The sequence below is a fragment of the Hyla sarda genome, chromosome 3 (assembly GCF_029499605.1).
Source record: "Hyla sarda isolate aHylSar1 chromosome 3, aHylSar1.hap1, whole genome shotgun sequence".
Classification (NCBI taxonomy): Eukaryota; Metazoa; Chordata; class Amphibia; order Anura; family Hylidae; genus Hyla; species Hyla sarda.
Window position 1 is genome coordinate 46,264,651 of NC_079191.1, and position 144,179 is coordinate 46,408,829.

A 144,179-nucleotide genomic window follows, 5' to 3' on the forward strand; every position below is an offset into this window, starting at 1 on the left:
TCATGAAATTCGTAACGAATTCGGGTTCGTCAACTTCGATTCGCTCATCTCTAATTATGACATTTCCCCAGATGCATTCACCTATTGTCAATAAAATTCTACTTCAATTGTTGGTCATTTTATTTATTCTACTACCAAGCCAGTAAAAAAAGGGAAGATAAGCTATTTGGTCTCTTCATACAGATGTCGGTGCACACATCTACATTGTGTGTAAACCTTAGTTTCATTGCTAATGTATTTTTATCATTACTTGGTAACCCAAATGTTGAAGTTCCCTAAATTGACAGCTGCAGCCCTGTAACAATACCATATCTGTGTATGCTGTAAGCACTTAGTGTTCATGGAAAAAAAAAAAACTACTATCCCTTCCCTTTTCTCAAACCACCATTATTAATTTTATGTCAGCTCCATATAACTATTTTTACTCCAGTACTGTCAGCAATCTCCATCCCTTTGTCTCACTAGGATGCGGCTCCCAGCTCGTATCGTAACATCTAATATTCCCCATATTAAAAGGCATAAGATTATTGCCGGGAAGGTTACAATAAGGGAAACGTGTGTAATAAAATAGGATTTATTGTTATCTTTTTTTATCCACAGCTCGGAATCTTTTGAAATGTTAGCGCAGAACATATGACATCACTTCGCTCTTCATAGAAGCCATCATCATAGAGGTTTTTAGTGTTTTTTTTCCACCTATTTCTTTAATGCACCCCGTATGTGAATGCAGATGCAGAACTCAATTTTCCAGGCAAAGATAAATCTTCTGTTCGGTCGTATCAGTCAAAACTGCATCCATATGGAACAGATCAGATCAAGAGCTACTTTTATTTTATGGTTTCAATATTCTGACAAGTGTGTCATCACATGAACAAGGATAGTAGAATATAAGGGTGACTTTTTGGTATCCGTGTAGTGGCGCGAGTTTGCTGGGCACTTATTTCCCCCCCTAATTACAAATTAGCTCCAAAGGTACAAAATGTATTTTATTTTTATGAAGACTGTTTAGTAGAGCTGAGCGAATTTTAAAAAAATTGGATTCGGCCGATCTGCCGAATCTGTATTAAAAACGGCTATTTCTGGCCTACACAAAGACTCAATAGGGGTGTAGAACACTTTGCCTTGCTGTAACACGCATAGGGTGTGTGCTGGGTTAGTGAAATAATGCTGTTATTCAGTATGACATGCAGATCAGAGGTGTCGCTATTAGAATCATTGTCGCAGAGTGGCACAATGACAGAGCATGGAGGTGGCATCAGTATAAAGAGACCATATAGTGGCTGAATGACACAGCGTGGAGGTGGCGCAGCATGAGGAGACCATTAAGTGTCTGAATGACACAGCGTGATGGTGGTGGCAGCAAGAACAGACCATATAATGGCTAAATTACACAGCCTGGAGTTGGCGGCAGCATGAGGAGACCATATAGTGGCTGAATGGCACAGCCTGGAGTTGGCGGCAGCAGGAGGAGACCATATTGTGGCTGAATGACACAGCCTGGAGTTGGTGGCAGCTTGAGGAGACCATAGAGTGGCTGAATAACACAGCCTGGAGTTGGCAGCAGCATGAGGAGACCATATAGTGGCTGAATGACACAGCCTGGAGTTGGTGGCAGCATGAGGAGACCATATAGTGGCTGAATGACAGCATGGAGTTGGCGGCAGCAGGAGGAGACCATATTGTGGCTGAGTGACACAACCTGAAGTTGGCGGCAGCATGAGGAGACCATATAGTGGCTGAATGGCACAGCCTAGAGTTGGTGGCAGCATAAGGAGACCATATAGTGGCTGAATGACACAACCTGAAGTTGGCGGCAGCATAAGGAGACCATATAGTGGCTGAATGACACAGCATGGAGTTGGCGGTAGCAGGAGGAGACCATATTGTGGCTGAAGGACACAGCCTGGAGTTGGTGGCAGCTTGAGGAGACCATAGAGTGGCTGATTAACACAGCTTGGAGTTGGCAGCAGCATGAGGAGACCATATAGTGGCTGAATGACACAGCCTGGAGGTGGCAGCAGCATGAGGAGACCATAAAGTGTCTGAATGACAAAGCCTGGAGTTGGCAGCAGCAAGAGCAGACCATATAGTGGCTGAATGACACAGCCTGGAGTTGGCAGCAGCATGAGGAGACCATATAGTGGTTGAATGACACAGCCTGTAGGTCGCGAAAGCAAGAGGAGACCATATAGTTGCAGAATGAGACAGCCTGGAGGTGGCATCAGCAGCATCAAGAGTCCTGAATGGGATCTGGCGACATAGTGGGGCTGTGGGTTGCAATACCAGTACCCGGTGACAAAGGTGGGTGAAAAAAGAAGAACTTGGCATCAGATGTGTGGCATCAGGCGGGTGGCAGGATTAGAATAGTAGTTGAGGCACGTAGGCAGAAGAAAACGGTCTCTTTTCTAAAAGTGTTATTGTGCACAAGTAAGTATTGAGCATATGCATTACGTAAAACGTAACTTTTAATAATATTCTTAGGATAAAATATATGTACCCAATTTTTTTTTAAATCAAACAAAAGGAAAGGTATGCAAAAAACACCATGTGCCACCTACACCACCAAGTATTGATGTGATGCAAAGACCTCTAAAAGGTGGAAGGGAACAACGTATGGTTCATTGTAACCGTGGGGGGTAAAAACTTCCCCTGTAAGGCCCTATACTCGCATTATTAATTCCCTTCTAGGCAAGTGTTACTCGCCCTAAAAAGGGTGGCCCCACACAGGAACCTCTACCAATTTCCATCTACAAACACTGCCATTTCCCAGGGTTTTTAGGTGAATATAGGGAGAGGTTCCTGTGTGGGGATGCCCTTTTTAAGACAAGTAACACTTTCCCTGTAAGGCCCTACTCTCGCTCTATTATTTCTCTTTTTGGCAAGTGTTACTTGCCCTAAATAGGGCAGCCGTACATAGGAAACTCTTTCCATTTCACCCTAAAAACCCTGGAAAATGGCAGTGTTTGTGTCACGATTCGGCTTACGGGTTGTGGATCCGCTGTGTCAGCGAGGGATTGGCGTGGACCGTGCTAGTGGACCGATTCTAAGAGGCTACTGGTTTTCACCAGAGCCCGCCGCAAAGCGGGATGGTCTTGCTGCGGCAGTAGCAACTAGGTCGTATCCACTAGCAACGGCTCAATCTCGCTGACTGCTGAGAAGGCGTGGGACAGAAGGACTAGGCAGAGGCAAGGTCAGACGTAGCAGAAGGTCGGGGGCAAGCGGCAAGGTTCGTAGTCAGGATGGATAGCAGAAGTTCAGGTACACAGGCTTTGGACACACTAAACGCTTTCACTGGCACAAGGCAACAAGATCCGGCAAGGGAGTGCAAGGGAGGAGATCAGATATAGCCAGGGAGCAGGTGGAAGCCAATTAAGCTAATTGGGCCAGGCACCAATCATTGGTGCACTGGCCCTTTAAGTCTCAGAGAGCTGGCGCGCGCGCGCCCTAGAGAGCGGAGCCGCGCGCGCCAGCACATGACAGCAGGGGACCGGGACGGGTAAGTGACCTGGGATGCGATTCGCGAGCGGGCGCGTCCCGCTGTGCGAATCGCATCCCCGACGGCCATGACAGTGCAGCGCTCCCGGTCAGCGGGACTGACCGGGGCGCTGCAGGTAAAGAGACGCCGTGAGCGCTCCGGGGAGGAGCGGGGACCCGGAGCGCTAGGCGTAACAGTTTGTAGGTGGAAATACGGAGAGATTCCTGTGTGGGGCCGCCATTTTTAGGGAGAGCAACACTTGCCAAGAAGGGAATTAATAATGGGAGAGTAGGGCCTTACAAGGGAAGTTTTTACCCCAATCGGTTACAATGAACCACATGCTGTTCCCTTCCACCTTTTAGAGGTCTTTGCATCACATCAATACTTGGTGGTGTAGGTGGCACATGGTGTTTTTTGCACACCTTTCCTTTTGTTTGATTTAAAAAACGAATTTGGGTACCGTATATACTCGAGTATAAGCCGACCCGAATATAAGCCGAGACCCCTAATTTCAACCAAAAAAAACAGCAAAAAAAAAAAAAAAAAAAAAAAAAAAAAAAAAAAAAAAAAAAAAAGTTATTGACTCGACTATAAGCCTAGGGTGGGAAATACATCATCACCGCCTGTTAATCCCTTCATCAGTGGTCTTCAACATCTGCGGACCTCCAGATGTTGCAAAACTACAACTCCCAGCATGCCCGGACAGCCAATGGCTGTCCGGGCATGCTGGGAGTTGTAGTTTTGAAACCTTTGGAGGTATGCAGGTTGAAGACCACTGCGGCCTTCATCATCATCCAGACCCCCCCTTTAGTTTTCTACTCACCTCCCCTCGGTGGGAAGGAAGGGTGAGCTGGCCCGGGCCATCTATGCTGCAGGGACCATCCAGTGGAGAGGGTTAGTCGTTCCGGGCTGTCCATCTTCACCGGGATGCCCTCTTCTCCACTCCGGGCCGGCCCCGGACTAGTGATGTTGCCTTGACGACGACGCACAGGGACGTTCATGCGCAGGGACCTCACAGACCAGCTCACCCTTCCTTCCCACCGAGGGGAGGTGAGTAGAAAACTAAAGGGGGGTCTGGATGATGACGAAGGCCGCAGTGGTCCACAACCTGCGTACCTCCAGGTGTTTCAAAACTACAACTCCCAGCATGCCGATGGCTGTCCGGGCATGCTGGGAGCTGTAGTTTTGCAACATCTGGAGGTCCGCAGGTTGAAGACCACTGAGAAGGGATTGACAGGCGGAGAGTTCACTCGAGTATAAGCCAAGGGGGACGTTTTCAGCACGAAAAATCGTGCTGAAAAACTAGGCTTATACTCGAGTATATATGGCACTTATATATTTTATCCTAAGAAAAGTTACGTTTTAGCTAATGCATACCCTCAATACCTACTTGTGGTCTAATGCGGAGGAATGTCTGTAACTGGGAAGCAGCACCTTAACCCCTTAAGGACTCAGCCCATTTTTACCATAAGGACACAGACAATTTTATTTTTGCCTTTTCGTTTTTTTCCTCCTCGCCTTCTAAAATTCATAACTCTTTTATATTTCCATTCCCAGACCCATATGAGGGCTTGTTTTTTTGCATGACCAGTTGTACTTTGTGATGACATCACAAATTTTACGCTAAAATGTATGGTAAACTCACAAAATTATTTTTTGTGTAAGGAAATTTATACAAAAATCATAATTTTGCTAATTTGGGGGGTTTCGTTTTCGCACTGCACACTTTACGCTAAAAATGACGTTTTCTTTATTCTATGGGTCAATACAATTAAAATGATTTTGGCATGGTCATGTCAAGGTATGTCACCACCTTCTGGTCAGGTCCTGTTCCAGGTCTACGTGCTGCTGATGAGTTGCTTCACTATGCGGGAGAAGAAAGGTACTCATCAGCGAGACTCAGGCATCTGATGGAGCTGGTACTGCTCCTGCCACCCCAACCCTCCCCAGCAGACATGACAGTGGAAGGTGAGCACAGAGGGCCCCCCGAGTCAGATCTGTGAGAGGATGGACGATGGCGCAGATAGGCATTGGCCAACTGACTACGTAGGATGTCTCTGAAGTAGGTCAGTTTGTCCTCTCTCTCAGTGGGTGTAAAAAGGTGGAGAGCCAGAAGTCATCCCGCTGCCGAATGGTGACAATTCGGCAGTCACTACGCAAGCAAGTGAGCATGCATCTTGCCATTTGTGCAAGTGACTTGGAGGGACTCCCTGCCTCCATCTCCACTGCATACTTCCTCTGTCTTGCCTTCCTCATAACCCTCTAGCTCCTCCTCTCCTGTCAGATGACTAGAAAAACCGCCTTCTCACGAAACCTAAACTGTGCTCCACTGTGCCCCTCCCCTCCTCCTCCTCCAGTTCAGCCCCCACATGGCTCATGTGAGATGTAGGCGCCATATCTCCAGTGCCCTGACCAGCCATCGTTTCCAACACGTGTTGTAGGAAATGAAGCAGTGGAATGATGTTGTTCAACCCGTAATCTTGGCGACTGACTAATAATGTGGCTTCCTCAAAGGGCTTGAGCAAATGGCAAGTGTCGTATATGAGCTGCCACTGGTTGACATAGAAGTTACACAGGGGAGTCCCCCTATCCGCTTGGATCATCAATAAATCAGTGATGGCTTTTCTGTTCGTGTATTGTCCCTGACCGTAGTTACAGCTCCACACATCGGCGCTGCCGTGCACTTTGGTACACACCGACAGGCTGAAGAACTGGCCCATCTTCTGTTCCACAAAATTGTGCAGGGAGGGTACTGCCTTCTTCGCAAAGAAATGACGGCTTGGGACTCTCCACCTCGGCTCGGCACAAGCCATCAGTTCTCTGAAAGGTGCAGAGTCCACCACTTGAAAAGGGAGGGAATGCAGTACCAGCAAGTTGAACAGGAGCACATTCAGCTTCTGTGCCGTTGGATGAGTGGGCACATACTGTTGTCTCATGGACATGGCTTCGCCGATGGATTGCAGGCGGAATGACTGACTTGAAGTAGGAGGAGCAGGATTATCTGGAGCGAAGTTGGGCATGACACACAATTCCCTTTGGCTGAAGTGGTGGAGCCTTGGCTGGCTGAAACAGGGAGCGGCGTGCCACTGGGTGATGCAGCAGGCTTGACCACCACATTGGAGCCATGGTTCTTCCAGGCCGCTTTATGGTGACACCGCACATTGACGTTTGGCCGTGTGGGATCCTTACCACACTTCACCTTCTGCTGACACATCTTGCATGTGGCCGGGTTAACATCCTCCAGATGCTTGATGAAAAACTGCCACACCGCCGAGTAGCTTATTTTCCCACCAACAGTCCGCACTAATTGACTGCTACTGCTCCTGCTCCACTACCTCCCGGGAAGGTAGGCTGCCGAGAAGCAGGTGTTCTACCCCGGGAAGTTTGGCTCCAGACTTTTCACCTCTGCCACCATGTTGACTGCCAACCATGCTACCGCCTTGCTGGCTCAGCTGCTGCCTCACGGGCGACCTGCAATCCTCTTCTCCTGATGGTGATGAAGCCTTTTCTGCATTCGGCTCCCAAGTGTGATCGGCTTCATCATCATCGAGTTGTGTCTGCACGTCACTGATGTCCTCCTCAGGTTCCTCAACAGTGCTTATTTCAGGAGCCTGAACACTCACAACACCACTTCCCACGCCACTCTCCTCACCACTACTTGCTCGCCTAGCGGAGGAAGCAGCTGATGTCTCCTCCACTTCTTGGCTGGGCAGTAACTGCTGACTGTCCTCTAGTAGATCGTCCTCACTAAATAGTGGAGCTGAACCCACAGCATAAGATACTTCTGTGGGGCAGGGAACAGCATAAGACAGAGGCAATGGTCTTGTGTCTGAGGAACCCACCGACTGTTGAATGGAATGGTCAGATGTCACTTGTGATGAAGTGTCAACCAATCGATGACAGTAGATGGGTTGCTGGTCGAGACACGACCGCTAGCTGATACCGTGAGCTCAGGCCTCTCACTGCGACTCCTGCTGCCCCTCGCCCCTAGTCTACTGCAACCTTTGCCTGATGAATTTAGGCCTCTGCCACTCCTCTGTGCACGTCCTGGCACTTCTCTGCCTGACATAATTTGTTCGTATATGAGGGGAGTACAATACGCTCCACTATGCTTAAAACAGTATTTGTCTACAACACCAGCAGGTGTGTACTTTTGGCTGGCCTTTTATAGAATTTGGGCCTTTAAGACTTTATCTGGAACAAAATGGTATACCACTTAGATGTATGTATGTGGTGTGCACTTATGAAGGGATGACAATGCGCTCCAGTACGCTTAAAACAGTATTTGGCTGCATCACTAGCAGGTGTTTTCTTTAGGCTGGCCTTTCACAGTATATAGGCCCTTAAGACTTTAACAGGAATAAAATGGTACACCACTTAGATGTACACACAGGTTACACTTAATAGAGGACAATACGCTTTTAGTGCTCTGCCCACCCTAACTGTCTGGCTACTATTAGCTTTTCAGTTGTTGTACACACCAGTGCTGCAGCACACAGTCGCTGTGTACTACACCCATATGCGTTTTATTTTCGCGTATGCGAAAATTAGCATATATAAAAATTTGCATAAGCAAAATTTCCACGCCAGTCTCACACAGTAGTATTCGAGCCTTCTTTACACCACACAAGCTGGAAGCAGAGAGGGATGATCACTGTGATGTGTACTGTGAGAAAAAATAAATAAATGAATATTCGTAATTACGAATATATAGTGCTATATTCGCATTGCGAATATTCGCGAGCAACACTACTGCTGTCTGACCCTCTCTCTCTGTAAAAGAACGCTGATGTTACTTGCCGCAAGATGGCTTCTGATTATATAGGGCTGTGACATCACAGGGGTGACTGGCTGCTGATAGGCTGCATGCTGCATGTGATTCAGGGTCATCCCGCCGACCCTTGTTCCCGCCTTCCCAGGATTCCTTGCAAAATGTCCTCACATGTGGATCCACCATTTTAGATGCCCTGGAGCCTGGACCGCACTAAATGGAGTTTAATGAAGCGGTTCGCGCAATCGAATCACGGCGATATTCGCATTCGTCACAAATCACATTTTCGGATTCATCAGATTTGATTCACTCATCCCTATTGTTTAACTACAGAAACATATGGCTGATGGCCAAGTGATTTAGCAGAAGTTTTACCCAACAACTGTAGTATTAACAACTATAATAATTCTTTATATAAATAGCACACACAGATTCTGCAGCGCTGTACACTCAAATTGGGCACTGTTTCCACTGCACTCGCAATCTAAATTGACCTTTCAGTATGTGGAAACACCATGGAAACACAAGAGGAACATACAAACTCTTCACAGATGTTGCCCTTGGTGGGATTTGTACCTAGAACTCCAGTGCTGCAAGACAACAATGCTAACCACTGAGCTGCCATGCTGCCCTCATTTGCAATCTTCACCCTGCACCCACATGCCACTTAGCATTATAGCCAGAAGACTGTCAATAACCATCTGTTATTGGTTGGCTAAACGATAGTTCTTAAGTAACATTCACCCAATAAACAATCATTTTGATTGAAATCATTCACCTTGACATCCATTTGAACCCCTGTGATCTCCAGAATTGGGCCCTGAATTTCTCCATTACATGTGGGTCCATATGCACTACATGCATTTTCTATGTAGCGAGTAGAGCGCTACCATAGAGAATGCCGCTACCATAGAAAATGCATGGACAGCTTGCCAACCCCACCCCATGCCAGTGTTTCCCAATCAGGGCCAGCCGGCCATGCTGGGAGTTATAGTTTTTTAGCAGCTGGAGGCACCTTGGTTGGGATACACTGCTGCATGCAACGTGCGTAGAGACTCAGGGTCATATTCTGGAGATTGCAGGGGTCCCAGTGATCGGACCCACTGCAATCTGGCACTTTTCCCCTATCCTGTGTATAGAGGATACTTTTCTATATACTGGAGTACCCCTTTAGGTAGTTGAATTACTGAAACTGGTCTAATAATAAGCTGATTCAGAAGCCGCCAGACATCTGATTAATGGGATATCCCAAGCAGAGGCCCCACTCTGATACTTCGATACCTATATGCCATTTTGTGGGGTAGAGAAAAGGGTTGTCACAATGACAAAACTTCTTTAAAGTTTTTATCCAACAAGGTTGTGCCATACAGTAATGGATATGCTTACCAAGGATCTGTGCTTGTGTTGGTGGTAAATGGTCATGTCCTGTGCCTTCCATCAGGCAGCTGGTTTGTTTTTGAGAACTGGCTGCTTCCGGTTTCCGTGGCCCCAATCAGACTACAGTCCCCAGGATCCTTTGTTCCAAGGTGACTTATTTCCCTCCCACACCTCAGTTACCCCACCAATTGCAGCACAGCCACGCTCCCCTTGACCACATGATTAGCCCAACATCACCGGACATACAAGCTGTGGATCTGTGTGTTGATGAATGCACGCACATGTGCGCTGGTAACATCATACACTACACTACTACACTTCACACACAACAGACGAAGCAGCAAAGCCCCCTTTCAGCTCCTGACTTGTGATGTATTGTCTTGGACCACACAGCAATCTGGGAAAGGTCTGAGACAACACTCATTTTGTAGGCTCCAGAGAATAAACTTCCTGGGAAAACAAAAGGCAAAGAAATTCGATACCAGCCACCAACACAGATAAATAAAGTTTATTAGTAATTAATAACTTAGTGTCACGATGCCGGCTGGCAGGTAGTGGACCCTCTGTGCCAGAGAGGGATTGGCGTGGACCGTGCTAGTGGACCGGTTCTAAGCCACTACTGGTTTTCACCAGAGCCCGCCGCAAAGCGGGATGGTCTTGCTGCGGCGGTAGTGACCAGGTCGTATCCACTAGCAACGGCTCACCTCTCTGGCTGCTGAAGATAGGCGCGGTACAAGGGAGTAGGCAGAAGCAAGGTCGGACGTAGCAGAAGGTCGGGGCAGGCAGCAAGGATCGTAGTCAGGGGCAACGGCAGAAGGTCTGGAAACACAGGCAAGGAACACACAAGGAACGCTTTCACTGGCACTAAGGCAACAAGATCCGGCAAGGGAGTGCAAGGGAAGTGAGGTAATATAGGGAAGTGCACAGGTGAAAACCCTAATTGGAACCACTGCGCCAATCAGCGGCGCAGTGGCCCTTTAAATCGCAGAGACCCGGCGCGCGCGCGCCCTAGGGAGCGGGGCCGCGCGCGCCGGGACAGAACAGACGGGGAGCGAGTCAGGTAGGGGAGCCGGGGTGCGCATCGCGAGCGGGCGCTACCCGCATCGCGAATCGCATCCCGGCTGGCAGCAGGATCGCAGCGCCCCGGGTCAGAGGACGTGACCGGAGCGCTGCAGCGGAGGGAGTGAAGCGAGCGCTCCGGGGAGGAGCGGGGACCCGGAGCGCTCGGCGTAACAGTACCCCCCCCCTTGGGTCTCCCCCTCTTCTTGGAGCCTGAGAACCTGAGGAGCAGACTTTTGTCAAGGATGTTGTCCTCAGGTTCCCAGGATCTCTCTTCAGGACCACAACCCTCCCAGTCTACTAAAAAAAAATTTTTCCCTCTGACCTTTTTGGCAGCCAAAATTTCCTTGACCGAGAAGACGTCCGAGGAGCCGGAAACAGGAGTGGGAGGAACAGATTTGGGAGAAAAACGGTTGAGGATGAGTGGTTTGAGAAGAGAGACGTGAAAGGCATTAGGGATACGAAGAGAAGGAGGAAGAAGAAGTTTATAAGAGACAGGATTAATTTGACACAAAATTTTGAAAGGACCAAGATAGCGTGGTCCCAACTTGTAGCTAGGGACACGGAAGCGGACATATTTAGCGGAGAGCCATACCTTGTCTCCAGGGGAAAAAACGGGGGGAGCTCTTCTTTTCTTATCCGCGAACCTCTTCATGCGTGAAGAAGCCTGTAAGAGAGAATTTTGGGTCTCTCTCCATATAATGGAAAGGTCACGAGAAATTTCATCCACAGCGGGCAGACCAGAGGGCAAGGGGGTAGGGAGGGGGGGAAGAGGGTGACGACCGTACACCACGAAAAATGGGGATTTGGAGGAAGATTCAGAGACCCTGAAGTTATACGAAAATTCGGCCCATGGAAGGAGATCTGCCCAGTCATCCTGGCGGGAGGAAACAAAATGTCGCAAATAATCACCCAGGATCTGGTTAATTCTTTCTACTTGTCCATTGGACTGGGGATGATATGCAGAGGAAAAATTTAATTTAATCTTGAGTTGTTTACAGAGAGCCCTCCAGAATTTAGACACGAATTGGACCCCTCTATCCGAGACAATCTGCGTAGGCAACCCGTGAAGACGAAAAATGTGTACAAAAAATTGTTTAGCCAACTGAGGCGCAGAAGGAAGACCAGGAAGAGGGATGAAATGTGCCATTTTGGAGAATCGATCAACGACCACCCAAATAACGGTGTTGCCACGGGAAGGGGGTAAATCAGTAATAAAATCCATACCAATCAGAGACCAAGGCTGTTCGGGGACAGGCAGAGGATGAAGAAAACCAGCGGGCTTCTGGCGAGGAGTCTTATCCCGGGCACAGATAGTGCAGGCTCGCACAAAGTCCCCAACATCCGTCTCCAGAGTCGGCCACCAATAGAAGCGGGAGATGAGTTGCACAGATTTCTTGATGCCCGCATGACCTGCGAGATGGGAGGAGTGACCCCATTTGAGGATTCCGAGGCGTTGGCGTGGAGAAACAAAGGTCTTTCCTGGAGGAGTCTGCCTGATGGAGGCAGGAGAAGTGGAGATCAGGCAGTCAGGTGGAATGATGTGTTGCGGAGGGAGATCAACTTCTGAGGCATCCGAGGAACGAGAGAGAGCATCGGCCCTAATGTTCTTATCGGCAGGACGAAAGTGAATCTCAAAATTAAATCGGGCAAAGAACAGAGACCACCGGGCCTGGCGAGGATTCAGCCGTTGGGCCGACTGGAGGTAGGAGAGGTTCTTGTGGTCGGTGTAGATAATAACAGGAAATCTTGATCCCTCCAGCAGATGCCTCCATTCCTCAAGTGCTAATTTAATGGCTAGAAGCTCTCGATCCCCGATGGAGTAGTTCCTCTCCGCTGGAGAGAAGGTCCTAGAGAAAAAACCACAAGTGACAGCATGCCCGGAAGGATTTTTTTGTAGAAGAACAGCTCCAGCTCCTACTGAGGAGGCATCAACCTCCAATAGGAAGGGTTTGGAAGGGTCAGGTCTGGAGAGCACGGGAGCCGAAGAAAAGGCAGACTTGAGTCGTTTAAAGGAGTCTTCTGCTTGAGGAGGCCAGGACTTGGGATCAGCATTTTTCTTGGTTAAAGCCACGATAGGAGCCACAATGGTAGAAAAATGTGGAATAAATTGCCTGTAATAATTGGCGAACCCCAAAAAGCGTTGGATAGCACGGAGTCCGGAGGGGCGTGGCCAATTTAAGACGGCAGAGAGTTTGTCTGGATCCATCTGTAGTCCCTGGCCAGAGACCAAATATCCTAGAAAAGGAAGAGATTGGCATTCAAACAGACATTTCTCAATTTTGGCATAGAGTTGGTTGTCACGAAGTCTCTGAAGAACCATACGGACATGCTGGCGGTGTTCTTCTAGATTGGCAGAAAAAATTAGGATATCGTCCAGATATACCACAACACAGGAGTATAACAGATCACGAAAAATTTCATTGACAAAGTCTTGGAAGACGGCAGGGGCATTGCACAGTCCAAAGGGCATGACCAGATACTCAAAGTGTCCATCTCTGGTGTTAAATGCCGTTTTCCACTCGTCCCCCTCTCTGATGCGGATGAGGTTATAGGCGCCTCTTAAGTCCAATTTAGTGAAGATGTGGGCACCTTGGAGGCGATCAAAGAGTTCAGAGATGAGGGGTAAGGGGTAGCGGTTCTTAACCGTGATTTTATTAAGACCGCGGTAGTCAATGCAAGGACGTAGGGAGCCATCTTTTTTGGACACAAAGAAAAATCCGGCTCCGGCAGGAGAGGAGGATTTACGGATAAAGCCCTTTTTTAGATTCTCCTGGACGTATTCGGACATGGCAAGAGTCTCTGGGGCAGAGAGAGGATAAATTCTGCCCCGGGGTGGAGTAGTACCCGGGAGGAGGTCGATAGGGCAATCATAAGGCCTGTGAGGAGGTAGAGTCTCAGCTTGTTTTTTGCAGAAAACATCCGCGAAGTCCATATAGGCCTTAGGGAGACCGGTTACTGGAGGAACCACAGAGTTACGGCAAGGGTTACTGGGAACCGGTTTTAGACAGTTCTTGGAACAAGAGGACCCCCAACTCTTGATCTCCCCAGTGGACCAATCCAGGGTTGGGGAATGAAGTTGAAGCCAGGGAAGTCCAAGGAGAATCTCCGAGGTGCAATTGGGGAGGACCAAAAGTTCAATCCTCTCATGATGAGATCCGATGCTCATAAGAAGGGGCTCCGTGCGGAAACGTATGGTACAGTCCAATCTTTCATTATTTACACAATTGATGTAGAGGGGTCTGGCGAGACTGGTCACTGGGATGTTGAACCTGTTGACGAGAGAGGCCAAAATAAAATTTCCTGCAGATCCAGAGTCCAAGAAGGCCACTGTAGAGAAGGAGAAGGCAGAGGCAGACATCCGCACAGGCACAGTAAGACGTGGAGAAGCAGAGTAGACATCAAGGACTGTCTCACCTTTGTGCGGAGTCAGCGTACGTCTTTCCAGGCGGGGAGGACGGATAGGACAATCCCTCAGGAAGTGTTCGGTACTAGCACAGTACAGGCAGAGGTTCTCCATACGGCGTTGTGTCCTCTCTTGAGGTGTCAGGCGAGACCGGTCGACCTGCATAGCCTCCACGGCGGGAGGCACAGGAACAGATTGCAGGGGACCAGAGGAGAGAGGAGCCGAGGAGACGAAACGCCTCGTGCGAACAGAGTCCATATCTTGGCGGAGTTCCTGACGCCTTTCAGAAAAACGCATGTCAATGCGAGTGGCTAGGTGAATAAGTTCATGTAGATTAGCAGGAATTTCTCGTGCGGCCAGAACATCTTTAATGTTGCTGGATAGGCCTTTTTTGAAGGTCGCGCAGAGGGCCTCATTATTCCAGGACAATTCTGAAGCAAGTGTACGGAATTGTACGGCATACTCGCCAACGGAAGAATTACCCTGGACCAGGTTCAACAGGGCAGTCTCAGCAGAAGAGGCTCGGGCAGGTTCCTCAAAGACACTTCGGATTTCCGAGAAGAAGGAGTGTACAGAGGCAGTGACGGGGTCATTGCGGTCCCAGAGCGGTGTGGCCCATGACAGGGCTTTTCCGGACAGAAGACTGACTACGAAAGCCACCTTAGACCTTTCAGTGGGAAACAGGTCCGACATCATCTCCAGATGCAGGGAACATTGGGAAAGAAAGCCACGGCAAAACTTAGAGTCCCCATCAAATTTATCCGGCAAGGATAAGCGTATCCCAGGAGCGGCCACTCGCTGCGGAGGAGGTGCAGGAGCTGGCGGAGGAGATGACTGCTGAAGCTGTGGTAGCAACTGTTGTAGCATAACGGTCAGTTGAGACAGCTGTTGGCCTTGTTGCGCTATCTGTTGTGACTGCTGGGCGACCACCGTGGTGAGGTCAGCGACAACTGGCAGAGGAACTTCAGCGGGATCCATGGCCGGATCTACTGTCACGATGCCGGCTGGCAGGTAGTGGACCCTCTGTGCCAGAGAGGGATTGGCGTGGACCGTGCTAGTGGACCGGTTCTAAGCCACTACTGGTTTTCACCAGAGCCCGCCGCAAAGCGGGATGGTCTTGCTGCGGCGGTAGTGACCAGGTCGTATCCACTAGCAACGGCTCACCTCTCTGGCTGCTGAAGATAGGCGCGGTACAAGGGAGTAGGCAGAAGCAAGGTCGGACGTAGCAGAAGGTCGGGGCAGGCAGCAAGGATCGTAGTCAGGGGCAACGGCAGAAGGTCTGGAAACACAGGCAAGGAACACACAAGGAACGCTTTCACTGGCACTAAGGCAACAAGATCCGGCAAGGGAGTGCAAGGGAAGTGAGGTAATATAGGGAAGTGCACAGGTGAAAACCCTAATTGGAACCACTGCGCCAATCAGCGGCGCAGTGGCCCTTTAAATCGCAGAGACCCGGCGCGCGCGCGCCCTAGGGAGCGGGGCCGCGCGCGCCGGGACAGAACAGACGGGGAGCGAGTCAGGTAGGGGAGCCGGGGTGCGCATCGCGAGCGGGCGCTACCCGCATCGCGAATCGCATCCCGGCTGGCAGCAGGATCGCAGCGCCCCGGGTCAGAGGACGTGACCGGAGCGCTGCAGCGGAGGGAGTGAAGCGAGCGCTCCGGGGAGGAGCGGGGACCCGGAGCGCTCGGCGTAACACTTAGTAATCACGGAATACTCCTTTAATTTAATTTGATATTTTGTATCAATAAACCAGTAAACCATTTTTTTACAGAATCTATAATTTTGTAGTAAAATATTGATACAGAAACAAACATGAAGAAAACTAATTAAGGGATAGTAATAATGCCAAATGTAAAACAGACAGGTGCGAATATAAATAAGTAAAAGACTATTACCTGCTGTCAGGGCTGAAACATAGAAAGCATGAATGACAGATAAAGAGTTGCATTCAATCATCTTACACCTTCTGTTAAGATATTAGGTGTGCGCCGCAGACTCGCAAAACTCTCAGGATCAAAGAATGTGACTTAAATAATTAATCTTCATATCACGGTACAGAAGCTTCAGGGGGGTGCGAGTATCAAGATAAAAATCGCGTCGCTGAGGCGTTCTCAAAAATAACTCACATGTGTTGAACACTCCATCGTGCCCTATGGGTGTGATTATGAGGTATCATACATCAAAGGGCTTCGCTCTACAATATTTTATACAATGCATTAATAAACACAAATTATTTATGAAATGCATCTGAAAAGCCGACATGACAGCTGATGTGTTCTGCATGACAGAATCTGCACACTGCGCCCGAGTTCAAAGCACACTTAACATGATCGACAAGGGATATAATGTGTGGTATAAAAGTGTAATGTGTGCTAGACATCCAAAAACATGACATTTTAATTTTGAATCAAAGTCTGTCATACTTTAGGAAATGATATCAACTCCCAGGTTGTACAATATTTCCAAACTATTGTTCTAAAGCATTAGGGTTATTTGTAGTAGTTATATGTTCCTAACAAAAGAAGAAGCCAAACTTTTTCCTTTTCTATTGAGTCTAATTTGTGTAGAGAGGAAAAGAATATACAAAGAAGATCTCTCCGAGGAGGCAAACAGCTTGCTCCCTGGTGCCATCTATTGGTGGGGAGCATCCCTGCAAGTCAATGTTTAATTCAGGAGCTTTAAAGGAAAACTGTAAGCCAGGTTCATCCACACTAAACCCAATACACTGGATTATAGTGTGGGTGAACAGGAATCCAATGAGGGGTCACTTACTTTTCTCCCTCCAATTGCCGCTGAGTTATGCCCTGGCGTTCGGCCATTGTTACTGCACATGCGCTGGAAGTCACGCCCCCTCCCATAGGCTTGCATTGAGGGGGTGGGGTGTGACCTCACGAGGGGGTGAGGCCATGACGTCACGAGGGGTGGGGCTGTGACCTCACAATACTCCGGCCCCTGTATTGCCCGTCATCAGCAACAGAGCGATCTTCGTTCCATGCAGCTGAAGAACAGGGGGTGCTGCAGGAGAGATAGCAGGGGTCCCCAGCACCGGGACCCCCGTGATCAGACAACTTATCCCCTATCCTTTGGATAGAGGATAAGATGTCTGGGAACGGAGTACCCCTTTAAAAGGGGACTGTCAGATTTAAAAACTTTTTAACCCCTTAAGGGCAAAGCCCATTTTGACCTTAAGGACCAGGCCCATTTTCGTTTTTACATTCTCGTTTTTTCCTCCTCCCTTTCTTAAAATCATAACGCTTTAAATTTTGCCCCTACAGACCCATATAAGGGCTTGTTTTTTGTGCCACCAATAATACTTTGTAATGACATCAACCATTTAATAAGAAAATCTACTGCAAAACCCTCAAAAATATATTTGCCATATAAATGCCATTTTGTAACATTTCTACACAGTGCAATTTTCAGTAAAAATAACACCATATCTTTATTTTGTAGGTCCATACGGTCACAATGATACCTAATTTATGTAGGTTTTGTTTTATTTTACTACTTTAAAAAAATTATAACTACATGCACCAAAATTAGTATGTTTAAAAATTGTCATCTTCTGACCCGTATAACTTTTTAATTTTTTCACATATGGGGCTATATGAGGGCTCCTTTTTCTTGCGCCATTGTCTGTAGTTTTTAGCAATACCAATAATTTTGTTTTGATGGGACTTTTTGATTGTTTTTTAATCGTTTTTTTATGGTATAGGAAGTGACCAAAAATGCACCGTGCGATTTAGCTAACCTTATATTTTAATAGTTCGGACATTTACGCACTTGGCGGTACCACATATGATGATAATTATTTTTTTTTACATAATTTTATTTAAAAAATGAGAAAAGGCGGGTGATTTTAACTTTTAATAGGAAAGGGGTTAATTCCCTTTTATTAACTTTTTTACACTTTATCTTTTTTACCCCCCCACAGGGGGCTATAACATGCAATCTTTTGATTGCGTACACTGATCAATGCTATGCCATAGCATAGATCAGTGTTCTCAGCTATCTGCTGCTCTAGCCTGCTGCGCAAGCATGGAGCAGCAGATCGCCAATCGGACGACAAGGAGGCAGGTAAGGACCCTTCCATCATCCAGTAAGCTGATCGAGACATTGTGATTTTTGGCGTGATAGTCCCGATCAGCTCCGATAAGCTGCAGGGATAGTTTTAGTTTCCTTTTAAACGCGTCTAAAGGGTTAATGCCGGTTATTGGCCCGATCAGCGGTTCTCGGCGTTAGCCGTGGGTGCTGGCTGCCCATAGTAACCAGGACCCACCGTGTTTAACCCGTTCTCCGCTCGTGAGAACGGTTTAAACTGCGTAAATAGGACCAGGGCGTACATGTACGCGATTAATCCTTAAGTACCAGGGCTTGGGGGTGTACCTGTACGCTCTTGGTCCTGGTCGGGTTAAATACATCTTGAAAAAACATTATCCCTTCTAATATACTTCATAAAAAATATTATCTCCCTTTTAATAGAAATCATGGCTAATGGGTCCCCATACCATCCAGAACATGACATGACAGACCACAGTGAATAGACTTTCAAGCATGGGGAACCACTTATTTAGAAAGGAGTCCTCTTTTCGAATAGAGTAATCCAAATTAGCTAACAACTAAGCACCAAGCAGGGTTGTGTGACAATTGTTTTTTGAAAAAGATCAATACGTTATTATGAAGAGCAATATATTTGGACAGACCAGTACATACAATTTGGACATGTCAGATAAGCTAGTATTGTCATGCTGTATTAGATTTCCCATTTGGCAACAGCTGGAGACACCACTGCTGTCCTTGTATTTTCTAACAACCAGCTAGAGAGAGTATTAATGATTTGGGTTGCTCCACCCCATACAGTATATTATCTATGTTTAAATATAACACCACTGGATTGATCAGATGATGCACAATGAATCTATCAGGAGTAACTTTTCTCACTTCTACCATGAGAGCAGCCTGGGGGCCTAACATCAAGATCTACTTCTCCTTGTTCTAACATCTATCGTTAGATCCACCATTTGGCGGCCACCATTGCACTACACAATATGGCAATTTTAGGTTTCATTATATAGTAATACACCCAGACCCAGCATTATTTGCCAACAAGATGCACACTCAACATCCGTACTAGCCAGTCACCCATTGCTCACCTCCACTAATCCTCTTCAATAAATCCACAGAGAGTCTGTCTGTACAGTTTTATCAACCACATTAAACATATTAGACTTTATTTGAATTCTATTTAGCTTTTACTAGAAGTACAGCCAGACAAGATGCTTTTGTGAGAGGAGGTCAGGTTTGGAGCATCCGAGCGTACCAGACATTGCAGCAATAATCATTTCCATTGATCCAGTTCTCTGCTGTAATTTTTAATTCTCAGAGGATGAAACACTTTTAAATCTTACCTTAAAAAAAAACTTCACAAATAGGACTCAACCTTATAAACTTCAACCCTCCAACCAATTTCGTCTTAATCGGTCCTCGTGAATATTCTGTCAATCTACAAAATCTTGTTATAGAGCAAAAGGAGCTGAACAGATTAATTTTGTGTACAGATTAGTTTTGTGTACAAAAATGTTGTATCATTTAAAACCTTTGTATCGAAATCCAAGGCCAGCCCATTCTGCAATTGGGCAAGAGTCCAATGGGTGGTGTTGATAGGTAAGAGTAATTATCTGACAAGGACCATATGATAGACTGGGTCAGATTATTTCCTAAATGGTGTGTTTGTGATATATAATAGTGTTGCTTGCGAATATTCGCAATGCAAATTTTATTCGCGAATATCACATATTTGCAAATTCGTGAATATTTGCGAATATAGCGCTATATATTCGTAACTACGAATATTTTTTTTTTTTTTTCACAGTACACATCACAGTGATCACCCCTCTCTGCTTCCAGCTTGTGTGATGTAAAGAAGGCTCTAATACTACTGTTTGAGACTGGCGTGCAAATTTTCGCACATGCGAAAATTTGCATATGCTAATTTTCGCATATGCGAATTTCTGCTTATGCAAATTTTTGCATATGTGAAAATAAAACGTGAATATTACAAATATGCGAATTTAGCGAATATATGACGAATATTCGTCAATATATTCGCGAAATATCGCGAATTCGAATATGGCCTATGCCGCTCAACACTAATATATAATGGTTAGTACCTACCAAAAGTGGTCCAAGAAAGGACAACCAGCAAAAGGGTCATGGGTGACCAACACTTAAAATTGAGCCTCTGAAGCTAAGGCTAGTTAAATGGGATTTTTGGTTATTTGAACGTACGGCAGGGGCAGCAAAGTTATTCTAGTTAAAAATATACTATATTTACCTGTGCTTGGAGACTGGTATCAAATTTATTTTCCTCGGATCAGATGTGATCTAATATCTGCAGACCAGCAAGGCTATGTTCACACGTCAGAATGTCCACACGGAAAATCTCTGTATGAACATTCCAGACACTGCAGGGAGCCGGTTTGATATACCGGCACTAGGACCACACAGGCATGCACCGTCTCGTTGATGGCTTTGCATTTCGTCCAGACTCCGCACAATGAATGAACATGTTCATTCTTTGTGCGGACACATGAAATGGAATTTCCATGCCGGAAACAGGTGGCATGGAAATTCCATCATGTGAACAGAGCAGCAGAATCCTAATGAATTCAACAGCAGAATTTCCGTGCCAATTACAATGCTCAATCCAGCGCAAAAATGTCTACATGTGAGCATGGCCTTAGAGTGCAAATGCTCTTCCCTGTGCACCTTCGACAGTGCCTACTATAGTCGTGTGTGTCAGAACTGAACCATGGAGCAATGGAAGCTGGTCTGGTCTGATGAATCTGGATTTATTTTACATATTCTGGACAACTAGGTGCGTTTGTCACTTACCTGGGAAGAGATGGGTTCTAGCATTCATGTGGATGTTACCGTGACACATACCACCTACCTAAACAGTGTAAAGACCAAGTCCAACCCTGCATGACAGTGGGATCTCCTAATAGCAGTGTCCTCTTTCTGCAGGACAATGTCCTAGCCACATTGCAAAATTGTTCAGAAGTGTTTGAGAAACATGAGATCGAGTGGATAGCTTCAAAGAGGAACACCGATCTGTGCGTTGCGCTGGACACAAGTGATGCAAACCAATGGATAAAAGCAAGGTAGTTTATTTTCCCATCCTGAAGGATGAAGCTGCTGTTGCAGTGAAATGCGTTGTATGATGGGAGAATAAACCTTGCTTTTATCCATTGGTTTGCATCACTTGTGTCCAGCGCCACGCACAGACCGGTGTTCCTCTTTGAAGCTATCCACTCGATCTCCACGATTAACAGGTCGGCTGCAGACACCATCATTACACGCGCTCACCATTGTTGTATATGTGGAAACACAACCTCCATAGGTGAGCGGTTAATTTGTATTCCATATACCCCACAGGTCTATCGTTTAATACACCATGGAGCGCTGTATTTCTCTTTGTTTGTTTGAGAAACATGAGTTCATGTTATTGACGTGGCCTCAAAATTCTCCGGATCTCAAACCTATCGAGCATCTATGGGATGTTCTGGAAGAAAAAGTCCTATTCATGGAGGTTGCACTTCACAAATGACTTGAACTTAAAGGGATACTTCACTGAAAAACATCTTATCCCCTATCCAAAGGATAGAGGGTAAGATGTCTGATCGCGGGGGTCCCCTGCTGCGGGGAGAACTCCAGGCCGGCAGCTTGGAGCTTCCATGTTCATGACATTGCGCCACGCCCCCTCCATTCATGTCTATGACATAAATGGAGGGGGAGTGGTGGCTGTAGTCGCCTGTCATCCTGTAGTCGCCTGACAGAGCAGAGGGACCCCCGCGGTCAGACATCTTATCCCCTGTCCTATACCACAGGACACCTTCGAAGGTCTATGGAGTCCATGGCTTGATGGGTTGTAAAGGTTTTTCAAAGCTATGGCTGATCTGCACTTATACTTGGATTGTCTAGACAGGGACCAAACTCAGAAATAATAATTTTTTTTTAGAAATTGTTGTATAAATTATAACCATGTGTAGCCAAACAAAGCATAGGTTTACTGACCTGATATAGAACTGTTTCTAGTACATTTTCCTCCAAAAAAGACAAAATTGACACGTCAGTCAATGCTGTAACAGCCGTCACACCAAGGAACTTCTCATGTGCCGTGTCATGACCTCTAAGCTATCTAAATGCCACAGACCATTAAGTTGGATGAGGATCTATCCTCGCAGGGATGTTGCCCAATGCATTCATTTCACGGTTCAATGTATGACACTGTATTTGGGTTTACTTAAACCTTAAATCACAAAATTGTTTGGCTCCTTTTTTTCGTCATGGGAAATTCCTAAATTTGATTTTGCAATATATTTCCTGTTGATACATTTGGGCCAGTTACATATAAACATTAATTCTAAATCTATGGTCAACTATAAAATACTATATTGCCCAGTCTTAAGTCCTAATAACTATAGTTTATCATCATCCTTCTCAATATAAAAAGCCCCATGTACTGCTAAGAAAACATGGTTATTGCCTCCTATGGAGGCACCAGAAAATCTGTCCACTGAATTTCCTCACATTTCGTCATGTTTTCTGGCATTTTAAGCTTTGTAGGGAAATTGGCTTTTTTTTTGCTCCTTTGGTAGTTTTACACAAAAGCAGCTTTTAAGAATTTCATAGGGTACCACAAAATGAAAGATGCTGAAGGGATGCAGTTGGGATGCAGAAATAAATAGGGAACAAAATGATGTTTTATTAAAAAAAATATATATATATATAATTATTTGGATGCAGGGAACAATTTTCGGGAGCTTAAAGAGAGGACAGTCTTAACAATGGAAGCCAGATAGGATTATGTTTAATGTAAAATGGTAGCTTAAAGGGGTACTCCGCCCCTAGACATGTTATCCCCTACCCAAAGGATAACATGTCAGGATCGGCCGTTGGGGACCCCTGCGATCTCTGAAGTGGCACCCCAGTCATCTGGTACAGGGAGTGAACTTCGCTCTGTGCCGGATGACTGGCAAACACAGCTGCCATGCCCCCTCCATTCATGTCTGTGGGAGGAGGCAAAACGGCTGTGAAGGCAGTGTGGCATGGCATCACGACCACTGAAGCCCCAGGCTTCCGTGACTGTAATGCCATAGCACTGGCCCAGAGATCGTGGGGGGTCCCTGCGGCCAGAACCCCATGCTAAATGGTCTGACCACAGGTTAATTTATTTAAAAATTTTGGGCTCCCCAACATTCTAATCCCTTTTGAATCCAACAATGTCAGGAAAAATTTGATATTTTACCACAATTTTGGAACATTGTAAGGCTAAGTTTCCACTTTGTTTTTTTTTTCTGGCAGTTTTTGGATATCTGCCACTGCAGTTTTTGAGCCAAAGCCAGAAGTGTATTCAAAAGGAATAGGACATATAAAGGAAGGACTTACACTTCTCCTCCCTTATGGATCCACTTCTGACTTTGGCTCAAAAACTGCAGTGGCAGATCTCCAAAAACTGCCAGAAAAACACCAAGTGGAAACAGAAACAGCCAAAATGTTGTAAAAAGGTTTGAGAAATGCAGTATAAATACAGTGTGCAAACACACCCTAAAGATGTCAGATCTTCTTAAAACATCTCAGTTGTCTAAGTGAAATCACTTCTGTCTGATAGCAATATTTCACTACAAAACGTACTTTAAATAACAAAATACATTAAAACTTTATGTATAGGGAATTGACTCCAACCCACTCATGAGTCTACTGAGTTCACCTGGGTGACCTCGAGCACTAGCAGCCTTATTAGCTGACCAGGTGCAATGATCAAACTCCACACCCTTAGTCAGCGGATTCATGGGAAATGTAGGCTGCATCACGGAACCCCTTTAGTGAAGGAATTGCAATCTCATGCCTGCCTCAACAAAAAAATTTAAGCGTAAAATAAACACTAGAATCTCTGCATTATTCCATAATAATAACCTATACTGAACTATATAAGCAAAAAATTGATTACACCATAATATAATCCTATACTTCCCAAAAATATCACTCATTTATTTTTATGACAAAAAAAATCCATTCCAGAGAACACAGAAGGCCTCTGATCTATTTACAGGTGAACTAGCACGTAATGTTTCTTAGACATCCTGCATGGTAGGAGTCAAACACTGAAAACAAGGGGTACTTAAAGGGGTAGTCCAGTGGTGAAAATCGTATCCCCTATCCTAAGGATAGGGGATAATTTTGAGATCGTGGGGGGTCCAACCGCTGGGGCCCTCTGCGACCTCTCTGTACGGGGGCCAGGCTCTCCGGCCAGATAGTGGGTGTCGACCCCCGCACGAAGCGGCGGCCGACACGCCCCCTCAATACATCTCAATGGCAGAGCTGGAGATTGCCGAAGGCAGCGCTTCGGCTCTGCCATAGAGTTGTATTGAGGGGGCGTGTCGGCCGCCGCTTCGTGCGGAGGACGACACGCTCCCTTCCCGCGGGCTGTCGGGGCTCCGTACAGGAGATCGCAGGGGACCCCAGCGGTCGGACCCCCTGCGATCTGCAACTTATGCCCTATCCTTAGGATAGGGGATAAGTTGTTCAACACTGGGTGACCACTGGACTACTCCTTTAACCCCTTAAGGACCAGGCCATTTTACACCTTAGGACCAGAGCGTTTTTTGCACGTCTGACCACTGTTACTTTAAACATGAATAACTCTGGAATGCTTTTAGTTATCATTCTGATTCCGAGAATGTTTTTTCGTGACATATTCTACTTTAACATAGTGGTAAAATTATGTGGTAACTTGCATCCTTTCTTGGTGAAAAATCCCAAAATTTTATGAAAAATTTGAAAATTTTGCATTTTTCTAACTTTGAAGCTCTCTGCTTGTAAGGAAAATGAATATTCCCCCCCCAAAAAAAATTTTATTCACATTTCCAATATGTCTACTTTATGTTTGAATCATAAAATTGGCATGTTTTTACTATTGGAAGACACCAGAGGGCTTCAAAGTTCAGCAGCAATTTTCCAATTTTTCACAAAATTTTCAAACTCACTATTTTTCAAGGACCAGTTCAGGTTTGAAGTGGATTTGAAGGGTCTTCATATTAGAAATACCCCACAAATGACCCCATTATAAAAACTGCACCCCCCAAAGTATTCAAAATGACATTCAGTCAGCATTTTAACCCTTTAGGTGTTGCACAGGAATAGCAGCAAAATGAAGGAGAAAATTCTCAATCTTCATTTTTTACACTTGCATGTTCTTGTAAACCCAATTTTTGAATGAAGGGGTAAAAGGGGTAAAAGGAGAAAATGTATACTTATATTTGTAGCCCAATTTCTTTCGAGTAATGACATACCTCATATGTCTATGTAAATTGTTCGGCGGGCGCAGTAGAGGGCTCAGAAGCAAAGGAGCGACAAGGGGATTTTGGAGAGTATGTTTTTCAGAAATGGCTTTTGTGGGGCATGTTGCACAGCAAAAAAAAAAAAACATGCCATACCATTTTGGAAACTAGACCCTTGAGGAACGTAACAAGGAATAAAGTGAGCCTTAATACCCCACAGGTGTTTCACGACTTTTGCATATGTAAAAAAATAAAAATAAATTTTCATTAAAATGTGTGTTTCCCCCCAAATTTCACATTTTTGCAAGGTTTAATAGCAGAAAATACCCCCCAAAATTTGTAACCCCATCTCTTCTGAGTATGGAGGTACCCCATAAGTTGGCCTGAATTGCACTACGGGCGAACTACAATGCTCAGAAGAGAAGGAATCATATTTGGCTTTTTGAGAGCAAATTTTGCTCGGGGGGCATGTTGCATTTAGGAAGCCCCTATGGTGCCAGAACAGCAAAAAAAAAAACACATGGCATACCATTTTGGAAACTAAACCCCTTGAGGAACGTAACAAGGAATAAAGTGAGCCTTAATACCCCACAGGGGTTTCACAACTTTTGCATATGTAAAAAAAAAAAAATGTGTTTCCCCCCAAATTTCACATTTTTGCAAGGGTTAATAGCAGAAAATACCCCCCAAAATTTGTAACCCCATCTCTTCTGAGTATGGAGGTACCCCATAAGTTGGCCTGAAGTGCACTACGGGCGAACTACTATGCTCAGAAGAGGAGGAGCGCCATTGAGCTTTTGGAAAGAGAATTCGTTTGGAATGGTAGTCAGGGGCCATGTGCATTTACAAAGCCCCCCCATGGTGCCAGAACAGTGGACCCCCCACATGTGACCCTATTTTGGAAACTACACCCCTCACAGAATTTAATAAGTGGTGCAGTGAGCATTTACACCCCACTGGCGTTTGATAGATCTTTGGAACAGTGGGCTGTGCAAATGGAAAATTACATTTTTAATTTTCACGGAGCACTGTTCCAAAAATCTGTCAGACACCTGTGGGGCATAAATGCTCACTGTACCCCTTATTACATTCCGTCAGGGGTGTAGTTTCCAAAATGGGGTCACATGTGGGTATTTTTTTTTTTTTGCGTTTATGACAGAACCGCTGTAAAATCAGCCACCCCTGTGCAAATCACCTATTTAGACCTCAAATGTACATAGTGCACTCTAACTCCTGAGCCTTGTTGTGCACCCGCAGAGCAATTTACGCCCACATCTGGGGTATTTCCGTACTCAGGAGAAATTGTGTTACAAATTTGGAGGTCTTTTTTTGCTTTTACCGCTTGTGATAAATAAAATAAAAAGTATGGGGCAACACCAGCATGTTAGTGTAAAAAAAAAATTTATACCAACAGGCTGGCATAGACCCCAACTTTTCCTTTTCATAACGGGGTAAAAGGATAAAAAGCCCCCCAAATTTGCAGTGCAATTTCTCCCTAGTACGGAAATACCCCTTATGTGGCCCTAAACTGTTTCCTTGAAATACGACAGGGCTCTGAAGTGAGAGAGTGCCATGCGCATTTGAGGACTTCATAGGGATTGCATAGGGGTGGACATAGGGGGATTTTATGCCAGTGATTCCCAAACAGGGTGCCTCCAGCTGTTGCTAAACTCCCAGCATGCCTGGACAGTCAGTGGCTGTCCGGAAATGCTGGGAGTTGTTGTTTTGCAACAGCTGGAGGCACCGTTTTGGAAACACTGCCGTACAATACGTTTATCATTTTTATTGGGGGGGGGGGGACCGTGTAAGGGGGTATATATGTAGTGTTTTACTATTTATTATGTGTTAGTGTAGTGTAGTGTAGTGTTTTTACGGTACATTCACACTGGTGGGCGTTTACAGTGAGTTTACCGCTAGGAGTTTGTGCTGCAGCGACAAATTTGCCGCAGCCCAAACTTGAAGCAGAAAACTAACTGTAAAACTGCCTCTGTGAATATACCCTTTACATTCAAATGGGGGGGGGGGGGAACCTCCAGCTGTTTCAAAACTACAACTCCCAGCATGTACTGACAGACTGTGCATGCTGGGAGTTGTACTTTTGCAACAGCTGGAGGCACACTGGTTGGAAAACCTTCAGTTACCTAACTCAGTATTTTCCAACCAGTGTGCCTCCAGCTGTTGCATAACTTCAACTCCCAGCATGTACTGATCGCCGAAAGGCATGCTGGGAGATGTAGTTATGCAACAGCTTGAGGTACACAACTACAACTCCCAACATGCAGAGACAGCTGTTTGCTGTTTGGGCATGCTGCGATTTGCAGTTTTGCAACATCTGGAGAGCTATAGTTTAGAGACCACCGCACAGTGGTCTCAAACTGTAGACCTCCAGCTGTTGCAAAACTGCAAATCCCAGCATGTATAAAAGCTCTCTGGGCATGCTGGGAGTTGTAGTTTTGCAACATCTGGAGGGTTACAGTTTAGAGACCACTATTGTCTCCGACTGTAGCCCTCCAGATGTTGCCGAGTAACTCACCGGCTTCCGTAGGATCCAGGGAGCTGCATCGCCGTCCTCTTCTTCCGCCGATCGTCACCCGCTGCCGCCGCCGATCGTCGCCCGCTGCCGTCGCCGATGGGTGAGTGGACTTCGGCGCCCGGTGCCTGTCGGTTTCACTATCCGGCCCCGCCTATTGTGGGTGGGCAGAACGGGGAAACCGAAAGTAAAGCCCCCGCCCCCGATCTGCTATTGGTGGTCGCGTCTAGACCACCAATAGCAGAGATATGAGGTGTGCCACCCCTGCCACCTCACTCCTATCTCTACAGGGGGATCCTGGGTGTCAAGGACAACCGCAATCCCCCTTCTATTCCGGGTCACCCGTATGACCCGGAATCGGCGAAAATCGAAAGTGTAAATTCACTCACGATTTGCGCCGATCGCCAACATGGGGGGTCTGATGACCCCCCCTCGGCATTTGCACGGCATGCCTGCTTCAGCAGGATACCGTTCCGATCTCTGCCCGGCGGGTGGCAGAGACCGGAGAAACACCAGGACGTCCGGGGACGTCCTTGGTCCTTAAGGCACAGGATGCCAGGACGTCCCCCGATGTCCTTGGACCTTAAGAGGTTAAAGGGGTACTCCGGTGGAAAACATTTATTATTGTTTTTTTTTAAATGAACTGGTGCAAGAAAATTAACCCCTTAAGGACCAGGCCAGTTTACACCTTAGGACCAGAGCGTTTTTTGAACATCTGACCACTGTCACTTTAAGCATTAATAACTCTAAGACGCTTTTACCTATCATTCTGATTCCAAGATTGTTTTTTCGTGACATATTCTACTTTATGTTATTGGTAAAATTTTGTCGATACTTGCATCGTTTCTTAGTGAAAAATTCAAAAATTTTATGAAAAAATTGAAAATTTAGCATTTTTCTAACTTTGAAGCTCTCTGCTTGTAAGGAAAATGGATATTCCAAATAATTTTTTTTTTATTCACATATACAATATGTCCACTTTATGTTTGCATCATAAAATTTACGATTTTTTACTTTTGGAAGACACCAGAGGGCTTCAAAGTTCAGCAGCAATTTTCCAATTTTTCACAAAATTTCCAAAATCACAATTTTCAGGGACCAGTTCAGGTTTGAAGTGGATTTGAAGGGTCTTCATATTAGAAATACCCCATAAATGACCCCATTATAAAAACTGCACCCCCCAAAGTATTCAAAATGACATTCAGTCAGCGTTTTAACCCTTTAGGTGTTTCACAGGAATAGCAGCAAAGTGAAGGAGAAAATTCACAATCTTCAATTTTTACACTCGCATGTTCTTGTAGACCCAATTTTTTAATTTTTACAAGGGGTAAAAGGAGAAAATGTATACTTATATTTGTAGCCCGATTTCTCTCGAGTAAGCACATACCTCATATGTCTATGTAAATTGTTCGGCGGGCGCAGAAGAGGGCTCAGAAGCGAAGGAGCGACGAGGGGATTTTGGAGAGTACGTTTTTCTGAAATGGTTTTTGGGGGGCATGTTGCATTTAGGAAGCCCCTATGGTGCCAGAACAGGAAAAAATACCCACATGGCATACCATTTTGGAAATTAGACCCCTTGAGGAACGTAACAAGGAATAAAGTGAGCCTTAATACCCCACAGGTGTTTCACGACTTTTGCATATGTAAAAAAATGTTTAAAAAATTTCACTAAAATGTGTGTTTCCACCCAAATTTCACATGTATGCAGGGGTTAATAGCAGAAAATACCCCCAAAATTTGTAACCCCATCTCTTCTGAGTATGGAGGTACCCCATAAGTTGACCTGAAGTGCACTACGGGCGAACTACAATGCTCAGAAGAGAAGGAGTCATATTTGGCTTTTTGAGAGCAAATTTTGCTCGGGGGCATGTCGCATTTAGGAAGCCACTATGGTGCCAGGACAGCAAAAAATACCCACATGGCATACCATTTTGGAAACTAGACCCCTTGAGGAATGTAACAAGGAATAAAGTGAGCCTTAATACCCCACAGGGGTTTCACGACTTTTGCATACGAAAAAAAAAAAAAAAAATTCACTAAAATGTGTGTTTCCCCCCCAAATTTCACATTTTTGCAAGGGTTAATAGCAGAAAATACCCCCCAAAATTTGTAACTCCATCTCTTCTGAGTATGGAGGTACCCCATAAATTGACCTGAAGCGCACTACGGGCGAACTACAATGCTCAGAAGAGAGGGAGTCATATTTGGCTTTTTGAGAGCAAATTTTGCTCGGGGGGCATGTCGCATTTAGGAAGCCCCTATGGTGCCAGGACAGCAAAATAACCCCCACATGGCATACCATTTTGGAAACTAGACCCCTTGAGGAACGTAACAAGGGGTACAGTGAGCATTTACCCCCACTGGTGTCTGTCAGATCTTTGGAACAGTGGGCTGTACAAAATTTTTTATTTGCACAACCCATTGTTCCAAAGATCTGTCAGACACCAGTGGGGTGTAAATTCTCACTGCACCCCTCATTACATTCCGTGAGGGGTGTAGTTTACGAAATGGGGTCACATGTGAGGTTTTTTTTTTTTTACGTTTGTCAAAACCGCTGTAACAATCAGCCAGCCCTGTGCAAATCACCTCAAATGTACATGGCGCACTCTCCCTTCTGGGCCTTGTTGTGCGCCCCCAAAGCACTTTGCGCCCACATATGGGGTATCTTCGTAGTCGGGAGAAATTGCATTTTTCCCTTTTACCTCTTGTCAAAATGAAAAGTATGGGGCAACACCAGCATGTTAGTGTAAAAAAAATTTTTTTTTACACTAACATGCTGGTGTAGACCCCCAACTTCACCTTTTCATGAGGGGTGAAAGGAGAAAAAGCCCCTCAAAATTTGTTAGGCAATTTCTCCCGAGTACGGCGATACCCCATATGTGGCCCTAAACTGTTGCCTTGAAATACGACTGGGCTCCAAAGTGAGAGCGCCATGCGCATTTGAGGCCTAAATTAGGGACTTGCATAGGGGTGGACATAGGGGTATTCTACGCCAGTGATTCCCAAACAGGGTGCCTCCAGCTGTTTCAAAACTCCCAGCATGCCTGGACAGTCAACGGCTGTCCGGCAATACTGGGAGTTGTTGTTTTGCAACAGCTGGAGGCTCCATTTTGGAAACAGTGGCGTACCAGACGTTTTTCATTTTTATTGGGGAGGGGGGTTGTATAGGGGTATGTGTATATGTAGTGTTTTTTTTACTTTTTATTTTGTGTTAGTGTAGTGTAGTGTTTTTAGGGTACAGTCACATGGGCGGGGGATTACAGCGAGTTTGAGCTGCCGCGCAAAATTTGCTGCATCGCAAACTTGCAGCCTGATACTCACTGTAAGCCCCCTGCCCATGTGAATGTATCCTGTACATTCACAGTGGGGGGGAGGGGGAACTACAACTCCCAGCATGCACAGTCTATCAGTGCATGCTGGTAGTTATAGTTTTGCAACAGCTGGAGGCACACGGGTTGGGAAACACTGAGTTAGGAAACAGACAATGTTTCCCAACCAGTGTTCCTCCTGTTGATGCAAAACCACAACTCCCAGCATTCTCAGGCATGCTGGGAGTAGTAGTTCGGCAACATCTTTAGAGCCAGATGTTGCCGAACTACAACTCCCAGCATGCTTGGAGTTGTAGTTTTGCAACATCTGGAGGACTACAGTTTGCAGACCACTAATACAGTGGTTCCCAATCTGTGCCCTTCCAGATGTTGCAAAACTACAACTCCCAGTATGCAAAAATTGTCCAGGCATGCTGGGAGTTGTAGTTCTGCAACATCTGAAGGGCCAGATGTTACAGAACTACAACTCCCAGCATGCCTGGACAGTAAGGGCATGCTGAGGATGTGTAGTTTTGCAACATCTGGAAGGGCACAGTGGTCTCCAAACTGTGGACCTCCAGATGTTGCAAAACTGCAACTCCCAGCATGCCCAGACGCCAAGGGCTGTCTGGGCATGCTGGGAGTTGTAGTTTACAGGGTCCCATTACAGCAATGCATGTCGCTTTACGGCGACGTGCATTGCTGTAAAGGGCCCGACCGCGGCTGAAGATCTACTCACCTGTCGCCGCCGCCGCCGTCTCCGCCGCCAGGATATGGGTCTTCAGGGACGAGGTAAGTACCGGGGCCGGTCCCCAGCACTCCCCCGTCCCCCGCCGCGTCCTCCGGTGTTCCTCCCGTCCTCTCCGGACTTCAAGGGGCCGGGCAGGACGGGAGGAAGTAACCGCCCCCCCCTGCGATTGGTCAGTTAACTAACCGACGGATCGCAGGGGATCGGAGGAGGTGGCAGGCTTGCCACCTCGCTCCTAGGCTCCAGCATGGTCCTGGCTGTCTGTGACAGCCGGGATCATGTGAAATTACCGGGCGGTCGGGTCCCAGAGACCCGATCAGCCCGGTATCGCCGCAGATCGCAAGGGCGATTTCCCTTGCGATTTGCGGCGATTGCCGACATGGGGGGCCTACATGGCCCCCCCTCGGCGTTTGCCCTGGATGCCTGCTGAAGGATTTCAGCAGGCATCCAGTTCCGATCTCTGCCCGGCGAGCGGCAGAGACCGGAAAAGGCCATGACGTTGTGGAACGTCATTGGTCCTTAAAGCCCAGGGTGCCATGACGTTCCACAACGTCGTTGGTCCTTAAGAGGTTAAACAGATTTGTAAATTACTTCTATTTAAAAATCTTAATCCTTCCAGTGCTTATTAGCAGCTGTATGCTACAGAGGAAATTATTTTATTTTTGAATGTCTTTTTTGTCTTGTCCACAGTTCTCTCTGCTGACACCTCTGTCCGTGTCAGGAACTGTCCAGAGCAGCACAGGTTTACTATGGGAATTTTCTCCTGCTGTGGACAGTTCCTGATACGGGCATCAGGTGTCAGCAGAGAGCACTGTGGTCAAGACAAAAAGAAATTCAAAAAGAAAATAATTTCCTCTGTAGCATACAGCTGCTAATAAGTACTGGAAGGACAAATATTTTTTTAATAGAAGTAAATTACAAATCTGTTTAACTTTCTGGCACCAGTTAATAAAAAAAAATGGTTTCCACCAGAGTACCGTATATACTCGAGTATAAGCCGAGTTTTTCAGCACGATTTTTCGTGCTGAAAACACCCCCCTCGGCTTATACTCGAGTGAACTCTCCACCCGCAGTGGTCTTCAACCTGCGGACCTCCAGAGGTTTCAAAACTACAACTCCCAGCAAGCCCGGGCAGCCATCGGCTGTCCGGGCTTGCTAGGAGTTGTAGTTTTGAAACCTCTGGAGGTCCGCAGGTTGAAGACCACTGCGGCCTTCGACATCATCCAGCCCCCTCTCACCCCTTTTAGTTCTGTACAGTACTCGCCTCCGCTCGGCGCTGGTCCGGTGCTGCAGGACTGTCCGGAGAGGAGGTGGTCCGGTGGGATAGTGGTTCCGGGCTGCTATCTTCACCGGGGAGGCCTCTTCTAAGCGCTTCGGGCCCGGCCCCAGAATAGTCACGTTGCCTTGACAACGACGCAGAGGTACGTTCATTGCCAACGTACTTCTGCGTCATTGTCAAGGCAACGCCTCTATTCCGGGCCCGCAGCGCGGAGAAGAGGCGCCCCCAGTGAAGATAGCAGCCCGGAACCACTATCCCACCGGACCACCTCCTCTCCGGATAGTTCTGCAGCACCGGACCAGCGACGAGCGGAGGCGAGTACTGTACAGATCTAAAGGGGGTGAGAGGGGGCTGGATGATGTCGAAGGCCACAGTAGTCTTCAACCTGCGGACCTCCGGAGGTTTCAAAACTACAACTCCCAGCAAGCCCGGACAGCCGATGGCTGCCCGGGCTTGCTGGGAGTTGTAGTTTTGAAACCTCTGGAGGTCCGCAGGTTGAAGACCACTGAGGGCGGATGATGAGAAGAGGATGATGAAGGGGGGGGGGGGATGATGACAAGAGGATGATGAAGGGGGGGTGTGGGATGATGAAGGGGGGTGGGGATGATGACAAGGGGATGATGAAGGGGGGGGTGTGGGATGATTACAAGGGGATGATGAAGGGGGGTGGGGATGATGACAAGGGGATGATGAAGGGGGGATGTGTGGGATGATGACAAGGGGATGATGACAGGTGATGATGATGAGGGTCTGGATGATGACAGGCGGTGATGATGATGAGGATGTTAATGACGGGTCTGGATGATGACAGGGGGGGATGATGTATTTCTCACCCTAGGCTTATACTCGAGTCAATAACTTTTCCTGGGATTTTGGGTTGAAATTAGGGGTCTCGGCTTATACTCGGGTCGGCTTATACTCGAGTATATACGGTACCCCTTTAATGCCAGTGTTTCCCAACCAGGGTGCCTTCAGTTGTTGAAAAACTACAACTTCCAGCTTGCCCGGATAGCCCTTGGCCTTCTGGGCATGCTGGGAGTTGTAGTTTTGCACTCTGGTTGGAAAAACACTGCTGCATGCACATGGCTTTATTGCTATTATAATAGAGCCTATCTGTAACAGAGCATTTTTTCTAGATAACATATACAACCATACAGAGCATTATAAAGCTGCACATGGAGTCCATGTGGCTCCATTCTACAAAACAGCATGGATTACTGCAGCCTACTGCACACAACTATGACGCATATATGAAGCCAAATGAATGTATAGTAATAAAAAATGTAAACGGTAGATCAAAGTATTAATAAAGGAGCATACAAAAAAGAAATGCCAATATACCAGGAGACATTGTATCAAATATTCCCTTTGTCATGTATGAAAAGAATAAAAGAGACAATTCAGTGACAGAGATGCAACAATAACATGATGAATCCATTGAGAGGTTATCCTCTATCCAGAAATTGAGTCTAAGCAAAATATTTTTTGTGGCTTTTGTCTTGAAAATGTCCACGGGTAATCCATTACTTGTATTTAGAAATTTTAGTTCCCTAACAAACAAGCCCAACTAAAGGCTTGCTCTCTCGTACCAACTAGTGGAGGTAGCATCAATGCCTGACTCTTTAAGGGGTATTTTAAAGAAAATGTTTTTAAATGAAATGGTGCAAGAAAGTTAAACAGATCTGTAAGTTATTTCTATTAAAAAATCTTAATCCTTCCAGTACTTATTAGCTGCTGTATGATCCACAGGAAGTTACTGTTATGCCGAGCGCTCCGGGTCCCCGCTCCTCCCCGGAGCGCTCTCAGTGTCCTCTCATTCGCAGCGCCCCGGTCAGACCTGCTGACCGGGCGCGCTGCGATATTACTCCCAGCCGGGATGCGATTCGCGACGCGGGACCCGCCCGCTCGCGATGCGCATCCCAGCTCCCGTACCTGACCCGTTCCACGTCTGTGTTGTCCCGGCGCGCGCGGCCCCGCTCCTTAGGGCGCGCGCGCGCCGAGTCTCTGCGATTTAAAGGACCATTGCGCCACTGATTGGCGCAGCAGGCCTAATCAGTATCCTCACCTGTGCACTCCCTACTTATACCTCACTTCCCCTGCACTCCCTCGCCGGATCTTGTTGCCATTGTGCCAGTGAAAGCGTTTCCTTGTGTGTTCCTAGCCTGTGTTCCAGACCTCCTGCCGTTGCCCCTGACTACAATCCTTGCTGCCTGCCCTGACCTTCTGCTACGTCCGACCTTGCTCTTGTCTACTCTCTTGTACCGCGCTTATCTCAACAGTCAGAGAGGTTGAGCCGTTGCCGGTGGATACGACCTGGTTGCTACCGCCGCTGCAAGACCATCCCGCCTTGCGGCGGGCTCTGGTGAATACCAGTAGCAACTTAGAACCGGTCCACCGACACGGTCCACGCCAATCCCTCTCTGGCACAGAGGATCCACCTCCTGCCAGCCGAATCGTGACAGTTACTTTCTTTTTGAAGTTCTTTTCCAGATGCCAAAGCCCGCATTGATCCCCAAAACGAATGGGCAACAGAACTCTAGATTGACAGCCCATAGAAAGTGTTTTGTGTAAGTATAAATCTGTATAGTGCTTGTGCCATCAAGACCAGCGACTGTTTTTTTTTTTTTGGTAACTGATGTAGAGTTGAGTCCAGCTCTCCTCCCAAGCCCGCAGCGCACGGACCGGCGTAAGCAACACCTGAGGGAGTAAACTGAAATACAAATGGATGTCCAGCGCAAGTGGATGCAGAACGATGCTCTTTATTGCGATAAAAACTTCAGTGCATGCAAGACATGGGTGCAGTTGACGCATTTCGGCTCTGGTGTCGGGCCAAAGGCTAGATTTCCACTTGGTTTTTTTTCTGGCAGTTTTTGAGCCAAAGCCAGAAGTGTATTCAAAAGGAATAGGACATATAAAGGAAGGACTTACACTTCTCCTTCCTTATGGATCCACTTCTGACTTTGGCTCAAAAACTGCAGAGGCAGTTTTCCAAAAACTGCCAGAAAAAAAAAACAAGTGGAAACTTAGCCTTAGTCATACATGATTACATGACAGTATGACTAAGGCCCAACGCCAGGGCCGAAACGTGTCACCTGTACCCATGTCTTGCATGCACTGAAGTTTTTATCGCAATGAAGAGCATCGTTCTGCATCCACTTGGGCTGGACATCCATTTGTATTTCTGTTTTTTTTTTTTTATCTTTATCTCTGTTTCAGGCTCCTGCTGTGAGAAAAGAACATTAAAGGGGTTGTCTAGTAAAAACGATCTAATTCCCTAGTATAAGTATCTGATTGCGAAGGTCTGACCACTGGGATCTGTGTTCTCAGAAAGAGTGCGTGCTGTAGACACCATCAAGGGGGTCCGACCACTGAGGGACCCCAAAATCTTTAAAACAGCTCTCAGAGAGCAGCACGCGCTCCACTTATTTGTACGTGCCAGAGATGCTGTCCTCTGGTATTGTCATTGCTCTCATAGAGGAGTTTTCTCTGAGAGCCCTTCTGAAATTTGTGGGGGTCCCAGAGGTCGGATCCCTGCGATGCTGTCTGCAGCACGCACTGTCTTTGAGAGCTGTCCTGAAGATTGATGGGGGTCCAGCAGTCAGACCCCCGCGATCACTCACTAATTAGATAGCTTTCATTGCACAACCCCTTTAATAGAGGCAAATAGGAGCACAACACAGCTGTAGAGGAGCTGGAATGACGATTTCGGTAGCCCTTTTTTCCTAGTAGTACAGATTCCTGCCAGTACATGGCTATTGCAGCAGATTCCTAATTAGTTTATTATAAAATACAATCGCAGTATGAAGGGAAAAAAATCTGACTGTGAAAGTCATTAACTCTCCGCTAATTCACTGGCTGTGGAAACAGAACCATGTGCTGAAAAACCGCGGGCATTCATCAGGAGGTGATAGATTATTACCATCGTAATCCTGAAATCAGCAATTCATCAATCTCATGTTTACCATCATACAAGGCTGCATCATGTGTGACAAAGGGAGATGCAGATCAAAACCTATCAATCACTTTAACTACTGCAAGAAATATATGGAATCAAAATGTTCTGGAAGCTTAGACACAGTACCTGCGAGTGAGACTGCGAAAAACAAGGTTTGATTAAAGGGGTACTCCTCCCTAGACATCTTATCCCCTATACAAAAAATAGGGCATAAGATGTCTGATCTCCCTGCTGCACTTGGCGTTCTTTTAGAGCATCAGGTGCAGCGCCAAAGGCTTGTGACATCACAGCTAGATGGTACACCACCCCTTCTAAACTTCACAAAATGATTAAAGGGCTACTCCACCCCTAGACATCTTATCCCCCGCAATATAGCATGCAGCATCCACCTGTATCTGCTTCCGGCAGCGCTGGAGGTTCTGTCTCCCGACCGTAGAAGATCGTGATGTCACGACTCCGCCCCCCGTGTGACGTCATGCCCCGCTCCCTCAATGCAAGTCTATGGGAGGGGGCGTGAACGCCCCCTCCCATAGACTTGCATTGAGGGAGCGGGGCGTGATGTCACACGGGGGGGCGGAGTTGTGACATCACGATCTTCCTTTCCCATGGTCAGGAGACAGAACCTCCAGCGCTGCCGGAAGCAGATAAAGGTGGGTGCTGCATACTACATTGCGGGACCCCCGCGATCAGACATCTTATCCCCTATCCTTTGGATAGGGGATAAGATGTTTGGGGGGGAGTACCCCTTTAAAGAATACCCAGATATCTGGTGGAAATGCAAAAGTGACACAGATATCTTTTTCCATATGTGGAGGTCTCGCCTTATCATGCAGTACTTTTGGTTAGAAGTGACAAGTACCGTTAGCAAAACAACTAACCATATCTTTGCCTGCTCCCTGGACATATGCCTACTGCTTCTTATCCCTTATTCAACAAAAGCATTACTAAGACCCACCTAGCTGCCAAAAGGCTCCCCTTAGCCACCTTCTGGAAAACAGATGCCCATCCTCTATCTAAATATTCTTAAGAATTTGGGCCCCCTGGGAAACATAACGAATAATTTCCACCTTCTTCTTGGTATACAGAGGTCTTCAAATCATGTCACAGCTTCTTAATAGAATTTAGGTCTCGGCTGGGTCTTGGGAGACTCCTCCCTCAGCCTTGTAGTAGTTTCTACATAGAAACTAACTGAGGTGAGTCATGTGACCTACATCCTATACATTCTAACACATACATAGCTCACCACTGGTGGCAGCAAAGAGCAATATGTTAACCCTTACACAGCCTTAATATCTATGTATGTGCTCAATTCACTCAGGAGCTGAAGACACAGGGCCAATCGGCTCCGGCCTTAGTGACCCGCCCTCCTGAGCTGGTCTTGATAAGGATTCAGAGGTATGGAGAAAAAAGGAAACATTTTTTGTGGCGGCGCTGCCTCGGTGGATACAATTAGATGCAATTGATAAAGAGGGAACTTGCCCTCGAAACGCGTCTTGCATGTTATATCCACGCTTTCATGTATGAATAAAATACATGAGACATCATCCTTTTGACTCCGACTCCTTACTTATCCACCGAGGCAGCGCCGCCACAGGAATTTTTCCTTTTTTCTCCGTACCTCTGCATCTTTACCGACTTCAGCCAGAAGCCCGGTCCTCCCTGCAGGCTGCAGCCAAGGATACACACCTACACCCCAGTACTTAGGGGTTGACGCGTGCATTAAGCTTCACAAAGGTGAGTACATTTTTTATTAAAAGGGCTTTTGGAACACTCAGCCCACAGAATTACGCGAGACGCTGTCCTCCTTTTTTGTCTCCTATATTCTCTTTATAAGGATTCATTCTGCTGCTGGACTTTGCTTGTGATTACAGCTCATACCTTTGTCTCCAGCATTAACTGCTTTGCCTGACCTCCTGCCTGTTTATTGACTATTCTCTAACCTGCTGTTCTGTGCCTTGTAGTCCATTTGGTTTGACCTTGGTTTGTATTTGACTTCCCTCTTACTTATGATACTTCAAGCTGTCTGGGTTTGATCTGGCCTGTCTGACATTGCTGTCCCTGGTTTGTGCTTTAGTTTACCCTTTGTGTCCTGACCTGTTCCTTCGAGTTGTACTGTGTTTGTTTTGTTCTGTCTTGTAGCCCCTGCACTCGGCTGAGTGGAGGGTCTGTTTCTAAGTTGTGAAATTGTTGCTTAGGGCGATTACACAAGTAGGCGAGAACAGTGGCAGCCCCCTCCCAAAAACTTGCATTGAGGGGGCATAGCATGACGTCATGATGGGACGTGGCCATGATGTCACAAGCCCCCGGCGCCGCACCCAGCGTTCTTAACGAACACCAGGTGCTGAACAGAGATTGCAGGGGGCCCAGAGGCGGGACCCCACGATCAGACATCTTTGGATAGGGAATAAGATGTCTTGGGGTGGAGTACCCCTTTAAAGGGGTACTACGGTGAAAACCTTTTTTCTTTTAAATCAACTTGTGCCAGAAAGTTAAACAGATTTGTAAATGACTTCTATTAATAAAATCTTAATCCTTCCTGTACTTATTAGCTGCTGAATACTAGAGGAAATTATTTTCTTTTTGGAATTCTCTCTGATGACATCACGAGCACAGTGCTCTTTGCTGACGTCATTATAATAATAACACTTTATTTATTGTTGTCCTTAGTGGGATTTGAACCCAAGTCCCCAGCACTGCAGGGCAGCAGTGCTAACCACTGAGCCACCATGCTGCCCTTAGCATTCATCTGCTATGCACGGTTGCTAAAATGGACAGAGATGTCAGCAGAGAGCACTGTGCTCGTGATGTCATCAGTGTTCCAAAAAGAAAGGAATTTCCTCTGTAGCATTCAGCAGCTAATAAGTACTGGAGGGATTAAGATTTTTTAATAGAAATACTTTACAAATATGTTAACTTTCTGGCACCAGTTGATTTAAAAGAAAAAAGGTTTTCACCGGAGTACCCCTTTAACTCAGGATAGTGAGACTTAAAGAAATTAACCCAACAACTTTTACTCTTAAGCAGATAGGAGGAGGAACAGGGACAGCACACTTTATTCCACCAATTTTAACTGTCAGGACACCGACTATGTGGCCACACACCCCAGGGGTCATTCATACTCACTCCTGTCTCTAATCTATCCATTACAGGGTGCAGACTAATAGAATATATGACAAAATCCACATTTCTTTTTTTTATTTGACACCGACATTTAAGTCCCTATTTTCTGAGAACCAAAGCAATGCAATTTGCATTGTTTATTTAATTTTTTTTTACTGTCTCTTGCTCTGAAGCTCTTCATATGCAATGATGCAGATGTTTAGGTGAAAGGGGCGCAGAGGGGTTTGTTCTAAACTTTCAAGCAGACTTTTACAATTCATTGTTTGTTTGGACATATCGGCTAGCGCTGCACAGCTGTTCAGAGCGTTGTTTTTTTCTCATTATCTGCAGATGAAAGAATCATAGCTCTAGTGTGCGGGGTTTATATATAAAATAAAATCTTATCATCTAAAGATGTGGGATACATTAAATCTGTTCATTTAAAAACAGTATTAACTTTACCAATAGCTCTTGAGTTTCTTTCTAAAGGGAGAGGGAGGTGGGGTAGCTTACATTTGTGGTAACGGGGTGTGATGAGGGCAGATGTTGTTACCCTAGGGGCAGATGGCATTAGCCCCTTGTATTCGTGATGCCAGGGTGTGGTTTATCCTCGATACCACCCGAAGATATACCGCTGGATCCTGGGCTAGGCACGGGGGCAATAATGACTCCAACGCCAAGTTACGGACAACGGTAGCTTTACTGAGGGTAGACATTTGGTAAAGTCTATACAGTTCAGCCAGGGCCCATGGAGGACACCAGTGACTCAGAGACCTTAAGGACTTGCTGGTACTTGTAGTAGGACTGGACAATGTAATGCAGGCCATGCTGACTTAACAGATGACAGGAACTGAATTGACTTGACTGAAGACTGACAAAGCTATGAATGTAGCTTACTTGCATATGATGGTGGCTGCAGGACTTGACTTTGAGGTCTCCAACACTCTGGACACACACACTAGGCATAACTGACCTCAGCAAAGACTTGTCTCCAAAGAGAGCGAGCTAGCTCCACCCAGGGCTTATATGGGGGACACTAGCAAGGAGCCCATAGGTCACTCTTGACAAGACATTTTATAATACAGTACAATGCAGAACATATGCACAGGGGGAGGAAACAAGTACAAGGGAGCCCAGGGGACACTGAAGGGAGGCTGCCGGACACGGAAGCAAGGGTACGGGGTAACATCTTCCGTATTGGGCCACCACAAACTCCCCCTCTTAAATACAGTCATCCTTGACGCCTTGTCCTGGAGGGCGGATGACCGAAGTGGCCACTGGGGCCCAATGACAGTTCTTGGGGCATTTTAGCACAGAATGTCCTTCTCAGGTCTGATTATGGAACAAAATAGAAATGAGTCCATGTAGCACTGGTAAATGTCTACACAGGCTCTTTACTTAGAGTAACAGGGTAAACATGTGGTATTGTTTTCACTTGTAACTGCATTGCTAACACTCTTTAAACACTTTAATTCACTGGTTGCAGATTGGGTTGCCCGAGGCTATCTGCCCAATGCCTTGGCTGCTGGGGCACTTCGGTATTACAACGCTTTTCCCCAGAACTCAATATACATTGTTATGCAATACCACAGTGTTACCTTTACAACTTATACTCTGCCCTTATACGTGTTTATCTTATCTTGCAGGGGAACCCTCTGGCTAGTAGAGCACCCTGTACACGTGGGCAGGAGAAAATGTTAGACATATACATATACGTGGACTGAGACTTAAAGTAATGTTACAGTCCTAACTTTGATATTTACATAAGTGTAGACGATATTGATTTTATATGGACTAACTAGGTGTGGTACATAACTTTACACACTATATTGTGAGCTAATCTTTGTACCTGGCGGGAATTTGTCATGGCAGTGAGGTAGTGGCTACGCTTTTCCTGACTGGGTTAGGATACCTCCCATATAGATTGTCATGAATAACAGACTGTTTACGTAAACACTTCTGTACAAAACATTTTATACACATTTTATTACAGGATACCACAACCATTATAGTACACCAACATAAGTATTTACTTGTGCAAAGGTAATGAGCAAAAATATATTACTCTGACAGTATATACATTTATATATATATATACAGAGAGGGCCATTTATATGGATACACCTTAATAAAATGGTAATGGTTGGTGATATTAACTTCCTGTTTGTGGTACATTAGTATATGGGAGGGGGAAAACTTTTCAAGATGGGTGGTGACCATGGCGGCCATTTTGAAGTCGGCCATTTTGAATCCAACTTTTGTTTTTTCAATAGGAAGAGGGTCAAGTGATACGTCAAACTTATTGGGAATTCCACAAGAAAAAAAATGATGTACTTGGTTTTAACGTAACTTTATTCTTTCATGAGTTATTTACCAGTTTCTGACCACTTATAAAATGTGTTCAATGTGCTGCCCATTGTGTTGGATTGTCAATGCAAACCTCTTCTCCCACTCTTCACACACTGATAGCAACACTGCAGGAGAAATGCTAGCACAGGCTTCCAGTGTCCGTAGTTTCAGGTGCTGCAGAATGGGCAAAACAAAAATTGGAACAGGACCCTCAGTTTACACGGAAGATTTTGTTCAGTGATGAGGAAACTTTTATGTGAATGGTGAAGTTAACAAACAAAACCACCGCAATTGGTCTGACACTAACCCACATTGGATAGATCCCTCCAAGACTGTTGGAACACAAAAATTGATGGTATGGTGTGGTATATGGAGTACAAAGATAGTGGGGCCATTCTTCATCAATGGAAACCTCAAGGCCACTGGATATGCAAAATTGCTACATGATGATGTGTTTCCCTCTTTATGTACTGAAGCTGGCACGTTCCCTGAGTTTTTCCAGCAAGATGGTGCACCACCACATTATGGGTGTCAGGTCCGAGCATTCCTAGATGAACAGTTTCCTGGAAAGTGGATTGGTCGTCGTGGGCCAGTTGAATGGCCCCCAAGGTCACCCGATCTGACCCCCTTAGACTTTTATCTCTGGGGTCATCTGAAGGCAATTGTCTTTGCTGTGAAGATATGAGATGTGCAGCACCTGAAACTACGCATACTGTAAACAACAACAAAAAACGTGGTCTCAAATAGCTGGAGGTGCTCAACCCCAAATGCAGTTGTGCATATATACTGGGGGAGCAGATGCTGCCCTTGTAGTCTGTTGCTAGTGCTAGTGCACCTACATTTCTGTATTGTATTATTCTAATTGTTACACATCCACACCGTTTATCTGATGTAGGATTCTATTGTGGCACTTGTAGTCCATTGCAGGCATCCCCCATTGTATGCATTTTTATGCTGGGGATCGCCCCTAGCAATGGACTACAAGGGCAGGATCTGCTCCCCCAGTATATATGCACAACTGCATTTGGGGTTGAGCACCTCCAGCCATTTGAGACCACGTTTTTTGTTGTTGTTTGTAAATTTATACGTGGAGGTGTGTAAACTCCATATGTTAATGCGCCTTGAACATTTTCCAGGCAGCATTAGGGTTGCACCTGTGAGGCCGGCACCTATATCAGCCAACTTGGGTGGGGCTTGTAGCCTCTCTCCCCCCTTCCATTGTATGTGTGCTTAGTCACGCTGGAGGGAACTGGGAGCAGGCTACATGTCGACCTAGTGCTGCTGTAGTTGCCCACTGGCCCCTGGTTTTTGCTTATTACGCACAGGTAGGTTAGCGTTAGGTCCCGTGCCATCTGAGAAACCTTGGCGTTGGTGTGCGGGCTCTGGTGTGTCCTTCATATAAGGATACACTGGCGAATGTCTCAATTTTAACATTAGTGTTGAGGGATTAGCCAATGTCATTGTATACATCTACCACAGTAGTGCACCTACATTTCTGTATTGTATTACGCATACTGTAAGCCTGTGCTAGCATTTCTCCTGCGGTGTTGCTATCAGTGTGTGAAGAGTGGGAGAAGAGGGTTGCATTGACAATCCAACACAATGGGCAGCACATTGAACACATTTTATAAGTGGTCAGAAACTTGTAAATAACTCATGAAAGAATAAAGTTACGTTAAAACCAAGCACATCATTTTTTTTCTTGTGAAATTCCCAATAAGTTTGATGCGTCACATGACCCTCTTCCTATTGAAAAAACAAAAGTTGGATTCAAAACAGCCAACTTCAAAATGGCCACCATGGTCACCACCCGTCTTGAAAAGTTTCCCCCCTCACATATACTAATGTGCCACAAATAGGAAGTTAATATCACCAACCATTCCCATTTTATTAAGGTGTATCCATATAAATGGCCCACCCTGTACATTTTTTTTTTAGTACCGCTTCACAGTTCTGGTACATTTTAGAGTTCTTAGTAAAGAATCGCAGCTAAAAGCCAGGCGCGTACACTTACGCAAATGGTTACAAATAAACTTCTTGACAAGTTTGTCAGGCACTTTTTCTTGAACGTTACACAACCTGTGGAGTAAAAAAGTACTTCACAAAGAAAGTTAGTTATTTACAGTTGAATTGATTCTTCATCCTGGAAACTTGCCATCCCAGCCTCACCGGTCAGACTGCTTCCGAGGCCTGGACATGTAGCGGGGTCCACAGGACTGTGCCCCCTCCATGGAACTCATGCAGGTGTTCCAGTTCACCTGTGACCAGGTGAACTCTGTAATAGTGGGGCTGATGGTAACCACCATTTGAACCAAAGCAACTTGCGCCACTGGGGAAACAATGGTTGGTGCCTGTTGGGCCGGCCCAACCACCTCTGCAGTAGTAGGCGAGGCACTTCAGTTGGTGCCCGCTGGTTAGGACAAACTTCCTCGACCACAGGAGTAGGCCTGGGCACATCCACAGACGACTGGGGTAGATACTTTGGAGCCATAGCAGGAGCCTCAGGCATGTAGACTTTTATCTCTGGACAAAACTTCTTAATTTGAGAAGGTAGCAATAGGAACGGATATGCGTCCCAATCACCCGAGGGAAAATATGCTAAAGTATTCTGCGTGGGGTTCTTTGGACGGATCAACCCTGCCGCCATTCTCCTCTCATACTCTGTACAGGAGTATACTCCACGATCTCCACGCTCTCTAGAGAATGCATGGCTGGGGGAAGATAGTCTTTCTGCACTACTCAATGATTGACTAGGATGGTCCCGCCATGACGACAGTCCATGAGGGTGCCAAACCCCTGCACTTTGTCAAACTTTATGACCGTGGCTCTGCGACATTCCAGGTGTGCCTTCCCCTCTCGGGGATGTTCTAGCTTCCTTATGTACAGGGCTTCCAATGCTTTGGTGTCCTGCTGCTGTGCTTGTCACACCTCATATGGCAGCAGCTTCGGCCCATATCTTTCCATCCTCTGTGCCCTCAGCCCCTCTACAATCTCGGCCACCTGAGCTTCTCTTCTAGCCCTCTCGGACTGGGCCGGTGGGACTGGAGGATGAGACTTCCCTGGCAGGGGAAGAAGGTGCTCTCATATACTTTATTAGACCAGGCTCATTGCCAAACAACCACTTTGCTAAAGATGGGGACCGGGGACGTGTGACAAACTTCTGGACCTGGGGGGTTTGCTGGGCTAGGGGTAGCAGGAGGGTTAGGGAAAGCAGCCTCAGCCTCCTCGGGCAGCGGGACTTGATAGCAGGCCTCTTCAGCCCCGAGGGAGATGCGCTGTAGACGATCTGCCAGCTCTTGAAACATTTGCACTGCTGCAACTTTCCAGGCTTCCGGCACCATCTTGGGACTCTCTGCACGTGTGCTTGCCTGTTTTATGCAGGGCTTCAGGAAAATGTCTGCCGTCCGGAAGTGCATCAGCGGTGCAGCGCTGACTTCCGTTCCCCCGGCAACAAGGGGAAGATCTTTACAGTTCCACTTCGGCATCGATACAGCAACATGGTTTCCACGCCCTGGGGTGGGACGCTGACCAGCGTGGGACATTTGTGCGTGCTTCTCCGGCACATCTTTAACCCTTGTAGGTACAGGCAATACTTGGCAACATAACAGCTTCAGACCTAATCTTGCACATGGTTGACACAGAACTTTTCTTCACCTCCCCCTCAGTTTCACAAGTGCCACGAGTAAAACATTTTCCTTTGACAAAGTCCCGAACACTTTCTGGCGCAAACTTCATTCACATTGGCATCCGATTTTTGCAGACAATACTGGACACAGTTCAGACTAGGGGGGAGGACTTGTGGCATAAGGTGCACACCCATATCCTGTTCGTGACGCCAAAAGTTGTGGTAACTGATGAGGGCAGATGTTGTTACCCTAGGGGCAGATGGCATTAACCCCTTATATTAATGATGCCAGGGCATGGTTTATCCTCGATACCACCCAAAGGTATACCGCTAGATCCTGGGCTAGGCACGGGGGCAATAATGAATCCGACGCCAAGTTACGGATAACGGTAGCTTTACTGAGGGTAGACAGATACCAGTGATTCCCAACCGGGGTGCCCCGGCACACTGGTGCGCCGTTCCCTGTGTGCCGCGGGATTTTGCTGTCCAAATTTTTTATTATTTTTTTCCCCTCCCCGACGCCGCAGGGGGGAGGGAAGGATGTGTGCGCTTTGCGTGCGCCTTAGGCTGGAACAGGACCTGCAATGATGTCACCGTCATGTGATTAGTCACATGGAGGAGGAGGAGTCACATGATCAGGGGTTGCTGTTCTAGGCCTCAGCGTACCCCTACGTCCCCCAGCGTCCCTTAGCTTCCCCCTCCCCCCAGCGGCCCAGAGAGGGGAAGTACGCAGAAGCTGCAACGGGGATGTTGTAGTGACCCGTGCCCCAGCGACCCCCTCCCCCCTGTGGCGCAGTGAATGATTGCCCTGCCAGAGCCCTGAGTCGGTGCCCTGCCAGAGATGGGAAGAACGGGGAAGAAAAATTGCTTGCTTAAGGTACTGTACCAGGTCACCCCCCCCCTCCCCTCCCCCATGTCCGTCCATCCCTCCCCTCACCCATGTCCATCATCCCCCCCTCACCCATGTCCATCCCCCCTCTCACCCATGTCCATCCCCCCCTCTCACCCATGTCCATCCCCCCTCTCACCCATGTCCATCCCCCCCTCTCACCCATGTCCTTCCCCCCTCACCCATGTTCAACCTCCCTCTCACCCATGTTCATCCTCCCTCTCACCTATGTCCATCCCCCTCTCACCTATGTCCATCCCCCCCTCACCCATGTCCATCCCCCCTCACCCATGTCCATCCTCCCCCCTCACCCATATTTATCTTCCTGTCATCCATGTCTACCTTGTCCACCTCCCTGTCCATCCCTGTCACCCATGTTCACCCCAGTCTACCCCCTGTAACCCATGTCCACCCCCCTATTAACCCCTCTGTCCCCCCTCTTTTATCCCCCTTGTCATCCTTGTCCACCCTCCTGTCATCCCTGTTTACCCCCTTATCTCCCGTGTCCACCCTCCTGTCATCCATGTCCACCTTGGCCATCCCTCTGTCACCCCTGTCCATCCCCCTGTCACCCATGTTCACCCCCCCCTGTCCACCCCTCTGACCACCCCCCAGTCTACACCTGTCACCTATGTCCACCCCCCCCTATTCACCTCTCTGTCACTCCAGTCCACCCTTCTTTGTCACTCCTGTCCACCCCTCTTTTAACCGCTTGTCACCCTTGTCCACACCTGTCATCCCTGTCCATCCCCGTGTCACCCATGTCACCCCCCATTGTCCACCCTTCTGACCACATCCTTGTCACCCATGTACACCCCTCTGTCCCCCCTGTTACCACCTTGTCACTCCCGTCCACCCCTGTCACCCCCGATGTCCCCCTGTCACCCATGTACAGTCTTCTACACCCCTCTATCACCCATGTAGACCCCTCTGTCACCCATGTACACCCCTTTACACCCCTCTGCCACCCATGTACAATTCTCTACACCTCTGTCACCCATGTACACCCCTTTACACCCCACTGCCACCCATGTACACTCCTTTACACCCCTCTGCCACTCATGTACACCCCTCTGCCACCCATGTACACCCTCTATCCCTTTGTCACCCCTATTACCACCTTGTCACTCTTGTCCACCCCTGTCACCCCCTACGACCGCGTCACCCATGTGCAGTCTTCTACACCCCTGTCATCCATGTACACCCTTCTGTCACCCATGTACACCCCTTTACAGCCCCTCTGTCACCCATGTACACCCCTCTGTCACCCATGTACACCCCTTTACACCCCTCTGTCACCCATGTATACTCCTCTACACCCCTCTGCCACCCATGTACACCCCTCTACACCCCTGTGCCACCCATGTAAACTCCTCTACACCCCTCTGCCCCACATGTACTCTCCTCTACACCCCTGTCACCGATGTACACCCATTTACACCCCTCTGCCACCCACGTACACCCCTCTGCCACCCATATACACTCCTCTACACCCTTCTGTCACCCATGTACACTCCTCTACACCCTCCTGTCACCCATGTACACTCCTCTACACCCTCCTCTTACCCATGTACACTCCTCTACACCCCTCTGTCACCCATGTACACTCCTCTACACCCCCTCTGTCACCCAAGTACGCTCCTCTACACCCCTCTGTCACCCATGTACACTCCTCTACACCCCTCTGTCACCCCTGTACACTCCTCTACACCCCTCTATCACCCATGTACACTCTTCTACACCCCTCTGCCACCCATTTACACCCATCTACACCCCTCTGCCACCCATGTACACTCCTCTACACCCCTCTGCTACCCATGTACAACCCTCTACACCCCTCTGCCACCCATGTAAACTCCTCTATACCCCTCTGCCACCCATCTACACTCCTCTACACCCCTTTCACCCATGTACACCCCTTTACAACCCTCTGCCACCCATATACACTCCTCTACACCCCTCTGTCACCCATGTACACTCCTCTATACCCTCCTGACACCCATGTACACTCCTCTACACCCCTCTGTCACCCATGTACACTCCTCTGCAACCCTTTGTCAACCATGTACACTCCTCTACACCCCTCTGTCACCCATGTACACTCCTCTACACCCCTCTGCCACCCATGTAAACTCCTCTACACCCCTCTGCCACCCATGTACACTCCTCTGCACCCCTCTGTTACCAATGTACACTCCTCTGCACCCCTCTGTCACCCATGTACACTCCTCTACACCCCTCTGTCACCCATGTACACTCCTCTACACCCCCTCTGTCACCCATGTACACTCCTCTACACCCCTCTGCCACCCATGTAAACTCCTCTACACCCCTCTGCCACCCATGTACACTCCTCTACACCCCTCTGTCACCCATGTACACTCCTCTACACCCCCTCTGTCACCCAAGTACGCTCCTCTACACCCCTCTGTCACCCATGTACACTCCTCTACACCCCTCTGTCACCCCTGTACACTCCTCTACACCCCTCTATCACCCATGTACACTCTTCTACACCCCTCTGCCACCCATTTACACCCATCTACACCCCTCTGCCACCCATGTACACTCCTCTACACCCCTCTGCTACCCATGTACAACCCTCTACACCCCTCTGCCACCCATGTAAACTCCTCTATACCCCTCTGCCACCCATCTACACTCCTCTACACCCCTTTCACCCATGTACACCCCTTTACAACCCTCTGCCACCCATATACACTCCTCTACACCCCTCTGTCACCCATGTACACTCCTCTATACCCTCCTGACACCCATGTACACTCCTCTACACCCCTCTGTCACCCATGTACACTCCTCTGCAACCCTTTGTCAACCATGTACACTCCTCTACACCCCCTCTGTCACCCATGTACACTCCTCTACACCCCTCTGCCACCCATGTAAACTCCTCTACACCCCTCTGCCACCCATGTACACTCCTCTGCACCCCTCTGTCACCCATGTACGCTCCTCTAAACCCCTCTGTCACCCATGTACAATCCTCTACACCCCTCTGTCACCCATGTACACTCCTCTACACCCCTCTGTCACCCATGTACACTCCTCTACACCCCTCTGCCACCCATTTACACCCCTCTGCCACCCATGTTCACTCCTCTACACCCCTCTGCCACCCATGTACACCCCTCTACACCCCTCTGCCACCCATGTAAACTCCTCTACACCCCTCTGCCACCCATGTACACTCCTCTACACCCCTGTCACCCATGTACACTCCTCTACACCCCTGTCACCCATGTACACCCCTCTACACCCCTCTGCCACCGATATACACCCCTCTGTCACCCATGTACACTCCTCTATACCCTCCTGTCACCCATGTGCACTCCTCTATACCCTCCTGTCACCCATGTACACTCCTCTATACCCTCCTGTCACCCATGTACACTCCTTTACACCCCTCTGTCACCCATGTACGCTTCTCTACACCCATCTGTCACCCAAGTACACTCCTCTACACCCTCCTGTCACCCATGTACACTCCACTACACCCTCCTGTCACCCATGTACACTCCTCTACACCCTCACGTTACCCATGTACACTCCTCTACACCCCTCTGTCACCCATGTACACTCCTCTACAACCCTTTGTCACCCATGTACACTCCTCTACACCCCTCTGTCACCCATGTACGCTCCTCTACACCCCTCTGTCACCCATGTACACTCCTCTACACCCCTCTGTCACCCCTGTACACTACTCTACAACCCTCTATCATCCATGTACACTCCTGTACACCCCTCTGCCACCCATTTACACCCATCTACACCCCTCTGCCACCCATGTGCACGCCCCTACACCCCTCTGCTACCCATGTACACCCCTCTACACCCCTCTGCCACCCATGTAAACTCCTCTATACCCCTCTGCCACCCATGTACACTCCTCTACACCCCTTTCACCCATGTACACCCCTTTACAACCCTCTGCCACCCATGTACACCCCTCTGCCACCCATATACACTCCTCTACACCCCTCTGTCACCCATGTACACTCCTCTATACCCTCCTGACACCCATGTACACTCCTCTACACCCCTCTGTCACCCATGTACACTCCTCTGCAACCCTTTGTCAACCATGTGCACTCCTCTACACCCCCTCTGTCACCCATGTACACTCCTCTACACCCCTCTGCCACCCATGTAAACTCCTCTACACCCCTCTGCCACCCAGGTACACCCCTCTACACCCCTCTGCCACCCATGTAAACTCCTCTATACCCCTCTGCCACCTATATACACTCCTCTACACCCCTCTGTCACCCATGTACACTCCTCTATACCCTCCTGACACCCATGTACACTCCTCTACACCCCTCTGTCACCCATGTACACTCCTCTGCAACCCTTTGTCAACCATGTACACTCCTCTACACCCCCTCTGCCACCCATTTACACCCATCTACACCCCTCTGCCACCCATGTAAACTCCTCTACACCCCTCTGCCACCCATGTACACCCCTCTACACCCCTCTGCCACCCATGTAAACTCCTCTATACCCCTCTGCCACCCATGTACACTCCTCTACACCCCTTTCACCCATGTACACCCCTTTACAACCCTCTGCCACCCATGTACACCCCTCTACACCCCTCTGCCACCCATATACACTCCTCTACACCCCTCTGTCACCCATGTACACTCCTCTATACCCTCCTGACACCCATGTACACTCCTCTACACCCCTCTGTCACCCATGTACACTCCTCTGCAACCCTTTGTCAACCATGTACACTCCTCTACACCCCCTCTGTCACCCATGTACACTCCTCTACACCCCTCTGCCACCCATGTAAACTCCTCTACACCCCTCTGCCACCCATGTACACCCCTCTACACCCCTCTGCCACCCATGTAAACTCCTCTACACCCCTCTGCCACCCATGTACACTCCTCTACATCCCTGTCACCCATGTACACCCCTTTACAACCCTCTGTCACCCATGTACACCCCTCTACACCCCTCTGCCACCGATATACACTCCTCTACACTCCTCTGTTACCCATGTACACTCCTCTATACCCTCCTGTCACCCATGTACACTCCTCTATACCCTCCTGTCACCCATGTACACTACTCTACACCCTCCTGTCACCCATGTACACTCCTCTACACCCCTCTGTCACCCATGTACTCTTCCCTACACCCCTCTGTCACCCATGTACACTCCTCTACACCCCTCTGTCACCCATGTACGCTTCTCTACACCCCTCTGTCACCCATGTACACTCCTCTACACCCCTCTGTCACCCATGTACACTCCTCTACACCCCTCTGTCACCCATGTACACTACTCTACACCCCTCTGCCACCCATTTACACCCCTCTACACCCCTCTACCACCCATGTACACTCCTCTACACCCCTCATCCACTCATGTACACCCCTCTACACCCACTCTGCCACCCATGTAAACTCCTCTACACCCCTCTGCCACCCATGTACACCCCTCTACAGCCCTGTCACCCATGTACACCCCTTTATAACCCTCTGCCACCCATGTACACTCCTCTACACCCATGTACACTCCTCTATACCCTCCTGACACCCATGTACACTTCTCTACACCCTCTTGTCACCCATGTATACTCTTCTACACCCCTCTGTCACCCATGTACACTCCTCTACACCCCTCTGTCACCCATGTACACTCCTCTACACCCCTCTGTCACCCATGTACACTCCTCTTTGCCCCTCTGTCACCCATGTACACTCCTCTACACCCCTCTGTACACTCCTCTACACCCCTCTGTCACCCATGTACACTCCTCTACACCCCTCTGTCACCCATGTACACTTCTCTATACCCCTCTACCACCACTGTAAGCCCCTCTATCACCCCTCTGTCACCCCTGTATACTCCTCTACACACCTGTCTCCCATGTACACCCCTCTGTTATCCCTTTACACCTATATGCCCCTGTATTCCTCTTCACTTGTAAAAGGGGAATCTGGAGACTGATGCTGGTAAAGTGTGGAGCCTAATAGATTTGTTTTGCAGGTTTAACGGTGCAGAGTTGTGGCTGGAAGAAATGGTCAGGATGGTCCGGACCAGACGAACGACGCTAATCAGAGAAGACGTCACATGTGAGTTGCTGTATAAAGCAGCACTTTAAACTACATACCCACAGATAAATAGATATTGGAATTTGTGTGCATTTTATTTATTTATTTTTGTTCGTCAACTTCGGTCGGGGTGCCCCGCACATTTTTTTTTCCGGAGGGGTGCCCTGAGCCGAAAAAGGTTGGAAACACTGGTCTATACAGTTCAGCCAGGGCCCACGGAGGTGACCAGTGACTCAGAGACCTTAAAGGGGTATTCCAGAAAAATACTCGTGAAACACACAGTTTAGAAGAGGTTTGCCATGGGGATTTGCTTCTAAACTGGGAGTTTCCTGAGACAGGTGTCATCAGAGAGGATTTAGACAGAAAAGAACAACCTCAACTTCAGAAGCTCATAAGTACTTAAAGGATTAAGATTTTTTGATAGAAGTAATTTACAAATCTGTTTAACTTTCTGGAGCCAGTTGATATATAAAAAAAAGTTTTTTCCTGGATAACCCCTTATAAGGGCTTGCTAGGATTTGTAGTAGGACTGGACAATGTAATGCAGGCCACGTTGGCTTGACAGATGACATGGACTGACTTGACTCAACTGAAGACTGAAGACTGACAAAGCTGTGACTTTATCTTACTTGACTTGATGGTGGCTGCAGGACTTGACTTTGAGGTCTCCAACACTCTGGACACACACACTATGCATGAGTGACCTCAGCAAAGACTTATCTCCAAAGAGAGAGAAGCTAGCTCCACACAGGGCTTATATGGGGAGACTAGCAGGGAGCTCATAGGTCACTCTTGGGGTCATCTGGTCACTGGTACCTCCTGGGTAACAATCACATGATATATCACATGGTACAACTCTTAAACCAACAAGACATGTTATAATACATTACAATGCAGAACATATGTAAAGGGGGGAAACAAGTACAATGGAGCCCAGAGGACACTGAAGGGTGGCTCCCAGACCTCCCTTCACCTCCTGTACTGGGCCACCACACATTTTTAGATGTTTTAGACATAGAAATATCATATTTAAAAATATCTATCTATCTATCTACTCACTCTCTCCAAAGGAAACAGCAACAATCGCCAGGTCCAGTATGATACAAACTGGTGTTTATTGCATCAATAACAGCAACGTTTCGGCTAAAAGTAAGCCTTTCTCAAGCCTTGAGAAAGGCTTACTTTTAGCCGAAACTTTGCTGTTATTGATGCAATAAACACCAGTTTGCTATCATACTGGACCTGGCGATTGTTGCTGTTTCCTTTGGAGAGAGTGTGGAGTGTACCCGTCCTTGGCTTTCTGGTGGATTACAGGCACATCCCCAGTGGTCATCCAGTGCTGGCTCCCTCTGTGTTTTTATCTATCTATCTATCTATCTATCTATCTATCTATCTATCTAGAAGAACAGATTTGCTGCAGCACACAGAGTAGTGACAAGTGGTTTATTTCATTCCAATTGCTATTGGAATGAAATAAACCACTTGTCACTACTCTGTGTGCTGCAGCAAATCTGTTCTTCTAGCGATACGGACCCGGGACCTGGGACCAGCCGCTGCGTGCACCTACCTCTATATACCTTTGAGGTGCAGCCCACCCTGATTTTTCTATCTATCTATCTATCTATGCTCAGACGTAACCCTTGCAACATCGAACATTACAGCTATCTATCCATCTATGTAATGTATGGATGCACTAAATCTTACAAAATGATTTAGCGTGCTTACAAAATGACTCTCCTTTATGATACTTAGAGGAAGTTGTGTAGTTCTTTCCAGTCTTACCACAGTGTTCTTTGTTGCCACCTTTGTCCTTGTCAGGAACTGGCCAGAGAATGAGTAAATCCTCACAGCAAACCTCTTCTTTTCTTTACAGTGCTTGACACGGACAGAGGTGGCAGCAGAGAGCACTATGGTCAGACTGGAAGGAACTACACAACTTCCTGTGAAGCATACAACAGCTGATACGTGCAGGAAGGATTAAGATTTTTATATCTTGGATTTTATATCTGTATAACTCTCTGGCACCAGTTGATTAGAAAACATTTGTTTTCCACCGGAGAACCCCTTTACTTCAACAGTTGACGGCCTAACATTCATTTGGCCATCAGCTATCCCAATCTCTTCATACAGATGGAAGTTCATGTATTCTTAGGGAAGTGAGGAAAGGTAAGCTGTTGCCAGACAGTTATTGTGGTCGCTTACCTTTCTGAGAACAATAGGCATGAGAAGTTGACATACAACATGCCCACCCTTCCCTCACAGATGATGTTGGGGGGAGTTGGGAGGCCCCCATACAGTGTAGAGCAGTGTTTCCCAACCTTTTTCTGCTTGGGGCACCCCCTACCAAGGTTGACGAGCAAAAAAAGAAAAGAAAAGGAAAAACCGCAATGCACAATATCTATTTATCTGTGGGTATGTAGATTACAGTGCTGCTTTATACAGCAACTCACAAATGATGTCTTCTCTAATCAGCATTGTTCCCTTTTCTTCTCTATCTGGTCCAGGCCATGATGCTTTCTTACAGCCACAATTCTTCACTGTAAAACCTGCAAAATAAACTTGTTAGGCTCCACACTTTTTTTTACATGGGTGACAGAGGGGTGTTGAAGAGTGTACATGGGTGACAGAGGGGTGTAGAGAAGTGTACATTGGTGACAGAGGGGTGTACATGGGTGACAGAGGGGTGTAGGGGGTGACAGAGGGCTGTTGAAGAGTGTACATGGGTGACAGAGGGGTGTAGAGAAGTGTACATGGGTGACAGGGGTGTACGTGGGTGAAAGAGGGGTGTACATGGGTGACAGAGGGGTGTAGGGGGTGACAGAGGGGTATAGAGGAGAGTACATGGGTGACAGATGTGTGTAGAGGAGTGTACATGGGTGGCAGAGGGGTGTAGAAGAGTGTACATGGGTGGCAGAGGGGTGTAGAGATGTGTACATGGGTGACAGAGGGGTGTACATGGGTGACAGAGGGATGTAGAAGAGTGTACATGGGTGACAGAGGGGTGTAGAGGAGTGTACATGGGTGACACAAAGGTGGACAAGAGTGTACATGGGTGATAGATGGGTGTACATGGGTGAGAGAGGTGTAGAGGAGTGTACATGGGTGACAGATGGGTGGACAGGAGTGTTCATGGGTGACAGAGGGATGTAGGGGGTGACATAGGGGTATAGGGGGTGCACTTGGGTGATAGAGGGGTGTAGAAGAGTGAACATGGGTGACAGGGAGTATAGGGGGTGACGGGGGGGGGGAGAAGTGACAAGGTGATAACAGAGGGGTGGATAGGGGTGACAAAGGGACAGAGGGGTGAATAGGGTGTGGACATGGGTGACAAGGATGTGGTCAGAGGGGTGGACAATGGAGGGTGAACATGGGTGACAGGGATGGACAGGGGTGACAGAGATTTGGAAGGGGGGGGGTGGACATGGATGACAGGAGGGTGGATATGGGAGACCGGGGGTTAGAGGGGTTGACAAGGATGACAAGGGGTAAAAGAGGGGGGAACAGGAGTGACAGAGAGAGGTGGATTAGGGTGACAAAGGGAAAGAGGGGTGAGTAGAGGGGGTTGACATGGGTGACGGGGTAGGCTGGGGTGTGGACGAGGAGGACATGGTTGACACGATGATGGACAAAGGTGACAGGGATGGACCGGGGGTGGAAAAGGAAGACATGAATGACAGGAGGGTGGACATGGGTGACGGGTGGGGGGAGACATGGGTGACAGGGATGGACAGGGGGGCTTGACAAGGCAGACATGGATAACAGGAGGGTGGACATGGGTGACAGGAGGGTGGACATGGGTGACAGGGGGGTGGACATGGGTGACGGAGGGGGGTAGACATGGGTGACAGGGATGGACAGGGAGGTGGACAAGGCGGACATGGGTGACAGGGGGTGGACATGGATGACAGGAGGGTGGACATGGGTGTCAGGAGGGTGGACATGGGTGACAGGAGGGTGGACATGGATGACAGGAGGGTGGACATGAGTGAAAAGGATGGACAGGGGGCCATGGATGACAGGAGGGTGGACATGTGTTACAGTAATGACAGGAGGGTGGACAGGGGTGACATGGATGACAGGAGGGTGGACATGGGTGACAGGGGGGTGGACATGGATGACAGGAGGGGGACATGGGTGACATGGATGACAGGAGGGTGAACATGGGTGACAAGGATGGACAGTGGGACATGGGTGACAAGAGGGGGGTGGACATGGGTTACATGGATGACAGGAGGGTGGACATGGGTGACATGGATGACAGGAGGGTGGACATGGGTGACAGGGGGGTGGATATAGATGACTGGAGGATGGACATGGGTAATGGGGGGTGGACATGGGTGACATGGATGACAGGAGGGTGGACATGGATGACATGAGGGTGGACATGGGTGACATGGATGACAGGGAGTTTAACACTGGACAGTAGGGTGGATATAGGTGACAGAGGGGTGTAGAAGAGTGAACATGGGTGACAGGGAGGGCGTAGGGGGTGACAGAGGGGTGGATAGGAGGCGTGGGTGACAGGATGGTGGACATGGGTGACAGGGAGGTGGACAAGGTGGAAATGGATGACAGAAGGGTGGACAAGGGTGACGGGGGTGGACATGGATGACAGGGATGGATAGAGAGGTGGACAAGGCGGACATGGATGACAGGAGGGTGGACATGGGTAACAGGAAGATGGACATGGGTGACATGGATGACAGGAGGGTGGACATGGGTGACATGGATGACATGAGGGTGGACCTGGGTGACATGGATGACAGGGAGGTTATCACTGGACAGGAGGGTGGATATAGGTGACAGAGGGGTATAGAAGAGTGAACATGGGTGACAGGGGGGAATAGGGGGCATAGGGGGTGACAGAGGAGTGGACAAGGATGACAGGAAGGTGGACATGGATGACAGGAGGGTGGACATTGGGTGACAGGATGGAGGACATGGGTGACGGACATGGGTGACAGGAGGGTGGACATGAATGACAGGGGGTGGACATGGGTGACAAGGATGGACAGGGGGCCATGGATGACAGGAGGGTGGACATGGGTGACAGGAGCGTGGACATGTGTGAAAGGGGGGGTGGACATGGGTGACAGGGGGGTGGACATGGATGACAAGGGGGTGAACATGGGTGACAGGGATGGACAGGGGTGGACATGGATGACAGGAGGGTGGACATGAGTGATGGGGTGGGGGTTGGACAGGGTTGAGAAGGTGTAATAGAGGGGTGGAAAAGGTACAGTACCTTAAGCAAGCCGGCAGGGGAATCCGGCGCAGCTTGCAGTTTCACGGCACAGGAACCCAGCACAGCTTGCAGTTCCACAGCATCTTCTTGTCATAGCAGGGCACCATTTTTGGCTCACTGCGTTGCAAGGGGGAGAGGGATGCTAGGGGACACTGTGTGTGCAGTGCGCACGCTGGCTTCCCCTCCCCCTTACGGCACCGTGAGTCATAGGCGAGCAGGCCGGGGCGAGGCGGGACAAAAAGAAAAATAAGAAATTCACGGCAAAATCCTGCAGCACCCAGTGTGCCGGGACACCCCAGTTGGGAATCACTGGTGTAGAGAGTTGGACAGTCCCACCAAAGTCTGTCTACTTTTGACTAAAATGTAGTGTCCCAGTACAGCTGTTGTGGCTACTACCTACTAAAGAGTTGTTGGGTGGCTAGCTATATAAATGTTTGCTGGATATATGTTGTATGTATCAGGTACAGAAGAATCTTGCATATAGTGCATACACCGAGGGTTAATATTTCTTACATTGCTGCATCTAATATATTCAGCTGAACAGTAATTTATAGTGTTGCTCGCGAATATTCGCAATGCGAATTTTATTCGCGAATATCACATATTCGCAAATTTGCGAATATTCGCGAATATAGCACTATATATTCATAATTATGAATATTCTTTTTTTTTTTTTTTTACAGTACACATCACAGTGATCATCTCTCTCTGCTTCCAGCTTGTGTGGTGTAAAGAAGGCTCTACTACTACTGTGGGAGACTGGCGTGCGAATTTTGAATTTGCATATGCTAATTTTCGCATATGCAAATTTTCACTTATGCTAATTTTTTATATGCTTATTTTCGCATATGCAAATTTTCACTTATGCTAATTTTTTATATGCTTATTTTCGCATATGCAAATTTTTGGATATGCGAAAATAAAACGCGAATATTACCAATATGCGAATTTAGCAAATATATGACGAATATTCGTCCATATATTCGCGAAATATCGCGAATTCGAATATGGCCTATGCCGCTCAACACTAGTAATTTAGTCACCTGCTAACTCCCAACCATTAATTGCAGAACAGAGTCCCTGGTCCCACCTACCTCTCCTAGGGAAAGGTGGACCTAAACTTGTTCTAGCTGGGGAACCACACAGTAGGACGGGTGTACCAGGGATGGCTGTATAGCACAGCAGTCATCCCCGATGAGACCTGTTCCCTGCTGGATCTGGCCTTAAGGTCCGGGTAGAGTGAAGGCCGAGGTGCACAAGTGCCCTGGGAGTGGTGACCCCAGGGTGCCGGAATTCACTTGGGATTGGCAACCCCACTTGAATGAAAGCACATAGCACGCACTTTTTCTCTCACTCTTCTGGGCACTCATCCTTAGTATCACGGCCTTCCGGCTAGGATCGGGAAATTTTACACACTGCGCACATCCACTTATTTATTTATTTATTTTTTATAACTGTGTCCATTTTTTGTGTTTGTTTGTTCACTAGGATTTGGTAGGGTGCGGTATCCCTTTTGGGTGTCTCTCCTGCCGGTCTAGGGGAGGTGTGTGTGGCCATTAGGTTCCTCACCTCCCTGCTATACCCCGTGGCAGGATGCCAAACCGGTTTTACTCGTTCCTTGGTGACAACCTGGTTAACGTCTAGTTGTTTGCCGGGAACACTTTCGGTCCCTGAATAGCTTCGGCGAAAGGGGACATCGTACCTGGAACCTCGCAGGTGCCTTTTGGCCCTGAGGCGAAGGGTTTGGTTTGTTGGGGGGCCTCTCTCCTTTCGGAGAAGGGCTTGCGATAGACCGCATCCTCGTGCACGTTTTTTTGTGTGAACACTTGCACTTTTTACTTGCATTTGGGTGATTTGAGAGCACGTACCTCGGCTTTCAATAAAAAAAGTTTTTTTTAAATAAACGTTCTACTACACCTTAGCCCCAAGAGGGAGAATTTCATCTTTCAAGGGAGGAGAAGTTGTACAAGGGCCTCTCTGCCGTACACTAATCTGGATTCTTGACACTTTAGAAATAAAAAGACAATTTTATAAGTTTGGTAACCACCATCATCTCCAGGAAAGGTACAGTTTGCTTTTATACCCTACCAGCGATCCAACAGTGTCTACAGCTCTTAATATCATGCATATACAGCTGATTCCCTGCAAGTCCAAAATAATATCTGTCTCCAAGATCAAATACTTCTCTACTTCTAACAACCAATAGAAGCATTTAATAATACATACATGTGGATGATAATCACTGATCTTTCTATAACATGCACTTTTATAAGCTGCCAACCTTCCCCATAGTGCACCTTTAACCTGAATATGATTTGCACATTCTGGAGGAAGCTCAAGAACAATATAGGAACGTGCAAGATATATTATGCCGCATGTTACATTACAATATGCAGGATTTATAGAGAGAAAACTTCACACTATACAAATGCCATCCAGAAAAAACAATCCTAGACCAATTAGAATACAAAATATAATCTTTATTACACCATTATACAATATGGACAAGGACATAAAATACCCCTGGACCCCTAAAAATACATATACAGTGGTCCCTCAACATACGATGGTAATCCGTTCCAAACGGACCATCGTTTGTTGAAACCATCGTATGTTGAGGGATCCGTGCAATGTAAAGTATAGGACAGTGGTCTACAACCTGCGGACCTCCAGATGTTGCAAAACTACAACACCCAGCATGCCCGGACAGCCGTTGGCTGTCCGGGCATGCTGGGTGTTGTAGTTTTGCAACATCTGGAGGTCCGCAGGTTGAAGACCACTGTTAGAGGAAGTTGTACTCACCTGTCCCCGCCGCTCCGGACCGTCACTGCTCGTCACTAGAGATGAGCGAACTTACAGTAAATTCGATTCGTCACGAACTTCTCAGCTCGGCAGTTGAAGACTTTTCCTGCATAAATTAGTTCAGCTTTCAGGTGCTCTGTTGGGCTGGAAAAGGTGGATACAGTCCTAGGAAAGAGTCTCCTAGGACTGTATTCACCTTTTCCAGTCCACGGGAGCACCGGAAAGCTGAACTAATTTATGCAGGAAAAGTCAGCAACCGCCGAGCCGAGAAGTTTGTGACAAATCGAATTTACTGTAAGTTCGCTCATCTCTACTCGTCACCGCTGCCCTGGATGTCGCCGTCCATCGCTGTCGCCGCATCCCTGAGGTGTCCCTGATGCTCTGGTAAGGCCTCTGCTTCCCCGGCATCCTCGCGCTCCGTCGCCGCCATCACGTCGCTACGCACGCCGCTCCTATTGGATGACTGGACGGCGTGCGCAGCGACGTGATGACATCGATGGAGAGCTCCGACGATGCAGGGGATCCCGAAGAGGACGCGCCGGAGCCCCGAGGACAGGTAAGAGACATCACCGGACCACACGGGGCACCGTAAACGGCTATCGTTGTCTACGCTGCAGGATAGCCATTTATGCGATGGCCCCGACATACAAAAGCATCGAATGTTGATGCTGCCTTCAACATCTGATGGTCTCTGAGAGGCCATCGCATGTTGAAATTATCGTATGTCGGGGCCAACGTAGGTCGAGGGGTCACTGTACCCCAAATACACATGAGTACCCACAAGGCAGTCTTTGGATGGTAAATATGAGGCCCAGAAAACAAACAGGTAACAACTAATAAAGCAAAGTGCGACATAAACAGCTGAAAAGCACAAAGTGCATAACTAATAATGTGTATTACCTTGGGTGCTCATGTGTAAACTCTCAACAATTGTTTCGTGGACGGATCCTCTTTGTCAGTAGGACCTCCTGACGAAGTGGATCCGTCCACGAAATGATCGTCAAAGGTTTACAATGGTCCCCATATGGCTGCAGGCACCATGACCATCCCAGGTAATACACATTATTAGTTATGCAATTTGTATTTTTCAACAGTTTTTCTCGCACTTTGCTTTAGTAGTTGTTACCTGGTTTGCTTTCTGGGCCTCATATTTAACATCTAAAGACTGCCTTGGGGGTACTGTGTATTTGGGGTAAATGTATTTTTAGGAGTTCAGTGGTATTTTTGTCCTTGTCTGTATTGTATAATGGTGCTATAAAGATAATATTTAGTATTATGGTCTAGGATTAGGTTTTATGGATGGCATTCATAGGCTTGTGTTTTTTGTCACCATATGTATGTGACTTTTCTTCCCATAGAAGAGTGTAGGTTATTATATAGAGAGAAAACTTCACGTTCTGTATTTGTTGATGAGACTATAGTTTATATCAGTAAGTCAATTGCTCTTCCTATCAGCTGTGAATCATGGGAAGTGAGGACCGGAGTCATTGTTTGCTGATCATAACATGTCTGTTTTGTGGAGACCTCACCAGTCATAACCTCATTTGACTGATTATTTTATATGTTAATGTTGTGGGAGGGGCCAGCAAGGGAAGGTAATTATTTTATCAATCAAAAAATTCCACCGGGAGGGAGTTTTGTAAGGACGCACTCACTATACTGACAATTACGAGATGTCAAGTCCTTTGTACGACTATTCTACAACCATCTCATTAGGAAACAAAGCATCCCACCAATGAGAGCGCACAGCAAAAATCTACGATGGTATGTACCAGGCAGAGCAAATGTATGGGTAACCTGTATGTACCAGGAGTGTGCACAGCTTCTATCATCAATCTCACATTAATATATATACAGTGGTGCTTAAAAGTATGTGAACCCTTCAGAATTTTCTATATTTCTGTATGAATGTGACCCAAAACTGCATTATAGTTCGATTGTGATCCAGTATAACATATCTATGAGTGGCAAAAGTACATGAACCTTTGCTTTCGGTATCTGGTAAGGCCCTCTTGTGCAGCAATAATTGCATCTAAACATTTCTGGAAATCATTGATCAGGTCTGCACATTGGTTAGGAGGAATGTTCTCCCATTCCTTTGTATAAAACAGCTTCAACTCTGTTGTGTTGGTGGGTTTTCTCAATGAACTGCTCACTTCAGGTCCTTCCACAACACTGAGGATCAAAACTTATTTCTTATCCTGTGAAAAGAGAATAAGTTTCTGAACTCAGGGGGTCTGAAAGATGGGACCTCTCACAACCCCCTGTACAGGGCACAATAACCTACCGATCCTTGGTGTGCTCTCTTCTCCACTTTCCGAGACGAACGGGAGTGGCAGCCCGCTACCCCATCTCAGCCAGTGATTGGCTAAGCCAATCCACAAGATTTGGGATAAGTTTAGTTCCCCAGAGTACCCCTTTAAGGGCATGACTTTAAATTGGCCATTTCAAGACTTAAACGTAATCCTTCTTTAAATTATCTAAGATTCAGCTCACAGACAGAGGTTCTGACATTTTCCTTTAGAATTTGCTGATATAATTCAGAATATATTGTTCCATTAATGATGAAAAGCCATCCTGGCTAAGTGCAGCAAAACAGGCCCAACCTATGATTCTACCACCACCATGTTTCACAGATGTTATGATATTTTTATGCTAGAATGCACTGTTTTCCTTTCTCTAAACGTTTATCATTTAAACCCGAAATCTCTATCTTGAATCTTCTATTCACAAAACATTGCTCCGTTAGCCTTCTGGATTGTCCAGGGGAATTTTTTAGCAAACTGCAGACAGGCAGCAATGTTCTTTGTGAGGAACAGTGGCTTTCTCCTTGCAATCCTGCCATGCACATTCTTGTTCTATTGGACTTCTGATGGAGGACTCATGAACATTTAATTAGCTGGGAAAATGTGAGTAAGGCTTTTAGATGCTTTGAGGTCTTCTTGGGTTCCTTAGTGAACTCACAGACTAATATATGCCTTGTTCCTTGCATGACCTTTCTTGGTTGATCAGAGTAAATAATGTACTTGAATTTCCTCCATTTTTACACAATCTCTCTTACTTTGGATTGGCTGTGTCCAAACTCAATAGAGATGGATTTGTAACCTGTTACAGCCTTATGAGAATCAACAACTCTTCCTCAGGTCCTCAGAAATCTCCTTTGTATATGGCATGATACATGTCCACAAACATATGGTAAAGATCAGACTTTGATAAATAGCAAGTTTTTTTCCTAGGCTCGCAGGCATCTACATCCAGAGGTCCCATCATGAGTTTATGGGGGATATATTTATAGTCAGTGCATCAGGCATCACCACAAATATATCACCTCTAAGGAAATACTAAAAACATGACCTGTTGGAGGTATTTAAGGACCCTTATTTAAGGACGCTTAGAAAACACTGGTTTATTGCAGTATTTAATGGTATATTCACGCAGTATAAGCATGGCAGGTACGGGCAGGTCTGGCGGTGTGAGGACAGGGGCAACTAGCCGGGTAGAGGAAGTGCATCATTTGCATGAAACGGCCTGTTCCGGTTGCCCCCGTCCTCACACCGCCAGACCTGCCTGTACCTGTCATGCTTACACTGTGTGAATAGAGAATTATCCTGGATGATGAGTGCCATCTCTTTATGTCCTTTATGTCCTTTATTGATGTTGAATACTTCTGTTTACTTGACTGAGCACCACCTGACCAGCGATCCATTAGTCAGCACGGACTATCCTCCACACCTTGCTTGCCGTACACCTAGTGACGTCAGTGCCGGACTTGTTCCTCTATCATAGTCTATTTTTCTCATTAAATACTGTTTTGTTTGAGACAACATTTCCTGCTCATTCCAGGTCTTTATGAAGCTCTCCAAAAGTGTCCTTGGCTCTTGGACAACTATTCTGATTATTCTTATCTCTCCTCTATCAGAAATCTTGTGAGGAGAACCTGGTGGAGACAAATTTATGGTGAAATGATTGTCTTTCTACTTCTGTATTATGACCCCAACAGAGCTCACTGGAACATTCAGAAGCTTAGAAATGCACCTGTAACCAACACCATTGTTATATTTTACAATTAGGTTGCGAAGGTCCTGAGACAGTTCTTTGCTTTTACCCATCATGAGATGTGTCTTGTGCGACACCTCGGCAATGAGACCTTAATGGAGCCATCAGTGGGGACTGAATCAGCTGATATTAATTTGTACGAACAAGGGTCTGGATTGCTTTTTAACCCCTTAAGGACGGACCCATATTTTACCTTAATGACCGGGCTCTTTTTTTATTTTTTTTTACATCTGTCTCTTTAAATGGTAATAACTTTAGAATGCTTTTTCTGAGCGGAGCGATTCTGAAATAGATATTTTTTTTCGTGACATTTTTTACTTTATATAAGTGATGCATTTTGTTGACACATGGCACATTTTTTGTGAAAAACTCAAAAATATTGTGAAAAACGGGAAAATTTCTGTTTATTTTTTATGGTGTTCACTGTGCGCGAAAAGTGATGTTATATTTATTCTGTGGGTCAGTACGATTATGGCAATACCCATTTTATATAGCTTTCTATGTTCTTTTTCCAACAGACGTAACTTTTTTATTTTTCGTCCGACGCCATTGAGTGAAGGCTTATTTTTTGTAGGATTAGCTGTACATTTTTGCGATATATGCTACCTTTCGATGTTGTTTATTCTGGTATTTATACCAAAATTGGCTAATTTTGCACTTTTTTGTAGTTTTTTACGGCGTTCACTCTGCGAGATAATTTACATTATAGTTTTAGAGTACACGTCATTACAGACGTGGCAACACCTATTATGTGTATGATTTGTTGTTTTTTTAATCTTTTTTGGTGATAATACAGGGCTTTTATTGGGAAATGGGCATTTTTTTCATACTTTTATTGAAGAACCTTTTTATTTAATTTTTTACACTTTTTTGCAGGTTATACTATGCTGCAATTCATTTGTACTGCAGCACAGTATGACCCGATCAGCTGCACACAGTACAGCCTCTATGGGGTTAATGTTGCCAGGACCATCGCAATCGTGGCCCTGGCAGCTGCGGCGGGACTCCGGCTGTGATTGACAGCCGGGTCCCACTGTCGACCTCCTGCGTTGCCCGCGGCAGTGCCCGAGATCGCTAGGACGTATGCATACATACCAGCGCACAAACTTGTCGGGTGCTGGTACGCATGCATACGTCCTATAGCGAGAAGGGGTTAATTAATGATAGATTTCAGCAGTTATTTTGGCTTTTCATGCCTTTTTGCACTTCCCTTTCTTCATGTGCTCATTACTTTTTTCCTGTGTCATTTAACATTATTACACATAACTTAATTTCTGAGCTTATTTGTTTTGGTTACTTTATATCCATTGGATGGTTATCAACATCTGGTAAAAATGTAATGTCAATAGCACCTTTGGAAATATATTTTGTGAGAAAAATGGTGATGTGTCCAATACTTATTTTACTCACTGTATCTATCCTAAGATAAAAGGGGAAAAATATAAAGCGGGCTAAATGGACCACAAGGTCTCTTTCTGCCATTGTTTTTTTATGTTTCTTATTACAATTATTATTATTATATTCATTTTACCAATTTTATTTTTCATTTTGGTAGTATAGCGGAAATTATTTTTCTTTAATCTCGATTTATGCAGTCGACACAGGTATTTCAATGCTTGAAAAGCTACAATGGGAAGGCGAGATTAAATAGAAAAAGGAGAGAGGATATATTGGAAGGCTGTGGAAAGGTCTGAGCGGCTGTAGATTGAGCTGGCAGATAGGTGGGGAGGAAGAGCGGAGGAGAAAATTAACAAAGGAACAGGTGTAATGGAAAGTACATGGATGTGAATGGAAAGTACATTAGGTTTCTTATTGCAGTCAGCTGCAAATGGTCAAATGAATACAGAGCTGCTAAATATTTGGCTGGAGATTGGCAAGCCATAGAATTATCTCCCGGTGACAGACCGGAGCATGAATTGAGTGGAAAATTAGAGACACCAATTAGAAAGGTGTCCTGTGTATACGCTTCTTTTAACTTACCTTTGCCCAAATAAAATGTATCAATTTGACAAACAAAGCATTGAAACGTGGGTTGATGTGGCTGAATGGATGATTTAGGGCATTTGTTAAAATAAAATAAAAATTACATTTAATTGCCGAAATTTCCAAAGTCATATGTAAAGAACACCGTACTCAACAGTTAGGCCTGTTGAGTATGGTGCACCTCCAGCCATTTGAGACCACGTTTTTTTGTTATTGTTTAAAATTTATACTTGGAGGTGTGTAAACTCCATATGTAATGCGCCTTGAACATTTTCCAGGCAGCATTAAGGTTGCACCTGTGAGGCCATGCACCTATATCAGCCAACTTAGGTGGAGCTTGTAGCCTGTCTCTCCCTCCTCCCATTGTATGTGTGCTCAGTCACACTGGAGGCAACTGGGAGCAGGCTGCATGTCGGCCTAATGCTGCTGTAATTGCCCACTGGCCCCTGGTTTTTGCACAGGTAGGTTAGCGTTAGGTCCCGTGCCATTTGAGAAACCTTGGCGTTGGTGTGCGGGCTCTGGTGTGTCCTTCATATAAGGATATACTGGCGAATGTCTCAATTTTAACATCAGTGTTGAGGGATAGCCAATGTCATTGTACACATCTACCACAGTAGTGCACCTAAATTTCTGTATTGTATTATTCTAATTGTTACACATCCACACCGTTTATCTGGTGTAGGATTCTATTGTGGCACTTGTAGTCCACTGCAGGCATCCTCCATTGTATGCATTTTTATGCTGGGGATCGCCCCTAGCAACGGACTACAAGGGCAGGATCTTCTCCCCCAGTATAAATGCATAACTGCATTTGGGGTTGAGCACCTCCAGCCATTTGAGACCACGTTTTTTGTTGTTTAAGCCTTATGTACATGGTCGCGTGAAGTCATAATAGGGAACTGGAGAGGTGCGTGGGCCCATACTATATCTCCATATGTCTTAGTAGAAGATTGGCTTTGTGCCATATTACAGAGGTATTCTCCCCTAGAACCAATGTCTCCATTATACAGCATACAACACCCAGTAGAGCGCCATAGGGGTGCCAAGTGCACTCGACAGTAATAATGTAGGGGTAAAGGTTTATTGCTGTCAGTGGGGCAGCTTGGGTGAGGGGGCAACTTAATTCACCGGATTTAACCCCACTCTAGTAGGAATGATTGGCAACTTTGGCTTTATATATTTTACATCATACTGTAGCAGTAATTGCCATAAAGCAGTAACCTAATAATGGCAAAAGCCCTTTTACTGTCCATAATAGTCAGAATAGGTTTCCACACAGGTTTTTTTTCTGCCACTGTAGATTTTGAGCCAATGCCAGAAGTGGATTTTAAAGGCAGTGGCAGAAAAAAAACACTTAGCCTCACAACCTAATTGTGCCTCCATGACAGTGACAGCTACAGCACCCCTCTACGAAGGTAACAACCATAGTGCTAACAATAACAACCATATTGCTTCTCCATAACAGTGAAAGCCAAAGTGTTCCTCCATAACAATGACAACCATAGTGTTCCTCCATAACAATAACAACCATATTGTTCCTCCATAACAATGACAACCATAGTGTTCCTCCATAACAATGACAACCATATTGCTTCTCCACAACAATGACAACCATAGTGCTTCTCCATAACAATGACAACCATAGTGCTCCTCCATAACAATGACAACTATATTATTCTTCCACAACAATGACAACCATAGTGCTCCTCCATAACAATGACAACCATATTGTTCCTCCATAACAATGACAACCATAGTGTTCCTCCATAACAAGGACAACCATATTGTTCCTCCATAACAAGGACAACCATATTGTTCCTCCATAACAATGACAACCATATTGCTCCTCCATAACAATGACAACCATAGTGCTCCTCCATAACAATGACAACCATATTGTTCCTCCATAACAATGACAACCATAGTGTTCCTCCATAACAATAACAACCATATTGTTCCTCCATAACAATGACAACCATAGTGCTCCTCCATAACAATGACAACCATATTGTTCCTCCATAACAATGACAACCATAGTCCATAGTGTTCCTCCATAACAATAGCAACCATATTGTTCCTCCATAACAATGACAACCATAGTGTTCCTCCATAACAATAACAACCATATTACTTCTCCATTACAGTGACAACCATAGTGCTACTCCATAACAATGACAACCATATTGTTTCTCCATAACAGTGACAACCATAGTGCTCCTCCATAACAGTAACAACTATAATGCTGCTCCATAACAATGACAACCACAGTTTTCTTCCATAACGATGACAACCATAGTGTTCCTCCATAACAATGACGGCCTTAGTGCTGCTCCATAACAGGGACAACAATTGATCTCCTTCATAACAGTGACAACCACAGTGCTTCTCCATGACAGTGACAACCGTAGGACTGCTGCATAACAATGACAATCATAGTTCCCCATAATAGTGACAACCATAGTGCTCCTCCATAATAGAAACAACTATAATGCTGCTCCATAACGATGACAACCACAGTTTTCCTCCATAGAAATGACACCCATATTGGACTGCAGTGCATTTCCGATTGGATTCTGTAGAAACAATTGACATGAAAATTCTTTCTGGGGAGGCTGGAATATGAATTTCCGTGACGGCAACATCTACTGTGTGTGAAAACAGATTATTTTTTGCCGGATTCCGCTCTGAAATTCCACCATGTGAACGAGACCTTACACTGCTCGACCATCATGCAGCCAGCAGAGGACATATTAGGCTAGGACTACAGCAGCAAATATGACAGTATGGCTCTCAGTTTAAAAAACGTTGTGCCCCCTTTCTTATACAGTACAATTTCCCAACAGTGGACACCCACGGGGAAAAAAGTGTCCGCTATTGAGAGATGTCCCCTATTGTGAAAAAAGGCTAAAAAATCTTTAGAAATGACCAAATACTTTACTGTACTTATGTCAGAGATCTTGCAGTATCCACTGGTGCTCTTAGTAAGTGCACCGCAGAGGACGTCAGGAAAACGTCAACCCCGCTGAGAGCCCCTGCACCTGAGCCTTCTCGCCAGGTAAGAAGAACAAATTGGAGAGGAGGGAAGGGGAAAAGTGATGTGGCACAAGGGGTGGGGAGGATGATTTGGCACAGGGGGAATAAAGTGGCACAGGGGGGGATCAAGGGGAGATTATGTGACACCGTGGGTAATAAGGGGGGGAGGAGAATGATCTGGCCGGGGGACATACAGAAGTAGGACACCACTGTTTAAACAGTGGTCTTATGCTTCTGTGCTGTGACTGCTGCAAGGGGGTGCACCAGAGGCTGGTCCCCCTGGGAGCCTGAGCCCTTTACTGGGGTATTGGCTGTACCCCCCTGATGGCGGCCCTGTGTACAAGGTAGGACCATCACATAAGCCTGGTTGTCCCCTATTGGGAGTGTTTTGTCCCCTATTGGGAGTGTTTTGTCCTTATTAGAAGTGTTTTGCCCCTATAAGGTGTATCCGTGTCCACTATTGGGAGTATCCCCTATTAGAAGTGTTTTGTCCTCTATAAGGTGTATCTGTGTCCACTATTGGGAGTATCCCCTATTAGAAGTGTTTTGTCCTCTATAAGGTGTATCCGTGTCCACTATTGGGAGTATCCCCTATTAGAAGTGTTTTGTCCTCTATTGGGAGTGTTTTGTCCCCTATTGGGAGTGTTTTGTCCTTATTAGAAGTGTTTTGCCCCTATAAGGTGTATCCGTGTCCACTATTGGGAGTATCCCCTATTAGAAGTGTTTTGTCCTCTATAAGGTGTATCCATGTCCACTATTGGGAGTATCCCCTATTAGAAGTGTTTTGTCCTCTATAAGGTGTATCCGTGTCCACTATTGGGAGTATCCCCTATTAGAAGTGTTTTGTCCTCTATAAGGTGTATCCGTGTCCACTATTGGGAGTATCCCCTATTGGGAGTGTTTTGTCCTCTATAAGGTGTATCCGTGTCCACTATTGGGAGTATCCCCTATTAGAAGTGTTTTGTCCTCTATTGGGAGTGTTTTGTCCCCTATTAGAAGTGTTTTGTCCTCTATAAGGTGTATCCGTGTCCACTATTGGGAGTATCCCCTATTGGGAGTGTTTTGTCCCCTATTGGAAGTGTTTTGTCCCCTATTGGAAGTGTTTTGTCGCCCATTGAGTGTGTCAGCGTCTACTATTGGAAGTGTCCCCTATTTGGAGGCTGCAAATACATTAAGGCTTATGGGACTCTGCCGGGGAGTTAAAAACTGTCTGCTATTGAGAGGTGTCCCCTATTGGGAGGTGTCCTCTAAATGAAGGTGTCCCCTATTGGGAGGTGTCCCCTATTGGGAGATTTTACTGTATCGTCTGTGTTTTTGTGCCAAGTCCCGTGCCTCCATAACCTTTCCCATCTCTGTAATCTGAGCCTAGATGTTCTTGTCCTCTGTTACCTTGCTAGAGGTCAGGAGCTGTTTCTGTCTAGTACACCTGCGGACATGTATTACAAAAAAAAATCCCCTTTGACTGTACGGATGAGGTAACGCAGACAATAGCAAGATATGATTGCCCGAAAAATGACTTTACTCATGTGAACGAAACCAGATTGTTGACAGGAGTTTTTATGTGGAGCATTATATCATCTTATCAAATGAACTTATAGGTTTACCTTAACATGGGCGAGCTGATAAGAGGTTTATTACAGCTGTAATGTGCAGGTGGAGGAGTAAAGGTCTTGTATGAAGAAATCTGACGTATTCAAAGTATGTGTGAGAACACCGCCGTCACATATTAACCGGGACATGTGCTTAGGTGTAGAATAATCCACCCCCTATGTCGAATACACAAAAACACAAGCAATGCAAAAAAAACTCCTTCTGTCTATACCAGTGTATTCCAACCAGGGTGCCCCCAGCTGTTGCAAAAATACAACTCTCAGCATACCCGGACAGCCGTTGACTGTCCAGTCATGATGGGAGTTGTAGTTTTGCAACAGCAGAAGGCACCCTGGTTGGGAAACTCTTGTCTATACCATTTACGCAGATATTGTTTTATTGCCCTGGTATATGAAGACTTACCCAAACTGTGTCCATATGACTGAAAGATGGCCCTTTTTATATATCTGATGCCCATGTGCCAATTAATAAGCAATTTATAGAAGGTAGACCGGGTTTCCTCAACTGTTTTACTTGGAAAAGTCTTGAAAAGTAATGACAGGTCCATGCAGATGTCGCACTGTGTGATAAGAATAATAATAATTATTATTATTATTATTTTATTTATTATTTTCATAAAAATAATAATAACAATAATAATAATAATTATTATTATCATAATTAGTTTCATAATAATAATAATTATTATTATTACCATAATTATAATTATACTTATTCTTCTTAATATTGTTATTATTATAATACTAAGTCTAATAATAATTAAAATGATAATAAACATAACAATAATAATAATAATAATAATAAAAATAATAATCCCCCAACCCCAGGGCATCAGTCATAGGTGACCCCATAATAGTGCATCTTCCACCTTAAGCTATGTCCGAACAGACATTCTGCAGACAGCGGACAGAACATGTCAGCGCTAGGACCGCTCGGAAATGCCCTGCCTCCATAAATGGCAATGCATTTAGAGGGGATTCCGCAAAAAGAATTGTCAATTCTTTTTGCAGAGGCCAGAGTTGAAAATTCCATGGTAGACGTTTCTGCATGAGAAATTCCGGCATGTGCACGGTGCAGCAGAATCCCATTGAAAATAATTTCCAAGCTGAATTTTTCTGCCGGATTCTGCTATGGGAATTCCACTGTGTACACATAGCCTAAGGTTTTAATTTTTTTATTTTTTTGCACTCAGACAGTTTGTCTACAGCTTAAAAAATTGATTGTTTTAGCCATATTTTGAGCCAAAGATATGGATGAAAATACAAATAAAAACAGGTTTTTTTATGTTTGGGGGGGGGGGGGGGGGGTTGGGGTGCACTTAACTTTACAGATGTAAAAATATGTAAAGTCAAAAATCTAATACGAGTCTAATACAAGTGTCATAAATGGTATATAGTTAAAATAGTTTTTTTTGCCCATTATTAAACTGTAAAAAAGGCAAAACAAGAACTGAGTGAATCGTGTTTTGGACACATAAAAAGGCTAAAAGTCTAATACACTGAGGTGGTAAAGTTAACAGGGTCCTATCCTCAGATTGTTTGCAGTATTGCAGCTCAGTTCCATTAAAGTCAACTGAGTTGTAATACGACGCACAGCCTGAGGACAAGTGTGGCGCTGTTTTTGGAAGATATTACCTTTGTTTTCCTATTCCTGAATAACCTCTTTAAAGCAAACTTCTGCACAAAGGTACAAAGGATTAGCAAGTTCAAATTCATGTAAATGACTATCTCCAAAGAAAATCATTACCCGCCATTTCCCACACAGATGTCACCATAACAATGTGTGACACAACGCTGTCCCCTTAATCACAAACAATAGCGCCCCCCATAACACTGCCGGCCAGACACTACTCCAGAATGTCCTGACAAATCGCAGTTCAGCAATTTAGAACACACCTTGATCCTGCAGAGTGGTCCCATCCATGGTTGATGTTGGTGACATCCAGGTCTGTTTCATATGACCTGTCACAGCAGGTCACAAAGGGGCCACTTCTGCGGACCATAGGAGCTTCTTACTACATATCATAGAATCCCAAAGGGCAAAAGCTATGCCCCACAACACCTGGTCAGAATTATAGGATGATGGCAATAGTGCCTAACCACTTCATTTTGGGGTCTTTTTATTTCCACCAACAGGCAAAGGCCCCGGACTCAGCTGGTTAGACTAGATGCACACTTCTTGGTGGGGTGTATGATTTCGAACAGGGAACAGCTCAGTCCAAATCTTTAACATAGCTCTTGTCTCCGTAAGACCATTTTCTCTCAGCAGCTCACACCAAAAGTCTGTACAAAAAGGGACTGGACAATTCTCTTTTCAATGCAAACTTATTACAAGGGTTTACACAGCCCAAGATACTGGGTTGGAGAGCCAGGAAGCACAAAGTAAATGTGCTGTTAGGGTAAGGTCACACATAGTGTATACGCAGCGTATTTCACATTATGCAAAATCCACTGCACAGCCCTGTGTGTGCAGTAAGGTTTGGAGGCTGCACACACAGGACTGTCGCCAGTAGTCTTGTGGGTCTGCTCACTGGAGAATATGCAGCATATTTCCTTATGCACAGGAGATTTTGTGCATCATACGCTATGTAGTTGCTATGTGTGACCCTACCCTTAAACCTACCCTGTTTCCTACCATACTAGACAAAAGCCCTACTTCTCTACTTTATACTTGCCACAAGACTTTGGTAAAACGTTACTGTGGGAATAATTAATTTCTTATATCTGATTGGTCAGCAGTTTTGTCCCTGAGCCTCACAGCCTTCCCATGCACTCCATGTGGTCTTAGCCACACACTACATCATTTACTGTTGTGAAACTTTCTTTATATGTCTGTGATGCACATTGGTATCTAGTGGTGCAGATCAGCACCCTTAGGCTATGTTATCACGATGGAATGTCCGCTAAATTTCCATGTGAACAGTCCACAGACAGTGGAGCACTGGCTGAACATGCCGGCGTTTAGGACCGCTCGCAAATGTACCACCTAATAGACGGCAATACATTTTCTAGTGAAATCTGTAAAAACATTGAACAGGTTCAATGTTTTTGCGGATGCCAGAATCAAAAATTCTGCCGTGTGCACGGTGCAGGAAAATCCCATTAAAATCAATGGGACTCTGCTGCAGCAGACATTCTGCCGTGTGAACATAGCCTTACATGACCAGGAAGTGGTCAAATGCCAGAGGGGAATTTTTTTATTAATATTATTATTATTTTAATTACATTTTTTTTTATTTACCTATTAATACTGTATCCCCTTCTTTTTTCTGGACACCCCCTATAATATTTAGAATCACCAGGCACTGATAACTCCAGGGCTGCCTCTGACTGCAAAAAATAAAAATAAAATAAACATGGCGTAGCTGACAAAGCTTAGTCTACTCATGGCATTCCATAATGTAGTGAATCAAGTCAACTCAATCTGCTTCAGTAGGGTCGGAGTTTTCCCACAGGTTCTATTATTTTCCACAGCTCCACATTGCAGGGCCGAGCGGCAATACCAAATACAGAATCTTCGTAATTCGGAATTGTATTCTGGTTTATTTATTTAATAGAATTATTAATGGCTTTAGGGCTTTCCCACATTACTGGCATTTCTATGAGCAAATAGTTTCCTGGATATAAACACATCCTGTGACCTGGGTTCTCTTTCATCTCAGGTGTTCAGCTGCTCTTGTTGGAATCGATTCGCTCTATGGCAGGAAGTGATGCAATGTTGGCGGATTATAATAGGCAATAAACAGTCACAGGTTCTAAGGCAATGCCAGAGATCATTTCTGTAGAAGTATGGCGTCACATCGTATCTGATGTTAATGATTTACCAGGAATAGAAACCATTCCTTCCAATGTTCTAGTTGCTTCCACAGATATTCTGATATGGAACTTTGGACAAGATGTAAAGAGATCCAAACTTTGATCGAAAAAACAAACAGAAGAAGGAGTATTTCTGTTCTTAATAAATGAATGCTATGGAGAAACTTTATTCAATTTTCCGATATGTTATCTGTATCAATTCTTCATGGTGTTTAACCCCTTAAGGACGCAGGGTTTTTCCGTTTCAGCATTTTCATTTTTTCCTCATCACCTTCTAAAAATCATAACGCTTTCAATTTTGCACATAAAATTCCATATGATGGCTTATTTTTTGCACCACCAATTCTACTTTGCAGTGACATTAGTCATTTTACCCAAATATCCACGTAGAAACGGAAAAAAAATTCATTGTACAACAAAATTTAAGAAAATTGTTACTTTTGGGGGCTTCCGTTTCTACGCAGTGCATTTTTCAGTAAAAATAACGCCTAATATTATTTCTGTAGGTCCATATGGTTAAAAAGGTACCCTACTTATATAGGTTGGATATTTTGGTACTTCGGAAAAAAATCATAACTACATGCAGAAAAAATTTATATGTTAAAAATTCTCATCTTCTAACGCCTATAACTTTTATATTTTTCGGCGTACAGGGCGGTATGAGGACTCATTTTTTGCACCGTGTTCTGAAGTTTTTATTGATACTATTTTTGTATTGATCGGACTTTTTGATCGCTTTTATTCATTTTTTCATGATATAAAAAGTGACCAAAAATACGCTATTTTGGACTTTGGAATTTTATGCACGTACACGATTTATTTAACAATATATTTTTATAGTTCGGACATTTCCGCATGCGGCAATACCACATATGTTTATTTTTATGTACACAGTTTTTTTTATGGGAAAGGGGGGGGGGGTGATTCAAACTTTTATTAGGGAAGGGGTTAAATGACCTTTGTTAACTTTTTTTTTTTCACTTTTTCTTTGCAGTGTTATAGCTCTCATAGGGACCTATAACACTGCACACACTGATCTCCTATGCTGATCCCTGCAAAGCCATAGCTCTGCACGGATCAGCGAGATAGGGGCTCAATTGCTCAAGCCTGTAGCTCAAGCTTGGAGCAATCAAACCCAGATTGGACGCGGTGGAGACAGGTAAGGGGACCTCCGCTAGCATCCTAGCTGATCGGGACATCGCGATTTTATCGAGATGTCTCGATCAGCCCGACTGAGCTGCCGGGAAGCGTTTACTATCACTTTCAGACGCGGCGGTCAACTTTGATCGCCACGTCTGAACGGTTAATAGCGTGTGGCACAACGATCGGTGCCGCGCGCTGTTAGCCCAGGATCCTCATAGCCGGGACCGACGTGGCGTGATGTGGGGTCATGATGTGACCCTGTTTTAAACACCGGGACTGGGCGTACAGGTACGCCCTACGTCCTTAACCCCTTAAGGACCAAGGACGTACCGGTACGTCCTTGGTCCTGCTCTTCTGATATAACGCGGGGTTACACAGTAACCCCGCGTGATATCACGGCGGGCCCGGCTTCATAGTGAAGCCGGGACCCGCCTCTAATAGCGCGAAGCGCCGATCGCGGCGCCGCACGCTATTAACCCTTTAGCCGCGCGCTCAGAGCTGAGCCGCGCGGCTAAAAGTGAAAGTTCCCGGCTAGCTCAGTCGGGCTGTTCGGGATAGCCGCAGCTAATCGCGGCATCCCGAACAGCTGACAGGACAGCGGGAGGGCCCCTTCCTGCCTCCTCGCTGTCCGATTGCCGAATGACTGCTCAGTGCCTGAGATCCAGGCATGAGCAGTCATGCGGCAGAATCGTTGATCACTGGTTTCTTATGAGAAACCAGTGATCAATGATGAAGATCAGTGTGTGCAGTGTTATAGGTCCCTATGGGACCTATAACACTGCAAAAAAAAAAGTGAATAAAGATCATTTAACTCCTCCCCTATTAAAAGTTTGAATCACCCCCCTTTTCCAATAAAAAAAAACACAGTGTAAATAAAAATAAAAATAAACATATGTGGTATCACCGCGTGCGGAAATGTCCGAATTATAAAAATATATAATTAATTAAACCGCTCGGTCAATGGCGTGCACGCAAAAAATAAGTCCTATCAATGCAAAAATGGTACCGTTAAAAACTTCAGATCACGGCGCAAAAAATGAGCCCTCATACCGCCCCATACACGGAAAAATAAAAAAGTTATAGGGGTCAGAAGATGACAATTTTAAACGTATTAATTTTCCTGCATGTGGTTATGATTTTTTCCAGAAGTCCGACAAAATCAAACCTATATAAGTAGGGTATCATTTTAATCATATGGACCTACAGAATAAATATCAGGTGTCATTTTTACGGAAAAATGTACTATGTAGAAACGGAAGCCCCCAAAAGTTACAAAACAGCGTTTTTTTTCGAATTTTGTCGCACAATGATTTTTTTTCCCGTTTCACCATAGATTTTTGGGCAAAATGACTGATGTCATTACAAAGTAGAATTGGTGGCGCAAAAAATAAGCCATCATATGGATTTTTAGGTGCAAAATTGAAAGAGTTATGATTTTTTAAAGGTAAGGAGCAAAAAACGAAAATGCAAAAACGGAAAAAAACCCCGGTCCTTAAGGGGTTAAGAGATTACAGGGGTACTCCAGTGGAAAACTTTTTTTTTTTTTTTAAATCAACTGGTGCCAGAAAGTTTAACAGATTTGTAAATTACTTCTATTAAAATATCTTTATCATTCCAGTACTTATTAGCTGCTGAATACTACAGAGGAAATTCTTTTCTTTCTGGAACACAGAGATCTCTGCTGACATCATGACCACAGTGCTCTCTGCTGACATCTCTGTCCATTTTAGGAACTGTCCTGAACAGCATTTGTTTTCTATGAGGATTTTCTCCTACTCTAGACAGTTCTTAATATGGACAGAGATGTCAGCAGAGAGCACTGTGGTCATGATGTCAGCAGAGTGCTCTGTGTTCCAAAAATAACTGAATTTCCTCTGTAGTATTCAGCAGCTAATAAGTACTGGAAGGATTAAGATTTTTTAATAGAAGTAATTTACAAATCTGTTTAACTTTCAGGCACCAGTTGATAAAATAAAAAAATAAAAGTTTTCCACCGGAGTACCCCTTTAATGGTGTTCATGGTAGTTTTTCTGGCTGAAAAGAAGAGCAAACAAAAATTGTGTCAATCCCAGCCTAAAATGGGTACTGTCTTTGTAGAAACATGTCGAAAGTTTTGATCAGTCGAGGTCTGAGTGTTCAGACCCCCAACCCATAGCAAGTACTAGCTGGTAGGTAGAAGAGCGTGCTGAGCGAGACAAATTCACAATCTACACTCAGACCCCGACCATCAAAAGTTTTTTAAAGCAACAGGTACACTTTAACACAGCACTAATGGTTAGCATGTGACATTGTCCCTCCATCGTAAGCTGCAGCTGTTGCTATACTCCAACAATCAAAGACCAGAGACAGCGATAACGGCGGCACCACTTCGGACCAATCTGAAGACACACACCTGGGACAGAACTGCTAACTGACCTAGTTCCCAATATGGGATGCAGCATAGTAGATCCTAGGTAATGTAAACTCATAAAGAAAGAAGAACCGCACTCACCAATCAAGGGAAGGAAAACAGCTTTAATCTGGAAACTGTATAGCTTCAAACATCATGCAGGTAAAATTCCAATCAGCTTGGGGTCAGGATAGCGGGCGAGTGGAACACAGGTGTGGGGCGTGCACACGCCCCACACCTGTGTTCCACTCGCCCGCTATCCTGACCCCAAGCTGATTGGAATTTTACCTCCATGATGTTTGAAGCTATGCAGCTTCCAGATTAAGGCTAAGTTTCCACTTGTTTTTTTTTCTGTCAGTTTTCGGATATCTGCCACTGCAGTTTTTGAGCCAAAGTCAGAAGTGGATCCATAAGGAAGGAGAAGTGTAAGTCCTTCCTTTAGATTTCCTTTTCCTTTGGAATACACTTCTTGCCTTGGCTCAAAAACTGCAGTGCTAGTTTTCCAAAAACTGCCAGAAAAAAAACCAAGTGGAAACTAAGCCTAAAGCTGTTTTCGTTCCCTGGATTGGTGAGTGCGGTTCTTCTTTCTTTACGAGTTTACATACTCCAACAATGCCAACATGTCGAACACCACTTTATAGAGAATGTTCCTAATCTAACTCCAGGATTTATAGCATGGGGATGCAAACGACAATATGATTGGATGCCCATAAATTCAATCATGTTTTGGGTTGTGAAAGAATAGAAGAGAACTTGAAGGGAAGGGAAATGAAAGACATCCCAAGATATCCACAAGACAGGTGACCTCTAGTTAATCACTAGGGGTCCGACCTCTGGGACGCCCATGGAACACAACAGCAAAGGTCAGATGTCATCCCCCCCACCACACACACACTCCATAGTGGGGCCACCACTCTATTCCATCTATGCTACTTTTGATTATTGCCAAGTTCAGAGAATGGGCATACATGCTAGGTACTGCAGCATTCACGTGGTTCCCATTGCGTCAGCATTCCAGCCCCCAACAATCAGCTAGTTATATCCTATAACATTAACATTTTTACTTATGATCTTTTAACCATATTTTTTAACATTTTATTAAACTGTGTTTTCCTTGTAAAATCATTTGTAAAATCACATAGTTACCCTGATTCCATTTTGCAGGAGCAAGAGAGGTTCATTATGAGGATTTGCTCCTGCTCTGGAAAGTTCCTGACAGAGGTGGCAGCAGAGAGCACAGTGGTCAGATTGTAAAGAACTATACAACTTCCTCTGGAGCATACAGCAGTTGATAAGTACTGGTTTAAAAAAAAATTAAATTCCTCCAGAGTACCCTTTTAAAGGAATTGGAGTATCAATAAAAAAAAAAGATCTGTACTCACCTCTAGAGATGTCGCGAATTGTTCGCCGGCGAACTGTTCCCGGCGAATTTAGCATGTCCGCGTTCGCATTGCCGGGCGAACATATGTGAAGTTCGATCCGCCCCCTATACTTTAACATTACAGTAAACTTTGACCCTGTGAGTCAGAGTCAGCAGACACATTACAGCCAATCAGCAGCAGTCCCTCCCTTCCAGACCCTCCTACCTCTTGCATGGACGCCATTTTAGCCTCATTCAGCATGCGGCAGGCTTAGAAAGTGGAGGGTTAGAGAAGCTGCTCCTGCTGTATAGGGAAAGCGATAGCTAGGTTGCTGCTAGGTGGTGTATTCAGGGTCCAGTTTACTCCTAAAGCACTAGTGTAACATCTGCTTTAAGGACAGCACCCAAAAAAGACCTTTTTAGGGCTGAAAGATATCGGTCCTGGTTGGGAGGGAACCGCTGGTTAACCCCTTAAGGACTCAGCCCATTTTGGCCTTAAGGACTCAGACAATTTAATTTTTACGTTTTCTTTTTTTCCTCCTCGCCTTCTAAAAATCATAACTCTTTTATATTTTCATCCACAGACTAGTATGAGGGCTTGTTTTTTGCGCGACCAGTTGTCCTTTGTAATGACATCACTCATTATATCATAAAATGTATGGCGCAACCAAAAAACACTATTTTTGTGGGGAAATTAAAACGAAAAACGCAATTTTGCTAATTTTGGAATGTTTTGTTTTCACGCCGTACAATTTATGGTAAAAGTGACGTGTGTTCTTTATTCTGAGGGTCAATACGATTAAAATGATACCCATTATTATATACTTTTATATTATTGTTGCGCTTAAAAAAAATCACAAACTTTTTAACCAAATTAGTACGTTTATAATCCCTTTATTTTGATGACCTCTAACTTTTTTATTTTTCCGTATAAGCGGCGGTATGGGGGCTCATTTTTTGCGCCATGATCTGTACATTTTTTTGATACCACATTTGCATATAAAAAACTTTTAATACATTTTTTATAATTTTTTTTTAAATAAAATGTATTAAAAAAGTAGGAATTTTGGACTTTTTTTATTTTTTTTCGTTCACGCCGTTCACCGTACAGGATCATTAACATTTTATTTTAATAGTTCGGACATTTACGCACGCGGCGATACCAAATATGTCTATAAAAAATGTTTTTTACGCTTTTTGGGGGTAAAATAGGAAAAAACTGACGTTTTACTTTTTTATTGGGGGAGGGGATTTTTCACTTTTTTTTTACTTTTACTTTTACATTTTTTTACATTTTTTTTTACACTTGAATAGTCCCCATAGGGGACTATTCATAGCAATACCATGATTGCTAATACTGATCTGTTCTATGTATAGGACATAGAACAGATCAGTGTTTTCGGTCATCTTCTGCTCTGGTCTGCTCGATCACAGACCAGAGCAGGAGACGCCGGGAGCCGCACGGAGGAAGGTGAGGGGACCTCCGTGCGGCGTTATGAATGATCGGATCCCCGCAGCAGCGCTGCGGGCGATCCGATCGTTCATTTAAATTGCGAACCGCCGCAGATGCCGGGATCTGTATTGATCCCGGCACCTGAGGGGTTAATGGCGGACGCCCGCGAGATCGCGGGCGTCGGCCATTGCCGGCGGGTCCCTGGCTGCGATTAGCAGCCGGGATCAGCCGCGCATGACACGGGCATCTCTCCGATGCCCGCGGTTATGCTTAGGACGTAAATGTACGTCCTGGTGCGTTAAGTACCACCTCACCAGGACGTACATTTACGTCCTGCGTCCTTAAGGGGTTAAAAGGGGTACTCCAGAATCAAACTTAAGTTCCTTCAAGCAACTAACTACTACAGTATTCAAAGGGCTGAAATATATCAGTCCGTGTGTCTTGCAACAGCTGGAGGCACCCTGGTTGGGAGGGAACCGCTGGTTAAAAGGGGTACTCCAGTATAAAACTTAAGTTCCTTCAAGCAACTAACTACTACAGTATTCAATGGGCTGAAATATATCAGTCCATGTGTTTTACAACAGCTGGATGCACCCTGGTTGGGGACCACTGCATAAAAGAAAGGGGAACTCAGCTGGCAAGCTTTTTTCCTTTAAAGCAACTAACTACTACAGTATTCAAGGGGCTGAAATATATCAGTCCATGTGTTTTGCAACAGCTGGAGGCACCCTGGTTGGGTACCACTGCTTAAAAGGGGAACTCCGCTGGCAAGTTTTTTTACTCATTGTCACACTAGTGCAAATGACATTAGGTGTGACAGTTGTGCAAATTAAAAAATATATATATTTTGGCTGTTAAATAAAATCAGTCGTCACTGTCAGTTCACGTCACAGTTGCCATTTTTTTTGCCTGCAGTGCAAATTGTGTCACCCTAGTGCAAATCACATTAGGTTGTGACAGTTGTGCAAATAAAAAAATACCTTTTTTGGCTGTTAAATAAAATCAGTCGTCACTGTCAGTTCACGTCACAGTTGCCATTTTTTTTTGCCTGCAGGGCAAATTGTGTCACCCTAGTGCAAATCACATTAGGTGCGACAGTTGTGCAAATTAAAAAAAAAACTTTTTTGGCTGTTAAATAAAATCAGTTGTCATTGTCAGTTCACGTCACAGTTGCCATTTTTTTTGCCTGCAGTGCAAATTGTGTCACCCTAGTGCAAATCACATTAGGTGTGACAGTTGTGCAAATAAAAAAATACCTTTTTTGGCTGTTAAATAAAATCAGTCGTCACTGTCAGTTCACGTCACAGTTGCCATTTTTTTTGCCTGCAGGGCAAATTGTGTCACCCTAGTGCAAATCACATTAGGTGTGATAGTTGTGCAAATTAAAAAAAAATATATACCGTATATACTCGAGTATAAGCCGAGTTTTTCAGCACGATTTTTCGTGCTGAAAACACCCCCCTCGGCTTATACTCGAGTGAACTCCCCCACCCGCAGTGGTCTTCAACCTGCGGACCTCCAGAGGTTTCAAAACTACAACTCCCAGCAAGCCCGGGCAGCCATCGGCTGTCCGGGCTTGCTGGGAGTTGTAGTTTTGAAACCTCCGGTGGTCCGCAGGTTGAAGACCACTGCGGCCTTCAACATCATCCAGCCCCCTCTCACCCCCTTTAGTTCTGAATACTCACCTCCGCTCGGCGCTGGTCCGGTCCTGCAGGGCTGTCCGGAGAGGAGGTGGTCCGGTGGGATAGTGGTTCCGGGCTGCTATCTTCACCGGGGAGGCCTCTTCTAAGCGCTTCGGGCCCGGCCTCAGAATAGTCACGTTGCCGTGACAACGACGCAGAGGTGCGTTCATTGCCAACGTACTTCTGCGTCATTGTCAAGGCAACGCCTCTATTCCGGGCCGGAAGCGCGGAGAAGAGGCGCCCCCGGTGAAGATAGCAGCCCGGACCACCTCCTCACCGGACCACCTCCTCACCGGACAGCCCTGCAGGACCGGACCAGCGCCGAGCGGAGGTGAGTACTCAGAACTAAAGGGGGTGAGAGGGGGCTGGATGATGTTGAAGGCCGCAGTGGTCTTCAACCTGCGGACCTCCGGAGGTTTCAAAACTACAACTCCCAGCAAGCCCGGACAGCCGATGGCTGCCCGGGCTTGCTGGGAGTTGTAGTTTTGAAACCTCTGGAGGTCCGCAGGTTGAAGACCACTGAGGGCGAATGATGAGAAGAGGATGATGAAGGGGGGGTGTGGGGATGATGAAGGGGGGTGGGGATGATGAAGGGGGGGGGGTGGGATGATTACAAGGGGATGATGAAGGGGGGATGTGTGGGATGATAAGGGGATGATGAAGGGGGGATGTGTGGGATGATAAGGGGATGATGAAGGGGGGATGTGCGGGATGATAAGGGGATGATGAAGGGGGGATGTGTGGGATGATGACAAGGGGATGATGAAGGGGGGATGTGTGGGATGATAAGGGGATGATGAAGGGGGGATGTGTGGGATAATGACAAGGGGATGATGATGAGGATGTTAATGACGGGTCTGGATGATGACAGGGGGGGATGAGGTATTTCCCACCCTAGGCTTATACTCGAGTCAATAACTTTTCCTGGGATTTTGGGTTGAAATTAGGGGTCTCGGCTTATACTCGGGTCGGCTTATACTCGAGTATATACGGTACCTCTTTTGGCTGTTAAATAAAATCAGTCGTCACTGTCAGTTCACGTCACAGTTGCCATTTTTTTGCCTGCAGGGCAAATTGTGTCACCATAGTGCAAATCACATTAGGTGTGACAGTTGTGCAAATTTAAAAAAAAATACCTTCTTTGGCTGTTAAATAAAATCAGTCGTCACTGTCAGTTCACGTCACAGTTGTCATTTTTTTTTGCCTGCAGGGCAAATTGTGTCACCCTAGTGCAAATCACATTAGGTGCGACAGTTGTGCAAATTAAAAAAAATACCTTTTTTGGCTGTTAAATAAAATCAGTCGTCACTGTCAGTTCACGTCACAGTTGCCATTTTTTTTTGCCTGCAGGGCAAATTGTGTCCCCCTAGTGCAAATCACATTAGGTGCGACAGTTGTGCAAATTAAAAAAAAAACTTTTTTGGCTGTTAAATAAAATCAGTTGTCATTGTCAGTTCACGTCACAGTTGCCATTTTTTTTGCCTGCAGTGCAAATTGTGTCACCCTAGTACAAATCACATTAGGTGTGACAGTTGTGCAAATAAAAAAATACCTTTTTTGGCTGTTAAATAAAATCAGTCGTCACTGTCAGTTCACGTCACAGTTGCCATTTTTTTTGCCTGCAGGGCAAATTGTGTCACCCTAGTGCAAATCACATTAGGTGTGATAGTTGTGCAAATTAAAAAAAATATATACCTTTTTTGGCTGTTAAATAAAATCAGTCGTCACTGTCAGTTCACGTCACAGTTGCCATTTTTTTTTGCCTGCAGGGCAAATTGTGTCACCCTAGTGCAAATCACATTAGGTGTGACAGTTGTGTAAATTTAAAAAAAAATACCTTCTTTGGCTGTCAAATAAAATCAGTCGTCACTGTCAGTTCACGTCACAGTTGTCATTTTTTTGTGCCTGCAGGGCAAATTGTGTCACCCTAGTGCAAATCACATTAGGTGCGACAGTTGTGCAAATTAAAAAAAATACCTTTTTTGGCTGTTAAATAAAATCAGTTGTCACTGTCAGTTCACGTCGAAGTTGCCAGTTTTTTTTTGCCTGCAGGGCAAATCGTATCACCCTAGTGCAAATCACATTAGGTGTGACAGTTGTGCAAATTAAAAAAAATATATACCTTTTTTGGCTGTTAACCCCTTCACGACGAGCGACGTACATGTACGGAGCCGCGAAGTGTCACTTGGCACGCGGCGACGTACATGTACGTCGCGGGGTTCCGGGAGCGCCGCGTCACCGATAGCGGTGATCGGACCGGGATGACTGCTGTTATCTAACAGCAGGCATCCCGGCACATCGCCGAGGGGGGTCCTGAGACCCCCCCATAACCGCGATGCGCGCAAATCGCAGGTCAATTCAGACCTGCGATCTGCGCGATTCCGGGTCATACGGGTCACTGGTGACCCGGAAGATAAGAGGGATCGGGGGTGTCCGAGACACCCTCGATCCCCCTAAAGGGATAGGAGTTTGGTGGCAAGGGTGCCACCCCTCCTATCCCTGCTATTGGTCGGCCGAGCGACCGACCGATAGCAGACCGGGGGAGGGGGGGTTAAAGTTCGGTTCCCCCGCTTTGCCCACCTATCGGTGTCCGGGCAAAACGGGGGAACCGTACAGGGATGATCGGCGCCGAAGGTCCCTACCTGGATCCCGGAGCGCGATCCTCCATGCGGGGATCCCCCACGTGCGGCGGCGGCGGCTTCCGGGTCCTGCTAGGTGAGTTGTTGCCTAGCAACATCCGGAGGGCCACAGTTTACAGTGGTCTCTAAACCATGGCCCTCCAGATGTTGCAAAACTACAACTCCCAGCATGCCCAGACAGCTGTTTGCTGTGTGGGCATGCTGGGACTTGTAGTTTTGCAATATTTAGAGGAGTTCAGGTTGTAGATCACTAAGTGGTCTCAAACTGTAGCCCTCCAGATGTTGCAAAACTACAACTCTCAGCATGCCCAGACAGCAGTTTGCTGTCTGGGCATGCTGAGAGTTGTAGTTTTGCAACATCTGGAGGGCCACAGTTTTGAGACCACTGGACAGTGATTTACAACTTGAACCCCTCTAAATCTTGCAAAACTACAACTCCCAGCATTCAGGAACAGCATAAGGCTGTCTTGGCATGCTGGGAGTTGTACTTGCGTGCCTCCAGCCACTACATCTCCCAGCATGCCCTTCCGCAATCAGTACATGCTGGGAGTTGTAGTTTTGCAACAGCTGGAGGCACACTGGTTGGAAAATACTGAGTTAGGTCATAGAACCTAACTCAAGGTTTTCCAGCCAGTGTGCCTCCAGCTGTTGCAAAACTACAACTCCCAGCATGCATGGTCTGTCAGTGCATGCTGGGAGTTGTAGTTTTGACCCCCCCCCCCCTCCCGTGTGAATGTACAGGCTACATTCACACTGGCGGCAGATTACAGTGAGTTCCCCACTACAAATTTGAGCTGCGGGAAATTTTTTGCCACAGCTCGAAACTCCTAGCGGGAGACTCAGTGTAATCTGCCGCCAGTGTGAATGTAACCTAAAAACACTACACTACACTAACATAAAATAAAGAGTAAGACACTACATATACACACGTACACTGCCCCCCTCCCCACCACCCCCCTTCCCCAATAAAAATGAAAAACGTATTGTATGGCAGTGTTTCTAAGATGGAGTCTCCAGCTGTTGCAAAACAAAAACTCCCAGCATTTCTGGACAGCAATTGACTGTCCAGGCATGCTGGGAGTTTAGCAACAGCTGGAGGCACCCTGTTTGGGAATCACTGGCATAGAATACCCCTATGTCCACCCCTATGCAAGTCCCTAATTCAGGCCTCAAATGCGCATGGCGCTCTCACTTCGGAGCCCTGTCGTATTTCAAGGCAAAATAATAGGGTCACATATGGGGTATCGCCGTACTCGGGAGAAATTGCCTTACAAATTTTGGGGGGCTTTTTCTCCTTTTACCCCTTATGAAAAGGAACAGTTGGGGTCTACACCAGCATGTTAGTGTAAAAAAATTATTTTTACACTGACATGCTGGTGTTGCCCTATACTTTTCATTTTCACAAGAGGTAAAAGGGAAAAACGCCCCCCAAAATTTGTAATGCAATTTCTCCCGCGTACGGAGATACCCCATATGTGGGCGCAAAGTGCTCTGGGGGCGCACAACAAGGCCCAGAAGGGAGAGTGCGCCATGTACATTTGAGGTGATTTGCACAGGGGTGGCTGATTGTTACAGCGGTTCTGACAAACGCAAAAAAAACAAAACCCCACATGTGACCCCATTTTGGAAACTACACCCCTCAAGGAATGTAATAAGGGGTGCAGCGAGAATTTACACCCCACAGGTGTCTGACGGATCTTTGGAACAGTGGTCCGTGAAAATGAAAAATTTTGCACAGCCCACTGTTCCAAAGATCTGTCAGACACCAGTGGAGGGGGGGGGGTAAATGCTCACTATACCCCTCATTATATTCTGTGAGGGGTCTAGTTTCCAAAATGGTATGCCATGTGGGGGTTTTTTGTTTTTCTGGCACCATAGGGGCTTCCTAAATGCGACAAGCCCCCCGAGCAAAATTTGCTCTCAAAAAGCCAAATATGTTGCCTTCTCTTCTGAGCATTGTAGTTCGCCCGCAGTGCACTTCAGGTCCACTTATGGGGTACCTCCATACTCAGAAGAGATGGGGTTACAAATTTTGGGGGGTCTTTTCTGCTTTTAACCCTTAAAAAAATGTGAAATTTGGGGGAAAACCAACATTTTAGTGAAATTTATTTTTTTTTTTTTTACATATGCAAAAGTCGTGAAACACCTGTGGGGTATTAAGGCTCACTTTATTCCTTGTTATGTACCTCAAGGGGTCTAGTTTCCAAAATGGTATGCCATGTGTTTTTTTTTTGCTGTTCTGGCACCATAGGGGCTTCCTAAATGCGACATGCCCCCCAAAAACAATTTCAGAAAAACGTACTCTCTAAAATCCCCTTGTCGCTCCTTCCCTTCTGAGCCCTCTACTGCGCCCGCCGAACAATTTACATAGACATATGAGGTATGTGCTTACTCGAGAGAAATTGGGCTGCAAAGATAAGTATACATTTTCTCCTTTTACCCCTTGTAAAAATTCAAAAACTGGGTCTACAAGAACATGCGAGTGTAAAAAATGAAGATTTTGAATTTTCTCCTTCACTTTGCTGCTTTTCCTGTGAAACACCTAAAGGGTTAAAACATTTACTGAATGTCATTTTGAATACTTTGGGGGGTGCAGTTTTTATAATGGGGTCATTTATGGGGTATTTTTAATATGAAGACCCTTCAAATCCACTTCAAACCTGAACTGGTCCCTGAAAAATTGCGAGTTTGAAAATTTTGTGAAAAATTGGAAAATTGCTACTGAACTGTGAAGCCCTCTGGTGTCTTCCAAAAGTAAAAACTCGTTAATTTTATGATGCAATCATAAATTAGACATATTGTATATGTGAATCCCAAAAAATTTATTTGGAATATCCATTTTCCTTACAGGCAGAGAGCTTCAAAGTTAGAAAAATGCAAAATTTTACATTTTTTCATCAAATTTTGGGATTTTTCACCTAGAAAGGATGCAAGATACCACAAAAATTTACCACTAAGTTAAAGTAGAATATGTCACGAAAAAACAATCTCGGAATCAGAATGATAACTAAAAGCATTCCAGAGTTATTAATGTTTAAAGTGACAGTGGTCAGATTTGCAAAAAAGGGCTTCGTCCTAGAGGTGAAAATGAGCTCCGTCCTTAAGGGGTTAAATAAAATCAATGGTCACTGTCAGTTCACGTCACAGTTGCCAGTTTTTTTTGCCTGCAGGGCAAATTGTGTCACCCTAGTGCAAATCACATTAGGTGTGATAGTTGTGCAAATTAAAAAAATATACCTTTTTTGGCTGTTAAATAAAATCAGTCGTCACTGTCAGTTCACGTCACAGTTGCCAGTTTTTTTGCCTGCAGGGCAAATTGTGTCACCCTAGTGCAAATCACATTTGGTGTGACACTTGTGCAAATTTAACAAAATAAATGACAGGCAGAGGAAGGCCACCCCGCAGGGGCCGTCGTGGTGCTGGGATTCCCTTTGGCCCTAGAATGGCCAGTGTTCAGAGGCCACGTACCCTGAACCCCCAAAGTTCTGAGGACTTAGTTGACTGGCTATCACAAGACACCCAATCTACTACAGCTTCCGCTCGGAACCTTGACGCACCGTCCTTCTCCTCCTCTAGCTTAGCTTCGGGCACCTCTCATGCTTCCACTTGCCTGCCTGCCGCCACCACCAACACTAGCACCACAGCATCTTTACTTGATCCGTCAGAGGAGTTATTTACACATCAGTTTGAAGACATGAGTGATGCGCAACCATTATTGCCAGAGGATGTAGTTAACAGGGATATGTCTCAGTCAGGCAGCATTACACACATGGACGTATGGTGTGATGATGATGTTGTACCCGCTGCTGCTTCCTTTCTTGAGGTGTCAGATAGCGGTGAAGGTGTTGATGATGACGATGTGTCCGTGGATACCACGTGGGTACCCGCTAGAAGAGAAGAAGAGGGGGAAAGTTCAGATGGGGAGACAGAGAGGAGGAGGAGACGAGTTGGAAGCAGGGGGAGGTCGTCGCAAGGAGCTAGTGGCACAGTCAGACAGCATGCATCGGCACCCGGGGTCAGCCAGACGGGACGCCAATCAACGCATGCTGTTGCCACCACCAGAATGCCGTCATCGCAGAGCTCAGCAGTGTGGCATTTTTTTTGTGTGTCTGCCTCTGACAACAGCAAGGCCATTTGCAACCTGTGCCCGAAGAAACTGAGTCGTGGGAAGTCCAACACCCACCTAGGCACAACTGCTTTGCGAAGGCACATGATATCCTATGGGAAATGCCTATGGGATCAACACGTCAGTACAAGCAGCACACAAAGTCAAAGCCGCCATCATCCTCCTGGTCCAGAATCTTCAGCCAGGTCAACCACTGCTGCCCTCCTTGCCCCCTCTCAACCATCCGCCTCTCCGTCTCTCGCCTTGAGCAGTTCCTGCTCATCTGCCCACAGTCAGGTGTCTGTCAAGGAGATGTTTGAGCGCAAGAAGACAATGTCTCAAAGTCCCCCCCTAGCCCGGCATCTGACAGCTGGCTTGTCGGAACTGCTAGCCCGCTAGCTTTTACCATACAAGCTGGTGGAGTCTGAGGCCTTTAAAAAATTTGTAGCCATTGGGACACCACAGTGGAAGGTACCAGGCCGAAATTTTTTTGCACAAAAGGCAATCCCCAACCTTTACTCCATTGTGCAAAAGGAAATTATGGCATGTCTGGCACACAGTGTAGGGGCAAGGGTCCATCTGACCACTGATACCTGGTCTGCAAAGCATGGTCAGGGCAGGTATATCACCTACACTGCGCATTGGATAAACCTGGTGACAGCTGCCAAGCATGGAATGCGTGGCTCTGCAGAGGAGTTGGTGACACCGCCACGACTTGCAGGCAGGCCTGCTGCCACCTCCTCTACTCCTCCTACTCCATCCTCTTCCATAACCTCCTCGGCCGAGTCCTCTTCCACTGCTGCGTCTTGCTACACATCACCAGCACACCCCCCCCCCCCCAGCTCCCCAGGTGCTATTCCACAACCTGGATACGGCAGTGTCACACCATCTTGGGGTTGACTTGCCTCAAAGCGGAGAGTCACACTGCACCAGCGCTTCTGTCGGCCCTGAACGCACAGGTGGACCAGTGGCTGACTCCGCACCAACTGGAGATCGGCAAGGTGGTTTGTGACAATGGAACAAATTTGTTGGCGGCATTGAGGTTGGGCAAGTTGACACATGTGCCGTGCATGGCACATGTGTGTAATCTGATTGTACAAGGCTTTGTGCTCAAGTACCCAGGCTTACAGGATGTCCTGAAGCAGTCCAGGAAGGTGTGTGGCCATTTCAGGCGTTCCTACACGGCCATGGCGCACTTGTCAGATATCCAGGGGCGAAACAACATGCCAGTGAGGCGCTTGATTTGCGACAGCCCGACACGTTGGAATTCAACACTCCTACTGTTCAATCGCCTGCTCCAACAAGAAAAAGCCAACAACGAATATTTGTATGACCGGGGTGCTAGGACATCATCTGCGAAGCTGGGAATTTTTTTGCCACGTTACTGGAGGCTCATGCGCAATGCCTGTAGGCTCATGTGTCCTTTTGAGGAGGTGACAAACCTGGTCAGTCGCACCGAAGGCACCATCAGCGACATCATACCGTTTGTTTTCCTCCAGTAGCGTGCCCTGCAAAGAGTGCTGGATCAGGCAGTAGATGAGCGTGAAGAGGAAGAGTTGTGGACACCATCACCACCAGAAACAGCCTTATCAGCATCGCTTGCTGGACGTGCGGCAACGCTGGATGAGGAATGTGAGGAAGAGGAGTCAGAGGAGGAATGTGGCTTTGAAGAGGAGGAGGAAGACCAACCACAGCAGGCATCCCAGGGTGCTCCTTGTCACCTATCTAGTTCCCGTGGTGTTGTACGTGGCTGGGGGGAAGAAGATTATACCTTCCCTGACATCACTGAAGATGAGGAACGGGACATGAGTAGCTCGGCATCCGTCCTTGTGCAAATGGGGTCTTTCATGCTGTTGTGCCTGTTGAGGGACCCTCGTATAAAAAGGATGAAGGAGAACGACCTGTACTGGGTGTCCATGCTACTAGACCCCCGGTATAAACATAAAGTGCCTGACATGTTACCGCATTACATCAAGGCGGAAAGGATTCAGCAGGTCCAAAATAAATTAAGAAGTATGCTGTACACAGCGTATAATGGTCATGTCACAGCACAACAGGGATCTAACAGGGGAAGAGGTGAAAGTAATCCTCCTCCTCCTCCCATGAACACGCTGGCAAGGACAGGATGCTGTACAGACATGCTGTTGATGGAGGACATGCAGAGCTTTTTAAGTCCTACGCATCGCCACAGCGGTTCAGGGTCCACCATCAGAGAACGACTTGACCGACAGGTAGCAGACTACCTGGCCTTAACCGCAGATATCGACACTCTGAGGAGCGATGAACCCCTTGACTACTGGGTGTGCCGGCTTGACCTGTGGCCTGAGCTATCCCAATTTGCGCTCAAACTTCTGGCCTGTCCCAAATGTGTCCTTTCAGAAAGGACCTTCAGTGCAGCAGGAGGTATTGTCACTGAGAAGAGGAGTCGCCTTGGTCAAAAAAGTCTGGATTACCTCACCTTTCTTAAGATGAATGAGGGATGGATCCCGAAGGGACTGACACTGGGCGATACATTTGACTGAACAAGGCCTGATCAGATGAGCTGCCTTGGGCTAAAAATGGTCCACAGGCTGCTGTATTTGAACTCTGAATTCCGGATGACTTGCGTGACTTATCCGCCACCAGCGGCTGCGACAATAACAAATTTTCCAGCCAGGTGTACATGCCTAATTTTTTGGGACTCTGCTGCTGTACTTGTTATGGTGCTGCAATTTTTATGGCCGCTGCTACAGCTGCGACAATACCAAATTTTCCAGCCAGGTGTACATGCCTAATTTTTCTGGCCTCTGCTACTGCACTTGTTATGGTGCTGCAATTTTTCTGCCCGCTGCTACAGAAGCGGCTGCAACAATACCAAATTTTTCAGGCATGTGTACAATGCCTAATTTTTCTGGTACTCTCTGCTGACATCTCTGTCCATTTTAGAAACCGTGAATATTAGATGTATGCTTAAGGTAGCATAGTGTCTCAGAGGTTAACACTACTGCCTTGCAGCGCTGGGGCCTTGGGTTCAAATCCCACTATGTGCTGCCTCAAGGGGAGCTCTAACTATGTGCTGCCTAACATGGGGGAATCTATGTGATGCCTAAAGGGAGGCTCTAACTATGTGCTGCCTAATATGGGGGACACTATGTGGTGTCTAAAGGGGGGAATCTAACTATGTGAAGATGTGAAGCCTAAAGAGGGCTAAACCACGTTATTCCAAACAATTTAGGAATAGTAGGTGATTTATGCCCTTTATGGATTAAAACCACACTCTGCATCAACTATGTAATTTGCCATGGATCCCACTCCGGCACGCTATAGTCCCCTTGAAACAACTTTTAAATCACTATTGTGGCCAGAAAGAGTCCCTGTGGGTTTTAAAATTCGCCTGCCCATTGAAGTCAATGGCGGTTCGCCGGTTCGCGGAAGTTCGCGTTCGAGGTTTGCAAACCGAAAATGTTATGTTCGCAACATCACAACTCTGCCAGCTGCCACACCAGCGCTTCAAGTGCCCGCTCCTCACAGCTATTTCCTTCTCCCTGATTACATGTTGTCTTGCCAGGAACTGCCAGTTCCTAGCCACAGCAGTGTTATGAACCCCTATCCCCCTTGGCTAGTTATTGCTAGAGCGAGCACTTCTTACCAAGAAAAGATGTTATCAGGAAGAAGGAAACAGCGATGAGGACCTGGCACCGGGAGCGGCAACTACGCTGGACTGGTAGCAGTAAGTATAGGTTGATGAAATGCTGTGATTGCTATGAAAAAAATAGGCCCAGAAATTTGAATACCTGCAGTACCCAGACCTGACTAGCCGAGCTGGGTTTCTGTCAAGATTTGCTGTTGTTAAATTGTCCTCTCTGTGCAGATTGTATATATTTAGGTGTTTTCAAGTAGGCGCGAGGCTATATGTAGGAACGTATATGTCTGCAGGAATCAGAATGCAACATGTTGAAAGATGGCGGGGCCATAGTGCTCACTGTAAAAGACAAAAATAGTCTTGTTTTTTTTTTTTCTTACAAAATAAGTTCTACGCAGGAAAGTGCACTTTTGCTAATTCGCGGCTTGGAGGCATACGCATTCAGCAGCATTATGTTGACTTGGCTGTGATATATTTGGCTTTGCATACTGAAGCATATGTGCACTACGCAGGTTGTTTGGCAATCTTTTAAAAAGAGAAAAAAAAAAGTTTCTTGACATCTGTCCTGCTGTCCTCTTGCGGTTACTCATGCCTGCCTGTCACATCTGTCCCTTTAAGTTGCATGTCTGGATGGAAACACAACAAGGTGCTTTCCTAACAGCGGGGACTATAAAAATCTGCCCGATTGTCGGTTTTTCTGATAAAGAAAGAAATAGTTTTCGTCTCCGGGAGAATATTGCCGAATGCGTCAGCTGGAGCGGAACATTATTCTGTTATTTCTGAAGATTCTGATATCATTGGAAGAAACTGTTGGTGCGCTCCTCTCCTTGGATTCGTGTTTTTTTTTTTTTTTTTTTACAACAAGAGAATGCTGGTGTTTCCCAATCAAAGTGCCTCAAACTAATTTTTATAGGGTTGTGTATACATGCCTAAAATGCTATTATGTAAAATTTTAGACAAATCTATCAAGGTGTTTTTAAGTTTTTACAGAATATACACACACAATAAATACAGAACATACACACACAAAATCCATCGGAGTCAACCAGTTCCCTGCGATGCGATTGGTCAGTGAAGAAGCATAGGTTATGTTGTGAGATTGCATAGGAAACATACTGTATATTGTTGAAATGGCTACTGGTTACTTGACGCAATTGATATTACAGTATTTGTTTAATGCAGAATAGCTGAAATAGCAGGAATAACCTGTCCCTCAAGGACCACCTAGAGATGGCTACACCAGCTGTGCTTTGGGCTAGGATTACATGTTGACACATGCCGCATGACAGCAAAACGCATCCAAGTCACGCAACCAAAAATACTTGTTGTGATTTGTCTGCAACTTGCATTTGTGTGACTTTAATATAGTTGTGATTTAGCTGTTAAAAAAAATAGCCAAATTGTAGAGAAGCCACAAGCAGGTCGCAGTCGCATGCAGCCTGCATTGATATTAGTGGTGACAAAATTGCATGCGGCTTACAACCTGCGACCATAAATAATAAATCAGATTTATTTATTTTCTGTGACTATTGTGTTGCAGTGAACTCATGCTACCATAGTCGCCATGTACTACTAGCCTTTAGCCCCTTGGGTTCAGCAAGCGGGAGTTTAGATGCTTTGGGTTTACTGTGAATTTGCAGTAAAAGTTTTGTGGTGTCAGTTGATGGTAATGTGCAAATTAACCTTTTTGTGACGCCAGGGCACTGTTAACCTAAACACCGTCCGAGGTTGAGCCAGCTTCTCCTGTGCCAGGCATGGGGCAATAAATACTCTGATGCAAGGTTATAGATAACTGGCTTTATTGAGGCAGGATAGACGGTAAAATCTGTTACAGCTCAGATTGGTACAAAGGGAGGTGCAGGGTAAACCTTGGAAGCCTATTGCCTTGCTGGGACTTGTAGTAGCTTGAATTGTGCTGTAAATGACTGACTGGCTGTATGGCAACCCACGTTGCCTTTAGTGCTGCGGAATGACTGACTTGAATCCCTGGGAATGAGTGCTTACCGCTAGGCTTTAACTTTCACCTGAGCGCAGGGGACTTGCTTTAGAAGATGCGTGGTTGCAGGATTAGACTTGTTAAATTGAGGCCTCCTCAGAACACCTCTCACTCTCTCTTCAGACTTTCACCAGGCTGTACCTCAGCTTACACTGAACTCTCCACTACTTCTGAACTCTGAACTCCTACCACCCTATATATGGGGAAAATTTGGGGGATTCCAACTGGGGCTGGCAGGTCACCTGGTTTACCTCATGCACACTCCCTTAACAACAAGGGAACATATGCAACACAGGATGGGCAGAATACTATATTCTATACTGGGTCACCATAGTTTGGTTGTAAATCTATGGTAAAACAGCAAATTCATAATACATCCGCGAATACATAGTATCAATACCATACCCCCCCCCCCCCCCCCAACATATCACCTATAATGCAGTACTGTAAATCAACCAAGTGGCAGAAAGGGAAATCCAAATCATGTACTTTCCACTTGCACCAACTGTGTGTACAATCTCTCTATGTGGTCATAAGGTTCTAAAAAGGGGGAAGACCCTTCTCTGCCATCTAATCCTCTCTCTAGCTAAAAGAAGGATATCCTGCGTGCATAGGGAATAGATAGTTGAATGTTCACAGTTTGGAGTGTAGAGCAGTAAGTCAAGTGCAATTCAGTATAAAGAGTTTTAGTTGCATGGGCATAGATCCCAGTGAAGCTACCTAACACCCAGGACTCACCCTTCTTTATTAAGGGGTTCCTACCTATACCTGTTATACAAACTAGTCAGCAAGGCTAAGAGTGTGTGCAAGTGCTTTTCTGCAACCCAGGACCCGTAAAAGGCTTTAGGCCAGGCCTGGTTCTATAAAATGACTGAAGTGGTTATAGACATCTGTCCATACCCCGCAGTTGGGCATTAGAGAGAATTTGTGGAACAAAAGTAACAGGAAAATCTTCAGGGAATCAACCAGTAAGCAGCCTGTGCCCCTTAGAGGAGATTACCTCAGGAACTACGAGTAAATCTACCCCCAACCTTATGTAAGAGCAGAATAAGAGAAGGTTATCTCCTATCCAAAGGATAGGGGATAAGATGTCTGATTGGGAGGGTCCCGCCGCTGGGGACCCCCGCGATCTTCCTGCTGGACCCAGCGTTCGTTTAGAGAATCGGATACAGCGCCAGAAGCTTGTGACGTCACAGCCACGCCCCCTCAATGCAAATCTATGGGAGGGGGAGTGATGGCCGTTACGCCCCCTCAGTGCAAGTCTATGGGAGAGGGCATGATGGCCGTGACATCACGAGCGTGGCGTGATCCAGACGTCACGAGCCCCCACCCTGCGAAGTTTGCTCCATGCACTGGATGTCTGGGGTGCCGCAGCCAAGATTGTGGGAGTCCCTAGTGGCGGGAGCCCCACGATCAGACATCTTATCCCCTATTCTTTGGATAGGGGATAAGATGTCTAGGTGAGGAGTACCCATTTAAGCATCACCATACCTTACCAGAAACCTCAGGATGATCCTTTGCTCTAACCAGGTGAGCTGTATTCTGCCTTTCAATTAGTTGGATATGGATTATTACTTTTGCCTAATCATATCACTGATGCGAACCTGTTACTTCATATTCTTTATTCAGATCAATAAAGAAAGCGATAATTTCCTACATTCCTATGTTGCCTGACACCTTTTACACCATTCTCAACCTGCTCTTCTCTACTGTTTTCTTTGTGGGTCGCAGGAGGCCTGCTACAGCCCCCAAAAAACAGGGATTATCTGTGGGGGCCCTTGTGCTGTGATCCGTGGCAGGACTGTGGTTATACACTGTCCAGCCTACCCACAGGTATCCCGTTCGATGGTCAAGTGGTGTCCCACCAGGTCTTCCTGTCTAGGTCCTGCCACATGATTATGGCAAACCCTTGGCCACATTCCAACAGGGCTCTCAGCAAGATTCAGGATAGAGTCTCTACGCCATTGTGCAAGACACCCTACCGAAGGTTGGCACTAAGGTTGAACACTTTCACCTGTATTTCACCGTCCTGCCATGGCTTGATATGTACAGTTTATGTCTTTTCTTCAGTCCCGTACTTTCCAGATCACTACATGATACTGTTGACTTTACATTATTTAGAGAATTCATGGTGATTCAGCCTAAACCGAAGTTTCATTTTCAGTAGTAAAAAGCCCAGATGTTACAATGAAAATTACAGAAGAAAAAACTACGGTGACCTCAATGAAGACAACCACAAGTGCTGTATGAATAAATGTCACCGGTAAAGGCTGCATTACTAACCGGTTACACACATCCTTTTTGCCTATTTCCAAATTATAACAGAATTAAACAGTTTGCCAGGGACGGTCCCCGAGTATACACCATCCCCCCCCCACCGTTGTGTGGTGAGTAATCGCCGACACCTGCTCAGTCTATCCAACCTGTTCAGACAAGTCCCCGTTCCTATGTACTCGCCTGAACAAGTTCACCAGAGGTAGGAGGCTCTGCTCGCTCAGCCCTGCAGGAATAGTCGCTTCCTTGCAGAGAGCATATGGAACATAAATAAATTCACAGCCAGGTCTGTGCAGATTATTAACCAAGAACGTCCTCAACTGCGAAGCCAAGAAGTTTAGACTTTTCGTTACTTCTAAACAAGACGGATGATTTGTGACTTCAGAACATACCATATTTTTAGCCATATAAGACGCTCCGGCATATAAGACGCACCCAATTTTAAAGGATGAAAATCTAGAAAAAAAAGATTCTGAACCAAATACAATGTAAAGTATAGGACAGTGATCTTCAACCTGCGGACCTCCAGATGTTGCAAAACTACAACTCCCAGCCGTTGGCTGTCCGGCATGCCAGGAGTTGTAGTTTTGCAACATCTGGAGGTCCGCAGGTTGAAGACCACTGGTATAGGAGGTAGTACTCATGTGTCCCCGCCACTCCGAACCCATCACCGCTCGTCACCGCTGCCCTGGATGTCGCCCTCCATCGTTGTCGCCACGTCCCCTGCGTGTCCCCGTCGCTCCAGAACGTCTCTGCTGCCCAGTATCCTCGCTCTCCGTCGCAGCCATCACGTTGCTATGCACGCCGCTCCTATTGGATGACGGGACGGCGTGCGCGATGACGTAATGATGACGAAGAGCGACAGCCATGCAGGGGATCCCGGCACGGAGCAGACACTGAGGAGGCAGGTAAGGTCCCTCCCGGTGTCCTGTTAGCTATTCGGGATTTCATTGCGCCGGTCCCGAACAGCCCGACTGAGCAGCCGGGTTAGTGTCACTTTCACTTCAGACGCGGTGGTCAGCTTTGATCGCCGCATCTGAAGGGTTAATACAGGGCATCACCGCGATCTGATGTCCTGTATTGGCCGCGGGTCCTGGCCGTTGATGGCCGCAGGTATTTGCCATATAAGATGCACCAACTTTCCCCCCCGTTTCTGGGAAGAAAAAGTGCGTCTTATACAGCGAAAAATACGGTAGTAGTCAGGTCCTCACAGCAGATCTATGGAGGTTGTGGGGGCAATGTAAAATTTACATTTTCATTCTTTGTGTTTTCACTTTTTTTCCCCTCACCTTTAAGAGCCATAAATCAATTTACCACTGTCACGATGCCGGCTGGCAGGAGGTGGATCCTCTGTGCCAGAGAGGGATTGGCGTGGACCGTGCTAGTGGATCGGTTCTAAGTCACTACTGGTATTCACCAGAGCCCGCCGCAAAGCGGAATGGTCTTGCTGCGGCGGTAGTGACCAGGTCGTATCCACTAGCAACGGCTCAACCTCTCTGACTGCTGAAGATAGGCGCGGTACAAGGGAGTAGACAGAAGCAAGGTCGGACGTAGCAGAAGGTCGGGGCAGGCAGCAAGGATCGTAGTCAGGGGCAACGGCAGGAGGTCTGGAACACAGGCTAGGAACACACAAGGGAACGCTTTCACTAGGCACAAGGGCAACAAGATCCGGCGAGGGAGTGCAGGGGAAGTGAGGTATATATATGGAGTGCACAGGTGAACACACTAATTAGAACCACTGCGCCAATCAGCGGCGCAGTGGCCCTTTAAATCGCAGAGACCCGGCGCGCGCGCGCCCTAGGGAGCGGGGCCGCGCGCGCCGGGACAGGACCGACGGAGAGCGAGTCAGGTACGGGAGCCGGGGTGCGCATCGCGAGCGGGCGCCACCCGCATCGCGAATCGCATCCCGGCTGGAGGCGGTATCGCAGCGCACCCGGTCAGTGGATCTGACCGGGGCGCTGCAGTAACGAGAGTGTAGCGAGCGCTCCGGGGAGGAGCGGGGACCCGGAGCGCTCGGCGTAACAGTACCCCCCCCCTTGGGTCTCCCCCTCTTCTTTGAGCCTGAGAACCTGAGGACCAGACTTTTATCTAGGATATTGTCCTCAGGTTCCCAGGATCTCTCTTCAGGACCACAGCCCTCCCAGTCAACCAGAAAAAAGGTTTTCCCTCTGACCTTTTTGGAGGCCAGTATCTCCTTTACAGGAAAGATGTCCGAAGAACCGGAGACAGGAGTGGGAGAAATAAGTTTAGGAGAGAAACGGTTGAGGATGAGTGGTTTAAGAAGAGAGACATGAAAGGCATTAGGAATACGAAGAGAAGGAGGAAGAAGAAGTTTGTAAGAGACAGGATTAATCTGGCACAAAACTTTGAAAGGACCAAGATAGCGTGGTCCCAATTTGTAGCTGGGAACACGGAAGCGGACATATTTAGCGGAGAGCCATACCTTGTCTCCGGGAGAAAAAATGGGGGGAGCTCTTCTTTTCTTATCAGCAAACTTCTTCATGCGTGATGAAGCCTGTAAGAGAGAATTTTGGGTCTCTTTCCATATGGTGGAAAGATCACGAGTTATTTCATCCACAGCGGGCAAACCAGAGGGCAAGGGAGTAGGGAGGGGGGGAAGAGGGTGACGGCCGTACACCACGAAAAATGGGGATTTGGAAGAAGATTCAGAGACTCTGAAGTTATACGAGAATTTGGCCCATGGTAGAAGATCTGCCCAGTCATCCTAGCGGGAGGAAACAAAATGCCGTAAATAATCACCCAGGACCTGGTTAATTCTTTCTACTTGCCCATTGGATTGAGGATGATAAGCAGAAGAAAAGTTTAATTTAATCTTGAGTTGTTTACAGAGAGCCCTCCAGAATTTTGACACGAATTGGACGCCTCTATCCGAGACGATCTGCGTGGGCAACCCGTGAAGACGAAAAATGTGTACAAAAAATTGTTTTGCCAACTGAGGCGCTGAAGGAAGACCAGGAAGAGGAATAAAATGTGCCATCTTGGAAAATCGATCAACGACCACCCAAACAACAGTGTTGCCACGGGATGGGGGTAAGTCTGTAATAAAGTCCATACCAATCAGAGACCAAGGCTGTTCGGGGACAGGCAGAGGGTGAAGGAGACCAGCAGGCTTCTGGCGAGGAGTCTTGTCCCGGGCACAGACAGTGCAGGCCCGCACAAAATCAACAACATCCGTCTCCAGAGTCGGCCACCAATAGAAACGAGAGATGAGTTGCACGGATTTCTTGATGCCCGCATGGCCTGCGAGATGGGAGGAGTGACCCCATTTGAGGATTCCGAGGCGTTGGCGTGGAGAGACGAAGGTCTTCCCTGGAGGAGTTTGCCTGATGGAGGCTGGAGAAGTGGAGATCAGGCAGTCAGGAGGAATGATGTGTTGCGGAGAGAGCTCTACTTCCGAGGCATCCGAGGAACGAGAGAGAGCATCGGCCCTGATGTTCTTATCGGCAGGGCGAAAGTGAATTTCAAAATTAAACCGGGCAAAGAACAGAGACCACCTGGCCTGGCGAGGATTCAGCCGTTGGGCAGACTGGAGATAGGAGAGATTCTTGTGATCGGTGTAAATAATAACTGGAAATTTAGATCCCTCCAGCAGATGCCTCCATTCCTCAAGTGCTAATTTAATGGCCAGTAGCTCTCGATCCCCAATGGAGTAGTTCCTCTCCGCCGGAGAGAAGGTCCTAGAAAAAAAACCACAGGTAACAGCATGCCCGGAAGAATTTTTTTGTAGAAGAACCGCTCCAGCTCCTACTGAGGAGGCATCAACCTCCAATAGGAAGGGTTTAGATGGGTCAGGTCTGGAGAGCACGGGAGCAGAAGAAAAGGCCGACTTGAGCCGTTTAAAGGCGTCTTCCGCTTGAGGAGACCAGGACTTAGGATTGGCATTCTTCTTGGTTAAAGCCACGATAGGAGCCACAATGGTGGAAAAATGTGGAATAAATTGTCTGTAATAATTGGCGAACCCCAAAAAACGTTGGATAGCACGGAGTCCGGAGGGGCGTGGCCAATCTAAGACGGCAGAGAGTTTGTCTGGATCCATTTGTAGTCCCTGGCCAGAGACCAAGTATCCTAGGAAAGGAAGAGATTGACATTCAAACAGACATTTCTCCATTTTGGTATAAAGTTGATTGTCACGAAGTCTCTGAAGAACCATGCGGACATGCTGGCGGTGTTCTTCTAGGTTGGCAGAAAAAATCAGAATATCGTCCAGATACACAACAACACAGGAATATAAGAGATCACGAAAAATTTAATTAACAAAGTCTTGGAAGACGGCAGGGGCGTTGCACAGGCCAAAGGGCATGACCAGATACTCAAAGTGTCCATCTCTAGTGTTAAATGCCGTTTTCCATTCATCCCCCTCCCTGATGCGGATGAGATTATAAGCACCTCTTAAGTCCAGTTTGGTAAAGATGTGGGCACCTTGGAGGCGATCAAAGAGTTCAGAGATAAGAGGTAGAGGGTAGCGGTTCTTTACCGTGATTTTATTAAGACCGCGGTAGTCAATGCAAGGACGTAGGGAGCCATCTTTTTTGGACACAAAGAAAAATCCAGCTCCGGCAGGAGAGGAGGATTTGCGGATAAACCCCTTTTTTAAATTTTCCTGGATGTACTCAGACATAGCAAGAGTCTCTGGGGCGGACAGAGGATAAATTCTGCCCCGGGGTGGAGTAGTGCCCGGGAGGAGGTCAATAGGACAGTCATAAGGCCTGTGAGGAGGTAGAGTCTCAGCTTGTTTTTTGCAAAACACATCAGCAAAGTCCATATAGGCCTTAGGGAGACCGGTTACAGGGGGAACCACAGGGTCACGGCAGGGAGTACTGGGAACCGGTTTAAGGCAGTCCTTGAAACAAGAGATACCCCAGCTCTTGATCTCCCCCGTGGACCAATCCAGGGTTGGGGAATGGCGTTGGAGCCACGGTAGTCCAAGGAGAATTTCGGAAGTGCAATTGGGGAGGACCAAGAACTCAATTTTTTCTTGATGAGGTCCGATGCACATTAGAAGGGGCTCCGTGCGGTAACGTATGGTACAGTCCAATCTTTCATTGTTAACACAATTGATGTAGAGGGGCCTGGCGAAACTGGTTACCGGGATGTTGAACCTGTTGATGAGAGAGGCCAAAATAAAGTTTCCTGCAGATCTGGAATCCAAGAAGGCCATAGTAGAGAAGGAGAAGGTAGATGCAGATATCCGCACAGGCACAGTAAGGCGTGGAGAAGCAGAGTAGACATCAAGAACTGTCTCACCTTTGTGCGGAGTCAGCGTGCGTCTTTCCAGGCGGGGAGGACGGATAGGACAATCCTTCAGGAAGTGTTCGGTACCGGCACAGTACAGGCAGAGATTCTCCATGCGGCGTCGTGTCCTCTCTTGAGGTGTCAGGCGAGACCGGTCAACTTGCATAGCCTCCACGGCGGGAGGCACAGGAACGGATTGCAGAGGACCAGAGGAGAGAGGAGCCGGGGAGAAAAAACGCCTCGTGCGAACAAAGTCCATATCCTGGCGGAGCTCCTGACGCCTTTCGGAAAAACGCATGTCAATGCGAGTGGCAAGATGAATGAGTTCATGTAGATTAGCAGGAATTTCTCGTGCGGCCAGAACATCTTTAATGTTGCTGGATAGGCCTTTTTTAAAGGTCGCGCAGAGGGCCTCATTATTCCAGGATAGTTCAGAAGCAAGAGTACGAAATTGTATGGCGTACTCGCCAACGGAAGAATTACCCTGGACCAGGTTCAGCAGGGCAGTCTCAGCAGAGGAGGCTCGGGCAGGTTCCTCAAAGACACTACGAATTTCCGAGAAGAAGGAGTGTACAGAGGCAGTGACGGGGTCATTGCGGTCCCAGAGCGGTGTGGCCCATGACAGAGCTTTTCCAGACAGAAGGCTGACTACGAAAGCCACCTTAGACCTTTCAGTAGGAAACTGGTCCGACATCATCTCCAAGTGCAGGGAACATTGTGAAAGAAAGCCACGGCAAAACTTAGAGTCCCCATCAAATTTGTCCGGCAAGGATAGTCGTAGGCCTGAGGCGGCCACTCGCTGCGGAGGAGGTGCAGGAGCTGGCGGAGGAGATGATTGCTGAAGCTGTGGTAGTAGCTGCTGTAGCATCACGGTCAGTTGAGACAGCTGGTGGCCTTGTTGCGCTATCTGTTGTGACTGCTGGGCGACCACCGTGGTGAGGTCAGCGACAACTGGCAGAGGTACTTCAGCGGGATCCATGGCCGGATCTACTGTCACGATGCCGGCTGGCAGGAGGTGGATCCTCTGTGCCAGAGAGGGATTGGCGTGGACCGTGCTAGTGGATCGGTTCTAAGTCACTACTGGAATTCACCAGAGCCCGCCGCAAAGCGGGATGGTCTTGCTGCGGCGGTAGTGACCAGGTCGTATCCACTAGCAACAGCTCAACCTCTCTGACTCCTGAAGATAGGCGCGGTACAAGGGAGTAGACAGAAGCAAGGTCGGACGTAGCAGAAGGTCGGGGCAGGCAGCAAGGATCGTAGTCAGGGGCAACGGCAGGAGGTCTGGAACACAGGCTAGGAACACACAAGGGAACGCTTTCACTAGGCACAAGGGCAACAAGATCCGGCGAGGGAGTGCAGGGGAAGTGAGGTATATATATGGAGTGCACAGGTGAACACACTAATTAGAACCACTGCGCCAATCAGCGGCGCAGTGGCCCTTTAAATCGCAGAGACCCGGCGCGCGCGCGCCCTAGGGAGCGGGGCCGCGCGCGCCGGGACAGGACCGACGGAGAGCGAGTCAGGTACGGGAGCCGGGGTGCGCATCGCGAGCGGGCGCCACCCGCATCGCGAATCGCATCCCGGCTGGAGGCGGTATCGCAGCGCACCCGGTCAGTGGATCTGACCGGGGCGCTGCAGTAACGAGAGTGTAGCGAGCGCTCCGGGGAGGAGCGGGGACCCGGAGCGCTCGGCGTAACAACCACAACATCTACATTGAAGCCAAAAAATGGGTATGCTCCAGAGGAAGTTGTGTAGTTCTTTTCAGTCCAACCACAGTGCTCTCTGCTGACACCTCTGTCCATGTCAGGAACTGTCCAGAGCAGGATTTGTTCCCACTCTTCACAGTTCCTGAGGCATACAGAGGTGGCAGCAGAGAGCACTGAGGGCAGACTGGAAAGAACTACACAACTTCCACTGGAGCATACAGCAGCTGATACGTACTGGAAGAATTAAGATTTCTAATAGAAGTCATTTACAAATCTGTATAACTTTCTGGCCCCAGTTGATTCAAAAATGTTTTTCCTTCAGAGTGCTCCTTTAACTTTTGTCTTATTTGCATTATGGTCATTTTTATATAAAGGACGTCTATGAAAAAGACAATAATGACCATAATTTGGTATGTTATTGTTATGTTTATTTAATTTTAATAAAATGTTTTTGTTTGTTTATTTTCCCATTATGTATTTTTTATGATGATAGATAGATAGATAATGCCCGACATAAGGTCAGAAACTTTGAGGAGCATTTAAAAATGACAAATTACAATGCATGTTTTAAATGTTTGATTTCCCATGTAACTAGGGCTGACAGATTACCCCATTTACATTAGGAATGGAGCTAAGGAAGCCTTAAAGGGGTACTCCAATGGAAAAATTTTTTTTTTTTTAAATCAACTGGTGCCAGAAAGTTAAACAGATTACTTCTATATAAAAATCTTAATCCTTCCAGTACTTATCAGCTGCTGTATGCTACAGAGAAAGTTCTTTTCTTTTTGAATTTCCTTTCTGTCTGATCACAGTGCTCTCTGCTGACACCTCTGTCCATTTAGGAACTGTCCAGAGTAGGAGAAAATCCTCATAGCAAACCTCTCCTGGACAGTTCCTGATATCGACAGAGGTGTCACCAGAGAGCACTGTGGTCAGACAGAAAATAAATTAAAAAAGAAAAGAACTTCCTCTGTAGTATACAGCAGCTGATAAGTACTGGAAGGATTAAGATTTTCGAATAGAAGTAATTTACAGATCTGTTTAACTTTCTGGCACCAGTTGATTTAAAAAAAATAATGTTTTACACTGGAGTACCTCTTTAATATAAGAAATATATTTAATATAAGAGACTTAAACAACAGGTCATTTTCTGATGACAATTTCCTTTTAAAAGGGAACCTGTCTGGGGTTTAAAGGGGTACTCTGGTGAAAACCTTTTTTCTTTGAAATCAACTGGTGCCAGAAAGTTAAACATATTTGTAAATTACTTCTATTAAAAAATCTTAATCCTTCCAGTACTTATTAGCTGCTGAATGCTACAGAGGAAATTCCTTTCTTTTTGGAACACTGATGACATCACAAGCACAGTGCTCTCTGCTGAAAGCTCTGTCCATTTTAGCAACTGTGCATAGCAGATGCATGGTGGCTCAGTGGTTAGCACTGCTCCCTTGCAGCGCTTGGGCCTTGGGTTCAAATCTCACTAAGGACAACAAAAAATAAATAAAGACTTATTATTATTATAATAACATCAGCAGAGAGCATTCCAAAAAGAAAAGAATTTCCTCTGTGGTATTCAGCAGCTAATAAGTACAGGAAGGATTAAGATTTTTTAATAGAAGTAATGTAAAAATCTGTTTAACTTTCCGGAGCCAGTTGATTTAAAAAGAAAAAAGGTTTTCACCGGAGTACCCCTTAAATATTGCCCAAATCATGGAGATGAAAGAAGGACTGGCTGCATTTTAACTTGTTAAATTTATACTTCAGCTTATTATGAACGTGTCCACTTATACTGGAGGAAATTACAAGCAGCCCCAGAGGGGTGTATGGGATGAACTTTTTTGGGCTTTTGCGGTCCATAGAAACGCCCCTCAGGGCTTTTAAGGCTCATTTGCATATCAATACAAGGCATGATCTACTATACAGCCATGACCTTAGTTTATACACCAAAATGCTGCTGACTGGTCCACCTTAACCACTTGCTGACCGGCCGTACATTATAAACTTCTGAGCAGTCCAAAAATTACTATAGAGCAGCGGTCTCCAAACTGTGGTTCTCCAGATGTTGAAAATCTACAACTCCCAGTTTGGAGACAACTGCTCTAGAGTTACCCTCCTGGATGTACTTGCAACAGCCGGTTATTACTGTCCCTGTCTTCCTTATCTCTGTATACACATTGCTCAATGAGTGCTGTGTATACATGGGGTGTCGGGTGAGGGTAAAGTGTAAAATTAACCTTTTCATGACGCCAAGGCGTGATTGACCTATACACCACCCGTGGTATACCAGCTTCTCCTGTGCCAGGCACGGGGCAAATAACTACTCTGATGCAAGGTTACGGATAACCGGTATGCATTACTGAGGTTGGAAAGATGGTACAATCCATTACAGCTCAGATTTGTATGAAGTAGATGCAGGATGAATTTTGGGAAGCCTATCGGCTTGCTGGGACTTATAGTTGATTGTGCTGTATATGACTGACTTGACTTGTATGCAGCCCACGCTAGACTGTAGTGACTTGGACTTGACTAACTTGACTTGACTTGATCACCGGACTTAGTGCTTACCGCAGGGCTTTGACTTTCACTCCACACTTCTCACAACTGTACCTCAGCAACTGTTACACCGAGCGCTCCGGGTCCCCGCTCCTCCCCGGAGCGCTCGCTACACTCTCGTTACTGCAGCGCCCCGGTCAGATCCACTGACCGGGTGCGCTGCGATACCGCCTCCAGCCGGGATGCGATTCGCGATGCGGGTGGCGCCCGCTCGCGATGCGCACCCCGGCTCCCGTACCTGACTCGCTCTCCGTCGGTCCTGTCCTGGCGCGCGCGGCCCCGCTCCCTAGGGCGCGCGCACGCCGGGTCTCTGCGATTTAAAGGGCCACTGCGCCGCTGATTGGCGCAGTGGTTCTAATTAGTGTGTTCACCTGTGCACTCCATATATATACCTCACTTCCCCTGCACTCCCTCGCCGGATCTTGTTGCCCTTGTGCCTAGTGAAAGCGTTCCCTTGTGTGTTCCTAGCCTGTGTTCCAGACCTCCTGCCGTTGCCCCTGACTACGATCCTTGCTGCCTGCCCCGACCTTCTGCTACGTCCGACCTTGCTTCTGTCTACTCCCTTGTACCGCGCCTATCTTCAGCAGTCAGAGAGGTTGAGCCGTTGCTAGTGGATACGACCTGGTCACTACCGCCGCAGCAAAACCATCCCGCTTTGCGGCGGGCTCTGGTGAATACCAGTAGTGACTTAGAACCGGTCTCCACTAGCACGGTCCACGCCAATCCCTCTCTGGCACAGAGGATCCACCTCCTGCCAGCCGGCATCGTGACAGTAGATCCGGCCATGGATCCCGCTGAAGTACCTCTGCCAGTTGTCGCTGACCTCACCACGGTGGTCGGCCAGCAGTCACAACAGATAGCGCAACAAGGCCACCAGCTGTCTCAACTGACCGTGATGCTACAGCAGCTACTACCACAGCTTCAGCAATCATCTCCTCCGCCAGCTCCTGCACCTCCTCCGCAGCGAGTGGCCGCTTCAGGCCTACGACTATCCTTGCTGGATAAATTTGATGGGGACTCTAAGTTTTGCCGTGGCTTTCTTTCACAATGTTCCCTGCACTTGGAGATGATGTCGGACCAGTTTCCTACTGAAAGGTCTAAGGTGGCTTTCGTAGTCAGCCTTCTGTCTGGAAAAGCTCTGTCATGGGCCACACCGCTCTGGGACTGCAATGAGCCCGTCACTGCCTCTATACGCTCCTTCTTCTCGGAAATTCGTAGTGTCTTTGAGGAACCTGCCCGAGCCTCCTCTGCTGAGACTGCCCTGCTGAACCTGGTCCAGGGTAATTCTTCCGTTGGCGAGTACGCCATACAATTCCGTACTCTTGCTTCTGAACTATCCTGGAATAATGAGGCCCTCTGCGCGACCTTTAAAAAAGGCCTATCCAGCAACATTAAAGATGTTCTGGCCGCACGAGAAATTCCTGCTAATCTACATGAACTCATTCATCTTGCCACTCGCATTGACATGCGTTTTTCCGAAAGGCGTCAGGAGCTCCGCCAGGATATGGACTTTGTTCGCACGAGGCGTTTTTTCTCCCCGGCCCCTCTCTCCTCTGGTCCTCTGCAATCCGTTCCTGTGCCTCCCGCCGTGGAGGCTATGCAAGTTGACCGGTCTCGCCTGACACCTCAAGAGAGGACACGACGCCGCATGGAGAATCTCTGCCTGTACTGTGCCGGTACTGAACACTTCCTGAAGGATTGTCCTATCCGTCCTCCCCGCCTGGAAAGACGCACGCAGACTCCGCACAAAAGTGAGACAGTCCTTGATGTCAACTCTGCTTCTCCACGTCTTACTGTGCCTGTGCGGATATCTGCATCTACCTTCTCCTTCTCTACTATGGCCTTCTTGGATTCCGGATCTGCAGGAAACTTTATTTTGGCCTCTCTCATCAACAGGTTCAACATCCCGGTGACCAGTCTCGCCAGGCCCCTCTACATCAATTGTGTTAACAATGAAAGATTGGACTGTACCATACGTTACCGCACGGAGCCCCTTCTAATGTGCATCGGACCTCATCAAGAAAAAATTGAGTTCTTGGTCCTCCCCAATTGCACTTCCGAAATTCTCCTTGGACTACCGTGGCTCCAACGCCATTCCCCAACCCTGGATTGGTCCACGGGGGAGATCAAGAGCTGGGGTATCTCTTGTTTCAAGGACTGCCTTAAACCGGTTCCCAGTACTCCCTGCCGTGACCCTGTGGTTCCCCCTGTAACCGGTCTCCCTAAGGCCTATATGGACTTTGCTGATGTGTTTTGCAAAAAACAAGCTGAGACTCTACCTCCTCACAGGCCTTATGACTGTCCTATTGACCTCCTCCCGGGCACTACTCCACCCCGGGGCAGAATTTATCCTCTGTCCGCCCCAGAGACTCTTGCTATGTCTGAGTACATCCAGGAAAATTTAAAAAAGGGGTTTATCCGCAAATCCTCCTCTCCTGCCGGAGCTGGATTTTTCTTTGTGTCCAAAAAAGATGGCTCCCTACGTCCTTGCATTGACTACCGCGGTCTTAATAAAATCACGGTAAAGAACCGCTACCCTCTACCTCTTATCTCTGAACTCTTTGATCGCCTCCAAGGTGCCCACATCTTTACCAAACTGGACTTAAGAGGTGCTTATAATCTCATCCGCATCAGGGAGGGGGATGAATGGAAAACGGCATTTAACACTAGAGATGGACACTTTGAGTATCTGGTCATGCCCTTTGGCCTGTGCAACGCCCCTGCCGTCTTCCAAGACTTTGTTAATGAAATTTTTCGTGATCTCTTATATTCCTGTGTTGTTGTGTATCTGGACGATATTCTGATTTTTTCTGCCAACCTAGAAGAACACCACCAGCATGTCCGCATGGTTCTTCAGAGACTTCGTGACAATCAACTTTATGCCAAAATGGAGAAATGTCTGTTTGAATGTCAATCTCTTCCTTTCCTAGGATACTTGGTCTCTGGCCAGGGACTACAAATGGATCCAGACAAACTCTCTGCCGTCTTAGATTGGCCACGCCCCTCCGGACTCCGTGCTATCCAACGTTTTTTGGGGTTCGCCAATTATTACAGACAATTTATTCCAAATTTTTCCACCATTGTGGCTCCTATCGTGGCTTTAACCAAGAAGAATGCCAATCCTAAGTCCTGGCCTCCTCAAGCGGAAGACGCCTTTAAACGGCTCAAGTCGGCCTTTTCTTCTGCTCCCGTGCTTTCCAGACCTGACCCATCTAAACCCTTCCTATTGGAGGTTGATGCCTCCTCAGTAGGAGCTGGAGCGGTTCTTCTACAAAAAAATTCTTCCGGGCATGCTGTTACCTGTGGTTTTTTTTCTAGGACCTTCTCTCCGGCGGAGAGGAACTACTCCCTTGCCCTCTGGTTTGCCCGCTGTGGATGAAATAACTCGTGATCTTTCCACCATATGGAAAGAGACCCAAAATTCTCTCTTACAGGCTTCATCACGCATGAAGAAGTTTGCTGATAAGAAAAGAAGAGCTCCCCCCATTTTTTCTCCCGGAGACAAGGTATGGCTCTCCGCTAAATATGTCCGCTTCCGTGTTCCCAGCTACAAATTGGGACCACGCTATCTTGGTCCTTTCAAAGTTTTGTGCCAGATTAATCCTGTCTCTTACAAACTTCTTCTTCCTCCTTCTCTTCGTATTCCTAATGCCTTTCATGTCTCTCTTCTTAAACCACTCATCCTCAACCGTTTCTCTCCTAAACTTATTTCTCCCACTCCTGTCTCCGGTTCTTCGGACATCTTTCCTGTAAAGGAGATACTGGCCTCCAAAAAGGTCAGAGGGAAAACCTTTTTTCTGGTTGACTGGGAGGGCTGTGGTCCTGAAGAGAGATCCTGGGAACCTGAGGACAATATCCTAGATAAAAGTCTGGTCCTCAGGTTCTCAGGCTCAAAGAAGAGGGGGAGACCCAAGGGGGGGGGTACTGTTACGCCGAGCGCTCCGGGTCCCCGCTCCTCCCTGGAGCGCTCGCTACACTCTCGTTACTGCAGCGCCCCGGTCAGATCCACTGACCGGGTGCGCTGCGATACCGCCTCCAGCCGAGATGCGATTCGCGATGCGGGTGGCGCCCGCTCGCGATGCGCACCCCGGCTCCCGTACCTGACTCGCTCTCCGTCGGTCCTGTCCCGGCGCGCGCGGCCCCGCTCCCTAGGGCGCGCGCGCGCCGGGTCTCTGCGATTTAAAGGGCCACTGCGCCGCTGATTGGCGCAGTGGTTCTAATTAGTGTGTTCACCTGTGCACTCCATATATATACCTCACTTCCCCTGCACTCCCTCGCCGGATCTTGTTGCCCTTGTGCCTAGTGAAAGCGTTCCCTTGTGTGTTCCTAGCCTGTGTTCCAGACCTCCTGCCGTTGCCCCTGACTACGATCCTTGCTGCCTGCCCCGACCTTCTGCTACGTCCGACCTTGCTTCTGTCTACTCCCTTGTACCGCGCCTATCTTCAGCAGTCAGAGAGGTTGAGCCGTTGCTAGTGGATACGACCTGGTCACTACCGCCGCAGCAAGACCATCCCGCTTTGCGGCGGGCTCTGGTGAATACCAGTAGTGACTTAGAACCGGTCCACTAGCACCGTCCACGCCAATCCCTCTCTGGCACAGAGGATCCACCTCCTGCCAGCCGGCATCATGACAGCAACTCTACTGAACTGAACTCTGACCTCACAATATATGGGAGCAAATTAGAGAGATGCCATTGGCCAGATAAGTCGCCTGGTTCACATTTGCATACATCCCAAGCAACAAGGTTCATGACAACAGATTTCTTAAAGTAACAAGTGCATAGAAAATAACAATACATTAACCATTGCATAGCTTTGTACAATATTTTAAAATATGGAGAGTCCTGAGGAGTGTGGGCCAGAGACGGACATTGAAGCAGCATCTGCCACACAGGATGGGCAGGAGTACGGAAGAACCCATGATTCTGTACTGGGTCACCACATACAGACTAGCAGAAGCCTTAAAGGGGTACTCCAGTGGAAAACATTTTTTTTTTAAATAAACTAGTGCCAGAAAGTTAAACAGATTTTGTAATTTACTTCTATTAAAAAATCTTAATCCTTCCAGTACTTATTAGATGCTGTATACTACAAAGAAAGTTCATTTCTTTTTTAATTTCTTTTCTGTCTGACCATAGTGCTCTCTGCTGACACCTCTGTCCATGTCACAGGACATAGCAGGAGAGGTTTTCTATGGGGATTTTCTCCTACTCTGGACAGTTCCTGAAATGGACAGAGGTGTCAGCAGAGAGCACTGCGGTCAGACGGAAAGGAAATTCAAAAAGAAAAGAACTTCCTCTGTAGTATACAGCAGCTGATAAGTACTGAAAGGATTAAGATTTTTATATAGAAGTAATTTATAAATCTGTTTAACTTTCTGGAACCAGTTGATTTAAAAAAAAAATGTTTTTCCACTGGAGTACCCATTTAAACATATATGTATATATATATATATATATATATATATATATATTTAGGAATTTTGGGGGATTTTTCCGCCCTAATTTTCCATTTTTACTTAACAAAGACTTATCCCCTATCCACAAGATCTCTTGTACTTACGCGTTCTTTGCGTGCTCTGACCCCCACCTTACTGGCACACTCAGTCAATCATCGGCTCAAGCTGGACATTGCTGAAGCCGGTGATTGGCTGAGCCAGGCCGTCAATTGCGTCCGTCCAGGATGGTGGGGACTTGAGCATGCCAAGGTTGCGCTAGTAGCCAAGGCCCCATACAGGAGAACATAGGGGGTCCCAGATGTTGGACCCCTCCTGTTCATAGGATATAAGTGTCTAAAAAGTGTTCTACTGGACTACCCCTTTAAGATGAGGCTTTTTGTTCTCTACAGATCACTTCCCAGCAATGTCCTCACTTCCCAGACAGGAGTGCAGTGTAAATTGACAACAGTAGATAGATAAGAAAAAAGCAGAAGTTCAGAGCTCCCCCTCCACCTCTCTGAAAGGGCACAGAGCATGCCCAGAAATGTTCTCCATTCTACTGAATAGGCCAGTTGCTGTAAATCAAAGCTTTAAATGTTGTAAAACCAGTTAAGTAATAACTTACTTAAAATGAAACGTAAAAAATTTAAATAGGAAAATAGAAACAAATTAGAAAAAACAGATAAAGTACAGATTTCAGTATCGGGCTTTGATCAGTAAAAAAAGAAATCTAGGTGATACATTCACCTTAAGGCCCTTTCAGGCCCTTTCAGGCCCAGTCATGAAGTAGTTAAGGAACAGCCTGTTCTCGCAGTTAGAAACGTTTTGGGGAATATCTATGTTATGTGTAGACCACAAGGACAATCGGTCTGAGGTAACCTCCAGAGAGATGCAGAGCTTGGCAGCGCCGATCCCCGTCTGATCTGTCCCACAATGACGCACCTAATAACTGCTTGTCTGCAATGTTGTAATACTCCATAGATCTGCTGCCAGTGAGAAGCTTATGTAGCACAAGAGCTTGTAATCCATCCCAGACAAGATGCTGATGGTCCTAGAGCTGGCAAGGTCAGAACAGCGGGGCCGGGGTACTCCTACTTGTCTACACAACAGAGGGAGAAGCCTAACACAATGCGGCGCTCATTGAATCATATGTCACGACGGTGATTTTCATCAGAATTAGTCATGTTGGTGTGAACATCTTCATACGCATCAGAATTTCCATGATGCACTTCATTTTATTAACACTTTAACAACTCTGTATTTACGTAGATATCGCAAAAATGTCATATGTCTTTTTTAATCATCATTTAACCTATGTATAAAATACTAACAGGCAAAGAAAACAGTGGGGTCTTTAAAGAGGTATTCCGCCCCTAGACATCTTATCTCCTATCCTTTGGATAGGGGAGATGTCTAAGGGCAGAATACCCCTTTAAGATGGTGCAGTCAAAGAGCTACACCAGGAGGCCCTTGTAAGTTGTGTCCACCAGCAAGTTACACTAAAATTGAGGCATTACTCTTGTGCGACCTTAGTGTTTACCCATGAGGGCAAAAGTTTTTAGGCGACTTGTAATGATCATGACAGAATTGTTGTGACTGTCTGAATTATTTTTTTCCATACAGGAAACAGGGCTTATCCAGGATTAGAAAGAGGTAATTTCTTAAAAAAAAAAAAAAAAAAAAAAAAAAAAAAAAGCCCCACCCATCTTCAGGCTGTGTGCAGTATTGCAGCTCAGTTCTATTGAAGTGAATGGAGTCAAGAAGGGGCGCTTTTTTTGCAAGAAATCAGCTCTGATTTTGTATTTCAGTTTCCAAAACTCGACTCCTATTAAAAGTATGTGTTACAAATATATTTTTTAAAGTAAATAAAATAATATATATTAAATAAATTTAAAATAATAATAATATATACACTGCTCAACAAAATAAAGGGAACACTAAGATAACACATCCTAGATCTGAATGAATGAACTAATCGAAATACTTTCATCTTTACATAGCTGAATGTGCTGACAACAAAATCACACAAAAATTATCAATGGAAATCAAATTTATCAACCCATGGAGGTCTGGATATGGAGTCACACTCAAAATCAAAGTGGAAAACCCCACTACAGGCTGATCCAACTATGATGTAATGTCCTTAAAACAAGTCAAAATGAGGCTCAGTAGTGTGTGTGGCCTCCACGTGCCCATATGACCTCCCTACAATGCCTGGGCATGCTCCTGATGAGGTGGTGGATGGTCTCCTGAGGGATGCCTCCCAGACCTGGACTAAAGCATCCGCCAACTTATGGATGGAGTGAGACATGATGTCCCAGATGGGCTCAATCGGAATCAGGTCTGGGGAACGGGTGGGCCAGTCCATAGCATCAATGCCTTCCTCTTGCAAGAACTGCTGACACACTCCAGCTGCATGAGGTCTAGCATTATCTTGCATTAGGAGGAACCCAGGGCCAACCGCACCAGCATATGGTCTCAGGGGTCTGAGGATCTCATCTCAGTACTTAATGGCAGCCAGGCTACCTCTGGCAAGCACATGCAGGGCTGTGCAGCCCCCAATGAAATGCCACCCCACACCATTACTGACCCACCGCCAAACCGGTCATGCTGGAGGATGTTTCAGGCAGCAGAACATTCTCCACGGCGTCTCCAGACTCTGTCACGTCTGTCACATGTGCTCAGTGTGAATCTGCTTTCATCTGGGAAGAGCACAGAGCATCATGGTGTTCTCTGGCAAATGCCAAATGTCTTGCACAGTGTTGGGCTGTAAGCACAACCCCCACCTGTGGATGTCGGCCCTCATACCACCCTCATGGAGTCTGTTTCTGACTGTTTGAGTGGACACATGCACATTTGTGGCCTGCTGGAGGTCATTTTGCCGGGCTCTGGCAGTGCTCCTCCTGCTCCTCCTTGCACAAAGGCGGAGGTAGCGGTCCTGTTGCTGGGTTGTTGCCCTCCTACAGCCTCCTCTACGTCTCCTGATGTACTGGCCTGTCTCCTGGTAGCGCCTCCACGCTCTGAACACTACGCTGACAGACACAGCAAATCTTCTTGCCATAGATCGCATTGATGTGCCAACCTGGATGAGCTGCACTACCTGAGCCACTTGTATGGGTTGTAGACTCCAAGTTACTAATTCCCATTCAGGCTTGCACCCTCCTGGGACTAATTTCCCAAACTAGGGAACCTTATCCAATTAAAACCTTTCTTTATTAATTCATATTTAAAAACTTATCAAGTGTTAGCAAAACAAAATATGATGTGTATTAAAAACACAGCTATTGGCTCAGTTTATAATGGAGTTTACACTCCTATTTCTATCTCCTATAGTTGGTATATATGCTCTCAACTGGGATGCTTCCTTATATCTTTAAGGAATTTTTCCTAATGGTACCAACTATTTTGCAGTATATAGTTTTCAGATCCATAAACTGCTTATTAAAACACCAAATTCTGACATCCAAACCCCCCCCCCCCCCGACGTTTCACCGGCCGTAACCAGCTTTATCAAGGGCAGAGGTGTAAGTGACACTTTACCCGGAATCCAAGGTTTAAATAGCCTCTGTTTGTAGGCACACCCTATCTCAATTGTTCCCCAGTGCCAATCAGCATCCACCACGTCACGCCAATGATTCACGTACCCCTGTTCCGTTCTTCCGTACATGCGCCGATTGTTCTAACACTCCCGGATGTATACTTCCGATTTTCAACATGTCACATGAGTAGTCAGCCGACCGCTCATGTGACTATTCTCGTTTGCGGTCATGTGACCTGTAACGTGACTCTATTCTTTAGTTCACATAACTATGTCATGTGATCAATAGTGCACAAAGTCATAGACTATTATCGCAGTCCCCTCTTATTTTGCGCATGGCTCAAACTGTAATTTTACTCAATTTAAACTAAGGTTTAACATAACATTATTTTCTATTATGCCACCCTCCTATATAATCTCTGATATTAGTTATTTACAATGTCATGAGTTCACTCTATATTTCTCTCTTTATAATTTATATAGGGTATGGCCATTAATATTATATGGGGGAAGTAGAATATATTAGGATGAAAGTATTGTTCCCGTATTACTCTTAACACAATTTGGGAACATTTCAATTTTGTAATTTAGAGTGTATATTATTCATAAATATTAGCCCCCCTCATACATAGGGTATTCAATCATAATTCCATTTATGATTAACTATATTTATTTTTTCTTCAGATCTCTGTATCACGATCTTTAGGCCTTCCCCCATCATACAAAGATCTCCGGGCCTCCCCAACCACTCCTTAAGGTAAGTATTCATTGTTATCAAAATTTAACATTTTTTGTTGTATGCCAACGAAAGGGACCGTATTTTTTTATTCCATCTTCATCTCTTTAAATTGTTATTTGTCCAGGGTTATTCTTGTTTCCAGGATCTAGAAAACATCATATTTTCTATTTAGTAAATGCTCCATTAAAATATACCTTTTCGAGTAGGAAAAGCCTCCATTTAGGCTATTGGGAGGCATGGCTAAGTCAGCTAACGCTTCTCTGTCTAGTCGCACAGTGCTGTCTTGATCAGGGGCTGTGGGTAGTAGTTGCAGTAGTCTAGACACAAATGACCTCCCTTGTGGGATTATTCTAACGGCAAAGTTGAGCATGCCGAGGAGCGATTGCAGCTCCACCTTAGTAGGCATCTGTGACACCACAACCTTGTGGATGGCAGCCCTGATCCTGTGCAGTTTATCTTGCAGGAGACTAACTTGCATCTCCACTGTGTCTAAGTGTAACCCCAGAAAGGTGATCTGCGTGCTAGGGCCCTCAACTTTATTTGAAGCTACCAGAACGTTTAGGTTGGCAAAAATGGTCCGTGATGTATCAAAGTCCCAAGGGACTGTGGTGGTATGTTCTATCAACAGAAAGTCATCCAGATAGTGTATTACGCAATTACAATGACCTCTGTTGAGTAACACCCAGTGGAGGGCCTGAGAAAACTGATAAAATATCCAGGGGCTGCTTTTGGAGCAAAATGTCAGTTTGCTAGAGAAATAGTACTGGCCATCCCACTTGGTTCCATGCCACTGCCATAGACTGGGTTTGATGGGGAGTAACTTGAAGGCGTCTGTAATGTCGGCCTTAGATAAAAAGGAACCTTTCCCTAAATGAATGATGACCTCTATGGCCTCGTCTATGGAGGGGTATTTCATGGAGAACTCCTTCAATGGTATTAATTCATTGATACCAACGGAGGAGTTCTCCATGAAATACTCCTCCATAGACGAGGCCATAGAGGTCATCATTCATTTAGGGAAAGGTTCCTTTTTATCTAAGGCCGACAATGAATTAATACTGGGGATGTGACAAAAGGCGCAGAATGGTCGTAAATTAACCTTTTTTTATTGGAAAACTTTCCACACACCACTCCCACTGGATTCATTCTCCAGATCAAATGGCGGGGAAGACAACGGACCAATGAGTAACCCCTCCATTAGCTCTACTCCCAATAGGGCGGTGACTGTGACTGGGTCCCTAGCGGCTGACTACAAGTTTTTACATTCAAAACATGATTGGGGAAGTGACATTAGACCGGTGTGAAATCCCTCCGTCAACCCGCTGATGAGAAACTGTGCCCATGCTGTATCCTGATGACCCTGCAGATAATCACTGAGTAGCCCTGTATGTGCCACGCTTAGTCACATGGCAGCAACTTTTTGGGGACATGACACTTTAGGGTGGGCACGGAAGCAGACTGAACATAAGTGAAAAAGTCTGCACTGGTTATAGTGGCAGGAGGTGAAATTGAAATAGTTGTAGATCTGTGACCTGCCTAGGTACCTGATAGGGCGGCTTAGTTTATCCAGGGCTGGTGCTGCCTTAACCCCTTAAGGACTGAGCCCTTTTTCACCTTAAGGACTCTGACCACTGTCACTTTAAACATTAATAACTCTGGAATGCTTTTACTTATCATTCTGATTCCGAGACTGTTTTTCATGACATATTCTACTTTAACATAGTGGTAACATTTTGTGGTATCTTGCATCCTTTCTCGGTGAAAAATCCCAAAATTTGATAAAAAATTTGCAAATTTAGCATTTTTCTAACTTTGAAGCTCTCTGCTTGTAAGGAAAATGGATATTCCAAATACATTTTTTTTATTCACATATACAATATGTCTACTTTATGTTTGCATCATAAAATTGACGTGTTTTTACTTTTGGAAAACAGCAGAGGGCTTCAAAGTTCAGCAGTAATTTTCCAATTTTTCACAAAATTTTGAAACTCGCTTTTTTTCAGGGACCAGTTCAGGTTTGAAGTGGATTTGAAGGGTCTTCATATTAGAAATACCCCATAAAAGACCCCATTATAAAAACTGCACCCCCAAAAGTATTCAAAATGACATTCAGTCAGCGTTTTAACCCTTTAGGCGTTTCACAGGAAAAGCAGCAAAGTGAAGGAGAAAATTCACATTCTTAATTTTTTACACTCGCATGTTTTTGTAGACCCAATATTTGAATTTTTGCAAGGGGTAAAAAGGAGAAAATTTTTACTTGTATTTGAAACCCAATTTTTCTCGAGTAAGGACATACCTCATATGTCTATGTTAATTGTTCGGCGGGCGCAGTAGAGGGCTCAGAAGGGAAGGAGCGACAAATGGTTTTTGGGGGGCATGTCACATTTAGGAAGCCCCTATGGTGCCAGAACAGCAAAAAAAACCCACATGGCATACCATTTTGGAAACTAGACCCCTCAGGGAACATAACAAGGGGTAAAGTAAACCTTAATACCCCACAGGTGATTCACGACTTTTGCATATGTAAAAAAAAAAAAAAATCCCTAAAATGCTTGGTTTCCCAAAAGTTTTACATTTTTAAAAAGGGTAATAGCAGAAAATACCCCCCAAAATTTGAAGCCCAATTTCTCCCGATTCAGAAAACACCCCATATGGGGGTGAAAAGTGCTCTGCTGGCGCACTACAGGTCTCAGAAGAGATGGAGTCACATTTGACTTTTTTTTAAGGAAATTTTGCTCTGGGGGCATGCCGCATTTAGGAAGCCCCTATGGTGCCAGGACAGCAAAAAAAAACACATGGCATACCATTTTGGAAACTAGACCCCTTGGGGAACGTAACAAGGGGTAAAGTGAACCTTAATACCCCACAGGGGTTTCACAACTTTTGCATATGTAAAAAAAAAAAATTACCTAAAATGCTTGGTTTCCCAAAAAATTTACACTTTTACAAAGGGTTAAAGCAGAAAATCCCCCCCACAAAATTTGAAGCACAATTTCTCCCGATTCAGAAAACACCCCATATGGGGGTGAAAAGTGCTCTGCTGGCACACTACAGGTCTCAGAAGAGAAGAAGTCACATTTGGCTTTTTTGAAGGAAATTTTGCTCTGGGGGCATGCCGCATTTAGGAAGCCCCTATGGTGCCAGAACAGCAAAAAAAAAAACACATGGCATACCATTTTGGAAACTAGACCCCTCGGGGAACGTAACAAGGGGTTAAGTGAACCTTAATACCCCACAGGTGTTTCACTACTTTTGCATATGTAAAAAAAAAAATATTTTTTTTACCTAAAATGCTCTTTCCCCAAAAAATTTACATTTTTAAAAAGGATAAAAGCAGAAAATACCCCCCAAAATTTGTAACACAATTTCTCCCGAGTACGGCGATACCCCATATGTGACCCTAAACTGTTGCCTTGAAATACGACAGGGCTCCAAAGTGAGAGCACCATGCGCATTTGAGGCCTAAATTAGGGACTTGCATAGGGGTGGACATAGGGGTATTCTACGCCAGTGATTCCCAAACTGGGTGCCTCCAGCTGTTGTAAAACTCCCAGCATGCCTAGACAGTCAGTGGCTATCTGGCAATACTGGCAGTAGTTGTTTTGCAACAGCTGGAGGCTCCGTTTTGGAAACAGTGGCGTACCAGACGTTTTTCATTTTTATTGGGGAGGGGGGCTGTGTAGGAGTATGTGTATATGTAGTGTTTTTTACTTTTTATTTTATTTTGTGTTAGTGTAGTGTAGTGTTTTTAGGGTACAGTCGCACGGGCGGGGGTTCACAGTAGTTTCTCGCTGGCAGTTTGAGCTGCGGCAGAAAATTTGCCGCAGCTCAAACTTGCAGCCGGATACTTACTGTAATCCTCCGCCCATGTGAGTGTACCCTGTACGTTCACATTGGGGGGGTGACATCCAGCTGTTGCAAAACTACAACTCCCAGCATGTACGGTCTATCAGTGCATGCTGGGAGTTGTAGTTTTGCAACCGCTGGAGGCTCCGTTTTAGAAACAGTGGCGTACCAGACGTTTTTCATTTTTATTGGGGAGGGGGGCTGTGTAGGAGTATGTGTATATGTAGTGTTTTTTACTTTTTATTTTGTGTTAGTGTAGTGTAGTGTTTTTAGGGTACAGTCGCATGGGCGGGGGTTCACAGTAGTTTCTCGCTGGCAGTTTGAGCTGCGGCAGAAAATTTGCCACAGCTCAAACTTGCAGCCGGATACTTACTGTAATCCTCCGCCCATGTGAGTGTACCCTGTACATTCACATTGGGGGGGGGGGAGAAACATCCAGCTGTTGCAAAACTACAACTCCCAGCATGTACGGTCTATCAGTGCATGCTGGGAGTTGTAGTTTTGCAACAGCTGGAGGCACACTGGTTGTGAAACACCGAGTTTGGTAACAAACTCAGTGTTTTGCAACCAGTGTGCCTTCAGCTGTTGCAAAAGCTACAACCCCCAGCATGTACGGACAGCGGAAGGGCATGCTGGGTCTTGTAGTTATGCAACAGCTGGAGGCATACTACTTTGGCTGGGGATGCTGGGGACTGTAGTTATGCAACAGCTGGAGACACACTGGTTTGCTACATAACTCAGTGTGCCTTCAGCTGTTGCAAAACTACAACTCCCAGCAGTCACCGACAGCCAACGGGCATGCTGGGAGTTGTAGTCATGCAACCAGCAGATGCACTACTACAACTCCCAGCATGCACTTTAGCTGTTTGTGCAAGCTGGGAGTTGTAGTTACACAACAGCTGAAGGTACACTTTTCCATAGAAAAAAATGTGCCTCCAGCTGTTGCAAAACTACAAGTCCCAGCATGCCCATAAGGGCATGCTGGGAGTTGTGGTGGTCTGCCTCCTGCTGTTGCATAATTACAGCTCCCAGCATGCCCTTTTTGCATGCTGGGAGCTGTTCCTAAGCAACAGCAGGAGGCTGTCACTCACCTCCAACGATCCAGCCGCATCACATCAGTCCCTCGTCGTTGCCGCCGCTGCTCCTGGGGCCCCCGATCCCAACATTGATGCCGGGGATCGGGGTCCCCAGCTCCCGGGGTGCACGTCCCCCACCCGCTCACGTCCTCCGGAAGAGGGGCGGAGCGGTTTGCGGGAGTGACACCCGCAGCAGGCGCCCTGATTGGTCGGCCGGGAAACTGGCCGACGAATCAGGGCGATCGTGAGGTGGCACCATTGCCAGCTCACCCCTGCAGGCTCTGGCTGTTCGGGGCCATCGGAGACGGCCCCGAACAGCCTGTAATTCCGGGTCACCGGGTCACTGGAGACCCGATTGACCCGGAATCTGCCGCAGATCGCTGGACTGAATTGTCCAGCGATCTGCGGCCATCGCCGACATGGGGGGGCATAATGACCCCCCTGGGTGATTTGCCCGATGCCTGCTGAACGATTTCAGCAGGCATCGGGCACCGGCTCCCCTCCAGCTAGCGGCGGGGGCCCGGGATTTGACAGGACGTACTCAAACGTCCTGAGTCCTTAAGGACTCGGAAAAGGGGCCGTTTGAGAACGTCCTGCGTCCTTAAGGGGTTAAGGACAACAGCATCTCAGTAGCGCCACCTGGGGAGCTAGGTTAACCTTATTACACCAATCAGTGGTGTGAGTCATGGAGTGACATTGGCTCCAAGCAGGGGCAAAATGATGGCAGAAGAGTTCTGTGTCTACGTTGGCCCAGTTGATGACATGGTCATACTGGACCAAGGCTGCCGCTGCCTTCGCTGCTTATGGCCTATGGTATTCGTAGAAGGCAGAGCCTCCATATTTGTCGCCGAGATCCACCACCTTGTACATGTAGAGATCTAACTCCTCCCTCCTGTTTGGACTGGTGCAACATATAATGTCCCGAAATAAACTAAAGGCCAGCACGAACTCCGGCAGGGCGAGTATGCGGTTCAACCTGGCATCCTTGGACTTCAGGATTATGGAAACCTCGCCACATGCTATGGTCTTGTTGTCTGGGGCTTCGTGTGATGCGACCAGCAGGGATGCCAGGTTAACCAGCTTGCCTTCAAGTATCTCTTTTTTAATGTTACTAGGAACAAAGTGTGATGGAGCAACATTCAAAAAAACGCCCAACTCACCTGGCATTCTAGTCCGAGAGTTACGAAGAATGGGGTTGGCCTGTGAAACTGGAGTAGGTGTATTTCTATTCTCAAAAGCCTGGACTCTATTTTTGAGATGGATGACATCATAGTATTTAACATAATATGCAACTGTGATGAGGATGTTTGAATAGTGTCCGGAGGTGCTGTCTCCTAGCTGGGACCTACCACATCCGCAGACAGGAGACGGAAAAGTTCAGCTATCCTAGCGGCAGCGGGGTATGGAATGTGTGTAACTCTGCTTGGGTCAGCTTGGGAATGGTCCACGCTCTAAGAGACAGTACGCTGTCATGCTCGGATTGCTGATCCAGGTTATACGCAGTCTCCTCTATGTCTGGTAAGTGAGACATGCTAACTGTTTACAAACCAGAGAAAGAAAAGGGACCGATCATGATTATGGTAGACTGAGTCAAGTAAACCGCTAAATACCGTCACCCGTGAACAACTAAAGCTACCCATCTAAGTCTTAGAGCCGATGTGGGACATGCTGTGAGCTAGAAAGCAGTGGAATGACACCTAGCATGACCATCATGCATGTAATTATACCAGGTATCACCGTAACCAATGTGCCTGTAGTCGTGACAGGTCTAAATGTATTCGAAATGCCTTTAGTCTTGACAGGTTTAAGCGTAACCAACGTGCCTATAGTCGTGAGAGGTTTAAGCGTGACCAATGCACCTGTAGTCGTGACAGGTCTAAACATAATCAACATGCCTGTAGTCGTGACAGTTTTAAGCATAATCACTGTGCCTGCACTTGTGACAGGTCTAACATAACCAAAAGTGCCTGTAGTCGTGACAGGTTTAAGCGTAACCAACTTGCCTGTAGTCGTGACAGGTCTAAACGTAACCAACATGCCTGTAGTCGTGACAGGTCTAAACATAATCAACATGCCTGTGGTCATCACATATCTAACAGGAGCAACGTGCCTGTAATCGTGACCGGTATGAATGTAACCCGTGCCTTTAGTTGTGATGAGTTTAACGTAACCCACATGGCTGTAATCATGAAAAAGTATGTGTAAACAATGTGCGTATATTGACCAATTAACCTAAACTTACCGTAGCATGACTGTACTGAGTTTCGCTATTGTGCCTGCAAATGCCAGACCCGCTGGCCTGCGACTGACAAAGGAGGCATGCAAGCACCCATGATTGCTGTGTGCTACCAACCACCATAAACGTACCCCCATAACCAGAGCCTGAGTCGTATCACTCACTACCCGTAGGTCAAGCGTGCTTCACCCATTATACCTAACCCGTGAGTGAAAGTGGTAAACAATAACTAGACATAGTAGCCTATCCGGTTAAGCGGGTATATGAAAATATGCTTGAACGAAGTCCAGAACCTGTATGAAAATAACGAACATAAATGTAGACATACAGTCCTTCAATCAGGAGCCCGTCTCCCCAATAATATGTTTTCCACACCCAGACTAGCAGCAGGAGTAATTACTAACAGAAATTAGCCTTGATAGTAAATGAGAACCTGCGATGGAGAAACAACATATTAAATATGTGCTGACACCCTGTGCTGGTGTTACCTGTGCAGTGACAACGCACCTTGAATAGCAACCAGTTTGAGAGAGGTAGTAGCAGACCGCTTGCCGAATATGTATGCCCTGGTTATTGGGAACTTATCCTTATCCTTCATATAAGATAGGGCCAGGGAATATTGATAGGATTCAGATTATTGGGCAGACTAGATGGGCTAAAATGTGCTGACACATTCTATGTTTCTATAACTTTGGTGTGGTGGTAGAACAACGGTTTGAAGGTTACGACCTGAAAAATAGCGACATATGTATGCCTGTATGACAGAAACGTGCCCATAAAAGCAATATTACGTACCCAGAGCATTAGATGTAGACAGTTCGTGACAGATATGGTAAAGAATAAGGGTGCGGTTTTATATGGAAAGCACCTAAAAAATATATACAATAATATAACCACCTGCTACATTACAAAGGGAACATAAAATATGCACCCTAAAATCTCAACCTGCCAGTAAAAAGACAAAGGATATAAGACGCTGTAAGACATAACAATAAAACATTGACCAAGCCATTAGTGTTGAGCAGCATAGGCCATATTCGAATTCGTGAATATTCGCATATTCGTAATATCCTCGTTTTATTTTCGCATATGCGACAATTCGCGTATGCGAAAATTAGCATATGCGAAAATTAGCATAAATAAAAATTAGCATAAGCGAAAATTCGCATATGCGAAAATTCACACGCCAGTCGCACACAGTAGTATTAGAGCCTTCTTTACACCACACAAGCTGGAAGCAGAGAGGGATGATCACTGTGATGTGTACTGTGGGAAAAAAATAAAAATAAAAAAAGGAATATTCGTAATTACGAATATATAGCGCTATATTCGCGAATATGCGATATTCGCGAATAAAATTCGCTTTGCGAATATTCACGAGCAACACTACAAGCCATGTCTATATACACGCGTTACCCATGCTCTTATGCGTATGTATCTACACGTATACAAGCCCTGTGCACCTACATATGTACTATTCCCACATATACATTCCTATATACCCCTGTATGCATAGGTAGCGGCAGACTCCCCTGCCCCCCCCCCCCCCCCCCCGAAAATTCATCATCTTACTTGAATCAGAAGTGCTGAGCTGCAGATGCACTTGGAGAACTAGGAGCACGAGACGCCGGCCTGCAGATGACGTAGCAGAAACAACTGAAGAACGTTAGCTGCGGCAGGTGCTGATGCCGTATATATGTGGTAGGAGCTGCCCCTCCCGCAAAAACGGCGGAATTAGCCTACCACATATACATATATTAATTTTTTTTTTTTTTTAAACAATAGCACTGATTTTCTATTGTGATCCCGACTGGTTTTATATCGGGTTGTGTGCCTTAATTGCTGAAATTCTGACCAAAAAAAATAAATTTTGACCAAAAAAAAAAGAGAGATGTGTCTTTAGACCCAACCTATTTACTAATACATTGATCCAAAATCATGCAACTATTTTGCTGGGAATTTTCACCAGGAAAAATATAGTTCAAACTTTCTCTTTTTTCCTTGATCTGTGCATAATTAGAGGGAAATCATGTCTGAAACGGAAATGTCTGAAAAAAAAGCAACACTCTTAGGCCATGTTCACGTGCCCGAAAATGTGCGGAATGTCTGCCGGAAAAGACGGGCTGACATTCTGCACAATTACTTAATGTGGTGGCACTAGGATCGCTCGACAATGTGCTGTCTCGACAATATGCCATCTCGGCAATGTGCCGTCTTCATTCCGAGTGGAATATTCCCACGCCATTCCGCTTGTAAGTTCCGCCATTTGAACATAGCCTTAGTAAGGCACTGATGGCCATTTTTCCATGTGAACTTAGACTCAAACCTAAGGCTATGTTCACACCTCGGAATTTCCATGCATAATTCCGCATTGGAATTCTGCACGGAGATTCCGCAGCGGCAGAGTCCCATTGTATTCAGTGGGATTCTGCTGCGCTGTGCAAATGGTGGAATTTCCATGCCAGATTTTTCTAGCAAGGAAATTCCGATCTCTATGTCCGCAGAAAGAATGAACCTTTCCATTCTTTCTGTGGACTCCGCCATGGAATGCATAGCCGTCTATATTAACTGGAAAAATAATATAAAGAAAGAAAATAATACACATTGGCATAGCTGTAACTCTTAGGCCGTGTTCACACATGTCTGCATCAATTCTGCATCCGCATTTGATTTTGAAGAATTCTGCATCTTTCCTGCATTTTTGGAATTGACGCAGAATTGAAGCGGAATTGACGCGGAATTCGTGCTGCAGAATCCGGATGCTTTCTGCATGATTCTGCAGCACAGTTAAAAAGATGGCCTTTGTTAATGCTAAGTTTCAATTAAGCACAAAATTCTCATGTATTCTGCACCATTTCAGCACCAAAATTTTATCCTCATTGGGGGGAGATTTATCAAAGGATTTAGACAGTTTTTTTCCCATCTAAAATTGTTGCACAGAAAGTTGCAGTCTAAATACGTGCGACTTTTTTGCGACTTTTGCTTTAGAGGATTTTTAGTCCATGCATTCTAGGCTATTTTAGACGGAAAAATGCATTGGTGCTGAATTTATCAATAGCGACTTTTCTGAGAAAATTTGCATCGGGCGAAAGTACGCTGAAATGTCAGACCATACTGGAGCAGGTTTAAAGGGGTACTCCGGTGAAAACCTTTTTTCTTTTAAATCAACTGGTGGCAGAAAGTTAAACATATTTGTAAATTACTTCTATTAAAAAATCTTAATTCCTCCTGTACTTATTAGCTGCTGAATACTACAGAGGAAATTCTTTTCTTTTTGGAATGCTCTCTGATGACATCACGACCACAGTTCTCTCTGCTGACGTTATTATAATAATAATAGCGCTTTATTTTTTGTTTTCCTCAGTGGGATTTGAACCCAAGTCCCCAGCACTGCAGGGCAGCAGTGCTAACCACTGAGCCACCAAGCTTCCCTTAGCATACATCTGCTATGCATGGTTGCTAAAATGGACAGAGATGTCAGCAGAGAGCACTGTGCTCGTGATGTCATCAGTGTTCCAAAAAGAAAGGAATTTCCTCTGTAGCATCCAGCAGCTAATAAGTACTGGAAGGATTAAGATTTTTTAATAGAAGCAATTTACAAATATGTTTAACTTTCTGCCACCAGTTGATTAAAAAGAAAAAAGGTTTTCACCGGAGTACCGTATATACTCGAGTATAAGCCGACCCGAGTATAAGCCGAGACCCCTAATTTCAACCCAAAATCCCAGGAAAAGTTATTGACTCGAGTATAAGCCTAGGGTGGGAAATACATCATCCCCCCCTGTCATCATCCAGACCCGTCATTAACATCCTCATCATCATCCCCTTGTCATCATCCCACACATCCCCCTTTCATCATCCCCTTATCATCCCACACATCCCCCCTTCATCATCCCCTTATCATCCCACACATCCCCCCTTCATCATCCCCTTATCATCCCACACATCCCCCCTTCATCATCCCCTTATCATCCCGCACATCCCCCCTTCATCATCCCATTATCATCCCACACATCCCCCCTTCATCATCCCCTTGTCATCATTCGCCCTCAGTGGTCTTCAACCTGCGGACCTCCAGAGGTTTCAAAACTACAACTCCCAGCAAGCCCGGGCAGCCATCGGCTGTCCGGGCTTGCTGGGAGTTGTAGTTTTGAAACCTCCGGAGGTCCGCAGGTTGAAGACCACTGCGGCCTTCGACATCATCCAGCCCCCTCTCACCCCCCTTTAGTTCTGAGTACTCACCTCCGCTCGGCGCTGGTCCGGTCCTGCAGGGCTGTCCGGTGAGGAGGTGGTCCGGGCTGCTATCTTCACCGGGGGCTCCTCTTCTCCGCGCTTCCGGCCCGGAATAGAGGCGTTGCCTTGACAACGACGCAGAAGTACGTTGGCAATGAACGCACCTCTGCGTCGTTGTCAAGGCAACGTGACTATTCTGAGGCCGGGCCCGAAGCGCTTAGAAGAGGCCTCCCCGGTGAAGATAGCAGCCCGGAACCACTATCCCACCGGACCACCTCCTCACCGGACAGCCCTGCAGCACCGGACCAGCGCCGAGCGGAGGTGAGTACTCAGAACTAAAGGGGGGTGAGAGGGGGCTGGATGATGTCGAAGGCCGCAGTGGTCTTCAACCTGCGGACCTCCGGAGGTTTCAAAACTACAACTCCCAGCAAGCCCGGACAGCCGATGGCTGGCCGGGCTTGCTGGGAGTTGTAGTTTTGAAACCTCTGGAGGTCCGCAGATTGAAGACCACTGCGGGTGGGGGAGTTCACTCGAGTATAAGCCGAGGGGGGTGTTTTCAGCACGAAAAATCGTGCTGAAAAACTCGGCTTATACTTGAGTATATACGGTACCCCTTTAAATACAGTCTAAAGCATAGATCCCAAATTCCGTGCTCAGAATTTATCAAGAACCGTGCGACTTTTCATAAATTAGGCGCACAATAGACTGGCCTATTGCTCTGTAGGTTGATCTATATTGAAGTGACAGCTTTGATAAATCTCCCCCATTGACTTCAATAGGATTCCGGAAATATAGGACAAGATTTATATTTTTCCAGCGCGCGGAAAGCGGGACATCCACATCAAACATTCCGTAGCAGAAATTCTGCTGAGTGAATGACCTTGCGGAATCCCATTAAAGTAAACAGGCAATAAATTTAGGCGGAATTCCGTGCAGAAAAATCATGCAGAATTTGGTGCGGAATTTCTGCCTTGTGAACGGGGCCGGAGGCTATGTTCACACGGCAGAATTTCTGCACGGAATTCTGCATGAAAAATATGCGTTTATCAAAACCTCTCCAGAGGAAAAGTTGCTGAGTTGCCCATAGCAACCAATCAGATCGCTTCTTTCATTTTTAAAAAAGCCTCTGCAAAATGAAAGAAGCGATCTGATTGGTTGCTAGGGGCAACTCAGCAAAAAAAAAACATGCAGAATTCTGGCATGTGAATATAACCTTACAAGCCTTGCACAGTCTAGCTTAATATTTTTAACTAAAAAAAATTAAGTCTGTCACAGGGGGAGATTAATCATTGCTTTTAGAGCATTTTTTGTCTATGTTTTAGCGCAGTTCAGGCGCAAGCAGCATATTTAGCGACTTTTATGCGTCTTTTGATATAGACAGTTTCACTCTTTTTGCCTACCTATAGAACTTTTTCTTTTTGACCATGCAGTGGTCACGTATTTATCATTTGCGACTTTTGTCAAAAGTCGCTATTTTAGGCACTTTTTTAGGCGCAAAGCTACACCACCTACCAGTAGGCGTGAGAATCACTTCTACCTTCCACAATTCAACCTTTAACCTCTTGTGGATGACAGCGTCCCATTCCCCTTCTATGACACATGCTCAGGAGCTGAGCGTGGGTCATAGCTGGGTGGTCCTGGCGGCTACCTGCCACCAAGACCCATCTCTAATGCCAGACATCACCGAGCACGGTGATGCCCGGCTTTAACCCCTTAGACACCGCAATCAAATTTGATTGTAGCATCTAAAATGCAAGTAAAAACGACCAGACAGCTCTGTGAAATTAAAGGGATATTCCAGGAAAAAAACATTTTTATATATATCAACTGGCTCCAGAAAGTTAAACAGATTTGTAAATTACTTCTATTAAAAAATCTTAATCCTTCCAATCATTATCAGCTGCTAAAGTTGACTTGTTGTTTTCTTTCTGACCATAGTGCTCTCTGCTGACATCTCTGCTTGTCTCGGGAACTGCACAGTGTAGAAAAGGTTTGCAATGGGGATTTGCTTCTACTCTGGACAGTTCCCGAGACAGGTGTCATCAGAGAGCACTTAGACAGAAAAGAACAACTCAACTTCAGCAGCTCAACTTCAGCAGTACTGAAAGGATTAAGATTTTTTTAATAGAAGTAATTTACAAATCTGTTAAACTTTCTGCAGCCAGTTGATATAGGTTAGAACTCACGGTTTAGTTCCGCTGAGGCCGGTAGGTTTTCAGGCCTAGCGTGTCTTTGAAAGTTGCGCCGATCCGTCCTGCTAGTCCGGCATCCACGAGAGCAGCAACCCAAGAGAGTGATAATTGGCTACAGTTCCCTTATATGGGCAGGGGCTGGACTGGAGCTAATTGGTCCAATACTTCTGTCAATCACCTTTACATAGCATTGTGGGTAACATGTGACCCAAGGACCTCCAAAGGATTTAACATGGTCACATGACTGAAGGTCCTGCGACGCCAACAAGGTAAGCATTCTATACATTATATTAAACATACATTATTATTAAATATGTACACATAAAACATTATAAAATTACAGTAGAAGAGAGGCAACTAGGGGCTGTCCCACCTGGGGAACCCTACCTGAGCGCAGTTACTCTGACTTTGGGGACCACCATACAAGGTACGGTATGCAATACGGTACCGGAACACCACACTTAGTGTTAACAAGATTTAAAGGGGTACTCCACTCCTAGACACCTTATCCCCTATACAAAGGCCTGCTGGGATCCCCTGCGACCCCTGGTCAGCACCCCAGTGTTGTGATGTTGTGTTGTGATGTCCCGCCACGCCCTCTCCATTCATGTCTATGGGAGGGGGCGTGACGACTAGTACGTAGCAGTCACGTCCTCTACAATTGACATGAATGGAGGGGGCGTGACGGCTGTGGTCGCCGGTCATCTGGCACGGAGCAGAGTTCCTAGCGGCTGGATCCTCCTCAATCAGACATCTTATCCACTATCCTTTGGATAGGGGATGAGATGTCTAGGGGCAGACTACACCCTTAAAGGGGTTATCCACCATGAGGTGATTTTAGTACATACCTGGCAGACAATAATGGAAATGCTTAGGAAGGATTTATGCTTGTCTAGGGGATAAATGGCTATGTTGTGAGATTACCATAACACTGTGGCTAGCTTTTTGTGAATTTGTATTTCCTGTTTGACTTTTCTTTTTTTGACTACAAATTCCACAATTCCATTGTCCTCCCTCCCACACATCAGCCACCCCACCCATTGAAACAAAAGACCTGTGGTTTTCAATCAGGGTGCCTACAGCTCTTGCATTAGTTGCAGATTGATCTCTCTCCCACCAAGCGATCACTCCGCCCATTGAAGCAGACAGGCTCCCTGTCATCAGCTGGCTAGTGATGTCAGGTTTCGGCTGCATTGTAACCTGGTAAAAATCTGAGACAACAGTCATTTTGTATGCTGTTAAAAATAAATATTGGGGTGAAAATCACAGAAGAATTGTGAGAAAACCGTCACACACAGGTACAGACACTATATTATGAACTACACTAACTTTACAGCCTCTGTAGCATAGTCAAATAAAAAAATTGTATCCTTCATGCAGGGATACAAGCAGGTGTGTCCACTGAAATAAGAGTAACAATTGTCTCGCCCTATTTGCGCTTCCTCTTGAAGGAAGCGCAACAAGCGCAAAACAATTGTCGCTCCTATTTCAGTGGATGCACCTGCTTATATCCCTGCATGAAGGATCAACAACCATCAAAAACATTAAGGTTTTAAAAAAAAACTTTTATACAGGGAAACCCAGGTCTCCATTGTAATATAAAGAGCCAACCCATTGCCATATACTGAACGGTATTACCCATGCCAATCTGTATTACACTGGTCTAGATATGGCTCCGTGATTTGTGCAGATTTTCATACTGCCCAGGGTTTCATTAACTACATGAATTTGATGCTTTCTGCCCAGTTTAGTTACAGATTAACTGGTAATCATTGCATAGCTAAGCCTGTTATATGGCTTTTATAGGTTGGGTAGGACACTTAGTTAGCTTCAAATTACTGTTAACACATTGTTATCTCCCCTTCTATTTAGACAATGCCTGCTTTGAATCTGAGAGTAATTACCTAAATCTTAGATAATGGGCCGCTCTCACAAGCAGAAACCGTGACCTTTTAGAGCTTTTTCTTTCTTGCCCTACTGAGAATCCAGTTACGTCTTGTTTGGGTTACTGCGATAAGACATTCCAAGGTCAATCTTAAACAATGTTGTCGGACAGAATTTAGCTGCTCCTTTGTAAACACCATGAAGAAAATGTGTTTGATGTTGAAGATTAATTGGAAACAAATGTCATAGTTTTTGGTTCTTCTGCTAAATGTGTTTTCGAAATTTGAACAACTCATAGATTTGGTCATGTGGATGTCATAGGGCAATAGCCTCCAACATCCTAAGACAGCCAACAGTGCAATTCATTTGTCTGGGACTGTCAAGTTACTATCTTCTAAATTTGCTACCAAACAGCGTGAATAACATTCACATGATCTCATGAGAGTCAAAGGGTGGCCCTTTATGTTTGTGTTGAGGAGTCAGTTGACCGATATGCCAATGGTTATGGGGACCATACACCTTCTAGAGTGGTCGGCTGAAGGTTCAATCGGTCAACAGCTATCTTGCCCATTCACTCTTTACACGTAAACTCATCCAAATGTTCATGCGTTCTGAATGTGAAGCGGGTAAGTAAGACTTTACCAGACAGCTCTGGAATTTTATACAGTTCTTAAGAATACAACTTTGTTTTCAGGAGAAGTAGTATTTTGTCACTAGACACTGTTGCTGTCCTTGTCCTTGTAGTGGACTTGCTTGTAACGGATGGCCTGTAAGTGTCTATTGGATACAGTACTCTTTCAGTACCTGAACTTGCAAGTCTCCCGTGAGGAGGCAGACTATCTCCTGCTACAACATGGACTACTCCAATACTCTCTTTTGGGGAGATTTATCAAAACCTGTGCAGAGGAAAAGTTGCCCATAGCAACCAATCAGATCACTTCTTTCATTTTTAACAAGGCCTTTGCAAAATGAAAGAAGCGATCTGAATGGTTGCTATGGGCAACTGGGCAACTTTTCCTTTGCACAGGTTTTGATAAATCTCCCCCTTTGTGCCTATAATGTTCCTTGAGGATGTAGACTAGCTTAGTTGATGCACTAGCCAGGGCCTGTGATATGGGGGTGAGTGCATACTGGGCAGATGCCCAGGACCCCCAAAGATGAGAGGGCCCCATTCAGCTTCCATGGTGCCAGTGGGCTGGTGGCAGGCCTTTACCAAACCTCAACCAACAGGCCAGCAACCAGTAATCATATTACCTTTTAACTGGTGCCTTGGATAATTCACATGTATGTCCCTGTGGGCTCAGGCTCTGAAACAACAATAATGGGTTCCAAATGTCAAGCAGAAAAATACCTCATTGCAACATGATCTGGAGATTTGCCAATAGGGTCTATATCGTATTTCTCATTAGATAAGTTGCAAATAGAGATGAAGGAATCTCCCAAGATTTGTTCTGGTTCTGATTTGGCGAACCTGACTGTCAAATTTGTTTTAGATGTGGAGTGCCCCTATTGCCCTGCAATTTCACATTTAAAGTATGACCAGGAGCAGGGAGTGCCTTCTCCTGTACAGTACACAAAACATTTGGCCCAGTGAATGTTGTGAGTGGAAGCTGCGATGCATACAACATAACTGCTTACTTCTGGGCCACCTCTACAGGAGTAGGGACAAAATTAATCTAAAATGAATCAATAAAAGTTTGGATTGTATTAAATCCAAATTTTTTGAGAAATTCAGACGGGCTCTGATTTGTGCACATTGGTTTTCTCATCTCTTCTTGCTAATATCTGCATAACGGCCACGCCCCTTGCAAAGTTACGCCCCACCCCCTCAATGCAAGTCTATGGGAGGGGGCGAGTACCCCTTTAAAAGGATCTGTGAGCTAGGCAGGTATGGTGAGTATTCAACTTTTTTAACACCTACCAGATTGACTGTAGAATCAGGAGACTGAAAAGTTGCAAGTTATGCAAACATTAGAGTTTGTGGCATTTTCCACATTTATTGAATGTTTTAGACACTTTATAGCTACGGTGACAACTTTCAAATAAATTAGTTTTTATTGCTTTAATTATTGCTGTACACGTATGCCAACCATAAGATGGAGTAAGAGTCTATCGTGTCTAATAACTGCACTCAAATGTGAACTGAAAGAAATGATGCAATACACGGGCCCTTGTCTCCAGCGAGAGAGATTGGATGGAGCCTACCGAATAAAGACTGGTAAATATGGGAGACACAGAGCTCTAACACCTAGAACAATATAGTCGTACATTAATAAGTGTTCAATTCTACAACCAAGTGTGTAATAAAATCTATCCTAGATGTGTTCTACGATGTATTTTACTCAAAGTAAGTTTCTAGATGCACTTGAAAGTGATCGTGGTTAATGAAATTACTCCTTTTGCCAACTTTGCAAATTGTAGATGAAACTCTTCTTTTCAGTCTCCTTTTTACATTTCCTGCTTTTAGTTTTAGCAGGTTATTTTTAGTATACTTTCTATATGGTTTACCAGTCATATCTATCTGTCTGTCTGGCTGATGTCCAATGATCTTTATTGTTATGTCTTCATCTGTGAAAAAGGATCATGCAAAGCAGCTCATCACACCACCTTCGCAGGTAGCATTCCCTAAACATCAGCTTTTAGCTCCAGTTAGGCTGAAATTCCACGTGTTTTTTGGGGGGAAAACGCCAATAAAAACGCCAATTCTGCCACATGGCGTTTTTCTGGCCAAAAGACTCCCATAGGAGTTTTAACTTTGGTGTTTTTGCAGGCGGTATTTATTCTTTTCTGGTCTTTAGCAATCCCAAAAAAGTGATGGAGATACCTTTTTTAGTAAAATTTCATAGGATAGCATTAAAAAAAATAATTAAAAAGATACAGTAGTGAAGGAAAAAATAGTATTTACAAAATTTATCTTTAGCGTTTTTTTTTTTGTGTGTTTTTTTCTGTGAAAATAACGCAGGGAAAAAAAACAAGTGGAATCATAGCCTTACGGAGTCTTAGAAACTGATCAGGATTTTATGCCAAGCCATAATTCTCTCCAGAAGGAAAGCAGATCCATCTGCAGACAGATTTTTTGGGGTTGTTGCCCCTCATCAGTACAGAGCAGGGTGTTCTGGCTTAGCTTGTGAGAGGCCTGTGGCCTAGGAAAAAGGGAGTGCTATTGGCCCTTCTCCACACACCAGAAATCATGTCTCCACAAGGAGAATACTTACCACTTTTGACTTAAAGGGGTACTCCAGGGAAATATATATAATAAAAAGCTCCAAAGCTACCACACTACCTGGATATGTTCCCTGTAAACCATCCTGCATGATATGCATGGCTCCTGTGGCCCCTGTTGTCTTCTCTGGCTGCTTGATATTCTTTCCTCCCCTTGCCTACATCTCTGAGGAATCATTGCAGCTCTGCTCTGCCAGCTAGCTCACTCTCTGAGAGCAACCCCCACCCTCCTGCTCTGAGCAGCAGAGATAGGTTCAGTTTCTTATTGGCTGAGGTTGCAAACACCTCTCAGTTCTAAGCACTAAAGAGGGCATGACTCAGTGCAATCAGTACAGGGCAGAAACCACATGGTCTGTGTCTCTCAGGAGGTTGGAGGCTGCTTTCAGAGAGGGATTTGGACAGAGTGGATGGTTGGATGATGTCATTCCCTCACTTCATGCATGTAAGTGACAACCAAAGTGAGTAAACTGCTCTATAAAGTTAATGAATAATATTTAGACAATTAAATAGGTTGATTAGAGGGAAAGTATGGCCTATGGATTTAGTTCCCTGGAGTACACCTGTAATCTGAACCAGAGATGTAAAAGACCAAGGAATGATGGGAGATGTATGTATAGCCTAAACTACAGTAAAAGTGTATTTTTGTTTAAAGGCTTATCTAGGCATCTAACCCGAGGCTGGTAACTGGACCCCTAAATATACTAAAGCATAATCTAAAACCATACACAACAAAAGCCTGGCATGGACTATACCTCATCAAGAACTAATCCTACTGTAACTGTCTTAATATCAAAAGACAGGGAATATAATATGGTACGGCCAGTCCTGGTATTTGTTTCACGCTCAGTATTGTCTGTTTAATTCTTCCATTGGTTTTCCAATCCAAAGTTACTAAACTTCAAATGTTGAATGTTTGTATGTAAATGTACTGGCCAACTCATAAGAAGGGATATCATGCAAATATTAAAAAAGATGCATACATAGCAGTGAACAATGCACATGGCGCAGAATTTTTAGATCCATTGACAAATGCATTTTTACAGGACATACCTCCAATCGGACATTGTCTGTGGTGTATAAAGGTGCCCATACACCTTTGACAAAAGTTCACCAAACCCAAAGTGTATGGCTACCTTTAGAAATAAGAATAAAAAGTGAGTATATTAACACTTGAGAGATTCTTTGACACATTATAGCCGATCACTGGGGGTCTGAGCAGCAGAAAACCTGTGATATGTTTATCATTGTCTGTGCCTCGTATCAAGTAAGGACTGTCCAACGTGGACAAGCCATTCTTGGGTGTGTATCTTGCATCTTCTTAAGCAGTTTCGCATTGAATTTCCTCTGTGTATCTGTGATCTTCTGCATGGAGTAGAAATTATCCAGAATGGGTGCTTATGTCCGTGGCATTTTGCTGTGGACATAAATTCTGTCCTAGTAACAAAGATTCCTGACAGATTCTGTCAAAAGACATTAAAGGGGTACTCCGTACCTAGACATCTTATCCCCTATACAAAGGGGATGCGGCACCCCAGACATCCGATGCACGGAGCGAACTGTGCTCCGTGCCGGATGACTGGTGATGCGGGGCAGAGGCTCGTAACTTCACGGTCACACCCTGCTCGTGACGTCACGGCCATCCCCCCTCAATGCAAGTCTATGGGAGGGGGCATGACGGCCGTCACGCCCCCTCCCATAGACATGCATTGAGGGTGTGTGGCCGTGACATCACGAGCAGGGCTTGGCTGTGATGTTACGAGCCTCCGGCACTGAACCCAATGCTCTAAACGAATGCAGGGATCATGGGGGGAGATCACATCTAGACTTGCATTGTGGGGGGCATGTCCGTGATGAGCCTCCACCCTGCATCGGATGTCTAGGGTGCCGCAGCCGAGATCCCGGGATCCCCACAATCAGACATCTTATCCGCTTAGGATAGGGGATATGATGTCTAGGGGTGGAGTACCCCTTTAAATCTTTTACTGTCATCCAAATCTTCATGGGAACTTCCCACATGTGAACTAAGTAAAGTAAAACCCATTGAAATTAATGGGTGCGTGGTGCAAGCCAAAAGCTCCACAGAATTTGCTCATGGCAATTTAGCACAGATTCTCTGTAGTGTGAACAGGTCCTTACTGTTACTGAATATGTTACATTTTTAGAGATCAGTGGTAAGGAACATCATGTTTTTACATGTTTATTCACTGGGGGGTGATATTGGTAAGTCTTGTGGACTAAGTCTTCCCAACTACATTCAATGCATTTCATGTTCAGCCTTCCAGGTGTTAAGTGTATATAGTTTACAGTATCATCGAAACAATTGCACAACTGGTAATTCTACTGCGTAACATAAACAATATTGTTGATATGGGCGACTGTCAGATCTGCTGCGATAAAGACATCTTCTGCTGCCCTGACCTTCATGGTTCCTTACCCTTGAAGCATGTACTTTTGGACTGGTTATGACATTTATGAGGGAACAGATGAGCAGAACAAGAAAACTGACAAAAAGAAAAATATGTTTCCTATAAACATCGAGAACAGCAAGTGGCGGCCACACACCGGGATAAAACAGGAGTCTCTGTACTCACAGTTTTTTATTAGTGAACCTTTACAGTCACTGTGAATGGCAATACTTCTTATAGTTTGCTTTTATTTGTATAGTCATGCCTCTGATGTACTTTTTAATTATTTAAAATATCTAGACAGAGGCGGATAGGTTTATGTATGACGTATGTTTTATCGTACATATTCAAAAATATTCAAAAATACTCACCTTCCTCTTTCTTTATAGCTCTTCCCCAGACAGTAGGTCAGGTTGCACATGTAGCTCTTGGACACTTGGCTCCTTAGATGTTGGCAGCTGCAGAAGCTATTGTATAATGCCATATTATTCCAATCTCTCGACACCAGAGGTAGAGCCATATCAATTTCAGATGGCACCTAAGTCAGCTTCATATGGGACCCACTCAGCATTACTGTACGATGCTGACAAGTCGCTTTACTGCAGAACCAGGCTTTACTTTTCCCAGCTCCTAACAATGGATCCCAGTACTCAGATACCACCAGGATTTATTTTAGGGCAGAATAGCGAGATCAATCAACATTCACACAAGAAATTCATTGAAGCTCATATCACAAAACAAATAGCAACTAACCAATAGATGTCAGTAGCCAATGGAGGTAGTAGTTTTGTAGAGGGTAGGTGTCTTGCAGGATGGGTCAGATAAAGTGCGACAACAAACACTTAAAGGGGTACTCCACCCCTAGACTTCTTATCCCATATCCAAAGGATAGGGGATAAGATGTCTGATCGCGGGGGTCCCGCCGCTGGGATCTCCCGCGATTTCAGCTGCAGCATCTCAGACATCCCGTGCACGGAGTGAACTTTGCTCCGTGCCAGATAACTGGTGATGTGGGGCGGAGGCTCGTCACGGACATGCCCCCCACAATGCAAGTCTATGGGAGGGGGCGTGACTTGCATTAAGGGGGGCATGGCCGTGATGTCACGAGCCTTCGGCACTGCACACGACACTCTAAACGGACGCCAGGTGCCGCAGGGAGATCGCGGGGTCCCCAGCGGCAGGACCCCCGTGATCAGACATCTTATTCTCTATCCTTTGGATAGGGGATAAGATGTCTAGGGGTGGAGTACCCCTTTAACAGCACAACACAGACTGACAGAAATATGTCATTACACAGGATCAGAAAACTCACTAAGCAGAATCATACATTAAACCAAAAACTTTAAAAATTAGACTAAACAAGCTATAGGCAGGACATGAGGTTAGTAGCTGGACCCTTTAATGGATTAAAGTATTACCTAGAACCAGGCATAATAAAAATCTGGCATGGGCTATACTCCAGCAAGAACTAATCCTTCTACCAGCAATTATTTAAATGTTAAAAGACATGGCAAGATAACTACTTGGCATTTTCAGACTTGGTATTTTCTATAAGTTTCTCTCATTGGTTCTTATTTGTAACTGCCTGTAATCATTTGTTAAATCTCTTTGAGTATATAGTGTATATATTTTTTTCCTTTAATAACATTGTATTTGAATGCTACTTTCAAGCTAGAAAATAAGGTGAAAATGGATAATGGATGTCGCAAGTTGCAACCAATACTGCTCTTATAGTTGGGTAATAGTAATAATTGGGCTCAATGTTAAATGATGGAGGTTTTCTCTACTGGTCAACGAATTTACCATTTACCCATAACTGTTAATGGGTCCCCAAAATGTTACTCTGCTACCCAATCTGACACTGGGCATGGAGTTATGCTTGGTCAATTTAAAATCGGGAAGAAGAGGCGACCATAGATTTTCCACAACCATTGGCCAACAGTTATCTTGCCCATCCTTTGCATACACATGAATATTCGCAATATTTCCTCTATATGTGCAGTCAGATAGCTCCTGTCCCAGCTTATCTCTCTCAGAACAATACAGTCAGGGGGGGGGGGGGAAGGAAAAATCCAACATAACGGATCCTTCTCTTCACTAACATAATCTACTGGGGGAGTGTCAAGGGAGCACCATACACTTTAGACAGTTCCAAACCCACCGAAGTCTTCAGGTTCGGCCAACTTAAGTCTGATTTCTTTGGACACCAGAAGGATCTACATCGGCAGATGCCTTCCTGATGTGAACACCGGTCGGCTATGGACAAATTGGATGGCACTCAATAAAAGGAGCCTATACACTGACTTATTATTGCGAGAGAGCAGCCAAGCAAATAATCTCTTAAACGTTCGTGTGGCCATTCGGTTCCATTATTGTTGACTGGACATCCACAGTTCATACAGAGAAGACATGTTTTGTGGAATCTCCTTCAGCTGTCTACGATCTCCATTCTGTGGCCTTCCAGATATTGCAAAACTATTTCTCCCAACATGCCCGGACAGCCAACAGCTGTCCGGGCATGCTGGGAAAAGTAGTTTTACACCATTTAAAAGGCCACAGTTAGGAGTCTATTGATAGCTGAAGAAGGTATTCCCTCTTCTTCCACACAACATCTTCTCTCTGGAGAGCTAGATGACAGCTTGTTCATACAGACCCCACTCACTAGTTTAGCACTTTACGGGCATAAAGGGTTAAGTATTTAGTTTAAAAATATGAAATATCAATTGTAAATCATCATTAATGCGGCATTACGGCTTCCACTCTATTTAAATCCCCGTTCCAAGCTTCAACTTTGAGCTAGCTACACTTTTTGCATGTTCCTCCTTTGCTATCTGCCAATATTCTAAAGAACAGATGCACTGGGTCTGTGGCAAATATAGACAAATAGCTCTTAAACTGCCAAAAAAATAATTATGTAGCACCAGACCCCAGTATTTGTGACAATTAAAGACTCAGTTGAAGAAATGGTAAATATAGAAACGGCAAGTCTTTGTACAAAAATACAATCGCAAAAGTTCACATTCATAGCGGAGCATTGATCCTGACAAATTCGGCAATGACAAGTTGGTGCGGATCGCCGAGACCCTTGAAGGTAAGAACTAATGTCACCGGCATCAGTTACTAGTAATGCATAGTCAAGGAAATGGTACAAATGATGCAAAGATCTTATAGTCCTGAGCTCACCCAGACCACTGTCCCTGTATTTTTGGATGCCCACCAGAAGTTAGGAAAGAAGGTCAGGGCACAATGGGTTAACAGGCATAGAAATAGATATAAAACACAGGGGATAAACAGACAAACAGTAAAAAGAGTAATCAGATGGGCCCAATCCAAACCTATAGAGCTCACAGTATGAATATGGAAAACAGAAAAATATGTGGTGTCCTGATACTGGACATAGTCCTGTACTTTGGTCGTAAGTCCCCATAGTCAGAGTTCCTCCGTGCTGTTAGGATTCTCTTAGTGGAATAACCCTCAGTCGCCTCATAAATCTGTAATTTATTGTATATATTTAGAATATTTAATAATATAAAGGTTATTTACAGAACCTTAGGTCATGTGATTTATAGTAAATGTGTTATGCTGAAGTTAAATGGGCACTATCATCAAAAACAATTTTTGATATGTTGTACTACTTATGTACTTTTATTATTTTTTGTTTCATTTAAATAGTTTAATTTACATTTAAAAACCGTCCACTAGGGGTCTCCCTCCTAGTGGCCGGCTGCAGCCTGGTGGGCATCGGTCCGAATTCAGTCAGGCTGCGCTCGCTCCCTGCCTGTCAATCAGACAGGCGGGAGCGAGCGCTTTGAAGGAAGAGGATGCACACAGGCTCCCGGGGACAGGTAAAATATTATGCCGGGGGGGTTGCGGGCAGCGCGGCTGGGAGCGGGATGTGCGGCCATCACACATACGGTGTTCACCTATACAGTATGCCTCCAGTTGTTTCCCCACTACAACTTCCAGCATGCCCTAACAGCCAATAGATGTCAGGGCAAGCTGGAAGTTGTAGTGGGAAAACAGCTGGAGGTACACTGAATAGGTAAACTAAGGGGGAGTGGGTTGAGCGGAGCGGCGCAAAGGGGCCGGGGGGGTTGCGGGCTGCGCGGCGGGGATGGGGTACACTGAATAGGTGAACAAAGGGGGGGAGGGGAGTGGGTTGAGTGGCAGGGCCGGGGAGCTGCGCGGCGGGGAGCGGGATGTGCGGCCATCACAGATACATTGTTCACAGTGTTTGGGTCATGTGATTTAGTCATGTGATGTACCACAATCCTTTGTGATAGGACTGACAGGTTTGGGGAACCAATAAGCTTTGAGCCTGCCCTTTCAGATATAAGGGCGCTGTGTCCAATCATCGCTTTCTTTCCCCCCGGGATATGACAGGGAGCGGAGCTCTGTGCAAATCTACAAGACAAATCTAGGCCTGAAGCTTTTCTCTTCAACTTCTTGATAACCGTGAGTCTGCCTGACTCCAACTCAGCTAATTCTACGTGACTACTGAACCTAAATCAAACCCCTAAATTCAGTGGAACAGCGTAAAGCAAACCTCAAAGCTTATTCCCTACAAAGTTCCAACCAACCTGTGAGGAGCCTAAAGTCCGGTCCTCTTGTAAATACTGTTTGCTGATTGCATCCTGCATAAAATCTGCAGTAAAGTTATTTCCCGTTTATTACAATTCCGGTTGTGGACAATCCTTTATTCCTCCCTATCGTTCCTGGGACAGGTGGTGGTAGGATATATATCAGTGATGGTGAACTTTTTTGAGCCCAAGTGTCCAAACCCTAATGCACAACAACTTTTTTTCCCTCAAAGTGCCAGCACAGCAATTAAATCAGAATACTGAGGTTTAAGTTAAGAAAAAACAACTCATACAGTTGCCATAACTAATTAACATCTTTTGTTTTAAAAGAAGTACACAACAGAGTTCAATGATCCAAACTTTTTTTTAATTGATAGTTTATAATTCCCCCACATTAGGTGCAATATAGTTCCCCCACATTAGGTGTAGTATAGTTCCCCCACATTAGGTGCAATATAGTTCCCCCACATTAGGTGCAGTATAGTTCCCCCACATTAGGTGCAGTATAGTTCCCCCACATTAGGTTAGCAGTATAGTTCCCCCACATTAGGTGCAGTATAGTTCCCCCACATTAGGTGCAGTATAGTTCCCCCACATTAGGTGCAGTATAGTTCCCCCACATTAGGTGCAGTATAGTTCCCCCACATTAAGTGCAGTATAGTTCCACACATTAGGTGCAGTATAGCTCCCCCACATTAGGTGCAGTATAGCTTCCCCACATTATGTGCAGTATAGTTCCCCCACATTACGTGCAGTATAGTTCC